We start from the raw sequence: 127,837 nt of genomic DNA, 5'->3' as shown, positions 1-127,837 counted from the left end.
AACTTTCACATATTTTTCTGCAAAATAACAAATCCTCACATATATTTGTTTCTTGTATGTACCATACACAACATATCAATTAAGCATCATCATTACTATCAGTCGCCTCGTCCAGTTGAATGGCAAATAAACCTGAAAATTTCCCCACAATTTGCTCATTAATATCTTCTGCCATATTGTGAATACGGCGACTAACCGTATTGTTTGAAATAAATACATTTTTTATTTCTTTAGCTGCCGATTCTCCAATCATCACTGTTACCATATCAACCGCTGCAGGTAAGATCAGTTCCTCAGCTATCGTATGTGTTTTTTTTACATTTGGCAATACGATAAGCTACCATGTAAAAGGCGAGCAATGCTTTGGTAGGAATTGATGCTCTTGAAACCAAAGCCATGGTCTGATGTTTTAACTCTCGCAATTTTCTTACAAAAAAGTCTCTTGGCTTACCTTGTAAATGACTGAGTTGATTCCAAATGCCGTTTTAGTTTATTAGGAAGCATATTTTCAGCCGCCAACACTTTGTGACAAACAACACATTGTGGAAGCTCTACATTCCCTTTAGTAACGCAGTTAAATCCAAAATCCAAATATTGGTCGTCTTATTTCCTATATTTCTTCTTTTTACTTAAATTAACATTACTGCTCTCGCCTGATTCTTCACTTCGTTTTCTATTCTTCTGAATATAGGTACCTATGGTTGATAGCAAAAAACTCGCGGGCGTAATAAAACAAAACAACAGTTACTGCTGACATAACCTAAGCTGACTAAATGACATAACACGAGCTATAGGGAACATGGGGAGGGGAGCCGACGGGCGAAACAGAATGCACCCGGCACTCACTTAACTCCAGTGTTGCCAATGTCGGGATAATTATCCGATTTTCGGATAATTTCGTGGACCATCGGATAATTTTCGGATTGAACAATTCAAGGGTCTATCGGCTTGATGTTATATTTTTTATTTGATTTATTTAGTAATACAGTAAAACCTCTGTTAACCGAAATAACTGGGGGGAGGCCGTTTCGGATAACAAGAAGTTCGGTTAAAAATAACATTGTTTTTTATAATATTCTTGATCAAAGTATTGGTATTAAAAAATACTATGAGTTGATTTTGTAATGTTTTCTAATAAGTAAATCCAAAATAAAGTAATAAAATTAAGGAAAATGAACAAGTTTAACATGCTTCTTTAAAGAAATCTGCTATTTTTTTGCGTTTTCATTTGACAACGATGTTTCTCTCTCCCTCCATCGTTAATTTGCAGAACGTCATGAGTTTGCCACATTCGATTGTTCGAAGAAACGTAAAGCAATCTGAAAAGGACAAAACTTTATGTAATGACAACAAAAGTTAAAAATCTAGTCGTGTCCCTAACTAATTAGGCCTACTGTATAAAATTATTTCCTCTAAAGCATTGAAAATCTCGTCGACGGTCTTGTGCTGCCTGTTGCCTCTTGGGTCATCATCTTCGTCATCTAATATGCTCAGGTTGTCTTGATAAAGAACCATATCAATGATATCCTGGTCGATGAATCCACGTTCTGAGTCATCAGTTGCTAACTAGTCACGTATCTCTTCTTAGTTAATTTCGTCATGTCCCGGCAAATGAAAGGTTTAATGAAAGGTTTAATTTCTTCTGTCGTTTTCTTACCATTTTCTTCTTCAGGATCGTCAATCAAAATCTTATCAAAAAGTTTGTTTCAGCATTTTTCCAAAGTTAAAGATTTGATCTTGGCCCACGACTCAGCTCACCAATAAAATGTTTCATTGTTAAAGATTTGAGAATTTCGGGAACACTTTTGGATTAATTCGTCTCCTGTAATAACAGATGTCTTAAGAATGCTTCTCTATAATGTCTCTTGAATGTCTCTATGACTTCCTGGTCTAACGGCTGGATTAAGCTTGTGACATTCGGTGGCAAAAATCTGACAGTTGTCACCATTTTGTAGATTTTGAGGGTGAGGGCGCATTGTCAACAAGCAACAATGCTTTGATGAGAAGGTTTTTTGATTTTAAAAAGGATTTTACACTTGAGACGAATTCATTTTCAAACCATTATAAAAATAAAGTGGTCGACATCCATGAACTTTTTTGGCTTCTATACCTTAAAATGCCTTTTCGGAAATATCTTTTAGAGCTCTTGGTTTTCGTAATTTCCCAACACACATAGACATCAAATTGGTGAGTGAAATTAACGGAATTGTTTACGTTTTGCGACAAACATATACTTTTTATTGACGAAATTATTGAAACTGTCAGCCGTTTCGGTTAAACGATGTTTCGGTTAAAAAGATTTCGGTTAAGGGAGGTTTTACTGTACATACATTTTATACTCATTTAAAATCAAATAAATATGTTTTCTGTATTAAAAGTCCGCGCTAACACGTGACGCCCCTGGGGCAACGCAGCGACGCCCCAGGGCGTCGCGACGCATAGTTTGGGAAGCCCTGCTGTATACGATAATAAACGTGTACGGCTCCGGCGATACAGGCACGCGGCAGCGCTTAGACATCTTTTTTTAAATTTATAACTATGTTTTAGCAATATAGAAACCACTTACGCTTGTCAAAATATCCTTTATTATACGTTAAGATTTAAAGCTTTTTGTAGAATTGTAATTTATTTAGCAGTTTAAAAAAAATCCCAAAAACCACTAATCAAGGAATTTTTTCAACAAAAAATTGCAAATAATTCAAAAAGGAAGTATTTTTCAAAAAAGTACCAACAGGGAAAAAGTAATTACTTCGATGAGATACGTCTAAAAAAATTTACTCGAAGCGATTTGGGAAATTGTTTTATTGTTATAAGTTATTTGTTAATAACAACTTCCGGCCCACTTGGAAAAATTAAAAAAAATACATTACATACAAAAAACCAAACATCTTTTTAGGGGTAAACCGCTAGCCTAATAAAGAATTGATCTTATTTATTTTTTTTTTTAAACTCATTTTTATCTTATTCTAATGTATGATATAAGGTTAATATTTAAAATTCACATTTATTTTTTCTCATTGATACGTATTTTCGATTACAGATACCTAATAATTAGTAATACCAAAACTGAACACAACAAAGTACATAATGTGGAAACTGCGTGAAGTAATAATATAAATAGGAGCATTTTATTCTTAAGCAGATATTTTAAATAAAATACATTCAGCGGCATGCTCGAACCATTATCACTATTATTTTATTAATTTTGTGACACAAAAATTTTATACCTAGTGAACAAAATCCCTTCGTTGGCTCAGTGAAGATGTTCGTTCTGTTGTAATGGAAACACCAAATAATAGTAGCAGAGTTTATTGTTGAGACGTACACTATGGGTGTAGACCCGGGATTACTTTGAGTAGAGACTGATGAAGTTGATCGTTGAAGACTATATGTTCGTTGAGTGAATATTGATTGAATGCTTCTCTAGTCAAGAGATATTAGTTTTATATAAATTCTATTTGGGTCAATATTTTTCGCGTACCTAGCGTGATATGTGTATTTAATTTATGTAAATTGTTTAACTTTGTCAGTACTTTTGACTGATGTCCAAATTATTATTTATAATTGACCAAATGTGTATGTAACCTAATTAACTACGTGTGTGTATTTAATAACAAATAGATTCATTCGGTCTACTGGGTGATAAAATTATACTGTCCAATTTCGGATATGAATTCTGAAGATTTGATATTGGACATACTGCGGAATCGGGCAATCTGGCCCAAGTGTCAATACTCAAAGTTTACATATAAGTATTACATAACATAGTAAAATTCAAACATGATAAATTATAAATAGTTTAAGAATAATCAATAATCTTCCAACCGTACCCTAGCTATCAATGTCCGACTCTATCTCTAGATTAAAATTAGGGCAATTGGATGAAAATGTGGAAAGTGGGATGTCAACTTGGGAAGTCGACCGTACATTGTTGTGCCGATTACTAACTAATACAGGTACTTCCTGTTCGTTAGTCTGAGTTTGTGGATTCCCTGAACGACATAGTCCTGCAACAGGACGGTACTTCCATAACGTGAGTATCCCAATTATTACCATTATAGTAATGATCCCGGTGGCCACAAAATAATGCCAATTAGATTCGTGAATCGATCGCCACTGCGTATGCGTCATTTCTTGTTCCAGACTCTCCTCCTCAAGTAACACATGACGTAGCTCTCCTCCTGGTATGTCAAGGTAGGTGTTTAGAGGCGTGTTAAACTTGCGGGGTGTCCTCGCCACCAGTTGGGCCACGGGAGTGATTGGCGACTTCAGGTAACTCGTCACTGCTCTGTCCACCCCACTGCTAGTGGGGAGTAATGTAATATTTTTCGTTTGGGCGATACATTTGGGTGAAAGCTTCAGGAATGTGACTCGTTCCAGTACTCTTTCGCTCCGATTTCCATCGCAAATAATGGATATGTGTATCGTGACTGGCGTGATAACTAGCCAGAGGTTGGGAGTACCCATCTTACTCCATTGAGCTGTCTGTATTGTCCTGGCTACCACTGGACATGTGCTATTCTTAGATCGCTCATAAATTTCTTCTAGTATGCAGTTTGGTTGGGTATCCATGTTTCTTATAGCCGTTGGTGAGCACGCTATCTGCGCCTTTGTCAACAGTAAGCACCTTTCTCTATCTTCCGTGGTCAATTCGAAGTAGTGCAGTGTGTTATAATCTACGACCAGTAGATTCCTTGGGGCGACAAATGTGCGCAACACCGACCCCTCAACGTTAAGTGGTATGGCCGTGACTTTGAGCATGCTGTACTTATTTTTCCCTGTCACTATGAAGTAGCCGATGACTGTTATATATCTGTCGTCATGACTGACTTCTGTTTCTATAATGGGTTGTCGTCGTATTTCGACCCCTTGAGGCAGTATCTGCCCTGCTTTCCCTATTAATTTGGTTATTTCACCCGGTTTCACTATATCAATGAAGTGTCCGTGGTTATAGTGAAGGTTTAATATTCCCTCGTAAAATTGAGTATATTCGTTTATGAAGTCCATAACTTGTAATGCTATCGTTTGTATTCGTAACGTGCTATATTCGGTTTCTAGTTTTTGTGCTTTGTCTTCTACTTCGTTAAGTCCTTTAGATATTTCTTGTAGACCTGTGATTAGTGCTTTGTTAAACTTGTTCATTTGCTCGTTTATCCTGTTCTCTGTGTGATTGATTGATGTTATTGTTTCTAACATTATCTTCGCCTGGTGCTGTGATCCCTTTATTAGCTCCTTTTGGTTATTATCTAATGCTTCAATGTTACTGTAGGCTTCGTCATTGACTCCAAATACTGAGGTTAATATTGTTCCTAATATTCCTCTTCTTTCCCTTCCTTTTATTTCTACTGTCAGCCCCTCGCTTACTGACTCCGCCTTTCTTTGTCCTTCCTCCAATTTCTCTATTATATCCTTACAATTCACGATTTTTATCTCATGACACAGTTCTCGTACGCCTTGTATCATATTTCCTATTAGTTGGTGCTCTGTTCGAATTCTTCCTTTTTCGAGTAACACCTTTATTCGAAATGTTCTCCGGTCTATGACGACCTCTCCAAGGTCTTCTGTGAAAAATCCTGGTACCGGATTATATATTTTATACGGTTCTGCCTTTATGGGTTTTAACATCGTTAAAAACATTATAGCTACTAGTATTTTCTTCCATCTTAGTGCTGCTGCCTTTTTCGGCTTTTCCTGTTTCTCTTCTTCCAGTCGTATTAGCTTATGTATGGGTCTTTTAGTCAGTTTCCCGTTTGCCTTTCTCACTGTTACTACTCTGGTTAATCCCTCCGCTCCAGGGTGTGTTTCTGTTACCCTCGCTAATGGCCATCTGCCTGGAGGTGTATCCTCTTCTTTAATTATAACTATTTCTTCTTCTTTTATGTTAGGGTGCGCCTTATGCCATCTATTTCTCTGTTGTAATTGGTGCAGGTATTCCTGTTTCCAAATTTTCCAGAAGTCTCTTTTTATTTTCTCCACTAATCTCCACCTCGTCGGCATCTTCAAATAAGTCGTAAGCTCTTCTTCCCGATTTGGTGATATAATTTCTCTCCCTATAAGGAAGTGAGCTGGTGTCAGGGCTATTTTCCCTTCAGGGTCTTCTGATGACCCACATAATGGTCTCGAGTTCATACATGCTTCTATTTGTGCCAGCACCGTACTCAATTCTTCATATGTTAGAACTGTTTCCCCGATGATTCTTTTCAAGTGATATTTCATTATTCGCACTGCGCTCTCCCATAATCCTCCGAAATGTGGTGCATATGCAGGTATGACATGCCACTGGGTACCTAGTGCCCGTAATCCTTGTTTTATCTCGTCATCTATTTTTTGATTTTCTTTTTTCAACAAATTTGCTGTTCCTACGAATGTGGTTCCGTTATCGCTGTATACGTTGTTGCACTGTCCTCTGCGTGCCGTAAATCTCTTGAACGCTGCGATGAAAGCATCCGTAGACATATCGCTTACTACCTCAAGGTGTACTGCCTTCGTTGACAGACACACAAATACTGAGATGTAGCCCTTATAGCTCCTCTGTCCTCTGCCTCTCGTGGTACTTATTTTTATTGGCCCGGCATAATCTATCCCTGTGTTAGTAAAGGGATGACTCGGGTTCACTCTGTCTTTCGGTAGATCTCCCATTAATTGTTGTGCTGCTTGGCTTTTATACCTCCTGCACCTTAAACATTTTGCTAGATGATCTTTCACGGTTCTTCTGCCGTTGATTATCCAGTATTTCCTTTTTATGTACTGTAGTGTTTGTTGTAATCCGCTATGTAGATTTCTTGCGTGACTATCTGTTATAAGTAACTTTGTTAATGCACTATCCTTTGGCAAAATTATCGGATGTTTTTCTCCGTACTTTAGATTCGTGTGTCTCAGTCTTCCGGTGACTCTTAGAATTCCTTGTCTATCCAGGAATGGTACCAATGACGCTAATTTATTTTTCTTGTCTAATTGCTGTTTCTTCTCCAGCTTATTTATTTCTGGTTTGAAGTAGGCGTGCTGTGTGTGCTTTATCACCTTTAATAGAGTTTCCTCTAATTCTTGGACTGTAAGCTGACTTTGTCCATTGTCCTTCTTTTTTCTGCATTTGTCTGCAAATCTCCTACAATATGAAAGTACTCTTCTCATTCTTTCTAAATTTGAGAATCTCTCGCATATGTCCTCCTTTATCGTTGTCGTGTGCACCGTTATTTTCGTTTTGACTTCCTCCTCATTTGTCTCTGGTATTTCTTCTGATTCCTGAGTTAAAGTTTTGTTACTAGTCAGCCAAGTTGGTCCCTTCCACCATAGCTCTGCTTCTAATAATTCTGATGCGGTACTTCCACGTGAGAGGATGTCCGCTGGATTTTCCTTTGTATCTACCTTATGCCAATTTTTCGGTCCTATAACGCGTCTTATTTCCTCTACTCTGTTGGCGACGAACATTTTCCACCTTTTTGATGATCCCCTTATCCAAGCCAGGGTTATCGTTGAGTCCGACCATGCATATACCTCAATGTTTTCCCTGTTCAATGCTTGTAGGGTTTTCTTCATTAAATTTGCTAGTAGTACCGCGGCACACAGCTCGAGCCTCGGTAACGTCGTTTTCCCTTTCAATGGTGCGACTTTCGATTTTGCTATCATTAGATTCGTTTTAATTTCTGGGCCTAATACCCTTGAGTAGATTACCGCTCCATATCCTTTCATAGACGCATCTGCAAATCCATGCAGTTCTACTCTGTTTATCTTGCTTAAGTTGTTTCACCTGGGCAATGTTATTTTCTCCAGATTTACTAATTGCGCCTGGTATGTATTCCACCTGCTTTGTTGGTTGCTAGTTAATTCTTTATCCCAACTGGTCTTTTGCTCCCATAATTCCTGTATGAACATTTTCGCCTGAATTACTACAGGTGCTATCCATCCCAGTGGGTCGTATAGTTTTGCTACTTCTGACAGTACGTGTCTTTTCGTTATTTTCTTTGCCGTCGTTATCCCTATTTTGAATGTGATTATATCCTCTTTAGGTGACCAGTGTATTCCTAACGTTTTCCGTACTTCTTCTTGTTTGAATGCCTTCGAGTCTACGTTCCTCATATCCTCCGGTACGTTCTCCATTATTTTTTCTTCGTTGCTCAACCATTTTCTAAGAGTGAAACCTCCTTTTCTGAACAGTTGTATTAATTCCTTTTGGGCTGTTTCTGCTTCCTGCACTGTCTCAGCTCCTAGTATATCGTCTACATACATGTTTTCTTTTACAATTTTCGATGCCAACGGGAACCTCGCTCCTTCGTCTTCTTGTAATTGTTGTATTGTTCTTAACGCTAAAAAGGGTGCTGCGGCCGTGCCGTATGTCACCGTCGTTAAGTTATACTCTTGTATGTGGTCCTTTGTGTCCTTTCTCCACAAAATTTTTTGATATTTTTGGTCTTCTTCTGCCATTCTGATTTGTCTAAACATTTTTTCCAGATCCGCTGAGTATGCTACCTTATTGGATCTCCATCGTAATAGTATATTTGTCAAGTCTTGTTGTAATTTCGGCCCTGTGTGCATAATATCATTCAGGCTTACTGCCGATGAGCTTTTGCTTGATGCGTCAAACACGGCTCTTATTTTCGTTGTAGTACTGTCCTCTTTTCTCACTGGATGATGAGGTAAGTAGTACCCATCTCCCTGGTTTTCTGCTATTACCATATGACCTTGGTTTTCATAATCTTCCATGAATTGTCTGTAATTCGCTTCTAACTGTTTGTCTTTTGCAAACTTCCTTTCTAGTTGCATCAATCTGGCGAATGCTTGCTGTTTAGTTTCTCCTAACTTTGCGACGTCTTCCCTAAACGGAATTTTTACTTCGTATCTCCCTTCTTCATTCCTTTTTACAGTCTGTCGATACAGTTCTTCACATTCTTGTTCTTCCACTGAGAAACTTGTATCCTGATTTACTTCTTCTAATTCCCAGAAGTTCTTTATTTGTACGTCCATTTCTTGTCTTGATATCATACAGCATACTTCTGCTTTTATATTCTCCCTTTCTCGTGCTATTCCCGAAACTATCCATCCTAGTTTGGTGTTTTGACTCAGGAGTCCATTACTTATTCTGTGCATCCCTTCTGTCAATATGTAACTGTATTCTTTTACTCCTAGTAGTAAGTCTATCTTCCCTACCTTGTAATCTCTTGGATCTGCCAGTATTGCATTTTTCTCGTTATAGTCTGGTAGAATTATATCCTTTTCCGGTAAATTCCTTGTTATCTTCGGTAGTACTAGTGCTTCTATTTCCATCTCGAAGTCACTTTCGTAATGAGTTTCGATTAAAAGTTTCATACTCCAGTTGGCTGTTTTTTCTCCTGACGAGCCTATCCCGGATATGGTCACCTGTATGGGCTTCCTTGTTGTTCCTAGCGTCGTCGCAGCTTGTTCCGTTATAAATGCGCATTGTGACCCTTTGTCGATTAGTGCTCTCATTATGTGTGAATCTCCTTTCGCATCTCTTATGCGTACCACAGCTGTCGCTAGTAATGCTTCACCTTCCTTATGGCTTGCACAGTTTACTGAATTCTGCCCTCTTTGCTGGTCGTTACTATTCCTAGGCCCATTGGTATCTTGTGTATTTTCTCGCCTTCCGTTATTTTGTTCTCTGGCGTTGTATGGATTATTATTTCCTCCTCTGTACCTATCAGCTTGGTACCCGTTTCTTCTATTGTTTGAATCTCTTCCATTTCTTTCTTGTGTTTGTTCTCGTTTCATTTCATTGGAGTTTCTTTTGTTGCTTGTGTTTCCTTTTTCATAATGCAACATATGGTGGTGGTCTCCGCCACAGTGTCTGCACCTATATTGTGAATAACATTGTTTTTCTTTTTTATGTGCTAGGCAGTTTGTACACAATCCTTTTTCTTTTATCATCCTGTTCCGGTCTCTTACATTGAGTTCCTGAAATTCTCTGCAGTTCGGTACTCCGTGATCTCCGTTGCATATCACGCAATGTGTTCTTGGTTTCCTAAGAGATCCTCCTTGCTTCTCTTGTCTTTTTTCTGACTCCAGCAGTTCCAGTGTCTGAAATCTTCGCTGTAAGAATGTTTGTGTCGATTTGTACGTCGGTATCTCTCTACTGTCTCCAATGTGGTTTTCGTACAGCCTCCTAGTTTCATTGTCCCATTTCGTTATGATAATTCGGGCTATCAATGGGCTCCACGCTTCCGTGTCTGTTCCTAACCCTCCTATGGCTTCCAGACTTTCGTGGAAGGTGTCATGTAGTGATTTCAATGCTCTAGCAGAAGATTCCTTTACTTCCTGCGCTAGTAGCATCCTGTCTATTAATTTAAACAATATCATCCTTGGGTTCTCATACCTATCTTTTAGCATGTTCCAGGCCACTTCGTAGTTGGCCTCGGATATGTTTAAGTGTTGTATCATTCTGTTGGCTTCCCCTCTTACTTGAGTTTTTAGGTACTGCATTTTTTCTGCGTTTGATAACTGGTCGTTTTCATGTATTACTTTAGTAAACAGATCGTGGAAAGTTCTCCACGTTTCATATCTGCCTTCATACACAGGGATTTTTACCTGCGGCAATGTCACACCGTCCCTCCTCTGTGTGCTTTCTGGCCGTTGCATTCCTGGCCTTATTTTCTTTAAAACTTCCCTGACTTTCCTCTTTAGATGATTTATTCTCTCTACTTCTCCAATATCTGTAGCGTCCAGTTCCTCATTTACTGCTGCTTCAATCATTAGTGTATTCACCTTTTCCATGTATTCTCTTAACTCTGACTGCAATTCTTCATCCTCCTGCAAGTCTTGTTCATTTTCTGGCCGTAATAATTCCTCGATTCTTTGTTTTCTTATCTGTATCTCCTTTACTTTCGGTGCTTTTCCTCTTTTCAGCACCCTTCCATATTCTTCCAACAGGGTTTTCCCCTCAATGTATGTCTTAAATACCTGATCATAGTATTTTGTTTCAAAATATTTTTCTTTCGTTATACCCCCTTCTAGCAGCTTTTCGTGGTTATTTAAAAATTTTGCCCAATATTCTTCTAATTTTTCCTGTCTATCCCGGATGTATTGTTGATTTTTCCGAGATTGGGAATCCTTTTTTGTATTTGAAACGAGTTTCACTATTTCTGTTCCTATTTCCGCTTGCTTAACGTATAGACTCTCCATGATTATTTTAAAATTTTTACATTCAGCGGTAAATATATTAGACAATACTAAATGTACGTTATGTATTAAATAAGTATACCTGTATTATAACACTTTCTTTTCTATCGGAATGTGCAATTTAGCGAAATATGAGTTTGACCTTGCCTGCTGTGCTATTCTTTGCATTGAGGTAGGTCAAGATGTAATCCACACACTCTTATAATGATATATATACATATATATATATATATATATTGTTATCAAAATAAATGAAATTATTTGCTACGTAATTATTTTAATTTTTCGAAATAAAATATTTAATTGTAATTAAAAGCAAGCTATATGTATGAACGTTTCTTTTTTCAAATTGTCATACAAAATTACTGTTTAGTTAATTATAGTTGTGAATGACGTTTATTTTTGTTTTATCAATTCTCTGTATTATTTAAATGGTATGCATTCTAAAGTACATTATTATACGATTGATAGAGTGGAGATTGTTGTTCTAAATTGTTAAATTGTAATAAAAAAAAACTTGTTAAATTGTAAGATTGTAAAAGTTGGAAGATTTTGTAATTATTCAAAAACTTACGGTTTTTTGTGTTCTTAGACGTTGAGGATCCCTCGCTTCTGGTGGGTTCTGCAATCGGTCCTGTCCTTTGGCTGCTCTGCGGCTCTAGTATGGCTCTCGGCTTTGGTACTGCTCTCGGCTCTAGTATGGCTCTCGGCTTTGGTACTGCTCTCGGCTCTAGTATGGCTCTCGGCTTTGGTACTGCTCTCGGCTCTAGTCTGGCTCTCGGCTTTGGTACTGCTCTCGGCTCTAGTATGGCTCTCGGCTTTGGTACTGCTCTCGGCTCTGGTACCGCTCTCGGCTCTAGTATGGCTCTCGGCTTTGGTACCGCTCTCGGCTCTAGTATGGCTCTCGGCTTTGGTACCGCTCTCGGCTCTAGTACCGCTCTCGGCTTTGGTACTGCTCTCGTTCTCCCGGGTCTAGTGGTCTCTCTCTGCTACTGAGGGTGTTGCTGGCGTGGACTGTATAGGCTCTCTCAAACTTCCTTGAAGTATTCTGTTTCTCGATAGGACCATGAACAAATTCCCTTCGTTGGCTCAGTGAAGATGTTCGTTCTGTTGTAATGGAAACACCAAATAATAGTAGCAGAGTTTATTGTTGAGACGTACACTATGGGTGTAGACCCGGGATTACTTTGAATAGAGACTGATGAAGTTGATCGTTGAAGACTATATGTTCGTTGAGTGAATATTGATTGAATGCTTCTCTAGTCAAGAGATATTAGTTTTATATAAATTCTATTTGGGTCAATATTTTTCGCGTACCTAGCGTGATATGTGTATTTAATTTATGTAAATTGTTTAACTTTGTCAGTACTTTTGACTGATGTCCAAATTATTATTTATAATTGACCAAATGTGTATGTAACCTAATTAACTACGTGTGTGTATTTAATAACAAATAGATTCATTCGGTCTACTGGGTGATAAAATTATACTGTCCAATTTCGGATATGAATTCTGAAGATTTGATATTGGACACCTAGTTCATTTATATACCCAATACTCTGTTCATGACGTACTTTCAAAAGAATTTTTAAAAGCACATCAAAGTCTAAAATCTTCGATATAGTTACAATTAAGGAAAAATACTGAACATAATAACGATGATCATTAAAAAGAAATTTTATGACGACGTTTATTAAACGTTAATTCTATTATTGTTGTATTGATAGGATTATTAGCTTTTAACTAAAAGTTAAGGACACATTATAATATCTCCCATAAAGTTATTTTTGGGAATAATTCATAAAAAATATGTATATACTTGACTCGAAGTAGACAATGTATAAAATGTTCATTTGAGAACAATTCAGGCAACCCCAAAGCAAATTTCATATTTAAGTTCTATTAAAAATATGTAGAAACATAAACAAACATACATTCCATTCCAATTCAATGCAACAACCGTGTTTGTCAGTATAAAAGTAGCAAAGTTTTAGAATAAAAAAAACTTCTTTTTTCTTCTTCAGCTTTTCCCAATATGGATCAACAGTGCTCACGTTCCAAAGATTGATGTCCAGCTAAATAACACCATGAGAATGATCGCTGAAGTAATAAAATCCACCCCAACCCATTGGCTACCAGTTCTGAACGACATTCCACCATTACACCTTCGCCAACTCAATCTTCTAACCAAACAATACAGAAAGATCCTAAGATCCTTAACAACACTGCGCTGCCGATTCATAACTACATAGAAGATCCAACCAAAACTCGACTGCGCTATAAAAAATCTCCCATACGCCATCGTGAAGGATGGCTCAACCTTCACGACCAAATGTACGCATGCCTAGAAAGATTATTTTTAGTCATATAGGAGTAAAAACGATGTCACGTAACGCTTTCATTTTTTTAGGATTGTGCACTAAGATTTGACAATGTCATTGACAGAAACGAATTACCAAGTGTTGAGTATTGAACGGTAGATGAAATGTTAGATAGTTTCAGAGGACGTTGCAAATTTCGGCAATATATTGCTAACAAACCTGCCAAATATAGCATTAAAATATTATATGTCTTAGTAGATTCGAGAATTTTGTATACTTGCATTATGGAAATATATGCAGGAAAACAGCTGAAGGTACTTTTCATCTAGACAACTCTTCATCTGCTATTGTTAAGCGTATAGCCTATCATATATTAGATACAGGTAGAAACATTACACTTGACAATCATTTCACGTCAGTGCCGTTAGCGAAAGAATTTCTTGGTAGAAAAACTACACTCGTGGGGACCCTAATGAAAAACAAGAGGGAAATTCAACCAGTATTCATACAAGAGAAGCGACCTGCACCTAGTAGCATGTTTGGTTTCCAGAAGGATATTGTGTTAGTATCGTATAAACCAAAGCCTCAAAAAAACGTACTGATGCTATATACATTTCACTTCGATGACTACATTGATTCGGAGTGTGATGGATATGTAAAACCTGCGATTATTACATTTTACAACCTAACAAAAGGAGGAGTCGATGTGGTTGACGAATTAAAATCAATGTGATCAAAAGGTTGCTGGTGTAAGCACATGTTCATGAATAGTAGGGAAATAAGTCTTCTACTCACAATTCGTTATAGGTTTAATTAAAGTTGGTAAAAGAGAATAGACTACCGGTTTCGCTGGTTACAATTTTTTACAGCAAAAAATGTAACTTACTCTTTTTGCTGTAAAAGTTTGTAAATAGCGAAACCGGTAGCGCATTTTCTTTCACCAACTTTAATAAAACCTATAACGGATTGTGAGTAGATATATCCTGCTAAATTTTCCAGCCCGTCATATTCGATGTCTGTTAATTCTTTAACTACAATATCTTGAAGACCTTCGGCTTTGTTATTGTTATTTTTATTAATTGAAGAAAAATAATTTGCAGGTAAATTTACTTCATAGATAGGCACATCAGGTGTTGTATTCACTTCAACATTTTAAAAACTGGACAACGATCCTTTATTTCTGCCAAGAATATAAGAACGCAGTTGGTATGTAAATTCCAGATCATCTAAATGATCATTAAGTCCTACTTTTGTCATAATATAGCAAAAAAAATTTCTAAAACATCTTTACTCAGTCTATAGGTCAGTAGATACTTTATGGAAAATCTCGACTTAAGGTCATCAAATAAAAATTGTAAGGATGTATTTGTCATAATAACAGCTGAAAAGTATATAAAAAGATTTATATTTTCATGGGATCAGTTCATATTTACCTTTTTAAAATGGAAGTACACCTTCTTCCCTTTACTTTAATGTTGGTTGGTTGGTTGGTTGGTACATTCAGCTTGGTTGTTTTAGTAGAGCCATACTTCCACAATGAGAAATAGTCATAGGTATCGTATGTGAAAATAATTTGGTAGCTATTTTCAACTTCTGCCGTGCAGTGCCTTTAACGTTAAGATTATCTTTAGAGATTTTATGGCTTATTTTTAAGTCTGACGCACTTGCTACATCTAAAAGTTCTTCTATTATTGATTTAAGTGACTTATTTTCACCCCCTAAGTCACTTAGCATGGCCACGACTTGGAAACCTACAAAAACATACAGAATAAAAGTTATTCCTTATTCTTAATATGTTAAAAATTCATAGAATACATACCTAATGACTCTACAAACTATATTAACTCAAATAAATTATCTTTGGTAAGTTTTTAACCGAAATCATAAAAAATGGGTTGCTTCCAACTTTTAAATAATCTCTTTAGCATTACCATTTGAACAACGACTTCAGACTTTTATCATTTGCTTTGTCATATAAATAATTCTTTCGAATTTTCATCTCATCAAATGAGATAATACATAGTTTATCGAGAGAACTCATTTTAGCAAATTTCATAATATTGAAAACCTTTTTCAATATGCCAGGTGCAATCTTAATTTTTTTTAGCCATGATCTAAGTGTTGATTCAGCAGGGAATGGATATCCTTTTTTAAGCAAAGTGCAGGCTCTTGGACCAACTGCGTATTACTAAAGATTTTTCCAATGATATTTTGTCTCTGTTCTAAAAATTTTATTTTTTCTTGGAGACTAGCAATCAAGTTATCTCGATCATCTACTACTATATTTGTATTGACTCTAAAAACAATTAAAACAAATATCATATCTGATCCATAATTTGTGTCCTGATGTACAAATCTGTTGAAGAATAGCAGGTAAGAGAACATTTCAGAAAAATATACCCGTTTTATTAAAATTGCCGACATTTCGACGTTTAACTACGTCTTTTTCAAGACTTTTCAACCAATACGAGAATAATATACAGCCTTGAAAAATACGTCATTAAACGTCGAAACGTCAGTAATATACTTTTCTGATTTGTCGTCTTACCCGCTACTCGTCAATAGTTAGATATCATATTTTTAATAAAGAATATAATCAATAGAGTACCCAATGTTTCGAGCAGTTAAAGGTAATGTTAACATTGCAACATTATAATTAGGCCTACTATCACTATTTGTACTTTCTCCAAAAGAACCATCAACACCACAAAAATTGTCTCTAAAAGTATATAAAAATGAAATATATTAGTTTTACAAAAAATATGAATTTTTATTTAAAAATTTAGAAATACCCCTTTAAAACAGTTTGCACAACTTTTTTACTTTGCCTTTTTGCACAGCGTTGTTCTCTACCAGAATCCAGTTTGTCTTTTCCCGCTTTAGCTAAATTTTGGGATGGAATTTTTTTTACATAAAGTACCTTGACATCTATGACCATTGGTACACGAACAATAATATTAAATATATAATAAATAATGAAAACAAATAATAATTATATCACTTTAAGTAATAAATGTCTATTAGATTAAATCTTCTGGGAGAGTTCAGCGGTTTTTAGAAACTGTATAGTTTTCGGAAAACAAAGAATAATTATATCACTTTAACTAATGTGTAGTTGGTAGCTAATACAGGTTGGTGAATTGTTTGCAGTCGGTGAAGATGTGTTTTACAGTCAGGTAAACATTGCAATGGTGGAAAGTGGACGAGTTCCAGAGGATATCAAGAAACCATGGGTAAGTTTGGTGTCGTTGATTCGGAGCCTTTAAATAATCGATGCTTCTCTTCTAGTTAATAAGTCTAGGGAGAGATGACCAATGAACGGTTGGAGTTCATGAAGAGTTGTTTTGCTCTTTTGCCATAAGTTTTGCCAAGTATCCTGTACTGACTTTTTGAAGACGAGTTTGAGATCGTTAACTAGTTGAATTGGGGTGACTCCAGTACTATGGTTGGTAGCTTCTTTGGCAAAATAATCTGCTGTTTCATTACCAGTAATTCCAGTATGAAAATTCAGCCAAATGAGAGAGACTGTTACATCGTGAGCAGGGAGATTTTAGTAAATGTCATCAATGTTGTCAACGAATGAGTGGTAAGTGAAAATTGTATCGACTAAATGGATAGATGAAAAGGAATCTGAACAAATGGCAATATGGCTGTTTTGCTATTTGTTAAAAAGCCAACAGAATACTATATAGTTTACCTGTGTAAACCGCTGTATATTAAGGGTAACCGGGATGATCTTACAAGTTCATGTTTAGTGGTTCCTACACAGCCAACACCAGTGGTAGTTTTAGAAGCATCGGTATAGAGAATTAAATCATGTGATTTTTTTTCTATAATTTTGAAAAATGCTTTATTTATAAGAGTGTTAAAAGATTTATGTTTGAAGAAGACGGCATTGTTGTAATTAGGGAATGAACGGGATTAAAGGAATTTGCGGATGTTAATGCAGCATACTGGTTTTAAGTTCAGATATTTGATTCTTCCAATTTGATCTGGAGTCAAATATTAAAACAAGGATTTTACATTGATTGGCAACAGAAAGTGGAAAATTGTTTAATAAAATTTGGGGTAAGGGAGTAGAGGTCCTCCTGGAAAATTTTATTAATTTGGTTATGCTCTGAGAGAGTGATAATCCTAGTTCGTTAGATATATCTTGAAGTAGATTTACTGCACTTTGTATAAGTTTATATGTGGTGGGGACAGATTTACCATGGCAGTAAATAATAAGGTCATCAGCGTTTTGAACACATTTTATGGAAGCAGGAATGGACCTACAAATTTCGTTGATTGGAAGAATGAATAGAGTTGAACTTAATACAGATCCTTGAGGGACATCTTGATTTTAAGGAAGAGATTAAGAAAGTTCACATTGGCAAGGACTTTAATGGTTTTTCCAGATAAAAAGATTTTTATAAATGAGAAAATATTAAGGTTATAAATTTCAGATGTATTGGAGAGATTTTTTAAAAATATATATAAGGGATATTATCGGGACCACCAGCAGATTTTTTACACGAAGACAAGGCAAATTTCAGTTCATGTAAACGGGGCGTTCATAAACGTGACATCGTGTGCAGTTGACGAGAAGGTGGTGAAAGATTGAGTGTGTAAGGGACTGGGAGGGGAAGTCATATTAGTTTTATTGAATTTGTATTCAAAATAATTAGCGAGTAATAGCGAGAGACTCGGAAATTAATTGGCTGTCAGAGATAGCTGTTTTGTTGAAGATGAGAGGAGGAATCTTAAGGTTAGTTTTATTGCCTTGGATTTGTAAAAGTTTTTTCCCTAGTTGAGTGGGGTTTGCTTTGTATGTTAGGGAATAAGTGTAATTTTGCCATAAGGATATCCATAATTTGTGATTTGATGATAGGAAAGTGGTTGCTCTCATGTAGGTCATCAAAAACTTCCCAGGAGAGGGAAGGTGCAATTTTGTGGTTAAAAAGGCTAAGATCCATGGCTGAAAATGATCCTGAAGAGATGTTAAAATGGGTGTTAAGTCCAGTATTTAACACAAAGGTGTCTGAATAATTTAAGATGTTCTCAATAACTTTGCCTTTACCAAAAATACGGAATGAAACCCAAATTTTGTTATGGGCATTAAAGTCACCAACAAGAATATACGGGAGTGGAAGTTCAAATATTAAATCGACTATCTCTTTTTCATTGAGGGTATGGTCAGAAGGGATGTATATGCTGCAAATAGTAAGTTTGTTAGGACACCAAGCAGTAAACGCTTCTAAAGTTGTAGTTAACGATAAAAGAGGGGAGTATACATCTCTAGAAACAAAGATTGAGGTACCACCACTGGCTCGTACATTATATCAGACTGAATGCTACTAATTTTAAAAATGATATGGGAGAAAGGAGAGAAAAACTATTGAGAAGAAACGGAGGAATCACTCGTGTTACCATCGTTAGTGAGCAGTTGTTCTGTGAAATATTTTCGATCGGGATAAAGCTTTATCTTAGTGTAGATTAGGATAAGATCTTTCATTAACGAGGATACGTCAGTGGTAAATTTACTGGCTTCGTTTAGAGGGTTGTTGGTGGCAAAAAAAATATTGAGGAATGCAGTAAGTTGGGTTACATTGAGTGAAAACGATTCTGACACGTCTTCGTAAAGTTTATTAATAATGGAGAGAGATTCTTGATTAATAGTAAATAGTGTGACAGTCATAATCAGTTAATTTAAATTTTCTTGATCTCTTTTTGGCAGATTTTTGTAAGCTAGTTGGAGAGAACTCGGCGGAGGCATTGCATTAGGAATTAGAGGGTGAGTATTAGTGGGTGATACGAGCTGAGGTGAGTTGAGTATACTGTCAGTAGAACGTGGCTTTTTTGCATGAAAATTGGAGGGAGGTCGTGGGAAGGGACACTATTTTGAATATTGGGACATGACTCTGCAGTATGTGCTACTTGTTTGCAAATAAAGCATTCTAGTTTATCAGTTGAAATAAAGATTCTGTGAATTAAGTTTCCAAAAAAAAATGGTAGTCGATGTTTGCAGAGAAAAATCATCAGTGTTGGGTAAAATATAAGTTACGCGGCGAAAACTCGAAACATGAGCGTATTCATCATCAGGTGATCCACATTTAATGTAAGAAACAGGAGAAGTAAGTGTTAATCCTAGATCCTGGAGTGCTTTTTCAATTATAGGGTGAGGAATGGATGGGCTTATATTAGAAATTAATATTTTTTTGGTAGGTACAATAAGTTTGAGTATTGGAATAACATTTGAATTAATAGTAATGTTTTGATAAGTGTCTAGAAGATTGTCAACTTGCGTTGAAGAAAACAAGTAAATACAGATACGAGCATGGGAGATTCTAGATGCAAAGTGTACGTTTTTAGGAGCAACAATTCTATCTATTGCTTTCATGTAATCAAACAGTACAGTATTGGGCAGAGAAGGCACGATAATTGCCTGGTCTCGAGAAGGCACAGAAGGTGGAGGTAATTTTGAAGGTAACAGCTGCATAAGATCTACGTGTATGAGTATTATTTGTATGTAAAGTTGGGTTTGACATGTTGTTGTTATCCTGGTTACTAAAACCTCAAGCAACTGGTTAAATTAAGAAATGGTTAAATAAAAGTAAATGTCAGCTCCGATCACTCTGCAACTCAATGACAGGCCTATTAAATTTAACCAAATATGCAAATCAAAATAATACCTATTTACCTACCAATCACATTTTTAATGATAATAAAAACTCGTATTAAATTGCTATTAACTTAACGACCAGTACTCGATGAAGACCAACACGTGAATGATGATGGAGTTGCTTCTTCTTTAAGGTATCGAAAACTTTTAGTAGAATATCCAAGCAGCTCTTGTTTAAGATTTCTTTCACAATCGTCGCTGTTAAAATATGTTGAACAGATACGAGCGATATTTACGTTAAAATTGTCTACACGTTGATATGACTGTTTCCATACATATCGCAATTTTTTGTCTTTTGGGAAACTAAAAATCTTAATATTCATATTGAAATTTTGTGATTGATTGTCAACATCACAATCAAACATGGCGTGCGTGCCCCATTTTTGAAGAAAGTTTAACAAACATCAATTAAAATTCACTTCGAACAGAAATATAAACACCGTTTATTATACAACAACACTAAATGCAATGCTGATCTACTCACCGGGTGACGTAACATAGCCCGACACACCTGCGCAATGTCATATCTATGGGTAGCACACATGGATTGAACACCCTTATTTTTAAATGCTGTTGTCATTTTTTAATCTTAAGTGTGCAAAAAAAATTATCAAATGCTACCCAAGCTAATCCTTTCCTTATTTTAATTTTTCTAAGTATGATTTTTTTACTTAGTTTTGCGATCTGACCTAAATACAGGTATTTATATTCAGTTACTTGTCCTTTTTTGTTTCTTCGACTATAGTTTTAAGGTCGTCCTCTGGGTTTGTTATGTTTTAAGTTTTACCACATTCCATCGGTATTTTTATTGATTTGTTATTCTTCTTTGTTAATGAATGTATTATTTAATTTGTTAATTTCCGTAGATTTTAATAAAGAATTTGAAATTGGTCAATAAAAGAATAATTATTATGGTCTAGAAGGTGAAGTGTCTATGTAGAATCTGTTTTTTTTATTATTGAATGCCCTTTTGTGTTCTGCTAACTGTTTGATAAAAGTTCTACCAGTATGACCGATGTACGTTTTTGGGCAGTTGCCACATTTAAGTTTGTATACACCACCAGTGGTTGGCTCCTGTTGTTCCTAATATATTTGCCTAAGTTGTTGTTTGTTCTGAAAGCTATTGTTATTCCTTTCTTTATTATGTGTTTGGCTATTTTTGTTGATATCTTGCTTGTATATGTAATCGAGCAAAAGGTACTAGGTTGTGTCTATGGTGGTGGAAATACTAGATTTGAGGACTTTTCCAACTGTAGTTTTAGATTTAAATCTAAATATGCTGGTTATATCTTTCTTACATATCTACACTCATTCCAGTACAAAATTTAGTTTAAGGCTCGACAGTCCGTTTCAAGTGTAGTTGGTATTGACGTTTAATATTAACCATCTATTTTGTTTTCTTTGTGTTAAGTTCTGATTGCTGATAAAATCTTCCAAGTTGTCTGAAAGGACAACGTAAAATGTATTCTATATATTCAAATATCTGTTACTTCAAATATAAGGGAAATAAAAAGAGATCAATCGATTTCCACATGTTTTAATTTTTTTACATAAATAAAAAACAAAATATATAAAAACGTTATATAATACTTCCAAAAACTTTCATTTTCGTTTATGAATTAAGAGGTAAACATCTACAAAAATATATTCCTCAATGTTTTTAATTTTTCACAATATTACCGATATTCGATTTATCACAATATGTTCAGCCAATTCCAGAACACATGGAAATTATACTAAAAATCGTTTTATAAAAAAATACCCATTTTAGTTTTAGGGGATTTTTCTATAAGACTTAATAAGTTGCGTAAAGTAGAAGCTTATAATTGAGCATTAAAAGCTGTTTTACAAAATTTTCTAATTAGTTATATCATAAAGTCCTAGAATACTACGATTAAACAGGATCATGTGTTAAACTATAATAGCAAGTAACACAGTAACATTTTTTATAATGTTTATGTATCATTACAAAGACCATAATGACATTTATTAGTACCGATATCATGATCACAAAACTCTAACAAGCAATGATATTTTTCATGTTTGAAAAATGGTTGATATATTTGTCAGCAATAATTTGTGTCGCAAATTTCCCTTTGTCTATAACTTTGTCATGTTCTCCAGAACACAAAACACATTCCAGGTATTCATCAAACAGCTTTGTGATGGTATGCTTGTCGCTGGATATATAATACTTTTGATACAACTGTTTAAGTCTGTTTGATACAACTGTTGTCAGCTATCTTATCGTAAAATTTTCGAATGGTATATTTATTTATGTAGAATATTTATTTGCGTTAACTAATCTTCTGCAAATATATTTTTCTCTATAAATAATTGATTTAAAAAACAAATATCGAAGATAAACCTAACCTAATTTCTACTTTGTAGGTACTATTAAATATTATCATATGAGGTACTTATTACAAAATGTAATAACTACCTCAAAAAATTAATTTTTTAATTGTATGTAAAATTCCAGAAAGAAGTGTCTATATTTAATCGTAATGAATTATAAATAATGTTATGTTCCTATGATTGATTTAACAGGATCATCTCTTAAAATAAAAATCAACTAACCTTAAAAGATTGGTTAGGTTATCTTCGACAATTTTTTCTATATTACAAATATAGTATAAACCAATTATTTACATAGAAAAATATATTTCAGAGTAGTGGTTAATACAAATAAATATTCTCTATAAATAAATTTATTCTTTGCAAATTACTTGGTAAGGATTGCTGAAAAATTGATTGCCCAATATTTCAGTTATTTTTCACAACAAATAAAAACTTGAACTGCTGTTTCTGATAATTATGATGATGACGTCATAGAACAATGACATAACAAAATTTAAAAATGTTTCAATAGGACTTTTCATCAAAAAATAGTGTCAGCCATTTTTTCGAACAGACATTTTGTAAACAAACAGGTTAGGTTAGTAATATAAATAATATAGATAATTAATATAAAAAATACCAAAAGAAGTCTAGTTATTGAAAAAATAAAATGCCACAATTAGCAAATCAATTTTTTTTAATCGATTATTATTATAATACCTGTACGAAAAGGAACAACGAAGCAGTGTTGTTATGAAATAGGTAATTCTTTATTAAATAAAAAGATTTATTTAATAAATATTTCTTTCTAAAATTTAAAAACTAGTACCTATGACGTATAATATATATTATATATTACAACTATATTATACGTCATACTGGTTTATAAATTTATAAAGAAATATTTATTATTTATTAAAGAAATAACATTGTTTGTAAAGAAAAAAACACTTTAGAAAATTTATAAAATAATATATGTATTGTCTAATCGAGTTATTAAAAACAAATAAATTGCCACAATTAGTAAATCAATTTTTTTAATCGATTATTATTATGATACCTGTACAAAATGGAACAACGAAGCGGTGTTGTTATGGAATATGTAAGAGTGCAGGCTCTAAACCGTATTCATTTTACAAATTCCCAATCGTCAATAGAACCACGTGTAAGCCAAACAGGGTCGTACTGATGTACGACCTATGTATCATATGATTTTTAAAAATACTTACGCGTCTATAATTCTTTGCCAGTACGTATGACGTATAATATATATTATGTCGTTGTCGTTGTACGAAAAACATGGCAGCTGAGGAAAAGTCCTATATTAATATTTTAGTTCAACCAATGATCCTGTTATATCTAACTGTAAGTAACTAAATTTTGGAAAAGTTTGAGTTTGAGTAAAATGAGATATTTTACATCAATGCAAAGTCAAGATTGGGTTTGGTTATGTTCGAGTTAACTTTTCTAAGCTTAATTGATTGTTTAATAGTGTACTAGTTTGAATAATAATAGAATATCTTCTAAACTATCGACGCTATTGCTACAGATACTGATATTGAGTCTTAAAATATTCAGATGATGGCTTTATACTTCATAAACTTCTACCATTACTCATAAAGGTCACAGATTTGCGAGGTACATTTAAATATATTAAATAAAAAGATTACATAAATATATAATATTTAATCAAATATTAACATATAAATAAGAGCTATTAGCCAAAAAATGTATATTTCAATGGATCGAACAGAATTGATTACGTATCTTAAGATATTAGGTATGAGAATGTTTAATAGTCACTTCACCAAAACAGATTTTATTAAAAAAAGTGAATATAAAGAATTATAGTGAGCAAGTGTCTAGATGAGGTCAACAACATCATGTGGATAATAGCGGTATACGACGAAGTGTCCACGGGTTTACCAAATGCCTAAGATTTGATGGCCACAGATCATGAAGAAGTATTCAGAAAAGCCAAAAAGTATAGAATAGGTATAATAAAAATACAAATACATAGTTGTCTGTGGCAGAACAAATTGAGCTGGTTGGGTGCTAGTTCAGGTTTATCTAGTATTTCTCAAACTAATATGATAGCACTACTCGTAACCAACACATCATCACATTAGTATTCCTGAGAAAAAATCAGTTGATATAAGACATTTCTACTGTCATACGCCTGTTACTACGTCTTCTGGTTATTACCGAAGAACTCTCAACTCTTGTCATCTGTCATCTTTAAACCTGGGCCTGTTGTAGTTTTCAGCACATATGTTAAACAATTTTGTGTACTCACTTCTTTTTGATAAATATCTAGGGCATATTAAAATTAAATATCAGATCAAATTGAAAGCAACTGATGTCTTACGAACAAACTACAAATTAAGGACACTGGTGCAGAATCCAAAGCTTTCGAAATTTACCAATTATGCATAATGATAGATGCCTGATTTAGAAAAAGTTGTACAGAACAACATAAATACGAAAAGACGAAGGATAAATGAAAATGACAAGTACGTTCGGTCCATTTCTTATAAAATATTATTTTTCACTAATAACCACCTTTCTATATAATCTCGAGCAAAATAGTCAATAAACAAATTCCAACTGATAACAAAAAATTAGGAATATAAGTATCTAATAAATATTTAAATATTTACGAACTACATTGTGGGGTTTAATAAAAAATACCATATATCCAACAGTGGAGAATTTCCAAATCTGTTAATATTCGTACAAACGGCGATTTCAAAAGTCTTATTATTAATATGTACAATTTATACAACGACAAAAGTACGATTGTCCTTCTTTAATTTAGCCTATATTATATATATGTACATTATATCTCTGATACCGCTCACTAAGAGGTGAAAAATTCGCATAGAACCTTTATAAATTACATCTCCTTAATAGTTAAGTACAAAAATTTTAATTGTATATTCTATTGCATTATTCTCTTAATCAAGAATAATATCTCCATAGTTCTGTTCGCAATCAGTATTTTATTCCTTTACCAACTTGGCCATCTCCTACGATTCCATTAACTTTCTAATTCTACTTTCCATCAAATTCAATTATCTGTAGAATTAATACTTTTTTATCTACACCAATATCATCTCATTAGTGGTGCATTCATATTACTATTTAATCTTACCTTAGTAGTACCTATTTATTTGGAGACAACAATGAATAATTATTAAATATATTTGTGCTATTGATCAATAAAGATATACTGCATGTGCAAAATTCCTTTAAATATTCATTGTTAAATGAATAAATTTACGTGTCATTGTCAAAGCCATTCTTAGATTGCATGCGAGCTTTTCAACTTCATAATTTACTCTAAACATATGATAATAATTTAATCATTCATCTTTCTTTAACAGAAAGTTCTCAATATCCTAAAATACTATAAATAAATATCAAACTAAGGAAGACTTAGTTTCTAGATGTCGTCGTTTTTCCCATGCATTGATCCAATTAAGAGGATAACACAAAATAGCGGAGAACAAAATGAGTCCTCCTGAGAAATAGAAACAGGCGTCAAAGCTCCCAGTGGCTTTCATGAAGGTACCCGCTAAAGGAGCACCGATAATTGCTGCAATTCCTTGGAACAAAAGCAGAAGTCCGAAGGCATTGGTGAGTTTTTCGAGACCAAGGAGGTCCACTACTACTACCGATCGAATAGCTGCGAAACTTGCTGAAAAAAAAAACAAATAATTTTAGAATTTATATATAATAAAATTAGAATTATTATTATTAGTTTGATATAGTATAAAACAGAAAGCTTAAGAACAAATTTAAATAATTGTTGTCACCAATAATTTAAATATATATTACTGAAGCTTGGGTGATAACTATTCTCAAGTGAACTAATCAACAGTTAGTACAGAATAATATAAGACATCTAAAATAGATATTACTAATTAAATTTATAAAACGACTTCCGAAATCTTGGTCGCCGACGCAGAGAGCAGACAGGGAAAATATTCGGAGAGACAGGGTGGAAACATGTAGATGCTCGACTTCGTCTAGTCTAACCAGATACCTACGTTTCATAAATATTCAACTCAGTGGGATGCTATTGTTCTGAGGTATAAAATTACATAAACAAGGGATTTACTCATTTTATGAAATGATCCCTTGTTTATGCAATTTCACACCTCTAATACTAGCACCACATTGAGCTGAATATTAATAGGTGTCTTACATGTCTTGTTAAACTTTAACGATACAATCTTCCTCAAAAGTTTAATTTATTGTAACATCTCAATTCGGTATCATTAGAAAAATCATCAATTTAATGGGTTTTAACAACAAAGCTAAAAAAATTTGGTCCATTTTACTAATTGACTATAATATAGTATTGAGCGATTAGCAAGAAACATTTTGTTGAGTTTGACTTAATCCATTATTGCCTCTTTAAACATTGGTGATACAGGAAGGAATACATTTATTGTTAAATTGGATCATACTTGTATTTATTATATATATATATATATATATATATATATATATATATTATATATATATATATATATATATATATATATATATATATATATATATATATATATATATATATATATATATATATATATATAAACGAGGTTCCTACAGCCTCTGCCGCTTCTCGCATCTCGATTGCCATCGTTTTCCGTCCATCCATTCGTCTTCTTTGATCTCTATCTCTCATTATGTGCCGTATATTTTCTTCCCAGGCAACTGAAGGCCTTCCCCTTCTTCTTCTTTATTGTGGTATGTAATTTAAAGCTTTCGTTGACCATCTATCTTCATTCATTCGCTTCACGTGACTATACCACACTAATTGTCTCGTTTCAATTCTGTCTATAAAAACACTGGAATATACAGCATTTGTCCTCCTTCTAATATCTTCATCCCTGATATGATAATTTTTGGATATACCACACGCTCTCCTTAAAAAATCCATTTCTACTACTTCTATTCTTTTTTATCTTTTTTTCGTGATTATTACATACATTACATTATTTTTTTATTCATGAGCTTTTGATAAGAACAAGATTTTTTTTAATTTCCTTTATGTTTTACAATTTCTTTATATATTTTCTTACTTAATAAACAAGAAAATAATATCATTAAATGAAATTATATATAAAGTAAATGATGTTATTACAAAATATAAAAGAATTTAATAATGACCAATAAATTTTATTAAATTTAATAAACAAAAAAGGCAACTGTTATTATTGTTTTTTATAATGGATTCCAAAGCCAATAAATATATAAAAAACGAGATGTGGCACTCCCGGAGTGACCGAGGGCGGGAATCATGGCGTTCTGATCGTCTAAGAAAGGAGTGATATTTTAATTTATTTCATTTTATTCTATTCTATTTTATTGTATTTCGATTGGATGATTGATTTAAAACAATTCGATTCAATAATCGATTTTCGATTAGATAGTCGATTTGATTCAATAATCCGATTTGATTCGGTTTTATGATCGGTTCATCAAAAAATAGTAAATTTTATTTTATTTTATTCAATTTTATTTTTATTTAATAAGCACGCATGGTACTGCACTTAGTACGCCATGTAGTGAGTGGTCGCATCAAGTGTGTGGTCGGACGATGTGTCGTTACACTATCAGTTTTATTTTTCACACTTGTGTGCGATCCACCGCTCTAAATCTAAAATCTAAAATAGGTTCATTCTCCATAAAAACTTTTCGAAACGTTTAGCGTGTTCACATCGTTTTTTCCACTCTTCATTTAAGAATATATCAAAAAATTAATACCGGGGATAGCGGGAGATGAATTGGTCGAGGGGTTAAATAGGATGAAGAATGATAAGGAAGTAGGACCTGATGAAATACCTGTGGAGATTTGGAAGGTTCGTGGAGATTTGAAAGGCTCCAGGAGGGGAAGGAGTCGATATTTTGTGGTAAATGATGAGTAGGATATATCAGTAAAAATGAATGCCCAATGCACGGAGAGAAAGTGAGATGGTATCATTGTATAAAGATAAAGGGGCCATTCAGTACTGTAAGAACTATAGAGGAATAAAGTTAATGCCGCACACAATGAAAATATGGGAGAGAACTGTAGAGTGAAGGTTAATGAGAGATACATCGATAGGAGAAAAACAGTTTGGGTTTATGTCAGGAAGAATTAAAACGAATACTTTGTCTGAAACGGAAGGTTGGTTTGCATCAATGCTCTTCACCGTGTCCTTACCTGTTTAATCTTATGACATGGATGTAATGACAGAAAGTAAGGAAGGGAGCTCCATGTTCAATGCTCTTTGCTAATGATATCGTGTTAGGAGAGAAGGGTAAAGAAATCTTAGAGGAGAAGTTAGAGTGTTGAAGAAGGGCTATTGAAGAGGGAGAACTTAAGATTAGCAGAAAACGGAGTATATATGGTTAAAAGGAAGAGGAATGTTTTAGGACATAGAATTGTTTGGAGAAAAACTAGGACGAGTAGGAGAATTCAAATACGTTGGCTCCTCCATAACGCAAAATGGGATGTTAGATTGAGAAATGGCTCGCAGAATACAGGTTGGTTGGTTTAACTGAAAGTGCGTGAGCGGGGTACTTTGTAACAAAAAAAAAAAAACGGCGAAGGCCTGAAAGGAAAGATATACAAGACTATGGTGAAACCTGCGTTGGTGTACGGCAGTAAAGTGTGGCATGTAAAGAAGATTCAGGAAAAGAAGTAGCTGAAATGAAAATGTTACGGTGGATGTTGAGTAAGACTAGAAGGGACATGATCAGGAACGACTTGATTAGGGACAGAGACAGAGGACTACAGTCTCAAAAAAAGATTCAAGAACAAAGACTGCAATGGTTTGGTCATGTCAGACGTAGAGATGAAAACTATGTGGGATGAAGGATAGAGCAGTTAAAATTTAATGAAAGGAGAGGTAGAGAAAAATTAAGGAGAAGATGGAATGACTGAGTAGCAGAGGACATGAGAGAGAAAGGTTTAGGTGAAAAAAACACAATCGACAAAAATAAGTGGTGACGAAGACTAAGGAACAGCGACTCCTGAAAAGGGAAAAGCTGAAGAATAAGAAGAAGAAGGAAAATATGAAGATCATAGTTGAGAATAATAAAGGCGATACAGAAGTAATGTAACTAAATTATTCCATACAGTTGCCTCAAAGAACAAAATAACAGAAATATACTTCAACCTTTATGATGCAGTAGTTACCTTGAGAAAAAAATCAATCGCAATTATTCAGGTTTAGGTAAAAATTAATGTTAATAATCCACTAAAACATATTAGAATTATAAGTGTTGTTTTACTTTAAAATTAATAATCATTATTAAGTAAATTTGAGTTATTTCGTGCATAATTAGTTTGTAATTTACATGTCAAGTCTGTAGTAGTTACCACTCCATGTTTAAAATAATGATAAAAATTTCATTATTATGATTAATCTATTCAGTATACTTACATGTTGCAAGTCCAAATATGATGCAATAAGTGAATTGGAATTCTCTTGACAAAGATAATCCACTGAATATTGTAGCCAGTCCGCCTACAGTTAACGCAATATTTGTAATTATCAGAGCATCTGCCTTAGGAAGTGAGGTTATAAGTCCATAAAACATTCTGCCAACAGTGTTGGCTATACCAATGGAAGAAACTAGCCATATTGCGTTTTCGATATTGGCACTTTTGGCTCTCTCGGCCAAGAACATATAAGGTACGAAGAATCCCATCATTGTAAAGAAACCTCCTACGGCTAAGACTATAAATGTAGGTGACTGGAACAGACTCAGATCTAACATCGTAGCAAGAACTCTTCGGAAAGCTTCTGGGCAAAGCATGCACTTATGGGTTCTTTCTTCTTCGATATCGTTTTTAGTAGGTGCTCTGGTAACCGATAAATTATATTCTACGGAAGTTTGTGAAGTGTATTGAGGTAGACGTTTTAGGCTTTGATTAAAGAAAATGTCTTCTCTGTAGAGCGGCCGAGTAACTTCGCATGGTTTGTCTACAGATCTCATTCGTTTCAACTTGTGCAGATGTGATATTTGCAGTTTCCCTTCAGTCTTACTTCTCTCTCTAGTCCAAGCCAAATGGGGTGTTTGCTTGGACGTGACGGTACCGTTTGGAACACAGATGGTGTGGTAGACATCTGACACTCTTGGATAAACGGAGTTGTTGTTGACACCTAGTAGCCTTGGAATTGATGATTGATGATCGATTACAGATCCTGCGTCTGAGCCTCGTTTCATCATCCTCATTGCTGCTTCCATCTTCTGTTGAGCTACAACGGGTACTTTGAACTCTGGTTCCGGTTTGTTAAGAGGTTCAGTGGCAGAATCTATCTTCATAGCTTTAAGGGGCCTGTAACAATAGAAATATTTAGTAAGTGCAATTGCTATAATGTTAATTACAGTAAACTAGATGTAAGTTCTTTACTGGACAAATATATGACATGTATATGACACAAGGAATTAATTTAATTATTAAGGATTTTATTAAATTTTTTCACCTGTATAAAATCCCACATACGGCACATAACAAAATCAAAGCAGCATGGCACAACATTGCTCCTCTCCATCCGAAGTTAGTGATCAAAACTTCTGTCATTGGAGCATAGACGAATGTTCCTATTCCAGATCCACATACAGCAATTCCTGTCGCTAATCCTCTCCATCTTTCGAAATAGAATCCCAGGATGATTATAGACGGAGCATAGATGAAACCAAAACCAATACCTAAAAATAACCGAGATTAATATATTTTATGATTAAAAATATAAAGTTTGTGGATAGCATATGCATAAAAACAATAAAGTAAATTAAATAAGTTTGATATATGTTTCAAGTATTTATGGTAAACAATTGACCTACAGTTAAAGACAATCTGTTCGACCGTGTCTTCGGCAGTTTTACAAAATCTGTTTAGTATTCTGTCCAATTTGCCGATTTTACAGATACGATATATGGGGAGCAGATATATAGATTTATATACTTTAGAGTTTTCACTACAGCTTGGATGTCATTTTGTACATGGATATTTTGGACAAATTGGAGCGTATTTTCAGGCATTCTTCAGCACAAAAACCTATTGTCAGCATTTTTGCTCGATATATTGTACGGCTATTTGCAAAGCTATTAATATTCTGGCTTTAGGTAACCCGTATTCCTAGTCCTTCCTGAGTTTTCTACCATCAGCATAATAGGAACACTCCTTGTGATTTGGCAGATTGCGTTTTGTGTTAAGTCACACTCCACTTTTATGTTCTAAATCGTGTTTTGCAGTCATAATGTCTGAGGGCATCTCCATGAATAACGTTTTTCCAAGACTTAAAATCTCCAGATGTTCCAGGAATTAAAGAGTAATGGGTGCTCCTTAAAATAAAACGCATATTCAGAAGCTTGTAAAGAAAATAAAAAAAAAGTATTCATAATTATCCTTAAAATTATCGTAATTAAATTAAAGTTTTAGATTTTCCTATTAATTGGTGAGCAATGTGGGGGCCAAACTCTACAGTATAAACAAACAGTTCTGGTACGGATTGCCAAGAATATTACTCAAGAGAATCAGAAGCTAGTAAAAACACGCGATTAGAAAATTTTCAAAATACTTTATTATGACCAACCCACAACTTCACAGAAAATGTTTAATTGTCTAATATTAGATCGAGGACTATTTTGACTAATACACTATTTATTTTTATATAACATCTCCCGAACTCGTAACTATCAGACGTTTGTATGTCATGAGGAACCTCTTATATATGTTTGCGAATGTTGTTATTCCTATATTTTTTCCAGAAATGAAAATTAAAAGTTAAAAATGGGTCTTTGAGCTGGAGGATGAATATTTGACTATATTCGCATATTCAGTCCATTTGCTTACAGTTATTTTAATCTATTATATTAAACCATAACTAAAATCAATATACGTATTCAGCTTTTAAGATCTGTAAGATAAGTGTAATTAACAATCGATCAAACTTTAAAGATGAAAAAATGGGTAGAGGTACCAGTGAAACAAAATCTTATTCATACTATTGGTTGAAAGAGATAATCTAAACACACTGTTAAAACCTGTTAAAAAGAAAATAATATGAATATAATTGAAATGATTTACATATATAATTTAAAACACTGAGATTACCAAAAGATTAATCTTCGATGGTTCAGAATGGCACCAATAAAATAAAGACGAAATAAATGATAACTCCACGTTTCAGTTACAACGAACAGGAAATAATAAAGACGATGCCCAGGTGCGATAAGAATAAACATAATGAAGATATCTGAGAAGAATAGTAAGGACCTGCTAGAAGAAGACAAAAAATAATAGGAAAGGTAACACCGTGAAACGTATAATAAAAACCTGTAACAAAAAATAAAGATCTTCAAACTGTTGGTAAATCACACAATTACTAAATGAACTAGAGAGTTGGGACTGAGTTTAGTGACCAGAGTATACCATACGAATTGACAGTCGGAAAAGCCATGCTTCTAACAATTACAGTTGACTAATATCTTGCTAAAATAGTTTGGCATTTTCATTACGCCTTCAGGAAAAATATAATGTTAAAACATATTAACCCCTCAAAACCTACCGTCTAAATATTCATACGCAAAAAATACCATTTTTGTTTAACCTTGCAGCGAAAAGACGGCGCTGGTTTTTGTTTATTGTGTCAAATATCAATTAAACAACGTGTGGTGTTTATATTTTACCGGTTATTTGGTGTATTTAGTTAAAAATATGGGTTTTAAATCAAATCAAAATGACGTGACAACTAAATTCCGTCAAAAGTGGGAGAGGAGGTAAGTCTTTATACAAAAATATTGATAAGTTGTTATGTTTTTAGTCAGATTCTTTGTTTATTTTTTCATTTAGAGGTTATATTACACTACTGTTTATATTTAGTGGTATACAGAATCACTTTGTGTTACCGAGGGTATTCAAAAATTAAGCGTATGAAAATTCATACGTTAGGATTTTATGACCATTAGTTTAGTTAGGCATTGTAATTTTATATTTGTTTTATTTTAGGAGACCACTCACTACCGAAGAGCTAATAGCGTGTCTGGAAGAGTCCGATAGTGACGATGAACTTTCCGGTGCACAATTAATAGACATTACATTGTTTCCCCCTGAAAACGACGGAGACACGGATATCAATGAAGTTCCAGAGGAAGAAAATTTGGTGAATACTAATAGCGTGAATTTATTGGGCCCTTTTCTACTAGCAGAGTGCTCTCAGGTGGAAATAATTACACACGACCGTGAAAGGATGGAATTGCATTTGGAACCCTCTACTTCAAAAATGAGAACAGGATCAGCAAAGAACATACCTAAGCCTAAAAAATTGAAAGTCGAAAAAACAAGACGTTCGTGGAAACCCTTGCATTTTGTAGAAGAGTTGCCACAGGATTCGAATTTAAAAACAAAAAATCAAATTTAAAATCGACCTCAAATCATAAATGATATGATCGAGTCAGGAGGTCGCACAATTGATTTTTTTAAGCTTTTCTGGTCATTGGAATTTGTTCAACAAATTTGCAAAGAGTCCCAAAAATATGCGAAGTACAAAAATGGAAATGAATCTTTTGCAATTGCTCCTGGAGAGTTCTATAAATTTTTGGCTATTTTTTTGCTTTCTGGATATGTGAAACTTCCAAATCGAAGAATGTATTAGGAGAAATCGACTGACACCTACAACCCGGCTGTGTCAAATGTTATGTCTCGTGATAGGGTGTTTAAATACTCCTAATGGATACTGCGTTAAGTTTGAACTATATAAGGGGAAAAGCCAAAGAGATACTAATATGCCTTTAGGCAGTTCTGTTACAAAAAGGATGGCTTTAGGATATGTTCCTGAAGGAAGTGAAATTTTCCTTGATAATTATTTCAATTCCTTGCTATTACTTGAAGACATGAAAGAGTACAATATAAATGTGACTGGAACAATTCGCTCTAATCGAGCATATGCCGAACATGCACCGTTAAAAGATTTAAAAAAGAGCCCCGTGGATCTACTTATGGTCTTAGAGATGAGTCAAAAAATATATCTTTGATACGTTGGCATGATAATAGCCAAGTTACGTTGGCTACCAATAAAAGCGATGATCTTGTCACCAAAACAACAACTTGTAAACGTTACAGTCATATTCATAAACAACGGGTAGCTGTTCAGCAGCCATCTTTGATTCAGGAATACAATACTGGCATGGGAGGGGTGGATTTGTTTGATCAGTGGCGTGGTCGTCATCGCATAAACATTAGAAGTCGAAAATGGTATTGGCCAATATTCCGATTTTGCCTCAATGCATCGATAGTGAACTCCTGGATATTATTTAGAAATATCGAGCCAAAAATCAATTAAATAGATTTCATTCGACAAATAGTAAACACTATATTATCAACACCTAATCTTCGTACTCCTACACCTCAAAGAACCTCAAATGTCCTTGATGAAGTTCGATATGACAGACTTGATCATTGGCCGATCAAAAATCAAACACAGAGACGTTGTGCAAGACGCCATAAATGCGTAACTTTTATTTGCATCAAATGTAATGTTGGACTTCACATTAACTGTTTTAAATTGTACCACTTGAGATAAATTTATTTTGTTCATAATTTTAAGTTTTCTTTGTAAACGTTCATTAGTTCATTAGTTTCGTTTCTATTATTGCATAATTTTTAATCAAAACATGGTGTTGTGAAAGCCTAGCGTATGACTATTTAGACAGCTATTTACGACCACCTAGGTATATTTGAAACAAAAATGCCTGAAGTATATTGTATCTTAATCCATTTTATCGCCAAATTGAAAAGAAAAATATTTTTGAATAAGTTTTAAGGGGGTCAGGTTTTGGGGGGTTAAGTATTACGTAACTAATTATTATGAAACGATTTAGAAAAAGTTAAAAAACTGAAAGAAGAATAGAAAGAAAGGTATTGATCAAATATTCTAATATAGATAACAAGCAATTTCGGTTGGAAAGCTGAAATTTAAATTTCCGTAATATACTTTTCAGAAATAAAATTCATGAAATAAAACTGGCAATAGATAAAATGTTATCAGTAAATAAATATTTGGCATAATATGATTATGTATTTACTAATCGCTTGTAAAAAGATATTATGCTACATTATTAACACGTTTGTATACTTATTAATATTATATAATATATATATATATATATATATATATATATATATATATATATATATATATATATATATATATATATATATATATATATATATATATATATAGTTTGAGTTTAGTTCTTGAACCTTAATATATATTTTTTTAGTGGATTTTCTTGGGCTTAGGTTCATAAAAAAATTTGATTTGGTACTAAGGCATTTTCATATATTTTTTCGACGTTTCGGCAGGAAATCCATGCCTTTTTCAAGAAGTAATATTGACAAGCATGTAAAAATTTGTTACTAACAAGTAGACGTTACAATTAAAATAATATTAAAAACATAGGACATACCCACTAAGTCACTACATGTAAAAAAAATGATTTTTTAATTTATAATAAATTATATATATAATTATTATATTAATATATTATATATTATATAATATATATATATATATATATATATATATATATATTATATATAATTATTATATTAATTATAATTATATAATTATATATATATATATATATATATATATATATATATATATATATATAATAAATCTTTTTTACATGTAGTGACTTAGTGGGTATGTCCTATGTTTTTAATATTATTTTAATTGTGACGTCTACTTGTTAGTAACAAATTTTTACATGCTTGTCAATATTACTTCTTGAAAAAGGCATGGATTTCCTGCCGAAAAGTCGAAAAAATATATGAAAATGCCTTAGTACCAAATCAAATTTTTTTATGAACCTAAGCCCAAGAAAATCCACTAAAAATATATATATATATATATATATATATATATATATATATATATATATATATATATATATATACATATACAGACTGTTGTTATATTGTAATTAACTCTAGAGTTGGTCTCCGTTATGAACGTACCCTTAAGAGTAGAACAGTGAATATGTAGCATTTTAGGAGACGGTATTTAGTTTTTACTGTATCTCGGTTCCTAAAAATGGACATCGTCATAACAAAATGTAGATATTGACTTAATTATTCATTGATTTATTTCTGTTGAATGATCCCATCGGCTATTATATGTATCTGACTCTTTCGATCTAGTATTGTTTAGTTATTAGTTGGACTTTTAGGATTAGATGGTTACTAATCTTCAAAAATTTGTTTTTTTATGGAAAGGTCCAGCGCCTATATATTGCTTACGTTTGTTTATTAATATTTCTTTGTTGCACTCTTTAAGAGTTTCCCTAGAGACATATTTAAAATAAATGTTTAACAGCAGGGGATAAAAGCCATCCGTGTCGTACTTCTCGCTCTTTTGCGATTTGATCAGTTATCTGATCTTCTATTTTATTAATAATATTAATAATGAAATTATAAAAGTATTTCTTTCGATGTATTCCTCATTTTGCATTAATCAAAATTGTGAATTTTTTTTAAATAAATACTATGCATCTGATAAGATACAAACTCGATTTTCACTTTGTAATTATAAATTACATTTTCTGGTATATATCCTACATCGCCTTGAACAAGCTTACTCCTGAACAGACTGGATCTATTCCCAAGCAAAGTTTGACGTAAACATGGTAGCACCTTCATACATATTTCCCTCGAGTTGCAAATGACATTTTATATTAAATATTGATTATATATTATGTCAATATAGATTTATGTTGTCTAAGTCCGGTTAATCCGTTTATTACTTGTTTTATTTTTACTCTCATATAAGCTTCCCTAAACATTAACTGAACTTGTTGTTTATATTTTAGTGAGAACTAGAATAAAGAAGCTTACCTCCTATTAATCCGTAGAACACACAAAGATAAGTAACACTGGTAGCAAAGTAGCAGAGGGCAAATGCAGCAGCACTACTAAGACTGCCAAATATCACTACGCTTCGGAATCCATATCTATTCGCAATAGCACTTACAAACGGCCCAGCTATTAGATAAAATCCAGACATCAATGATCCGACCTAAAACCATAAAATAGTATGTAGAATAAGCATATTAGAGCAGTGCAGTAATACTGCTTAATACAGGCCGAGTAGCAATATAACAATTCAATATTTTCATTACCACGAAGGTAATGAAAAAAATGAATTGAAAAGGAAATGGTCATAATCAAAAGTCATTAATTTCCGCCATCTTCTAATATCAATTTGTCCTAAATATAAATCAAGGAAGGTTAAGAAAAACTGTGGTGTTGAAACAACAAAAACATTCTGCAGCAAATATTAAGAGGGTATGTAAGTGACAACTCCAACCAACGATAGAGAAAAAAATTACCTAGTTGCAATTAGTAGTAGTATTGAAATATTGAAGTGAAACTGTTAGTAGAAAGTTATTCAAGAACTATGACATAAGTTTCTTCCCAGTCCACTCCATCAATGAAGGATTTAAAATCTGCAGGAAAGAAAATAAAACAAGTTCTAGAATATGTGCATAATACAATGTTGACCGAATAATACAATTCAATTCATGCAACCTTTCGGAACCGTTTGTTCTTATAACCCGTCGAACTGAAGCCAATTGGCTTGTTATACATCTTTTTCATCATTTTTGTAATCTTCTGGCTAACGTTTTAGTGTTAACGATTATTTATGTAGCCGGAACCGACGCGACGGCTTTGGGTACACTCCGAAGCACGGTAACGGCTCAGTTTAATTAGAAATTGAAGGATTAGTGTCTCCGGTACTCCGAGAAGAACAGACGGGGTGTAACAGCATCGTGCCCAATGAATACATGATACATGGAGAAAAGTGTTGTATACGCAATGCTCCAAAGAGATAGCGAATTATGGGAAATTATAATAACCATGGCGAGGCATGGGCAAAGTACCGTGCACCGATCTCGGCTTAACGCAATAAAATAAACACAGAGGCAAAAGAGAAAAAAAAAATGGTCAAGCGCATGTAGTATGATAAAGAAGACTAACTTGGGTCACATCTTAGAAGTTTAAGAATAAATAATTAATATATTATAATATAACAATATATACGCTTTCTAAATTAATGATCATTTTAAGAGATGACAAAGAAGAGTATATATACGAAAAGAATATAATGAAAAACTTATGAACTTTTTTATATTCTTGAAGAATGTAAAACAAGTGTAGGATTTCTATCTGTCACAATTGCACACGATATGTCAGAAAAAAATAAGTCCAGATCACGGTAAACCTCGGAGCCAGGGGGGTTGCATAAGCACTTTGATGTCCCCTGGGTACCTTGACGTCTTTTTATGATTTTTGGTGCCTAGATTCGATTTTTCGCGGGTACCAGGCTGAAAACCCGTCAGATAATTTGTTATTGATAATTTAATTGTTTAAATGAGTGTATTTCCTAAACTGCTAGAGATATTTAATTTTACCGAAATTATTCTTTTTAAAAAAATTAACAAAATGGCATTTGGTTAACTTTGATCCGATTGTTAGAACTGGAGTTATAGCAAATTTCGTGAAAACAATGCCAAAATAGGCATTGGGCGATGGGGCCGTCGGTAAATCAGATTTGCTCAAAGGATGTTATTGTTCGTGAGATCAATCAGTTGACGGTAAAATAGCATAATCGGGCTGCTCGAGGGATTCGTGTTTTCTTTCGTATATAATTTTGTGTTAAAAATTTATTATTTGGAATTAGTTCTTTGAATATGAAGTTTAACCGAAAAAAATGTTTAAATTTAATAAATATTTAATCGCCATCATCGTTCAAAAACTGGTAAAAGAATCATCACAAGCTAAAAATCTCAATGTTAAGGCCAAACGATCTTTAATCGATATAGCTCTTCGTAATTTTGTGCTCTTCCTTTCAATCATAGGTCCAATTAAATTTATTACTTCCTCAAAATCTTCACATTTTATTCTAGTGAAATTGTTCAAGTGGATGAATTGTTTAGATACAATGTTCGTATTATACCCACTGATTATGTCCTTTTTTCTTCTTTTTGGTCATTTTACAAATAATAAAAAGGGGCTAAAAGCTGCTGATAAGTCTGTGTTCATTTTATTTATCTAGTAAACTTTTGAGAAAAAGATACTCCAAACACGGCAAGCAACTGGAACATTTTACGCGAACGCAATTCGCATGAACATCACAATTTTTTGTTTATACTGTTCATTCTGCTGGTTGCTGCACGCTCAGTTTGTTCGGGCTAAACTGTTCAAGTTTGGACTCACCTTTAGGCTTTACATTCAATACTGCACAAGGTAGGCTGATATGCAATATGATTTGTATAAATATGCCAACAATTAATAAATCAGCTTCCAAAAATTAATAAAAATGCTAAAATTCGATCTTACTTACCAGTGTCACATTTGCAGCATCAGCATGGAATTCATCAACAATTTTTGGAAGGAATGTTGCAAAAGAGAAAATGGTCCCGTCGACTATTAAATTACACATAAAAGATGCTAGAACTACCAACCATCCCCAGCCGCCATCCGGAGGTATAACTATATCTGGTTGACTAGAGACTTCATTATTTAGGGGGTCTGTTTCATTGTTATCTATCACAGTTTCACTTTTATCAACTCCGTTATATTTGCACTTTTTTGGGTCTTCCGGTTCTTCTGGGAATATTTTTTGATATCCAGATTTGGATTTTTCTGAAGCTTCTGTAGTTGCAACAGGCATTTTGAAGATATCTGCAAAAAAGGAAATAATTAACAAATGTATGAATAGACACAAAAAAGTTATCGGTTAGCTAGGTATATAGTAAACACGACGGTGTCTATTATGCAAGGAATATGTTTGCTGTTTGATAAAACTTAATTAAGGATATTTGATCAGATTTGAACAATTAGTACCTACAGAGACAATTGTTCGTCAAGTTATTTGACAAACACGTCACTGCAACAATTTGAGAGAATGCAAAAATACAAGATTGAGTATCTACAAAGTGCGTTCTGAAATATCTGCAGCTTTTCACTGCGTGAAAATGATGCAACGTTTTAATTTTTTTAGTACTTTCCACTCTCAATGAAACGAATAACAACATTCCATTAAACAGTATTTATAATTTTACTATAAATTCTATAATTCATTTATAGTGCATAATTTTACATATAAACAGTGTTCTCAAGGCGTTTGGTTTAGTTTTTTAGTCTACACCATCTTTTGAGTATTATTACCTTGGTGAAACTAACAAATATTAAACACTCACTTCATGAATTCATCTAACTGAAGAATTATTCTGAAATTGTAACGAAAATATAATATATAGCGTTATGGGTCAGGAACTGGCCCATAGTGATCTCAGTAATAAAGAAAGCAAGTAAGGAGGTCTAAATGATATTCATATCTCTCTTCTTCTTCAGGTGCCCTGTGCGTTGCGAACGTTGACTATTAATATGGCAATTCTGATTTTACTTAAGGTACAATCTGAATAGTTCGACATACCCCTGTCGGACACCTCTTTTGATATCCACACATCAAACACTTTTTTAAAATCCACAAAGCACAAAAAATATCCTTTTTACCGTCTCTACACCGCTGTAACTATAAGCATCTGGAGAGCGAAAAATGCTTCCATAGCTCCAAGTGCTTTTCGAAAACCGCATTGCGATCAATCAATAGGTATTTGACTTTATTATATATTCTTCTATGAATGATCTTGGTGAACGCTTTAGTGATGTATTTGATATAATATATTAATTTGATTTCTTGGGATTACAACAAATATTATTGCAGACAGTCCTTCGCATAATGATCTTCATTTATGTTAAAAGTGTAATTGTTTTGAATTGGTTTAATACATTAAGAGAGATTATACAAATTGTTTAAAAAAAATAATAGACGAATTTAATTTAAGTTAAAGATGGACCTTTTATTCCATAGAAGATTTAAAGATTCATATCCAAACAAGTTTTCCCTCTTCACATTTTCTTCCAAATCACCTACGATAACTATTATACATCGAGAATACTTAAGTATTTCTTCATTACATGTCTTTCTAGGTCTAACTCTTTTTTTTTTCGTTGTGATCCATTGTTCCAAAATTGTAGTTGACATTTTTCTGTTTTATTCCATGTAATTTTTTCTCGTGTCTGTTTTCTTAAAAAATCTCTTTTCATTTTTGTTATATAGGTATCTTCTAATTTTCTCAAATTAGAAATGAATTAACTAATGTTAGAGTACCTAGATATATTTATTATTGTCTTATTGTGTTTAATTTGTTTAAATACTGTTTTTCTGTATATAGTCGTAAGACGTTACATAAAAACTATGTAAGTGTTTATTTCTGATGTAAAATCTATGTATCTATGCAAACAAGAATAAATTACGAGTTAATAAATTATTTTGAAAGAAATCAAAGTGCAGTACGATTTTTTTTATTGGTTCAGGAATTATTTTCGTATGAGTTAGATTAATAAACTGATAATAAGGTATGTGTTATGTATATCGAACACTATCTTTTCTTTGGTGGTCTCCAAAATTTCATAACATGACCTTGAACTGTGGTAAATATTAAAGGAAAATTTTAAAACATTATTGGTTTAAAATAGATAAGGAATACTTATAAAATTTTTTACGATGGACCAGTTTCTACGTTGGAACTCAAAATCATCAAGCGAGTATAATAGAATTTTAGAATGTGTTGAAGGTCCCTTATGCAACAAATCGGAATATTGTCAAGAGTCAGAGTCATTCCACAGAAATTTTCAATTAAAATGTGTTTTGTCCAAAGTTACAACTAGTACCTGCTGCTTTATGGCGGAAACACACGGATCTTAAAAGTAAAAAAATAGTCATCTTTTTCTTTTTTTCCTGTAAACATGATTCTGTCTTTTTTTCAATGTGCCTCCAGTAAGTTGTCGTTCCATCGTTTTAGTGTTCTTCCTATTGGTGAACAGTCTCTTACCATCATTACTACTCTATTTGTTCTCAGTCAGTTTATATGATCGTTCCATTCTACTCTTCTATTTCTTACCCAGTTCTTGATGTTCTCCACCTTACATCTACGTCGTATATCTGTACTTCTAGCTCTGTCCCATAGTGTCTTCCTATCGATTTTTTAAACGTATCGGGGTTAAGCTTAAACTCTGCTGTTTCAAGCATTCTTTTTGCCCTCCCTGATTATTCACTTGCTTTTCCACTTCTGTTTCGAACTTTTGTAGCAAGATAGTGCGATGCCTAAATATTAAACCCAATCACTTGTTCTATTATCTGACCTTCCAGCTCTAATTTACATCTTAGTAGATTTGCTGTTGTAACCATGCATTTTGTCTTTTTTGGGGTAGTTAACATGTTTTGGCGGTTATATTAAATTGGTTCAGCATACATGTAGTAAATCATATTAAAACGATAGTAATATAATAAAATAATCTAAGTAAAATTGCAACGGTCTACCTTATGAGACCACTAGTTATAGTACAAATGAAAAATATTTACCAAAGACCACAAAGTAAAAGAAGATACTAAGTAGTATAGCTTGTCTCAAAATATATCGTTTTGGCTTTCTTGCCGTTAAAGAATTAGTAGTATTTTAACCATTATTAATAGATAAACACGTGTTCAATTTCTTCCTGGCCACTCAGTCAGCTATTATTGAGGGAATTAAAATTAATATGTAGTATCAATCATTAAGAATCTGTACTTGTTACTGTGTGTATAGTATATTAGTGAAGTTTGTTCGTAACAAATATGTTTCGTCCGTGGAAAAATAATCGCTCGAAATCTACTAAACATAATCGAAAGCATTTCTCATTGGACGCAAAAGAAATAGTTAAAAATGTGTATAATACACTTTAATAGGAGGCCTAATCAAATAAGATGCTGTGAAAGACACATGTTTACCTACAAAAACGCCAATATCGTCTATAAAGAATACTGTAAGCAAAAAACCAATGACAGGGCAAAAAACGTAGTGATTTTGGACAGTACTCAATAAGATATTATAAGAAGAACAATATATTATCTTTATGAAAATCAGACAGTTCCTACCTTAGATAAAGTTAAATTGAAGTTATAGAAAGAAGAAACAAATAAGTCGTGCCATCCTACATATTCCGTCGTATTCTAAGATAGACAAAAAAGCAGTTGTAATGGAATCATACATACTGAGCACTTGGAGAACTGAGTATCTCTCTAAATTTAGGAAGTATAGGTTCAAAAACAAATACAATATGCCAAGGATGGGTCGATTCTAGTAAAAACTGCCAGACGAAAGCACTACAAATAAGGGAAACCGCATAACAATAATTCACGCCGTATCGAAAGACGGGTGGGTTCCAAACTGTTTGCTCTTATCTGCGAAGAATATCAAAGACTCTGGCTTAGACTATCATGAAGCCATGGATAACGCAAGCTACCACACTCGTCAACTATAAAAAGCGCCAAATAGATCAAGTACTAAAACTGAAATTCGTGACTATTTCTTAAAAAATAATATTTATTTTGAAACTAGTTATAGTTATAGTCAAAGAACAACTACCAGAAGTATGAAATACATTTAATATTAAAAAGCAATATGTATGTGATAACTTCGCAAAGCAAATGGGACATACAGTGTTACGTCTTCGTCCGTACCATTGTGTATTTAACCCTATTCAACAGAAGATGTGGCATTAAGTCAACGTAAAGGTGAGGGCGGAAAACAGTTCTCTTATCCTGAGTGCCACTGTCATATAGTTGACTAAAACTGTTTTAAATAATATGTCGGTAGAAAGCTGGAAAAATTCAGAACAACGTATTGTAAAAGTTGAACAGTCCTATCTATCTATGCAAAGTTATAATATACAACTCATTGTAATTAAACCAAATGAGGATTTTGATAGTGAAACAGAATTAGACATTATTATTGTTTGTATTATTATTATTTGATTTCTATAGCGATCGATTTAAGCAATAAAACAATTTTACAATAAAATGGAGGTCTTGAAATAAAATCATCGCTGTATTATTATTTTTACTTGGAGTGCTCCTTTGATGTTTTGTCACTAAGAACCAATAACTTTAGTTATTCCATTGATGACAATGGCAATAGCAACATTAATCCTTTAACGAGAAGAAAACCAAGATGATATATTTTGAGACAAGATATAATAAAAATTGCAAATTGAAATCAAGGCTTTAGTTTAGACAGTAGAAGTCACAAAAGTTTACCTTGTATACAGCTACCACTGATTTAACTAAAACTTACAAAGGCACAATACAATAAAACGGTCAAGAATTGAAGTGCTTCTGAAAGATAAAATAACAATAAAATATTTTACCTGTCTGTTCTAGGAATTTGCCGATCATAAAACAGTAAGTATTGCATACGGCTAAGATAGATCAACCTATAAATTTCAAAAATGTCAAAAAGTGGAAGAAACATTTTTTTCGGTAGCATTATAAAGGTTCATATAAATGATTTACACAACAACTTTAGCAAATAATATATACACAAAAAAAAGATGTATACAATAAATATATGCAAAGAAATCAACTTTTTCTATTAAATTCAATTGTTTGGCAGGATAATATAATGTAAAAATTTGTATTATGCCCAGAAAATAGAAAGCAAATAAGGCTAGAATATCTGGAGATAAAAATGTAAAGCTAAACAAAATGAAAGGGAAACAATCATAAACTGATCAGGGGATAGAAAAGAAAGGGTTAATTTATTTATCATTCCATTTTTTTGAGCAATTAAATAATAAGCGCAACATAAATATGAAAGCAAGATAATTAAATATACTAACAAATTTTCTCAAACGCCAAAATACATAAATATCTCTAAAAATTACGACATTCTGATACATAGGTATAGAATATTATTGTGTAATATGGATAATGTTATGGACAGTGCATATAGCTTGAGTTCAAAAAACAGATGTGATAAACAAAATCACTTCGCAGTCTGCCAGAAACAGAAACAGTCGCAGGTACACAGCTTCAAACTAGAAGAGTTAAATACCAGATAAAACAGAATGCCACAAACAGGCGGTGAAAATTCGAAACCCTTTGGGAGCTGCAATGCCAGGATAATAGTATTAATTATAGCTGATGATTTAGCTAATAGATTAACTATGTGTTGATACGGACTTAACAAGTAGAAGTTATTTTAAGTTGATAGTGCCCACCTATTGCAAAAAGTGAATGATAAAATAATATCAGCGTGTATTAAGAAGGGTAACTAACAAAACCACAACCAAATTAGCCCCCGTTAGTTTTTAAATCGTGCAGGATACAACTGTTTATAAGCCTTAAGTAAAAATTATTACCTGCGATAAAAATAGAATGAAAAATAATATATAACAGTTTAAAAACTTGAACTTACACTAAATTTGAAATAAGCTAGTTAATTTAAATAAATTCACTTGTAGCACGTGTTTGAAGCTCGTGTAATCCAATTTAGAATTATCACTTAAACGTTAAACAAAATTCATCACAAACTATTGATACTATCAATTCGTGAACTATTTTGTTTAGCACCGTTCCGTACACTAAATTTATTAACAAATGTGATATCGCTACGTAATACCCGCCATAAATTAAAAATAGATTGATTTAGAAAAATGGATATATTCAATATTTTTATTTCTTGCATCAGCTTTTACGTACGATAATTACGAGATTTTATGCTATTGTAGTCATGTTTTAGGCAACTTATTGTAACCATTTGCATTGCCAAGGCCAAGTTGGCGATGGTCATTTATTCACTTAATTACGATAATAAAAGTGATATTTTATATAATCAATTGTAGTAATTTTAGAATTAATCCACTGTAACTATTAATAATTTGTTATATATTATTATATTCTAATTCTTTAGTTTTACGTTTTTATTGCCTTACTAAGATGTAAGCAAAATATTTATGGATTAAGATAAAGTATTCAACAAAGTTAAGATAAAATTAGTATGACCAACCGGTGATAATCGACGATTTTAGTAAAGTATTTATTGATCAATATAAAAGTATATTTGCTTTGTATCAATTTTATAAGTAATTATACAATTACCGTTGTTTTATATATAATAAAATACAAAAAATTTGTTTAATTTAAAGAAAGATTGCCGTCGCATTAATGCTGCGGAAAACAGGGCGTATACGTATAATACGTGACTGTAGAGTAGATGCACCGGGTAGATATCACTATGTCCGCGTTGCCAGCGCTTAACTTGATGCGCGCTATGTGCAATGAGTGAACTGCGCACTACTAAGGACCCTGCTATACGAGCGCTAATGTGGTGACGTTGACGAACAACACGAACGACATTTCCGTCGGCCTGCGTTATCCCGACGGCAAGCGTTATTAGCGCGGCCGGTCGCGTTAGTAGCGCGCATCAAGTTATACGTAGCGCTGACAACGCGGAAAAAGTAGCTCCTATAATAGCTATAGTTACAGTGCCCGTCGGCAAAAAAGTTTATGATAATGCTCTCTCCAAATTTTACGTACCGCTTCATATCATCTATATTTATCCATAGCCTATGCGATCTCGTATGTGCTATAAGTTTATTAATAATGAAGATACTGTGTAGTGCTTTTTTATAGTCGCCTTGTTTGTTTTTTCTATCTTAATATATTCGTTATATACTCCCCTTTTATTTGATCTGTCGCATGTTAGGATTCGATCAACTGAATATTTTGTGCTCAGCCAGAGGTTTTATTTAAGTCAATAAATCAAAATTTGTCTTACAGTAAATCTATTTTTATATATAGTGCCCAATGATAGCTCGTATATTGCTGGACGTTCATTAATAACGAAGATGCTGTGTAGTGCCCTTTTAGTAGTCGTCTCGTTTGCTTTTTTCCATCTTAATATATTCGCTATATCTTCCCCTTGCATTTAACACATCACACGTTCCAATTGGATCAATAACAACGGAGATATGATGTTTTGCCCTTTTGGCAAAGCCGCCAAGTATGTTTTTTCTGTCTCAACATATTCACTATCCCTCTCCTTTCCAATGGTATATCATACGTTAAGATTCGACGAACTATTTTACATTCAGCACAAGACACTAAAAAAATATTTGAATCATCAATAGGACTTTGCATCACAAAAGAGTGCCAGCCAATTTTTCCGTACAGTTTTTTGTAAACAAACATGTTAGGTTAGGTTAGTAATATAAATAACCAGAGACGTATAATACAAGATAGACTGACTGCTGCAATTCACTGGCGTTTCCCTACTGCGACTGAGGAAACTGACGCAAAGCAATCCCTGCATTTCTGTCTAATGGGCCGGATTTATCGACTACGTGACTTTCTCATTGGTCATACAGGTCACGTAGTCGATAAACTTGGCAAATTAGAAAGAGATGCAGGGACTGCTTTGCGTCAGTTTTCCCTGTTGCACTGGGGGAATGGGCTGGTATTGCAAGGATCAGTCTATCTTATATTATATGTATCATATGTTTATGTAAAAATACCAAAGAAAGTCTAGTTATTGAAAAAAATAAAAACAATAAAATAAAAAAATAGGTGCCTCAACTAGCAAATCACAGTTTTTAATCTATTATTATATGATACCTGTACATAAAAAGGAACAACGAAGTAATGTCGTTATAAAGTGTGTAAGAGTGATATTATACACGCTCTAAATAAATTAAAGACAAAAAATATTATTTTATAAATTTTCAATTTCCACTTCGGAAATCGTTCTCAAAATACAAACATTAGTCAATTTACTAAGGTTTGTATTTTGAGAACTATTTCCGAAGTGGAAATTGAAACGTCAATAAATGTACTTTAACCTTTAATTGTGGCTTATTCCCATTTAAATAGTAATTGTTATTTGTTTATTAAATAAATATATTAATTTAATAAATATTTCTTTATAAATTTATAAACCAGTGACATTATGAGGTATTATTTATACGTTATTAATCAAAATTGTTCGCAATAAATCAACCGTATCGTTTCAAGAATAAAATATGATTGAAATGTCAGATGTTGGCAGTTCAGATTTTTTCCTAGATGGCATAGTTACCCTACCGGAAAAAACAGTGTGAATAATTGTCGTAAAAAGCCTTTTATATAGATAGATATCAATTTTTTATAAAAACATTCCACAAAAAATAGTTCTAAAATAATATTATGCTCTTATGGGATGTGTATCATACATAATATCTTCTGTTCCTTACTCCTTATCTTCTCCTGTTCGATAACATCCTAAAAAGTATTTCTAAAGACTTTAGAAGATTAAATTAAAGGTATAATATGTACACTGTTTGATCGAGAAATAATTTATTTGTATAACTATTGGTATTGCAAGATAAATCGTTAAAAAATAATGTAGCGTTACTAAAATTGCTTAAAATTCTGATGTGACAAGACATTTTCTAGGGTCATTTAAAAAAATGTCATATAGTTACCTAAAGAACTCTTCTCCCAAAGAAGTCCTTTCAAACTTCAAGGATTAATATCAAATCGCAAAGGCTAGCGTTAGAGGACGTACAACAGATACATCTTTTCGCATGCTATATATAGCTATATGTATAGATACAACTATTTAACAATTGATTGAAGAAAATTTCTTAAAACTTTAGAAAATATAAAAAAGGCCTATCTGCTAAAATCCAAAGGCTATAGATTTTGCGAAAGTATTTAGCTTTCTGCTAAATAACTTTGGTGAAATTACAAAGAAATAATTTTAATAAATACAGCGATGAAATAAAAATGCTAATTAACATAAATGTCCAGGTAATTATTTGTCAGTATAAGAGATAATATCTTTATGTTTTTTACCGGAAAATATTATGATGATGTAAAAAATCCAGTGGAATTCCTGAGCCACTTAATATGAGAATTCTAATTCATGTTTGACGTGCATAAAAATATAACAATTATATGCGTTGTCCTTATTGGTATTTCTGTTAAATTATTACTCTAGGAACTCTTTAGATAGAAAGTGTTTCGAATATAAAGTTCATATGTTTTGATTTTGTTTCAATTTGTGATTCATGTGTGTCACTATTCTTCTCTAACATTCAATTGAGATACCTAATGGATATATATTTATTGCACAGACTGTTTAACATTAACCATTCTAAATCCAGTATCTTCCAACGTTATTGAATTGATCTGAAATTTGTAGCACTTTTGAATTGCGAAAAGGGGAACGCCACTGTTCGTAGTTGTAGCTTTACTTACAACCTGTCTACACTAAAAAGTCTTGGGAAGATGAAATGCTATTTTTAGAAAATTGTGCCGTTGCCGTCACAAAATCATTTACCAATACTTAAACAGAAGAATGCATCGTTCTTCCCCGATAGGGGGAGATGGAGCAAAATAACTAAGCAATCAGATTGGTAGTTAGATTGAATCGTTTCTGCCTTTCTAGAGCAGGTTGCTGAGGTTTACTTTTCACAGAAACAATTTTTCTATAATTGTGCACAGAAACGTGTATTTTTACTAATATTCGATATTTTTATGACATTTCCTCTAAGAACTCTAACTACTCTAAAATTTACAGGGGAAACCCATAAAAAAGTGTTTAAGACAAATAGAATCGATAATAGAATCTAACGTTAGATTCCCAAAAGTGGTTACCAATGTTCTTTATGTCATTTTCATAAAAAATAAATACCGTCTACAGTATGTTTACTTCGAGCTACCGGACTCTGTCGATCAGGATCGAAAGCTCTACAATCTTTCAGTGGCGTACCTGTGAATTGTTAGTTACTTTTAATTATTAGTTAATTAAAACATTTCACAATAATAAATTGTAGATCAGTGCTTAAGAATGATTTTAAGTAGGTTGTAGGTAATTTAAAAGCATTGACGACCTAAAGTTATTAACTTGTCAGTCAATATTGATTTGAATCTTCCAAGACTACTAAAAATGTATACGGCACAAGAATAACCGGAAATAAAAATATTGATATTATTGTAAAGCAAAAAATGTGTCCTATGTAAAAGCTCATATTAAACACAAGCAAAATTGAAATCAGATGAAAATTACCTCCCTTTTGATACAATTGACATCATACATTGAGTCAATTAAAAAACCCCTATCAGGAGCTTAGCAGAATATCAAGAGCTGCTGGGAAGCGGACCAAAGAAAATCCGCACAAAACCAAACCAGCGGAACTGGTAAAACCCGAGGGTAAAAAGAGACGTCGAAAGAGTACCACAACAAAAAGTCGCTAAAAAACCTAGGTAATGAAAAGACTAGATCATGTAGCAATGCCACAAAAATATTTAAACACCTTCCTTATATTCGATTAGATTAGGCTTAAGTAGACCTGATCATCAACAAACTCAAAAAAGCGGTGGATAAAGCTTTAGTTTAGGGACCCTGTGGGTAACCTGTTCTAACGGATATACCAAAAATAGAGTGTTTATGTGGTAAGGGCTATGGAGGGACTGTAGGTGGGAGCAGACTTGATTGTAGTCGATCCCGATAAAATAACCCAAAGAGACTGATGAAACAAGTATAAGAATCTGTCTAAGGAATCAAAATCAAAACGGTACGACGAAGGAGTGATTGTTGAAAACATCGAAGGAATAGGGATGACGCACAAATCCTAGCCTTCACGATCTGTGAGGTTTCCTACAATTCCTTGAGAATTGATCATTTCAAGGTGGATTGCAGACTTGGAAAGGTATCGTTAAAAACCATCAGAGGCTTCGATGATTCCAAGCAGAGTCCTGCAGGCGAACCTCCAGCATATTCATCTTCGGCAGAACTTACTGTTGCAATGAGAAGGTTCGACGTAGGAGTTGCCAAGACCAAATAAGAGATCTATCTAGGATTAGTGGAGAGCTTATGTATAGCCCATCTAGTACAATAGTCAACTTCCAGGGAAGATCACATAGGTAGAAAATATAAAGGAGGTAATTCTCGGATCAGCATACCTTCCACATGACGATCCGGAACAACTACTACCAAGAGAGATATAATAGCTATTGAGAGATATCAAAATAATTAAACTGCAATTGATCATCGACTATGTTGCAAATACACACTATCTAACCTGGGGCAGTGCAAACACCAACGAAATAGGTGTCTTTACTACAGTTTTTTATGGAATATGACTTAGACATATTAAATATAGAAATTAAACCAACTTTCGTAACTTAACAACGAAAGGAGGGAATTTGATGTAACATTAGCAACGATGATAAGCGTTAAAAAATGGCATGTGTCAGGCATGATATCTTGTTCAGACCATCTACACAACTGATTTGAAATAACAGATAATGAGTCTATCAAGAAACTTATCATAACCCTCATTATCGTAAACACACTTGGAGACATATCAAACAGACCTAGAATATTGTTTAGGCAAGGTTTAAAGGAAGATAATGATTGGACCTGGATATAGTTGCCGAACAATTTTAAGAGGTTTTTATGTCAGAGGAATCAACAAATAAAACGAACAACACGACTATCTGGTACCTAGGTACAGGCCTAAAGTACATTTCCAAATGAGAATATGCCCGTGTGCGGGATGATACAGAAGAAATACATAACCTAGCCTGCAGAGTTATACTTGGTGCACAGACGGATCTAAAACAGGGTCGGTGTAGGAATATTCAGTTCAGTAGTAATGGAAATGTAAACATTTTCATTAAACTAGAATATACCTCCATAATAAAGGCGGAGATTTATGGAATCTTGCATTGTAGGATAGTGTAAGAAAGCCGAGAAGAACTCCAAAGACTCGCGTAACGTAACAGTTTCGCACTAGGATAAATATCAAGTCAGCAGGGAATATAGGGCAATAAAAGCGCTGATAAACTTGCCAGAAGAGGATCAGCTACAAAATACTTCGGTCCAGAGCCGGCCGTAGGAATGAAAAGCAATGGATCTGAAGACAGTTTACCTCTTACTGAGAAAGTATAACCGGTCAAGCACATGGAAAAGTATATATTGGTTGGATCATTGTTACCGAAAAAAATTGATAAGCCACCTAACCAATACAAGATTATAAGATAATTGAAAGCTCGCTTTGCATTTCTAACAACGTCTCAAGCTCTTCTATTAAGATTTTACTATTTTTAGTTTATTTCTGCTGTTGCATTTTAAGATTTAATTATCATTGTAAAGTTTTTAGGTTAACTGTGTTATATTTAATTATCACAATGAATCACAAACTCGTAGCTAGTATAACCTGTTTTTATTTTACTTAAAACATGGGTTAACTACTAATATATTGAGTATTGAAATATAAATATTTATGTACTACTTAGGGCAATTTATTCTAGTTTTTCCAGTGTTTACATCAATATATAATTAATATTAATAGATGGGTATGTTAGAACAAAGGAATTAATGCATAGGAATGTTATAACAAAGAAATATAAATGATATCGGGGTATGTAATTTATATACAATTAGTTTGTTACCATTTTTTTAGCACGTCGAATCAACTTTTATATCTTTAATACAAAGATATACATGCAAACATGGACGTATACCTACATTAAATCTGTAAAGTGAAGAGAAATGCTTTATACGTACTTCATTGGATATAATGGGAATTGGGCTGCAAGTCAAAAATACAGAACATAAACGTAACAATCCAAGTACTACTAGACTGATGAGACGAATTATGAAGAGCGATTACAAACATCACACACATAGAACACTATACAAGAATAGAGGTAGTCAATAAACAGTTAATGTTAGCCTGAAGTCAGCATTACAGAACATTTCAAGAAAGTTATCAAAAGTAAATTATTGACAAACCAAACTATTTAATTTTCTTATTCCCAAAATATAAAGTTCACGACGAAACCTTATTATCGCTAACTGTGAAAAATACAAGTAGCGGGAGGCCGAAGCTGAGGTGTAGAGAAAGAGCTTAAATACACGAGTAAGATCGAGCCTCAAGTAGGGTTGTAGTGTAGTTATCTTGTCTTTAGAGCACGTTTCTCTGCGATGTAGATTGCCATCTATTCCTTCACTTTTTGGAAGGCTGTTCTAATGGTACACAGCTAGTGGGTTTGTCTAGCTACCCTCATAATACTCATACAAATATATTTCTACAGTCATCTTACATCGTCATACCAGAAACGACGCCGCTGCATCTACATATGTCGTCCATTCCGCATATATTTCTGCGTTCTTTATTCCTTACTAAGAATCTGGCCACTACCATTCCCAAAGTCTTCATCTCTGCCGACCCTAATATGCTCTTAGTTTTATTCGCACAAGCTAAGGTTTCGATACCGTTTAAGGATACAAAGAGACGGGCGATCAACATGACAAGGTTTGTCAGTACGGTTGTGTCGATCAAAATTGTTTGGTTGTTTTAAATATCGTGTTACAGATATCCATAATTTTATAGCAGGTTTACGCGTCTGCTAAATAATTGCTAAAGACTTTTAAACGCTGGAAAAGTCTTATGTGTCACATTTGACAACGTTTTCTTGGTTAAAAATCATTCGTGAATGGACTCGGATACCAAATGCAGATATTCCATGTGGCAGAAGATCGAGAAACCTTTACAATGGTGATCGCCAACGTCGGATATGGGACGTGAAAAAAAGAATCGCGACTACTGGAGATACATGGATACAACGTGTTCTATTTCTCCGCATCTCAACAATTGACCAGCGATTGCCATCCGCTATTTTGACTCATGTGCTTTAACAAAATCGCGCTTACAATCGATATTTTTTAGCATTATTTGATATTTTTCGTTATTTGTGGATGGATCAGTAGTAGGATGACAGATTATACGTAAAAATTAATAGCGGAAGTTGAACACCGACATGGGCGTTATTATATGGCATAGTAGTCACTGTCAATCTTTCTTGCGCTCTAGTAGTTTTTTTTTGTTTCAAAAGTAATTGTAAAACCCACTAGAGTTAGCAGTTCGTTATATAATTTTATAAAAATAAAGTCATAAAACAACTTATTAATATGATTTCTTAAATTCATGTAAATTTTATGAAACTGTCCCTTAATATCTTATTACTTTAAGGCTAATTTACACGACGCTATTAGTAACTCGTACGAACTACTGGAGCGAGTACTATGTAGACGCCAGTCGGCGTATAGGCAATTTCCAGTAGTCGAGGTGTTTCGTTTGTGAGAAGAGTTGATGGAAATATTAGAATCGAAAGAAAACAGGCCAACAAAAATATGGATAAGAAAATGGCTGGCTAGAAGATCCGCACGTAAGGTTTCAAGTATGCTTCTTCAGGAACTGGCTTTAGAAGACATTCCCAAATGTAAAAATTCACATTGGGCGTCTTCACATCATTTAGTCATTTGGTAACTACACACACTCATCAACTACTTAATTACAAAACACGTGGTAAGCACTATCAGAGACTTCGTAGCACCTCAACCAATCATTGGTACCAGCTACTAGAAGCTTGTTACCGTACTCTACAGTGCTGGTGCGTCATAGAGTCGAGTATTGGGTTGGAGAAGTATTGGTGGGGGAACCTACTCGATCCAGTAAATAGGATTGCTTTATATTTACTCGACTGGCATAAACACTCGCAGTGAGTACTCTAATGGAATATAGAACACACATTTACGCAAGAAGAGTACTAAAAGTCAGTACTCGGTTTTAGTAACTCGTGCATCGTCGTGTGAATTAGCCTTTAAGATTTCGTTTATAGCCTGCAATGTATACCGCTAGTCTCTGACCAGCCCAGTCTCAATTTAACCTTTGTTGAGCATAATGCTCAAAGTTTATCCGTCCGTCGCTGAAGAAGATGTAACGTTAGATGTCACCACCTGTGTTTGTCAAATGGCCCTTTAGTTTGTAAGATATGTCATAAATATGTTAAATCTATCATTTTAATTTTTGTATTTCTCTTTTCTTTGCCTGTCAGGTATCATTGTTCCTACTTGCAGGGTCTCAGCTATGACTGCTATTTTGCAAATCTTAAACGCCCACAATAACAATATTTTTTATTCTGTGGCAAATAGACAAGTTCTAATGCCATCCACTATCTACACACACAACAATATTTTTCGGTTCAACCGCAATCTGTATTAAAATTATACAGGGTCGGAGTACTATTCAAAACTAATCCGATTATCGGTAATTAATCAGTTGTGGACCTTCAATTTGAAACTTCAACTTTTGTATGTAAGTTAGAAAAAAATCAATTTGCCGGCTACGGGATACTTACTTACTATTTACGTGACATTTACTTTAGGCAGCACTTATATTATTATTTGATACCAGTTACATTTTTTGTACATCCTCTAAGATTAACCATGATGAAATGTGAATAGGATTAACGTAACATTAATTTTACATTTTGTATGTACACATAAAACTTTGTTATTTTTGTATTGCACGCTTTTTTATTTGAAATACAGTTAATCCGTTCTAAAGAGGACTTAGAGTAAGTTCAGACTTTTGTTATTCTTGTACATATACTAGAGTATATAGAGTATTTAACTTATTATTATAACTATTATATTAAATATACCTTTTGTATATAGTGTTATATATTTTTTATTTTAATATTATTTGTGCCAGATATTTAGTGGCTTGACTCATTTATACCTGGTAATGTTACACGGATGACGGACTTTTTAGTAAACTTTTAAAAGTAGCCCGAATGTCTGTGATGCAGACGAAGGGGTTTATATTTAATTATATACCTTTTATAAAGTACATATTGTTAAATAAAACTTTTGTGATTCATAGTAAGTATACAGCCAACTACAGCAATTTCCATGTGGATATTATAAATTATTTTATTTTAAAAAAATTTTGTATGCAGGAAAAAAGAATAAATAATTAGAATTTCAGCCATATCAGCTAGGTTTTCGGTTTTAATTAATTTTTTTAGTACATAGATGCGCAAATTTTCATCAACAGAGCGCCAAAGAACAACAGAGCATCAAGATCGTCGCCTAAGGTTGATTGCTCTAATAGACTGCTTCTCCAGTACCAGGTCTATGGTAAATCAATAGGTTTCAGAAAATGTAAGACCAATTGAGATGCTAACAATTTATCGTCGAATTAGCAGTTGTGTCCTTTGTCGTTTCGGCCACATCGGGTGCTAACTTTTATTCCTGAACGTAACAGTCTTGAATGGTGCAGAAAACGACTGGCTTGGGAACAGGAATGGAATAGGGCTGTGTTTAATAATGAATCTAGATTCTGTTTAGGGTTGCATTATGGCCGAGCCAGAGTCAAAAGGCGTCAAAAGATTAAATTCACAGTTTTTCATCGAACGGCACGCGCTGCGCCCAGCGATACGTTAAAGAAATTCTGCAACCTCTATTCATACCCTACTTTCAGACGTTCCAACATCCAATATTTCAACAAGATAACGCAAGGACCCACATTGCGAGAGTCGCTATTGACTTCTTTGAATAGATTGGAGTCAATTTTTCTGGCTTCCTAAATGCCCAGAAGTATCCCCGATTGAACACGTGCGGGACATAATAGGTCGGAGACTTCTTAATTTAGAGCATCCTACTCAATCTTCGGGAGGAGTTAAATTAGGGCATGGGACGAGATATCCGAGGAGCATATTGACCACCTAATCAGAAGCGAGCCCAGCGAGTCACCACCGAGGTGCAGCAACAGATTATTAATTGATTTACCGCCTATAAATTAAATTTTGATCGTTTGTTTATTTTTCTACCCTGTGTAACTGTAAAAAATATTTCAATGATTTTATGTCAGTATGTTATTACTAATTGTCCTTGGGATATAGGTAGTCGACAAATTTGGAAATTTTTCATGAGATAAGCGAGGAACTTCCGTTTGTGTCCGTTAAATGAAACATTTTGGTAAAAAGGTAAAAATTGGCTAAGGACAAGCGTTTTAAATTGAAGTAAATCAAATTATTTAGATTTTATCATTGCATGCCAGTAAAACTGAATGCTGAAATTGTTTTGGCTTACTTTCTCATTATCAAGACCTAAATGGAAAACAAGCAATGAGTGTTCTGCAACCAATTTCTTTAATAAGATTTAAAATTTTCTTTTTTTTAAGTCAATTGTTAAATATATAAATATTTAATATTTTCTTTAGATTTCAGAAACAATGGAACATAGATATAGGACATTGTACATAAAATATGTCTAGAATCTTCTAAAGAATACATAAATTGGAAAACACATAGGATGTTTGTTGTATTTAAAATAAGAACGTTGGTATAGGTCACTGTGATATGATACACTCTGTAGAAAAAGTATAACTTTCTTAGGTCATGAAAACAAAAATACTCAAGTATAACTCATACAAGTTAGCTGTCACATTTCTGTGTGAAACTGTTTCTAAATATAGCATAATCGAATTTTACAAATAATTTTGACGACCACAAACATGTATTTTAATCCAGAATTGAGAAATGAAGAAAATTATAGCAATATATAAAGATTATTTGCAAAACATGTTTTATCATTTTTGTCAAACATTCTTAGTAACGATGAACACAAATTTCATTATTTGTTTCGAGCGAAACTATGCAGCTATTGGTCAAGTTTAAGGTTAACTCAGGTCACGATAATTAAGTATAAATATAGAGAGAATTTGTAATCATATATTAAATTTATCAATGAAAAATACAGTGGGTTATCTAAAATTTGAATTAAACGTAAACTTTTCTGGAAAATGAATGTTTGAAGACTTTTTATAGTTAAAACCTTAACCGATAAAATATATACGATTACACAACGAATTAAAAAGGCACTCTTGTTTTTTCTTGTAATTTTTAATGTGATAAAAGTATTGTAATATAATGGGTTGATTCTTCTTTATTTTTATTTCTCTTGCACAGCGGTACTAGAGGGCCAATAATTATTGTCTGCGCATTTTATGAGACATCTGCACAAATATTTTTCTTCTATCATTTCCCGTTTTTTAGTTTAAGTTTTATTTAGGGTTTGAAATGGCTTGAAAACTTATGGATCAAAGAGGAATAATTTTTTGCTGATTATTATCTGAAGTAATATCTGTAATAGATAGAATGCTTTCTGCTAAGTTTTCTTTTAACCAGTATGTAGTAGTAGATTAATTACAAACTTATCGGATAAGAATTTGCCTTTTAAATGTTAATGCAGTTCACACGTCTCCCAAAAGATAAGATGTTATGACGTAAGATAGAAATTTGTTTTTTTTTTAATTTACAGATTTCATTAAAACATCACTCAGTTTTGCTTATGTTCAATTATTTTAATTATAATTTATATGTATATTCTGATGCAAAAATACATTAAACGATTTCGTTGAGATGTTATTTGTAGGAAAAGACATAGTAGATGTAATGTGCAACACTTTGATAATAAAAAATAACCAGGATATGAGTGCCAACAATGTTTTGAAAGTTTTTTTGAATATAAATAAAATGAAAGATGTGCCAAAATTCGTTATGTCACACCAATTACCTATGCATAGTCGTAGATTTGTGGAATACTTGTTCAATCTAACGCCCTTGAACGTTAAAGAATAATATTTTTAATTCTAGCTTTTTTATGACTAATAATTTGGCGCCACTATATTTAGGAGATAAGCTAAAGATTAAGTTAAGCATCTCTGATAATTTTCTTGATAGGAATCAATAATATGAAATTGTAGATGTGAGAACTGTGAAATTAACTTTTGAAGTATTTACTCTCTTAAAATACTTTAAACAAGTACTTACTCAAATTTTAGGTTAAAATTAGGTATACCGATGTTAAAATATTAAAAGTAGGGGAAATAAGGAAACAGCACCAATTATGTCTCCCAACTAGAAAAAATCTTCTAAAAATATATAACATAACCAGTAATTTTGCCCTTGCAAGGGAGATCCAATCAATTAACACCTACAGTCAGTCATTAAATTTTTAAAATAATAAACTTTTTGCATATACCTAATCCAAGTAAATATAAAGTATGATCTGTGCAGGGCTGACCTGACATCATATTGTTTTACTATACTTTTACTAACGAAGACGATGTGTAGTGCCTTTTTATTAGTTTCTTTGTTTATTTTTATACTCAACCTGAGGCCTTCTGTATTTAATTTTATTGTATTTGACTTAATTTGAATTAATTTCCTATTTAATTCTACGTAATTCTGTTTAACTCGATTTAATTTTATTTAATTCTATTTAACTTTAATTTAATTTTATTATTTTGGTAAAGTGTTGACTATTTTTATAGTAAGTGTATGTTTATCTTACCCAATGACATATAATAAATATATATTATACGTCATCGATCTTACCTTACAAGTAACCTTCATTTTTCGCTAATTTTCGAAAAAAATAATTATTGTGAAGTAGTAAAATTTCTGATTAACAATATTCAATGTGTAGAATAAATTAACAATAAATCAACCGTATTGTTTCAAGAACAAAATATGACTGAAATGTCAAATGTTGGTAGTAAGTTAGTTAGTGCCTAGGTGGCGTCGTTACCTTACTGGACAAACGGTGTGATTTGTCATCATAGCCTTTTATATAGATAGATACTTCAAGAGCAAAAATATTCAAATAAATAAACGGGTTAAAATGAGCAGTCAAAGAAACTATTAATGAGAGATTATTTAGGGTGTATGCAAAATGTATGAAATGATTATGAAGTAATAAAAAAATTAATAAATTAAGGATACAGTAGGTATAAATGGAAATACAGGAAAGCTGTTACAGTTTTACAGTTTGTTGTTACAGGGACGTATCCTTGTTATATCTTTAATTTGAAATACTATCCACATCACATAAAAGAAAAATCAGAAGAGGTGTAAAGGATAAGATAGAGTGAATTTGCACAATACACTCATCTTACCGTATTAATTACTAAATTCTAACATATAGCTTGACATAAAATTGGTTAATTGAAGTATATGCGAGACAACCAACATTAAAAAACAAAAAATGTGAATATTGTCAGATTGCAAAAGTGTTGACATAAAAATATACACATAAAAATAATAAAGAAATAAAACATTTAGCATGGTAAACAAAACAAATAATTCATACATTGGATATTAGAACATGATAAACTGAAGAATAAGTTTGAAGTGTCCAAGCTGTGTATATTTTGCATAGTCGATAAACAATAATTTTTAATTTTTTATCATTTCATATCATAGAAAAATGGTAGAAAATGTTTATATTAAACATAGAAAGCTCATACAACACACTATATAGTGTGGAAACCACTTATGGAATGAAATTATAAAAAACGCTGAGACGCGTCAACTTCTAAAAATATAAATGTGCACTTTTTAAATATACATTTAAATATAAATTTAAATATACAGGGTGATTAACACAAGTCTAGCATAAACCATAATCTTTATTTTTAATGAAACGCCCTGTATATTTTTATATTTTTAAAAGCTCTTTAATAACATAATCTCAACAAACTATATCAAGTGGGGTCTATTATAAGTAGTACAGGATAAAATTTTTAAATTATACAGTGAGGAACCCACTTATAGAATAAAATTGTTTGTGTCGTTATTCTAAAATACCATAAAATACGTTGGGACCAGTCAACCTTTAAATTTTAGTTGTGTGTTTTTACACATAATTTTAAATATACAGTGTGATTCACGCAAGTCTAGCATAGTCCATCATCTTTATTTTTAATAAAACACCCTGTAAACTTATATGTTTTTAAAAGTTCCTTAATAACGTTTCAGTCTTTACATTTCTACTTTTTGCGTTTGAATAGTTGAATATTTTCTACAACATATTTTATCATTTTAAATTGTAGCTTTTCCGAAACTCTATTTAACTTTATTCACTTTGTAATTTTACTGTTTATAAACAATATTGCAGATTGCACATTTTGATGTCTGGTAAAAACTGATAAAAAGGAACGATTAAACGGGGATAGAAAATAATTTAATGTTTTTAATCAAAACATAATTAGCATGTTTTTTAGTACTGTTATTATGAAAACAAAGATGTTCTTAATCGTTTTATCAGAATAGTCTTACTTCACTGATGATTCTGACATGTCAGACATCCTATCGAAGTATTCAGGAATGCAATTAGTTCAGTAATATAATATTTATATTATGAGAATGATTCATTTTTCGAGTTATTGATAACATGACCTAGGAATATCAGCACATTCCGAGTGACACCAGCCATTGCAGTTATGGCACTTTAGCCAGAAATCGTTAGGATGAGAACGAGAATAGAGTTTGTTGCAGTACAGACATGCTCCATCTGATTTATCACTATCGTTCTGTTCATACATAACTTCCTCAGGACTATCGTCTTTTATTGGTTTATCAACTTTTGTCTCGCTGCTTTTACTGTCTTTCTGCAATCTCTTTCTAATACTTCTGTTTTGGTTTCCTTGATTTCTTCCATATCTGAGGTGCTGTTGATAACACCTGTCTTTTTAGGTTTTCTTTACCTTTGCGTTATTATTGTTGCCTTTCGAAGGGGGGACAAATCTTCAATTTGCTCTCTGCTTATGTAATGTTTGGCAGTTCTTAGAATTTGGTTATTTGTATTTCCCTGGGAAGTATGTAAGATGGTTGTATTGAGATTTTTACTGGCTTATATTTAAGATAAAATCATCGATTTCATTGTGCGGTTCTTCTTTGCTATTTGAATTTATTTCAACTCCTCTATTTAAGAAGCAGAAAAGTCCCAGTCTTAAAAACATCTGGATTAAACGGATGTATTCCAGTTTTTTAAACGAACTTATTGCATTTGATGGTGTCGCAGCCTTGAAATATGCATTATTAAAAAGTTTTGTCACTTGGAAGTGAGTGACAGTACGTCCTGGGTTATTTCTCATCCATTTTTGTGTTTTCATAATATAAAATTTTATAGTGGTGCAAAAATGCCAACATCAAGAGGTTGGACGAGATGGGATCAATATGGAGGAAGACAAAATAAAATAATTCCAGTTTTCTTACTATATTCCAGACTCACAACCCCTTGTTGCTACTATGTCCATCAAGAACTAATAGGACTTTATTTTCATTCGATGCTTTAAGATACAAGACAAAATGCTTTAGCCACTTGACAAATATCATCTGGCAAAACGCAGCACTGCATACAGGTGCGTCATCCCTTAACTCGGCTTTAAATCGTTTCCGCGGAAAAATGAAGGCGGGAAGAACGAATGTTCCTATGTCGTTCATACAACACATAGATATAATTTTGTCCACGTTCAGCGCTGCTAATAATTCCAATTTGTTTCCTTCGTTTGGTTAGAAGAATTTTTTAAGGCCTTGTAGGGAGCGTGCTCGTACCAATCTCGTCTACATTGTAGATATTTTCAGCAGCAAACTGATAGTTTTCCTTAACTTCTCCAATAGAACTGAAAAACATCCTAATATTCTCTGTATTGAAAGCCTGTGCTCTTGCGATATTTGTCTGCTCAAGAGTTCTAGCAGTTATTTTTGGGTCCTTGCAAGAAACCCTTTCAGCTACTTTCTACCAGCACTGCCTGTTTCTTTAATAAATTGGTAGTTAATTTTATGTTTCTTCGCTGTTTAAAAAACAAGTTTTCTTAATTCTGTATTGGTAAGGCTAAAAAGCCTGGTTTCTAAATTAACAACATGCTTTGCTATTCGGGCTTCAAGATCGACATTAAATAAATGCTTATGCCCCCTTAAATATCGTTTGGTTTGACTTTTTATTGCTGTTGTAGAAACCATTGTTTTATTTCGTAATGCTTCTAAGAATTGTGCCATGTTTTCTTCATTCCACTGCTGTCTATTTTTTAAATTATTTTGAAATTAAAAAAAGAATTTATTTATTACATCTGTTACTATAATGGTCCCTGTGCATATTTTTATAATGGCCCTCGGGACATCATAGGTATACTAGCTTGGAGCTATCATAGACAAAATGTACTGTAATAGAAAAACACTAAAAACTTTCCATATGAAAATATAACTTTAAAAATACTACCTTATCATGTAAGGAAGAACTTTCTTAAATATCTCTCTTCAAATTATATCCGATGATCCCTTTAGATACAAACGTAACATGCATTTTGATATAGCAACTTTTAACATCATGTATTTACTGGATTCATTTTTTTATAGCAGCCACTGATCAGCCATTAGACACTTTAGTTTACAAACTAAGATGCCCTTATCGAAAGCATACCGTAAACAAATTAGGAAACCAGAGATACATGCCGGAAAGTAAAGTATCAGGGCCTAAACAGGTGCAGGGCCATCACAGGTCACTTTCCCCTACTTAATATTACTGAGGCATAGCTAGTACATAATAGCGGAATATTTTAAATATAAAATCTGACCCAAAAAACATCTTCTAAGAGACGTAAGTTATGACCTACACTGCACACCTTTTTATTTTATAGAAAATAAAAAGAATAATGCAATCATGGGACATGTAGAGAGCCAGAGATATCACAGGAACAATGGTTGTTCTCTACACCGCACGTAAAGGTGTAAGGTGTAGACAACATAAACGACGTGATACTTTACAGAAGAAAGCAGTGGAACAGCCACATATATAAAATAAAGAGCACCGACTATTTAAAATAGCACGAGATACCTACATACATCATTAAAAGCCGAAGAAATACAAGAAAACAAAAAAATATGGAGTTGTAACTTGGATATCAAACAAGACGGCATCAGAGGCTAGAACAGGAATTCATTGGAATTAGGAACAACAAGAAGGTATGATTCGTTTTACCGTTATAACATTTTTTCTTTGCTACTATTCACGATTCTAATATACAGTCATCTTTATCATAGGAGTAGCTTTAGTTTGTGTTGTCTAATCACTTTTCTTCGAACTGCTTATCGTAATTCTTTCATTTGGAGTCGATTACTTGATTTTTACACAATTTATTTGTTGTTCAGTAATACCAATTATGAATAAGTAAACATAAGAAATTGGTAAAAGTAGTTTCACTAAACACAAGTACGTCAGTCCAAACCTACATCAATTGATTTTTTTTCTCGAATAAATAGAAACATTACATTAAACACCCACATCTTTAAAAAAATACAAATATTTATCAAACAGTGTCTAATATAATTTATTCTCTTTGAAAAGCTACTAGTACGTGCGTTGAATACGTTAATGTTTCGGCGCTAGTATGCACTTTCAGAGAATTGTTATAAAATGTCGGTCAACATTACAATAAGGACATAATAATAGATGGTATCTGAATATAACCATACAAGAAATATTAAAGTTAATAGTTATTAAACTTGAAAAAGTAATCCGTCAAAGATATAGAAATCTCTAAATATTGTATTGTAATAAGATCTGAATTCCGTTTTGTAGTTCGTTGACCATCTGCTGTGATTTAACAGTCTAATACTGTTATTAGGCATCACATAAAATCCATCATCCCTTCTTTAAGATGATGATCTTATCGTCTATTTAAACCTTCTTCGTGAATCTTGTGAATCTCAATGCTACTCCACCGTGACTCTAGCATTCCCGTCCAATAATCTTCTCATCGCTGGTTTCTCTATCTCTAACTATCGCTATTTCCTTTTCCAATGACTCATTTAATGCTTTTCTTTGAAATGTAGAAAGAGTTTTAATAATCTATTTAAGTATTAAGCGAAATTATTTTCAGCTTTAATAATATTCGAATTATTTTAGTTTGAATTTCTTGGATATCTCCTTTACCTACTTTATACTTTTATATATAATACTGTTTTCATTATTTTACCTTTTATCTTCTAGTTCTGCTTTAATCCATCAGTTTTGTATCTTTCTAGTTCTGTATTTTTTGCATCTATATCGTTCATTTAATTAAACTATTTTCCGTATATTTCTTATGCGATTCAAACATTATTCCTAGTCTTATCTATCTTATTCACTAGTTTTTTCAGCATAATGTCTTTGCGTAGTCAAATTTTTTAAAAAATTAGAAAATATAATAAATTGGTAAAAATTTTCTTCATGCATTGGAAAAACTCTTTCAAGTGTATCTAATATATGTAATAAAAAGTATCTAATATATAGTAATAAAATATGAACGTACATAATAAAACGGATAAAATATATAGAGTAGCAGAAAAATCAAACCCACGACAATTTAAAATATTCTTTTAGTTGAGATGTAACTTAGTAAGTTATCAAAACTGATGTTGAAAAGTAGAGACTAGAGAAAACTCTTGTAATATTGCGAAAAATAGGGAATCGAACACGGACTGTTAAATTAAATTATGTGATAAAATAAAATTGAAGTCAGCTTCATTATGTGATAAAATAAAATTGAAGTGTAGCTGCTGCAGCTATTTTTGAAGACAACACCTCTGTCACCCGTCTAGCCAAGGAGTGTAGCATATATACTGGAGAACTGCAGGCAATCTTCAACGCACTGAACCAATGTACCAGCATTGATACAAACTTTCTTATTATATCAGATTCTCTAAGTGCCTTAAATGGTGTCAAGCAGATGTATCCTACTCATGCCAATTTAGCATTAATAAAAGACATGCTATACAATGCCCAAACATGTTGTAAAAACATAACATTTTTATGGGTACCATCCCATGTTGGGATAAAGGGTAATGAAGCAGCTGATAAAGCAGCAACAGAAACTATCAATAACATGACAATTCCTATTATGCAAAACATACCAATTTCAGACCAAAAAACATTAATAAAAACTTACATGAACAAAATCTGGCAAGTAAAATGGAACCACACAGAAGCAAAATTAAAAAGTATCAAACCAGATGTTACTTCTGCTTTACTACCGCTCCCAGCTAAAAGACATGACCAAGTAGTTATTAACAGACTGCGGCTAGGTCATACAAAATTTACACATGGATACATCATCTCCAAGGACCCTCAGCCGATTTGCCACATCTGTCAAATACCATTTTCAGTGCAACATATAATGATAGACTGTCCAGTGTACTCAACAGCAAGATCGACAGCAAAACTAAAACACAATTTGAAAGAAACTCTAAAAGAAGACATCAGCAATACAATAAATTTTATCAAAAATTGTAAACTGTATAACAAACTGTAACATAACATAAAATGTTTGTATTTTACAAAACTGTTATGTAAATTTTAATAATATACTAAATGTAACTTTTCTAAAATAAAGATATACCACCCGCTAATAACCCTAGGGGTTGATGCGGTACAAAAAAAAAAAAAAAAAAAAAAAATTGAAGTCAACTAACAATTTATTCCAGTCTAGTTATCTTACAGACCTAATCGAGTATTTATCAAGAAATATTGCTTTATTTAAGGAAAATATTTGGTAACCTTAAGTAACCTGGGTCCCATATCTCTGTATCTGGCCTTGATTCCAGTCTGGCAGATAAATAAAATTATTATTTACGTTACGTTCTGCTCAACTTCACCCTACCTTACATGTTGGCAATTCCGTTTAAAAAAATGATGCAATATCCATATTTTAGTCATCATATCCGACTGGAAGCTATATTACGTTAATTTTAATTTTTTTAGTAGGTTTTGTGAGTCTTGTTAATCATAATTACCATTTTATGGTTTTTACGTTTGCAGAATGGCCTCTAAATTCTATTATTTTCCATTTAACAAGACGTCTTTTGTGGTACTTATTCAATAGGTAAAGGTGAACGCACTGTATACTAATACAAGAAGAAATAGCGTTACTGTAGATATTTACATAAGACTTACTGAGGAATATTTTCGCCAGTGTATAATATCTAGTTTTATTCAGAAATTTTACAATTGTTCTGCAAAAAAAACCGTTAACAAATTCCTTTGGGATTTTTCTCGTTGCAGATGTCATATTCCTATTTAAGGTCAAATATTTAAAGACATAGCACCCAGTTGATGATAAAAGATTTAGGAATATCGGCCTCAATTTTATCAACAAGCTGTTAAAATATTTAAATTAGACAGCAAAACCTACAATATAAACTAAATATTCATAAGACATGCAGATCCAACGCTGAGTTCGACAAGGATGTATCATTTCCCTCTTATTACTTAATATATACAAAGAAATCTTTTTGATCAGGGCACCGGATGCTGAATAAAATAAACAGTTAAATAAAGGAATCAATGCTTCAGTTAGAAAAAAATAAAAAAAATTAAAGAGTTTTTGTCAATGTAGTATACTTAAACACCGAAAAGTAATAAAAGTAAAGCTAATAGTTAGTTTAAAGTCTGCTATTTAAAAAAATTAACCTATTTTCGGTATTTTAAATTTGGTCTACCATATTTTAACGAGTATTTTTTATAAGCTAATGACCTTTATTTAAAAATAAATGAAAATGCACCGAAAAGGTTTTGTTACACCTGTTAGCGCTGTTGAAAGATTGCCAAATTTGATAATTCTTCTTCTTCTTCTTAAGGTGCCATGCATTTCTGCGTAGGCGTCCACCGTACATCGTCTTGTCAGGTGAGATGTTAAATAATCAGGATTAAATAATTCTGTTTTTAGCAGCATTGCGAAGCATTTCATAGCTGTGGATTCCTGTCCATTGTCGAATATTGCGCAGCCATGACATTTTTTTACGTCCGAGACCTCTCCTACCCTCTATTTTCCCTTCGAGTATCAGTTGCTGAAAAGTGTATCGTTCTCCTCGTATAATGTGCCCCAAGTATGCAGTCTTCTTACTTTTTACATAATTAAAAAGTTCCCTATCTTGTAAGCCCGCTCTTCTGAGTACTTCCTCATTTCTGACCCTGTCCGTCCATTGATAATTCTAGGACCTAGGAAACTATAAGTTCATTCATTTGTCGTTTACATATCAAAATGACATTCCACATTAGTGTATCTAATCTTTTTAAAAATAAATAAAACGTTTGTGAGAATTCTTGCAATAAACACGTTCTACTTAATCTATATAATATGAGTTCAACTTTTTGTTTGCCATTTAAAGGGAATAAATCAGTAGCGTGGCCAGGATTTTTTTGTATGTGCCAAAACCAAAAATTTCGTCCTTTGCATAAACATTGGCCAACTCTAACCGCTAACCACCAACCGATTGTATTGGATGTTTAAAGTAAAGTAACAAGTTACCTTTAAAATGTTAATTTTGTTTAAAAAAAAATATGTGTATATGAAGTTTGATTGCTATACATACTTAAAAAAATGTGCTAAAAAAATTAAAAATAACACTCTCCAGGTTTTTGGGGCTTTTTAGATCACTCAAAAAATTAATCTACAGAACAGTCATTATTGCTTTTCTTCATTTTTCAACCTTTGGAACATGTAGATTATTTTATTTCTTTGGTCCCGATGGTATGTATTTTTAAGAACTTTTTGCCCAATTGACCAGTGTCTCTGACGCTCCCTCATTATGTGGCAATATCAAAACAATTGTAATGGATCATATATTATTTATGACCTTATACTTTTCCTGTTTTACGTCTAATTTCGTCTTTCGTTCCAGCAGACGTTTCAAGAACACCCGCAACACTAATCATCCTTTATGCAGACGACACTGCATTCGCGGCAAAACACAGGAACCTAGATATAGCTGTAAGAAATCTACAGACGGCACTGGATACAATAGAAGAATTGAGAATCCAATGAAAAATAGCAATAAATACAAAGAAGATCCAAGCAGTTATCTTTAAAAAGAGAAGGAGTAACTCAGAAGAACCGAGTAACTCACCGAACTGGGCGGAGCCCATAGCGAGGACTCGATACTATTTCCTCACCATTTGTGCTATTTGATAGTACAACCACCTATTATGCTTGTACTATCAAAAATCTGAAAAATGATCGTTAAAGAGGTTTATGCTAACTAATAAATAAAAGTATTATTTTGACCTTAAAAATCAACAGTTAGAATAATGTTGGAAATGGAAATTCTAAAAATGGAGCAATAGAAATTCTAGTGTCACAAAAAAGATGAAAATATGGGGACATGAAATATAACGTATAACCTACTGTCAATTAAAATTTGAACAAAAACACTTCTATTATTTTCATTCTACACCTAAAATTATTATTATCAAAATAATAAACAAAAACAATTACCTCATCGGATTTTGAAGGTTCCAATCTTTTGGTTGCGGTTATGTATGTCATAAAACAATAAGTAAATAATCACAAAATTAGTTATGATAACAACAAACACAGTAACGACAATTTTGAAAAGAAGATAACAAATAACCATAATATCGCGTTTCAGTGGTACACAGTAAGCAACGATCTACTACATTGAAGGTCGAAACTAAACAACGAAAATCGTATCAAACCTGTGGGATACTTCCTACAAAACTCATTATTTTTATTGTCTATTTAGTTTTATCTTATATAGTTTATTAATTTATACTACTAATTATTTATTAGTACGGACGTTTCAAATTATGTGAATGTAATGTATTATAACAACTTTTAATTATTTTTTTATACGGTGTATAAAATTCGTCCCTAAAACTTCAGAACCTGAAAGATACTGCCAACTGCTTGATAGTTCCTCGCACAGTCACCCAAAATAACTGCAAGTAAACCCATTCCCTAATGAGTACGTCTTGAAAAGTCCCAATTTACTTTAGTAACAAGCTCCGTTTTCAGATAGGAAGTGATTGGTTTGCTGCGGTTTCCCGATACCATTGTACTTTCCAGATACCAATTATATTAAAGTAAATATAAGTAGCATGGCCGAATATAGCAATATGGACCAGACGTGAAATTCCAGTTTGAAGCAAACTTCATCCATATGTATTAAATCCTGTTGAAGAATTTGACATATAGGTTTATAAAATAATTATTAGATGTAGTTACATTTTAAGTTGTGTTTTTTTTTTATTTATGTCTATTCTGCAAATCGAACTACATGTCTACAGTGGTCATATTAGTCTAGTTAGTTATCAGTGGTCATGTTAGTTTTGTAACCTATTATAGATATCATGCCTTGATGCGTTGATCTTTTCGATGTTCCTCCATTTCTCTTTCTTTATCCACTGTTATTCTCACACATTCTGAGAGCAGCACATTCTTGTGATAATATGGTGACACTGTTTTGTGGAAGATCTACCATTATCTCTTTTACCTTCGACCTATCCTATATGATAAGCTTCTCGAGATCATCCGTTCAATTAATGTGCCAAATTAGCCTATTATTTTCCAGTTACTTGCGTTCTAAAGGTACCATTCTGCAACAAGCAACAAATTAATTTCTGTTCTCAATGCTATTATATTAAGGTCATTGTGCAGCTCGAGACAGAGACAAGCGACAAAAATTGTAGCCTAATTCTGTTTTAGCACTAAATTGTACATGTTGCGTTATGTAACTAAAGCTAATGCGCTAATCATTGCTTCATGAATCCCTTTTTTCTTCTTTTTTGTGTAACGGATATATACCGATTTTGTACAGTCATAGGTCCACGTTGACGGCTAGTAACATTAAATTTAGTTTTTCCAAAACTAGAATCTACCCTTTTAACCCTGACGTAATTCCAAAAAGAGCATTTCCATCTAGGACTGTTCTAAATCAAAACTAAGATAAATGTATGATGATAGATCCAGTGCAAAATATGCATACAAATCAGCCAAAAAGAACCATCTCTACACACCAGAAGATGTAATTGTAAAGCTAAAACATAAGAAGTCTAGCTACAGTAGGACGTCGATTATCCAAACGTCGATTAACCGACCGCTTATCCGAACTTCCGACAAAAGACGAGCATAAGTAACTTTATGTCTCAGCATGATCCTACTGATGGATCCACAAGTCGTAAAACGATGAAACTTGCCTCAAACACGGATTTAGATGATGCTGTGGTTTACTAAAAAAAAGATTCTAGAGAGAACCTATCTCTGATCTGATTCTGTGAGAAAAAGCATTTCAATTCAACAGAAAACCCGGAGAGCTGTCAAATTTTAAAGTAAGCACAGGCTGGTTAAAACGATCTAGATATGGCATTCATGAGCTTCAAATACAAGGATAAAACTGTGCTGATTCATCAACAGCAGATTAATAATTCTAAATTAAACTAACGGAGTTACTGAAGGAAGAAAATTACTCTCTCCAAAACGTTTACAATGCAAACGAAAGTGAGCTCAATCTGAAAGTTTTGCCACGAAAAACTCTTGCGTCGCGTCGTGAAATAGCAGCAAGTGGACCTAAAATAGACAAGGATCGTATCACTGTCTTAGCTTGTGCTAATGCCAATGAATGCCCATGCTTGTCATTGGTAAAACCAAGAAACCACGGTGTTTTACACACATTAATATGTTTGCGATGTATGTCGTTTACCCTTGGCAAAAGAGTACTATAGGATGGACATTACAATTTTCATGGAATGGCTTATAGAAACTTTTATATCCTCTGTTAAAACCCATCAATTAAAAAATGACAAAAGTGAGAAAGTATTATTGCTTCTTCATAACGTTCCAACTCATCGATGTTGGAATGAAAAAGATCTGTCCTTAAAAAACCACGTGAAATAGCCGCTCGTAAATGAATAAACTCGCTTTGACAGATGAGAACTGAAGATTTTTTTAAGCGTTAGTAATTAATGCTTAAAAATCTTCACTCAGTTCTCGCCAATTTTATACCTAGAATATGTTTTGTTGCAAAAAGTGCACTATTTTGTTTTATTTCTATTTGTCATTAAAGATATAAAGTACATAATGTAGATAAGTACATATGGCTTTCATTCACCCGTGAATAAATTTGTAAAAAAACGATTTTCCGAACACTCATGTCCCCTAATTAATTCGGATAATCGACGCTCTACTGTATTTACAGTCGAGCTCAAATCTAGGTCTTCGATCTAATCGAAAAAAGAAATGGATGCAATCTGGATTGCAGAATGAACATATCCCCTTATATACCCAAAGAACATAAGAGTGAATAGTTGTGAACAAATACGTGTTAAACGCAATTCCAGTAATGGATAAGATATTTTATAAAAGAAGAAAACTAACTGCAGTAACTAATTACATACATTGTTTTGACTAATTAAGATAATAGATCAAATAATTAAAAAAAAGCATGTCATTAAATGTAATTTAACAAGATAATGTAACCACAATTAACATAATAAGATTAATTATTCTTTCTTCGTATTTTTATGTTAAAATTACATACATATAATTGGCAATTAAATATATATATATATATATATATATATATCTTTTGTTCTTGTGTACAAAAAATTATTCTTTTACTATATAATTTACTAATCAGAGTTTTTCAGTATTTTAAATAGTACTTTAAATCCATTACAAAGAAATAACCTTGAACATGAACGACGAGAAACTAATCAGATACTAAATAAAAACAAATAAATAATATATATATTTTGAACAATTATTTTAATAATAATTTTCGCTTATTATTAACACGTAGGTAAGTTTTTGTGGCAAGTTTCGGTTATTTCATTATTTTAATAAGTATTTAACGTAACATAATAATTTATTATTATGCAACAAATATAAATATATATATAATATAAAATTAGTATTTCTTGGATTTAGGTTCAATAAAATGTATTATTACATTATATTATATTATATTCTATGGAAAATAAAATCTAGTTCCACATATAATATAATTTATTGAACCTAAACCCAATAAATACATACTAATTTTATATTAAATATAGTACAGTTCAAGAGACTCAAAATTCAAAACTATATATATATATATATATATATATATATATATATATATATATATATATATATATATATATATATATATGCCTCAGAAGTAATGATTTGTCAGATTTTGTTTTTGAATTCGTACACACCAGCATGCTATCGCGATTTCAGGCAGTAATTTAGTGGTCATGATAGTGTGAGGTAATTTTAGAAATGGCGAGCGGACTTTATTTTGTAAGATAATTTTAAATGGGATCAGACACTTTTAATCATGTAGGTTTTGTTGAAATGATCCTGAAATGAACTCTCAACTAATTAATCGTTATGTGAAAATATGTTGTGGGGAGGGGAGAGCAGATGCTTATCTAGATCTTTTTTTCTTTTTTTTTGTTTTATGTTTTGATATTTCCAATAATCTCTATTTATGATGGCCCATTAAATAAAAGTCTTTCATCTATTTATGTAAGTTGTTCTGTAAGTTCTCCCAGGATATTTTTGTCAGCGATATAAAACAGTTGAACTTTGGAAAATTCCCGAGATCATCAACAACGAGAAATACAATAAAAATAATGTTCATCAAAATTTAGACTGCTGTGGTTTCTGTCATCGTCACCAGATAATTGAATATCTACATATATCTACATGCAATTTGTCCATAAGTATGGATAACTTATTAGAAAGATTATATCACGGACACTCACCCAATGTTTCGGATGAAGTGATATGTTTATTAATGACCACAAGAGAGTCGTATCTCTCGCCTATTTAGGTTGTTTATTTCACGCTGCAAAATATGCACAAATTTTATTGAATATGCAAATATACGATTATCCGTATTTTTTATGTTTAACGTTTCCTAAATTTGTTAGTTCATGTTAATAATCAACGACATACGTGCATTTCTCGTCTAATTGCTTGATAGAAACGTATACATATCATAATATTTTACCATATTTTAATTATTTTTTGTGATAAATGTATAGATAATTTAGGGGCTTTTCAAGCAGAGACTTTTTAGAAACTAATGATATATTAAATTATTTAGATTTGATGTAATATAAGCAGTACAAAAATCTCTTGCTTTTGCTACGTCATAATATAATACGACTTTTACTGTTTTACTTTCGTAAATTATAAGTATATTATAAGACACTACTACCTTTTGCAGGCATATGTTTACTTTAGTATGTATTCATTCAATCATTTATAGAAATATAGCAGTGTATAGCAAAACAAAAACGGTATTTGTTAGAATGAGTAGGAGACATAAACTTTTTCTTAATAAAGAAACTGGTGCTATATATGCATTCAGAGAATATATATATATATATATATATATATATATATATATATGTGTGTTTTTCCAACATTTCTAAAACTTCTTCCACAAGGTATTTGATCGTGTTAACTCTATAGTGATCGAAGTTCTAAGAGACATTGGCTTGGATGGCAAAGACGTTCGCCTAATGGCAAATTTGTATTGAAATCAAACAACATCCGTTTTAGTAGACTGTTTGGAATCAGACTCTTCATATTAAAAGGGGAGTATGGCAGGGATGCCTCTTGTCACCCCTGCTTTTCAACATTTACTCGTTTACTTCAACGTGAAGTCATCAATAATTTGCGATATACGGACAATACAGTACTCCTAGCTTCTATTCAAGAAGATCTGCAAACACTACTTGATAGTATCGTTGAGTGTAAGGAAGCATTTTTGGATCTGAACACGAAAAAGCAAAATACTCGTAATAAGTAAACAACAGAATATTAAACCATCTATATATGTAAATATGTAGTACCAAATTTGAACAAGTTAATCAAATTGTTTACCTTGGATATCAGTTAGATTGTAACGCAGAGAGTCACCGTGAAATTAGATCTGGAATTAAGCAGGCCAGAATCACTTTTAGAAGGATGTCCAAGGTCTTATGTAACAGAGACCTAAAATAGGTATTGCAGATCCGCCTACTTCGCTGCTACGTGTTCTCAATCTAACTTTATGGTGCCAACCTGCCGAGTCTTGAACTGTAAAAAAAGTGACCTAAGTAGAAGAATTTTAAAAGATTCTTGGCTGGATTCGAAACTCCACAATACTAGGACGTCTCAATAAGACTACTGAAATTATAAAAACCATCAAGAAGAAAAGCTGAAGTACTTCGAACATGTAATGAGAGGTCCCAAATATAGGCTGCTACAAAATATTATACAAGGGAAAATAGCAGGCAAACGTAGTCCAGGACGAAGAAAGATTTCATGGTTGAAGAACTTGCGAGATTGGTATGGCATTGACACAAGCATACTGTTTAGCGTTTCAGTGAATAGAATTAACATAGCTATGATGGTAACCAACGTTCTGAAAGGACATGGTACATGAAAAAGAAGGTTTAATATGAGAACTACGGAATTGTTGAAAGCCATTAAGTGCGAATTGCTTGATGACAGTTAGCATCCGCAACAACCAGATGAATACCCAGAGAAGACTAAGTAAGTATAGATTGTTGTTTTGAAATTTTATAATTATGCTATTATTTCCCATCCCTTCAGTTTTCTTCTTTAGAACGGCGTAGAAAATTAATAATCATATTGAACAAAAAAACATTTTTTAGATAACATATATTTATTTCGTATTTTTTATATAAAGTAAATAATACTCAATACTTAAATAATCGTACCTTGAACCTGATTCTAAATTCTTCTCTGGCAATTATTATTTAGGGATAATTATTAACTGAACACTTTGTTTTAGTCACTTTTTATAGAAATTCAACTCGTTAATTTTAGGTATTATTTGAAAACCGATAAGACCTGCCGTTCAAAATCTTAACGCAACGATTATACCACGAGAACAACAGCAAATGAAGATAAATTGGTAACGACTATATTATCAATAATATAATTTATTATTTAACACAATGACTTATAAAAACATGCAAAGTATTAATAACTACCACAAACTTATCACAGGATTTTTAAAAACTACTTTGTTGAAATTTCACTGATAAAATATCGAATCTAAATGGAGAAGGTACTTAGGAAATAAGTAAAATGTTCCTAATATAGCCTTGAACGGTTTAATATCAAATACTTTGGTATAACATTAAAAGTTAAGCAGGTATTTACAAGAAGGCGAGTCTATTTTAATGGTATGAAATCTGGTATACAGAGCGGAATATTCTTCTTCTTCTTTAAGTACCGTCTCCTTTAAGAAAGTTGGCTATCATTACGGCCATCTTCACCTTTGGTACTGCTGCTCTAAACAACTGGACAGAGTTACAGTTGTACCATTTTTTCAAATTATTTAGCCAGAATATGTTGTGTTGCTTGTGTACCCCGTATCTTTCCTATATAATAATCTGCAATAACACATATCTGTCTCCTAATTACATGGCCCAGATACTGTAATTTCCTTATTGATATTGTATTCAAAACGTCCTTCTTTTTCATTTTTTCAAAACGTCTTCGTTCCTTATTTGCCCAGATTATTATTAAGATTCTCCTTTAAGTCCACATTTCAAACGCTTCTGTTGGGTTGCTGTCTTGTCCTTAATTTATAACCTTACTTTTTATGTATTTGCAATGGTCATAAATTTAGTCTTTTGGATATTTAAAGTTAGATTGCCCTCTTTGCTACTATCTAAAGTGTCCATTACTTAGTCATTACAACCTGCAATTCTTTAACCAACTCTGCGATTATTAACATACCATTCGAGTACCTCAAATTATTGAAAGGTTCTACGTTGACTTTAACGCCAATTGATGTTGCTTTTAGTGCTTCCTGAACTATCTCTTCTGAGTACAGCTTAAAGAGCAGCGGTGAAAGTATTCACCACTGCTTTATCCCTCAGTGTATCTGTATTTCATGTGACAGTTCGTTACCATCCTTTATAGAACACACTTGAGTAAAACACAGATATTATTCAAATGTCTTTCATATCCAGATTTTTATCTTGAAGTAGTTGTGGGAGGCAGTTATGTCGAACTTTATCAAATGCCTTGTTGTAAACAAGGAAACATACATACAAACAGAGGCTGGTTCATATCTATACATCCTTGTCCCAATACTTTAAGGTCAAACAAGGCTTCCTTTATACACATTGCATTTCTGAAGCTTAGTGTTACCAATACCTCGCTCCAGTTTTCTGAAAATCATTTAATTTATAATTTTCAAGAATATCTTTAAAGTGTAACCCATTAAGCTGATGGTAACTTCATTCTATAGCATTAGCTTTTTTGGATAAAGTTACGAACGTCGATTTAAGAAATTCTTTTGGAATGACGTCTTTATCATTATGGTGTTGTACAAGTATTTTAGTATCTCTAATTAATCTTCTGTGATTAGTTTAATTATTTCTGCTGGTATCTGGCCAGGGCCAGATTATTCTTTTTTACTCGTTGATACCATGGATAAAATTCTTGTTGAGTAATTGGTTAAGAGTGTTCCATACCTCCACCAATCTGGTGGACAGGGAGACGAGAAATGACCCGTACTTTTTTTCAAATTGCAAATGAGAACTTTGAAAAAAAAAGTTTCATTAAAGGAAATTAGTAAGTGTTCACCATTTAAATGTTGGCATAATCCAAGGCGATGGTAAAACTAATTTCTTAAATTGTGTAGAATATCTAGAGTTAATTGTAGGATTTCTTGGGAAAATCGTAATATAAACAAAAAAATTACTTAGTTTTATAAAGTAAATTTAGATTGTCTTGAACCGGAAATGTATTTAATCTGCAAAACTATATAGTCTACCCACGTGACTAAACTATTCTACTAACTTCCGTTTACACCAAATATAGCCCACCACCAGATATCTTTTTATGCGAATTAAGAACATGTAAATAAATATACTCTTATTAGGATATTATTTCGATAACTTCCTATGTTGTTAAGCACTATGTTTTAAGATTCTACTTCCGATCCCAGAGGTGATCGGTGACTAATGAGCTTCAGCCGACCCTGTAAGTGGTAGAATTTATAGCTTGCATTGTATAAATTAATTATTACCTTTTACAACTACCAAACATGTAGAAATCGACCAATAAGTTGTAGGAGATTTATTAATATGCATAGAAGACGGAAATATAATCATTAGTAATGTTTGGCATGCAACACGATCATGACAAGATTAGCACGTGTATGATTTGAATTGAAGTGAAAATTCTTATGAAAAGTTTGTAGCTTCGGCGTTTATCATTTTGACAACTAGACGTACGCTTGCCATATCTGTATCTATAGTAATATGTCTTGTGGTCCCGCTAACGGCTAACCATGTGTTGATTAACTATAGTGCACATTTTACGTTTTTATATTCTGGCTACATCTTGATTTCAATTTATCAGTGAAGCTCTTATGTCAACGTGATTGGTACTCGGTCCCTAGGTATCGGGCACGCCGGGAATAATTAATGATATGGTACCCCAGTCTTAAAATATACATAAGCTAGGATATACATATAGACATTAGGGTTAATAATGATTGCACTCTAGGTTAAGTAAAAACAGTAAATAAAGGTAAATACTTTAACAAATACTATACTTAAAAAAGACGAAGATTTAAGTTCTTTAATAGATCATTGTATATATATATATATATATATATATATATATATATATATATATATATATATATATATCTTATAGCGCCTAAATAAACCGAGAAACTTGTTGAAGGATATAGAAAAGACAGTTTTTCTTATAAACAAGACAGTACTCGTATTTTGAGTATTAGAACCACCCAAAGTCGGTCCATTCATCGTCTGCTTGCTTTGAAAATTGTAGAAGGTAAGTAAGAATCTGAATTTGGTTTCGAACAAGTAAAAATGTTTACCTTTTGTTTTTTGTTGAAGGATGTTTAAGTTTTAATTATATGCAAATTTTGCAATGTGACTGCATTTGATTCTAACTTTTTAAGGAGGAATTAATCAGCATGGGTAACTGAGATTTTGCAAAATGATTTCAGTTACTAGGAGGTGAGTTTGTGCCCAGAGCAATGTAACATCCTAAAGGAGAATACATTTCCTACAAACATTTCATTCACGACTGCGTCATTCATATAATTATAGAAAGAATTCGATAATAAAAAAAAATATTTTACGCATTTACGAATTTCTCAATATCAATATTTTTATTCTGGTGATATCAATCTCATTTATTATGACTTCAAAATATTTTCACGTAATAGCTTTCCGTACATTTATAAGAAAATTCGCTTTGTGCGAAATAATTTTAAATGTGTGTGGGCATTAATCGTATCACAAGGATTTAACGCTTGATTCACACACTTAAGATAGTAATTATACAAGTTACGAACTTCCATCTATTACCAAATTAATTTTAACGAATATCGCATAGATCTAATTAAGGAAGTACACTGTCTTTAGTCATGTAATGATTCACTTTGGCGGGAATCTGTTCAATTAAATAAATTAGAAGATTATATTTTATAGTTTCTTTTTTAGGTTTTCTTATAAGACGAATGGTTTCAAAAGTACTATTAGATTACTCGATATAATACCAGAAGTTGGTACAAAAATATTATAGTAGATGATAAAACATAATAGATTCTTTTTTATATTTCTAAATAACCGATTTTAAATATCTATATTTTATTTAAAAATTAAAAACACTATTTAACAGCTTAATTTTGCACCCAAACAACTTCTCACCAAAAATCTTAGCAGATTCTTCTTTTTTATATCGACATTTACTTTCCTAGCCGCTAGAAACTAGTTTCAAGCCGATCATTATTTAAAGTAGAATATCCATATAACAGAAAATGAAAATCAGTTTGTTCGTCTTTCGTACAAGACCTGGAATGTTGAGCTTAAACAATTTATCAAAATATTATCACAATACCTATTCATTTGAAGGTAGGAAAAATTATAAATCCACTTGAAAAAGTCTCATAATCGACAAAAGTATAGAAATTCTTCAATTGGATGTGATAAACAAGAGCCACATACACCACCAAAGCTTTAAATTCTTTCGGAAGTATTTAAAGCTCAAACTTCTTATACCACACTTTCAATTAAGACCAAGTACAGATACTTATTGTATATTTTCTGCAAAACCTTTCAATGCCAAGTAGATACTTGTAATAGATCAATATTTCTTAAAATTAAGCCGCGTTTACACGATGACAATTGGCGAGACAATTGTCAGAAGACAACTGACTGGCACGAAATTATTGTCTTTTGTCTTCGTCTAAACACTTCAGGCCTAAACAATTGTCTTGCCAACTGCCCTCACAATTGGCCCAAAGTTCAGTTGTCTCCGGGAGTAGACTGAGGACAATGAGCTGCGCCCAGTGAGCCCCCCACCACTTGAAATCTCAATTGTCGCGATAATCGGCGACGTGTGAACGGTGTAGGCCAGTAGTGCTGTCTTGTTTTTTGCCAGTTCCCTCACAAAACATCTTCTCGTTTAACTGGACTGGCCTCCGACAATCCGCAACCACGTGATGACAATTGTCTCGTCAATTGTCATCGTGTAAACGCGGCTTTATGTCACATCAATGTTCATTAGCCAATATAAATATTTTCTTAGAGACAGTTAGTTATATTTGTTAAAATTTTTTGTTAAAAGCATTTGGCCACTGCCATATAACTAAATTCCCCACTTGTCAATAATCGAGAAGATGTTAAGACGACTAACCTTCCGCAGCTAACACCCGGTCTGTGAGATCGTCGATAATACTTATCGACTATATTTTAAGAACTCACGTATCGGCATGCTTCGTTCCTGATACCTTCAAGGCTAAAACATATCTTTGATCAATATCGCACAGACAGCGACAGAGCATTTACGCGTTTTGAGTTATCGTCTTTTGGTCTGAGAGACCGGTGTTAGCTTTTATGTTACTTGTATGGAAGTTTAAAAAATTTAAGGTAGTTTTACATAATATACAGGAAATGATGCCAAGAACGTTGTTTATCGAAAATCATTAAAATAAATGAGATTAATAATATTTCCCACAATAAGCAAGCTCCACGTTTTTACTGTTCCCCAACAAAATCGGGAAAACAAGATTCAGCTTTTATAAATGTAAAAAATTGTAAAAAAATTTAAACAATTGTAAAAAAATGTAAAAAAATGTAAAAACTGTGTCTAGAACACTTGACCCAGAGTACTGAATGTGTGAAAAATGTTGAATAAGTTCAAAAAGAAAAATTCAATATCACCAAAGAGGTTTTACGATTTTCATAGTTCCATGTTATTTTCTATGCTTTTAGAATTATTTACCTATAAAATATTTGTATATTTATAAAATTAAATGGTTAATTTTATATTAATATTTAATTTAAGCACCGAGTTTTATTTTAAATTTTGTTGATTTAATGCTTTCAGAAAAAATGTATTCTTCGTTTTACTTTTCTACGTTTCTTTTTGGAAAATTGTTAATGACTTTTATTGAAAAATACCTAAAATATTTTTTTATTACTATATTATCAAAGAAAAATCCTGGTAAATGTCATTTTAAAAATACATGCCACAATTTTGACATGACGGTCTCTGAGATCTCTATTCTCTTTTATGTATAATTAGAACAAAGATTCTGGAAGATTATTTACGTCTTAAAGGGACTGTAACCGTTAGTTAACTTAAGCGAACTATTTAAATAATTAACAACTAATGTAAAAAAATAACTATTAATGTATTTTTGCGATATCCTTAGCAGTGCTGTATATGACGCTGTTGATCTTTGACTCGTAAAACCATGTTACTTTACGTCTCATTATAGAACGTTCATAATAATTTGGTGTTGACAAATTTAGTGTAGAATTATTGATATAAACTATTAGGTAACGCTATCTTAAAATAGCTACAAAATGTTAGAGAAAATGGACATCAGTCGCTAGTTAATTCAAAGTTTTTATGAGCAGCAGTAAATGTACAAAGTTCTTCAATGAAGCAGTCATAAAATAAACGAATAAAAATTAAACAATATTAAAATATTCCATTAAAAATAAGTTCCGAGTATCAATCTATCGGAATAAATAAAATTACAACATCTTAAACTGATAAAAGTATAATAATGAATACCACCACAAAACATAAATACGAGGGTTGATCTGAAAATATTTAATACTAAGCAGTGGTTTGCAGTGGGAACAAAAATTATACATTTAAAACTTACGTAGCCAGTTATCTGCAAGATTATTCCATATTCAATTTCATCCATTTTTGAACATAGGCCTCCCTTGTCTCATCCACTAATTTCTATAAGGGAACATCCATAAATTACGTCGAAAAAATGTTGACTTGTTAATAAATCACCCCTTTGTCGAAAAGCGTCGTTTATAGTCGAGGCCCACCCTCATGTCGACATTGTAATTACAACATTTTTCAGTATTTTTTTTTAAATTCAATGTTATTTTTAGATTTTTTTAATTATTATTAAGTATAAAACTGTGTTTACGAATGTATCGTAAGAGCTACTAAAAAATTATATTTATAGAGAGAATAGCGACAAACTGAAATACACCAAAAGACGTCCGATGTACACTCATGCCCCCTGTCTCCTGTCGAATACCATCGTTATAATATGCAAAGTTATTCCTTCTGCCTTCTTTACAACGAATTTTATAAATTTTCCCTATAGTGCCGCTGTCAATCTCGTTTCTACATTTAAGATGCTACTCTATCCAATCTAAGTCTTCCTTTACCTCTATTTTATTCCTATGGTATTGTCGCCAAAGTATTATCTCGTTATTTCCTTTCTCATCATTTTTTTAATTAAATAAAATCCAGATTTTTTTAAAGCTTTACCACTAATTTGAAACGTCTCTCATTTTGACTACTTCTCTTATCTGTTCTTTATCATTTTTCTGTCTTTCCACTGACAGTTACACATTCATTTCCTTATTTAGGCATATTATCAATATTTTTACCTTTCAAATATCCAGGCTTATAAACCATAAGTGAACGTACATTATACGAAACAGTATGGATCGTTATTGGGTAAGTTTTTCAGATATAACTTATCACCTTATTTATAATAAAATAAACATAACAGTAACTTAAAGTCAGGGTGGGTATATGGGTAGGGTACAGGTAATCGAAAAAAAAACAGAACCTTTGAACTTCTATGCTTATATGCTTTTTTAGTAAAGTTTAAAGGTAAAAAATGACGTTCAACCTTTTGCACATTTTGTTTATTACATATTGTTATCACCAAATTTATCAAAGACAGTTTTTAGATACCCTAATCAACGAATATCACGAGAAAATCCTTAGTTCTCTGGTCTATAAGGTATAAAGACTACCAACTATTGATATTTTCTCATACGTTTCAGTAATTCACATTTAGTTGTTTAAATGTTAATCCCTTCTTTAGCTGTCTTTTGCCGTATTTTGATTTAATGATTCTTTTTTTTGTATCATACTGTATACTGCTAAGAATTACATTCTTCTTCTTCTTTAGGTGCCGTCTTCTTAGCGAAGGTTGGCGATGACCTCTGCAATGTCTTCCCTATTTTGGGCTTTCCTTATTAAACTTTGAAAGTCTAATCCTGTTCAATCTTTGATGTTGCGTAGCCAGGTCATTTGTCGTCTACCCGAGCCGCGTCTGCCTTCTATTTTCCCTTCTATAATAAGCTAAAGGAAGTTATACCTGTCGTGTCTAAATATGTGTCCAAGATAAGACGTTTTACGCTTTTTGACAATTTCTGTGAGTTCACGTTCTCTATTCATACGCCTTAAAACTTTAAACGCATAATTTTTAGAAATAGAATTTCGGAATAAAGTTTCAGAATATTGGGCATGACCAATTAATCGCAAGTCGTTACATTTCTTGCGTAGTTTGATTTGGGTATAGGCACAAACGTAGACGTTAACCAATCTTGTGGAATTGTAGCAGTCTTGTATATACTGTTGAAGAGTCTTGATAATAAATAATATTATAAATATAATAATAATAAATAAATTGAATAATAATAAATAATCTAAGAATTACATACTTTAATTTAATTTATTTGATGATTAATTTTAAATGACGAAATATGGACAACTTGCATCAGTTGTGTGTTCTGAAAACCTGAAAATTGCTAGCACCTTATTTTTAATATTGGCTCCTGACACCGAATCACCATCATTCTGGCTTTACAACCCTCCATGGGTCCTAACCTCCTCAATAATTTCTCTCCAGTCGTCCTTATCCATCGCCTTCCTCCGCCAAGCACGTATTCACATTTTTTTCATGTCTTCATCGATGTTTTCAAGGAACCTTGTTTTAGGTCTTCCTCTTCTTCTCTGGCCAAAAGGTAAATCAAGGAGAGTTTTTCTAGCTGGGTCATTTTGCTCCATCCGCATTACATGCCTTATCCACCTCAGACGTCATATCTTAATATATTTTACGATATCTGGTTCCTGGTATATTCGTGACACCGAATAGTGAGTAGATTTATGTAGAAGTAATGCAATCCGATGTCCTACATGGAAATATTAATTAGCTTCGAGAAACGTAGAATGCAGTTGCTAACTTTTGTTTACAATCTAGATATATGCACCACATGATTTCTTTTTGCTTTCAAAGATTATTAACAATCGTTATGATGAGCAATAGTTATATGAAAAAACATTTCTTGATGAAGATTCGACTACTGAATAATTTCGTCCAGTTTATTTCAGAACAACATAAATAAAGTCTCAGAGTATTTTATACAATGATTTTGTAAGTTGAAATAAAGGTATTGTCGTATTAATAGGAATTCAAAAAATGGTTCTTGTACATATCTTCATTAAAAAAATAATAAATTGATAACCAATTCAAATTCAGTCGATTTATTTCTTGGAATGTGATTGAATACTTTTTATAATTTCTAACACCATATCCTATTGTTGAGCATTAAAATATAATGAAACAAGTTCATTAAAGTGAAATCGTGGTCATAAATATCATACTTCACCTATATTTAGATAACTTGTTTATCAAATCGATAAATTTAATAACTGAAGCAAAGTAAATCCCTAGTTTCTACAAAATTGATCATTATAAACAATGACGTATACAAATAAAATGTTTGCGGTGACATTTTCATCTGAAAGTAAGCATTGCCAGTTATAAAATACGGATTATTGTACTTATATTCTATTGAACAAGAAGTTAACATAGTGGAAAAAATAATATATTTAATTTTTTGTAAAAGAAACTAACGAAAACAAATAAACAAACAAATATAAGAAACAAACAAGTTATTTAAGAGAAAAAAATATTCACTATTCAGTTAATGTAAACTCAACTTGCTAAACACTGCTTAACCGAAATTTTTTGTTCCATGTTTGACATTTGCAGCTATAATCAGCTTGTACTTTCGGTAAACTCAACCAAGTTTACATTTCAACTCATTCAATATGTTAATTTTATTGTGCTTATGTTGAGTTAACATATTGAAGTTTAGGGCCCGTCAACGTTTGTAAATGTTCCAAGAGATACTCGAGATAAAAAGACGCGAGATAAAGAGACGCTTTAGTTTTGTTATAAATAAACACATTTATTTATACTCCAGTCGTCAGAGATGAAAACGCCACTAAACCTCTAAAAATCATACGAACAAGGTGAATTTTTCTAAGACTGTTAATTTTGCCACCCCAAAAAATATTCAAAAAAGTGTGCTATTCCTTCATACCGGATTCCCCCTAAAACCATCCCCCCTCGTAGGGGAAGAAATGGAAAATATCGATTTACCAAGAATCTGCGTCGTAGAAAAAAATATTTCAAATAAAAAATGTAGCTAAACATTTCTGTAAAAAAAACCGTTCTCGCAAAAATTTCGTTTGAAGCGACGCGGCTACGAGCGCAATCAATTTTAAATAAATTTTGTATCATTTCGACGGTAAAAATTCGATATCTTGATCAGAGTGTCCCATCTACAAAAATTAAAAATCGTTCTAAAGGTGAAGAGTGCAGCTTTCTTATGCTTTTCGCATTTCGCCGCAATTAAGGTGAGTTTCTAGAAAAGTTTTAAATAAACGTTGCGCGGTTTTTGCTATTTTTTACGATTTTCATGATACCATTAAAGTTTATCACTTTTTCATTAACCACTGCTCGTAAGTCAACTTTTTTCTTTTATAAAAAAGTCTTTTCGCTGAAAACGCCGTGTCTTTTCCAACGCCGTCATAGTTAATGAGATATTCTATTTGTTTATAAGCCAAACAATTGTTTATAATTTTAAAACATTCCTGAGACCGTCCAGATAATCCTATTTTAATACCAGAGATTTTAAGTACGTTAAATAGGTTATGTACGTTTTTATAAGTAAAAAAATTGGCAAACTTATACATGGTCTAGTTTTTATTGTGTAAGATTTTAAAAAAATTCAAAAAATTAAACGAAATCCGTTAAAACAATTTTAATGAAATTTGGATGTCTATTTTATTATGTTATAAAGATTTTCTAGACGAACTATAAAGATTCTAAGTGTAATCTAAGTGGTTGAAAAACATTAAATAAGAAAAAGTTTGTTTCTCCCTCTTTTTTTCTCGTTTTGTATTTATTGCTACTTTGCAGCAATGGTAATAAACTAAAACATTTTTAACCAGACGTATCTTATAGAAAATTTAATTGTCAGTATTTTATTTCATTACGACTTTAATCCAAAATGAATTGTTTTAAAGTTATAAGCAAGGAAAGTAGAAAAAAATCATATTTTAATTTTTTTATTAATGTTCCCGACCTATTTGAGAGGGAGGATGAGTAAATTATTATTACTGAAGTTATCACCTATTTCTGCAAAGATCCGAATGCCACCTCTCACATCCACCTCAAAACAGATCCGCCCTGGTCTAAAGGTACGTTTGCGTCTTTTCTTTATTTAACATTAAACCCAATTACTAAAGTTTTATTGGCAGGCAAACCTACATAAGTCCATCAAATATTATTTTGCAGAGATATTATTATAAATATCTCTGTCCAAAGAGAGATGAAGAAAAATGCGAAGATTACCGTACTATAAACTTCATTAGTCTCCTAAAGATAATTTATAAGAAAATCTACAAGCTATGTGAAAGTAAAATTTCCCCCAACCAGTTCGGGTTCACAAATGCTGTTGGAACTAGAGAGTCTTTGTTCTCAGTACAAGTCTTATTCCAGAGATGCAAAGACGTCAACTGCGACGTATACGCATGTCTGGTTGATTACGAGAAAGCGTTTGATCGAGTATAGCACGCCAAGATAATGCAAATACTAAAAGAAGCAGGAATTAACAACCAAGATCTGAAAATAATTAGAAATCTTTACTGTAATCAGACAGCAAATCTCAGAGTTGAAGGTGAACACACTGACTATGTGAAAATCATGCGTGGAGTGAGGCAAGGCTGTATTATGTCTCCTCTAATCTTCAATCTGTACTCTAAAAGAATATTTATCGAAGCTTTTCACGAAACTGAAAAAAGTATTCTACTAAATGGTTACCGGCTAAACAACATCAGATATGCAAATGACACCATACTATTTGGCGACAAGTTCTTATGAACAAAATCACGTATTACGGTCAACAATATATACTCAATATAAACTTTAAGAAGACAAAGCTTATGATGATAAGCAAGAAAAGGATAACAGAAGGTCAACTGTACGTCAACCAATCCCCTGTAGAAAGAGTGACGCACTACAACTACCTCGGCACCATAATACATAAAGAATGGACCAACAATCAGGAGATTAGAGCACACATCAAAAAAGCTAGATCCACCTTCAATCGGATGGGGGCCTTCTTCAAGAGTCACAACTTCTTTCTTGATACAAAAGAATGCTGAGATGCTACGTATTCTGTGTCCTTTTTTATCCTTTTAAATCGTGGACCTTGAACGAAGATATGTGCAGAAAACTGGAAGCATTTGAGATGTGGCTATATCGAAGAATACTTAAGATCCCGTGGACTGACCGAGTCACAAATGAAGAGGTCCTCAGAAGAATGAATAAGAACCGAGAGGTACTGACCACTATCAAATCTCGAAAGATACAATTCTTCGGACATATTATGCGAAATGAATCCAGATATGCTCTCCTTCAAGCCATCCTGGAAAAAAAATTGGAAAACGAGTTCCAGGAAAAAGAAGAACATCTTGGTTAAATAATCTCCAAATCTGGTTCAATACAACATCTGTGCAGCTTTGCACGCAAGATAAACGATTGCCATGATGATCGCCAACATTCGTAACGGATAGACACATCAAGAAAAAAAATCTCTGTCCAAAACATAATCATTAGTTAAATGTTAAGAAGGCTTCATCGTCGTAATTTACGGAAATTTTGCAAGTTAAAAACGCGTTTTTCTCAAAACTAGCAATTTGGACTTTTGCTCGAATGGAGAGGATATCTAAGTCTTAATCATTAAGTAATTGTCCATGATTAATTTATTATTTCACCTTAATAGACATCGTCGTTTTTTTGTGATTCAAGTTAAAATAATTTCGTTATGACATTAGGTCACTGCTATAAAACATGCTAAAAGACAGCATTCATTATAAGAGTTGGGGTTCAGTCAAAAGAAAGTTGATGATATAGAATTCTATAGGCAAAAAAATTGGAAACCACTGGCATACTAGCAGTATCTAGTGATCTGAAATTATTTTTGAATTTCAATCATACAATTAATGAAATGACATTCTCCGATGACTTTTTTTATGCTAAAATCTATTAAAATGCATAGATTCGAATGTGCATACATGTAAGTTATTTCGTAGCAATTGTTTAACCGCCATTTTTCTTACGATTTCATCGTAAAACACTTTTAAAGATTTTTGTCCAGTCAATTAAACAAATAATGTAATATATAGTCATGATACAATATATTGTACTGCTCCGGTTCAATCAGTTTTGTGAATGGGGTTTATTATTATTTTAATAATGCCCATTGTTCAAACTTTAATAATTGGTCGGGTTAAAAAAAAGATATGCGCGTTGAATATTAAAATATCTGAGCTATACAACTTTTAATGTTTCAATTGTAAACTATGATAATTACTAATAAAGTAGATATAATGTTTTATATGAGTAAATGCGTATTGTTTGTATTGGCTTTACGTATACAAATCATACAAGGATTTAACTTCATATACCGTGTAGACGTGTAGACGTTTATGATTAAAAAGATAAGAATATCTCAACACGCTATTAAGTTTTCAGCAGGACTTGCCGGAGGCGCGTCCTAGAATTTGTTTACTGTACTGTAAAAATATCCCTTTCCGGATTTCATTACGTAGATACTTCGTAAAAAACTTCATTTTTTGCGTATGATTCAGTTTATTGTTAATCTTTCGTCACCTTTGTATTTTGTTTTATTTCAATGGCCTTGCATCTGTTACTGTTTGGAGAACAGAAAACGCTAATTGTAAAAAATGATAAAATCGTTCGTAGTATGAAATTATTGATATCAACCACATGACGAAGTAACGGAAGTTTACTTAATTACTGAATGCAGTAATTTCATTATCCTTGAATAGTATTAAACATTGACATTTCATTGACACATACATTCAAGAAAATTGTCCGAATCTAACGGAAATTATAATTTCCTTCTTAAATATTTGCCTGTTGCCAATTATTAAGTAAAAGTTGTGTTACATAATAGTTCCTTTTTATCGTTATTGATGCTTTCAAACCAGTTTAAAACGTTTTTTTCAATCGTTTATTTAATCTATTTTTATATATTTCTCCCTCTTTTAGCTTGCCGCTTGCCTAGTCATATGGTATATAAATAGATCAGAAAGCTTATTCTGCAAATTTTTTGTTAAGCCGTTTGTTTTATAGTTAAAAATCTACAAAATTAACAGACTAAAAGAAAACATTGTATACTATAACAATTTTCCATTGGATTGAAGATCTATAAAATTGACAGACTAAAAGAAAACATTGTAATAGATAATCTAATTCTAATAAATTAATTTGATTTCAAGCGTTGATTGAAAGCTTTTTCAAGACAATGATTTCGTAATATGCATTCGATATGTAATACGTTTTTAACAAAGTTTGACATTTAAGATCAGTTCTAAAATTTAAATCATTCATAACTTTAACAACACCTCAGAAAATTGTCAAACTTAACGATGATTACCCATAATGAACGATTATCAACAAAGGACTACCATCATGTTGAATTTTATACTACACTGAAATAAAACTTCACAAACGTCACAAATGACCTAAATATCAGATGTCATAAGTATATGGTATTAATATGAAAAGTGTTGGAAATAGCACAAATATCATGAGTTGAATAAATAATTAAATATGTTAGAGATACATATTATAGTGTAACATAATATGACGAATTCCATCTGGTGGAAGTCCTAAAAAAGGTAGAAAGGTCCTTTCATTTAAATTGTTCCGGCTATTAAATGCTTTAAAACATCAAATATGAGGCTCGGCGAAGAATTTTATTCGCCAAATGTCTTTTAATTGACAGTGAGTGATATTCCAGATAAATAATATTATAGAAATACGTACAAGTGGGTTCAATGTCTATGAAAGTTATAAAATTTAATTACGAAAAATGTAGTTTACTTCCTTATGAATGAAACGAATATTGCGGCTGTGAACTAAAAATAAACCATTTGTTTTTTATTGATTTTCTAAATGTTATTCTTTGGTTAATATATGCAAACATGAACAAGTTTTTTGTATCGTGATCTGAGGAATTAACATTTCATAAATATTTCCAAGGAGTCCAAAGTATATTACAGGTGTATTTTTGAGATATACTTATCCTACACTTTTTAATTTGTTATGGTTATGCTGGTTGTTTATTACATACGTTGCAGCATTTTATTTATATTACCCTACATTTTACTTTAATCTACATAGCAAGTGTAGCTGCACAAGAATAGACACATCTGATCCAAAGGCATATGACAAAAAGCTATGTAACGTGATACCTTTGAAAAGCATTGTTAACGAACCTGTCGGTCTATAGATATTGTTTTGATTATATTATTGTTAACCAAACTTTTCTTTGGTTAACAATTCATGCCATCGCAGTAGCTGTAGTATTTGACAAAGAACTTGTTAAATAGTTTACGTCTGTGATAAATCAACAAAATTTCAAACACTTTGAGTAGGGGAAAAAACTGACGCATATCATAAAGAAGCTTACGGAAGAAGAATTTCAGAAATTTTTCGCAAATTAGACAATTAAAATGAGTCACGGGTTTCGTAAAATGTGTATAGACTGCAAGAGGAAGTATAGCTCTACAAAGATTTGAAAGTTAAAGCCGTAAAAACAGTGTTTATCTTGACTTGCACTATAATTTTGGTGGTTTGGTGATGGCTGTTTTTGCCCTTATCTACCAAAACTGTATTTGAATAAAGGATAGAATAGATCTTGGTATTGTCACTGATATTCACAATTTTATTATTGAGCTAAGGTTGAATAGAATTAGTGTCAATAATTCATGCATCAGTGTCACTGGGTGATATTATTTATACCATCATTACCTCCTTTCTATAAAACGTCAAAATAACCATTGTATTCAGTCAACGAATGACAAAATAAATATATCTTAAAATTGGTACACATCTCAATAATGAACAATAAAGTTTGGTAAACGTCGGAAAATGTCTCATCTGGGACATATATGGAGCGGAAATGATATAGAATAGTACAACTAATTCTTAAAGGCTCTTCTTAGAGAATCGCATAGTTGTAGTAAAAAAACAGGTTTCTGGGCTAAAAATATTCACGAATAGACTCCAAAATACCAAATGGAGGACAATTATTCCATGTGGCAGAAGATCGAGAAGCTTTCGCAATGGTGACCGCCCAATGTCAGACAATTCTGATATTGCACGTGAAGAAGAAGAATTCAGTCAACAGATATTTTCTTTTTTATTTCCTACCTTTTGGAACGCTGTGAATTGTTTACTGTTGTTTTTTCTTATGTTATATATCTTTTAGGTATAACAGGCTCTTAAAATTTTATATTTTCTTTAGCTGTTTCTTTTTCTCAATTATGTTTTAAAAATCTCTTGTCGCAGTTTTTCATTTGTTAATAAATAATTGATATTGTTAGTTGTTCTCGTGGTTAGATACGTGTTTGTTGAAGATCGTTTTGTTGATAAGTTAATAACATTTTTAGGTATATCATTTTTTCGAAAGGTAAATAACTATAATAATGTAACGGTCTTTTATATTGTATTATGTAGACTCCAAGGTAACTTTGAATTTCAACATTTCACACAGTCTTTATCGCATTTTTATGAGATTTCTATGTAGATCAACACGTCTAAAATCTGGACGTATGATTGTTTTGTTTATTTTTTTTGTTGTATAGAAGTTTTTCTGCTAAATTAGTTTTACGTCAATGAATTATACATTTAAATTAGTCGCTTTGTCATTTGTTCTATTATATTTACATTATACATATATTTATATTTTCTGGTATATATATATATATATATATATATATATATATATATATATATATATATATATATATATATATATATATATATATATATATATATTATTCCGAAAGGTTTCCGGGGTTAGCACAATTAAACCTAGAGCTAAGATTAATACTATTACGGGAATTAATATTAAACTCAACAGTCTTTCTGGTTGAACCGCGATCTCAGTCTCCCCAGTTCCAAGACACTACTATAAACCAATGCATAACTTCGCAGAGATAAGAACCGTTTCTATATATATTTTAGAATGAATTTGAAAAGTTTTGATGAAATTTTAGATTGGAAAATAAACCAGCAAAAAAAAATTTTAGGGAACCAGTTAATATGTACGTTCTTGTAATCTGAGTGGGACAGATCGAACAGTACATATATCATATTTTTTATAATTTCAATAAGTTTTTTCATATCCTTTTTGATTTGCATCGATGCGACCAGCGATAAACGTAAATTGCTGCATTCTGAACGATAAACTAATTGTATCGCCGCGATTGCCGTCAGAACGCTGCACAAATTCCTTTGATCGCCAGCAGGTCGCGACCAGTATGTGCTGGTTCACTTGTTTGTTTCAGATGAATCGAATCGCGGTCACCACCGTGAACGCCATCGCATCGTGATAGCTTATGTATATTTTCCCTTTTATGAATGCTTCCTATGTTTGCTGTTAGTACTCTTACATCCAATATTTGAGGGGGTGCAACTCTCTATTAACAAATACTGGAATAAACACCTGTGATTTAAGAATTATAAGCAATCTTTACTGGAATTAAACATCGTCTATCCGTACAGAGGCAGGAGAATCCGATGATATAAAAGTCAAAAGTGGGGTCCAATAGAGATGTATACTATCACCCCTCTGTTCAACATATACTCTGGAGAATTTTTTAAAGAAGTAGTAGAGGATGTTGAAGCCGGAATCCGAATTAACGGAGAATCTATCAATAACATCAGATACGTGGATGATACGATGGTATTCGCTGACAGTTATGAAACACTCCAGGAGTTAATATATGTAGAATAGAATCACATAAGTGAGTCAGGGATATAGACTTTCACTGAACATTAAGAAAACAAAATGTATGATGGTTTCTAAGAAGGAACAGCAAATTGAAAGGATCAGTGTGAATGGTCAATCAATAGAAAGAGTAAAAACATACACCTACCTTGGTACGTCAATGAAAATTGGAACCATTCCCTAGAAATCAAATGTAGGATAGAAAAAGTAAGAACTGCATTTCAAAAAATGACTAAGCTATTCAAATGCCATGATTTACCAGTAAAAATCAAGTTACAGCGATGTTACATCTTTCCTATACTGTTGTACGGAGTAAAATCGTGAACTCTCACAGACGCTACCAGCAAGAAAATTGAGGCTTTCGAGATGTGTCTTTATCGTCGAATCCTAAAGATATCCTATACCGACCACATTACTAATAAGGACGTTTTATTAAGAATGCAAAAAGGAAAAGAGTTGTTAACCCCAATAAAAACAGCCAAAATCGAATAGCTTGGTCACATCACAAGGAACAGCGAAAGATATGGGTTGCTGCAATTAATTCTACAAGTAAAAGTAGAAGGAAAACGTGCACCAGCAAGGCGAAGGATATTCTAGCTGAAAATCTACTTAAGTAGTTTAACACAATAACCATAAATCTTTTCAGAGCAACAATGTGCAAAATAGATTGCAATGATGGTTTCCAACATCCGAAACGGATAGGCATTATAAGAATATACAAGAATATACATACACAGAATATTATAGATCTTTGTCTTCTACTGTTCAAAAGTGTATTTGTAGTGTTCTTTGTGAGTGAAAAATGTATTATTAATACGTATATAATTTATACTGCAGAGGTCCGTCAGAAGATCTCCGTTTTCATTTATGATTTTTTCATTATATCGTTTCATTATCATATTATTCCTGACACTATGAATACACGGGCGTTAAAGTCACCAATAATGATTAAATATTCGTTTATTACAGTCTGAAGGTGTTCACAGTATCTTTCAGAGATATATTTTCATTCATGTACTTGGTAATTACTATTTAAATGGGAATAATCAACAACGTCAATAAAATTACTTTAACCTTTAATTGTGGCTTATTCCCATTTAAATAGTAATTACTTTAAAATGCCACAAGAAAATATCTTCAGAACAATATTAAGAAACTTGTACTTGGTGTAAAATTTTCTGTGTACTAACAAGGCAACTTCTTCTTTGACTCTGGTTTCTTTCGCAACACTACTGTAAATCATTAAAAATTCATAAAGCTTAATTTGACCCTTTCTTTTTTTCTTCGTCTATTGTAATGCATATATGTCCATATATTTTTTCTACAAGTTCTTTTCTAATTTCCTGCTCTCTTGTGTTTAGAGACTTCACGCTCCGAGTCGAAATATATTTCTAGCTTTCCATAAATTCTTTGTCCTTCTTCTCGCGTTGGTCGTCGTAATAAAATCAGTCCTGTTCCGGGGTATAATCCTGTTTCTATGAGAACACTTGATTTAAACTTGGATCATTATTCCGCCCATCTCCGTAGTACCGGAAATAATGCTCTACTATAAACATTTTCTCTCAGTTGTGAGAACTATTTTCACAACGGTTTTAATAATAGAGCACTGTTAATATGACAGTGGAATCTTGGACCTTGAATACGACATCAATGAAAAAACTGGAATCATTCGAGATGTGGGTGTATAGAAGAGTTCTGAAAATATCGTCGACAGAACACGTCACAAACAAAGAGGTTATGAGAAGGATAATAAAGAAATAAAAATTTTAAATATAATTAAAACAAGAAAATTGGAATATCTCGGACATATTACACGTGGAGATAAATACACCTTGCTCAAACTGATTATGCTGGGAAAGATCCAAGGAAAGAGAAGCATAGGGAGGCGTAGAATATCATGGCTGCGCAACCTGAGAGAGTGGTACGGATGTACATCAAATGAACTTTTCAGAGCAGCCGTCTCAAAAGTCCGAATAGCTATGATGATTGCCGACCTCTGCCGCGGAGATGGCACTTGAAGAAGGAGAATATGACAGTTAATGACAAGTCCAATTTCACAACCGTTTAAATTTCGGTTTTAACCTCTGTCCCTATTTTGTTAACTGTCGGATCTTTATGTTCTGACTTCTTCTTCTTCGTCTAGCCATTCACGTCCACATCTGAACATAAGCCTCTTCAAGTCTTCCTTTCCATTGTTTTTTATTGTAGGCTACTTGTAGCCAATTTGTTTGCCAAAATGTTATGACTAAGTTTGTCTAAATGATTTGGAACATGTTATGTTTTGTTCTAAGTAATTCTCTACTTAATTGTATCAATAGAATATTTTTACCAGAATATTCTCGTGTATTTCTTGGTTTTTTATTGTAGTTTTATATAAATATAATTTTTATAGTGTTTCTATCAAGTCCTATATATATACTTACTGATAAAATAAAAGACAAATGTTTCTTTTAAAAATGATGAGATTATAAAGTGAGTATATAATATATAATATAATCTAGATAACCACTAGTGCTTATGTAATTTACTTTATAATGCACACGTAAAATCCGGGAAATTCGCATCATTATCTTTAAAATATAAATACAATGAGTAATATTTGGTTCTAGGTACTAGGGACAGAAGACAAGATTAATACAAATGGATTAAATGAATGCAATAAAGATAGATATTTTACAAATACGTGTTTAGAATATTGAATCAAGAAAAAGAAAAACAATCTCGAACCGAGAATTGAGAATTCATTAAATATAGAAAATGCGAAAAAAAATTGCATTCATTTATCGTTGACGCTATTAAAAGACAGGAACTGTTTAAAATAAAATAAATATTTCTTTTTATATGGCAACACAAAAAGATAATTTTGGTTGTCAAACATTTTGAAAAGCCACAAAATCACCACGAAGACACGAAAATGAGCCTGGTTCGAGGGCATGTTTTTCTCTATATACTAAACTATTTGACATTCAAGAAAACTTACGAGAAGACCATATTATAGGTTTTCGAGTCGTTTTATTCAAATCATATGTGAAGAATATCTTGACTTAAATTAAAAATTAAAATTAAAAAATAAGAATTTTTTTATCACAACTCTATAGAAGGGTTTAAGAGTTGAAATGTATAGTAACAGATAGTACAAAAAAGTCTCATCTCCGGATTCATCAATGTTTTAGTGGAAATGTTTTTAAATAAACAATCACAACGTCAAACTCATTATTTTGCTCATAACTTAAAACTTGTCTATTTAGAGATTTAACGACAGACAATCAGACAACTTTTTCAGAAAAAAAAGATACACAAAATGAAATATGCTACATTAAAATCAGTTAATAAACAAAAAAGTTATTGCAAAATAAACACCTAAATCGCTGTTTTTCAATATTGTTAATAACTTTTTTATTATGTATTAAAATTTGTTTAAATACACCTGAACTTAAGGGTCTTATCGTGTTTGAATTGTACGCAAAAGATGGGCCAGATCGGTTTAATAGTCTTTGCGAAATTTAATTTGTTTTTTAATTTGTTTAATTTTAAGATTTTGTGAAAATGAGCTAATTTCTAAGGCCGGTCCGGGTAATTTGACTAAATAGATCTCAATAATCCGAGGCTTATTTTCTTTGTTAAGAGGTATACTAATAATCTATGGAGAAATTTTTTTTAAAAATATTACATTTATGTACACAAAATGATTTAATAATAAATATTACTTTTTAAGTTTGTAAACATATACAATAACTCCGTACTATTTAGTTCAAATTAAATGACAAAAAACCTTTTTTGATCAGAATGAACTACTTAACTTAAAAAAACTTTATCTTACCATCAGTGGCGAACCTAGAATTTGCCGGGGGGGGGGGGGGTTTGATTGGGCACCGAAATTTTTTTTATGCTACCTTCATTTGGGTTTTAGTTTAATTTAAAGTACTAAAGATAGCAGTGCCAAAGATTCAGGTATCTGGTATCCTGCCTATTAACTAAAACCACCCTCTCCTACTTGTGCGCAGTTGACTGTCTACCGTACTCCGAAAGTGGGATGGGCGCTGTAAGGCTGATCACATTTTTGGAACACTACCTTCACTTATCTAGATCTTATCTCTGTCGTTGGTCCAGTTGGTGTTTCTCTTCTTCTTTCTTTTTAATGACTGCTCGGATGTAATTGCGTACACTATTCCATCCCTCCTTACTTCCCGTCATCTTCACGATCATCTCTCTCACAGTCACACAGTTCATACCTATTTCTCTATACATTTTGTTTCTCTCCACTCACTTTACACTCCAGCATTGTGTGAGTAACAGTGTCGGAATATTCGCAGTATAGGCATTTATCTGTATCTGTCTTTTTAAACCTATAAATATACGCCCTAAACAGACAACTTACCTAGTACCTTAGGCTCGGGATCAGCCAGGGCAGCATCTTCCGTACATTGGTACGGAAGATGCTACCTTCTTCTTCTTCTTCTGCTTCCTTCTCGGTACATTTCCCTTTATATTTCCCTTTCTTCTTCTTTTATGGCTGTTGTCAAATGCTCTCTTCTCTCATATAGATGTCTCCTTTCTACTGCTAACACATGCAGAGGAAGACATCCCGTGATAGTCCACAAGGCCGCCGCAAATGCAGTGCTGTAGGCACATGCTACTCGCAATAGACTCGTTCTGTCTACTTTTATCATGAGCCTAATATTAGGTATCTATATCTAAATATAAAGAAAATACAGTATACTCCCTCTATAACGAACACGGTTATTACGAGTTTTCGCTTATAACCAGGTACATTAGATGTAACGTGAAATTTCTATTGAACTATAACCCTCTATAGCGAGGTAAATTTGCTTATAACGAGAGAAAATAAGATTGAAAAACGTGTTTTTTTACGTTTTGGCCCGACCGTAGCTATAAATAAATATCCTTTTTAAGTGCCGTCCGCAATAAACTTCTTACAATTTATAGTCGGAAGTAATCGGGAGTCGGAAATATACAATTTATGATTCACAAGTGTCATTGTAGGGGGTTGACCAATCACACCTAATAATATAGGTCCTAATAGACAAGATGTGGAAAGTGTTTTAAAGGTTGTCAGAAACTGTATCCAAAGAAAAATCGCAAATGAAGAAGCATAAAACTGTTTCACATCTTTAGAAATTATGATAGATAGAATACTGGACAATTTAAAGCAGTTCAAAATAACAGACTTCTTCCAATTGCAGACGCAGTAGTTTATGTTATTCTTGAAAATACGCTTTATACAGATTTACAGAATACAGATTTTTTGTTTTAACGTATATCATTGAAAATAAAAGTAAACAACTCTTTTTTGTTTTAATGTATTTCATTGACAATAAAAGTAACAACTTTTTTTCAAAAACGCCATTCAAACAATATTTATTAGCATCTTATATTGCTTCGAATGGCTTCACTATAGAAAGTTAATGTTTTAGAAAACTACATATTCATATGTATGCACAGTATTATGGTTGTTGAATATAACGAGATCCGCTTATAACGAGGTAATTAGTCTGCCAGTTCAGTTCTCGTTATAGTGGGAGTCTACTGTATTAAATTATAAATATCAAAATATAACTTATTGTGTAGTAATTATCATTTATTAATTATTGGGTATTTATACAATAATTAGTGTATTCTACATATTAAATTACCGTTTCGGATTTTTTGTATTGTGTGTGAAGAAGTTTCATTTTCCTACTATTCTTTATATATTTTTTACTTTATATGACGATTTTTCTTAAATACCCAACTCTAGTTAAATATCTTAATTTACATCTATTGAAGGATGAATATCTTACTTAGATATCTTTATCTTTCTGCTCCATCTGGTCGCCCCTCTTAGAGCAGGATGAATAAATGAAATCAATTAAAAACAAATGCAAGAAAATATTTTTATCTTTCTCTATTCAAAATAAAAATGTATATTAGAATACGCTGTTTTTTGTTTTACAGTTCAAATTTCAATTAACTGTTGTTTCCATCATTCGTTTCTCGTCAAATACATTTTTTTATGGGTCGTATGCTATAGGTTAATATTATTAAACTGCTAACCTGTTACACCGCCCCTGCATATTAGCTCAAGGATACAAAGTCGTTTAAATTTAGATTTAGCGTCATATTAACATGTTCACCAAATTTGGTTGAAATCAAATGTACCGTTTCTAAGCTATGATTTTTATCTTATATAGAATTATCTATATTTAATTTTATGATCTCGACAGACGTAGTTATCATTCGTATCAAGAGCATGTCAATCAGCCATACTCAGCCAGCACCTTATTACAGTGTCTTTATTTTTAAAATAAACAAAACAAGAGTATTATAATTGTATCGGACAGTGTATGTTCTGAAATTCCGAAAGTAGTCGAATTAACAAGATATATGTGCTTAATCTGAAACCTCTTTTTACGTCATCTCATTAATTACAGTTTTGCCATTTTGCTACCCTAGAGCGTTAAAGTTATGATGACCCGATGGACGAGTTCTTTTGGGCGAATCCAAAAATATACACTGCTTTCGCTAGATCGCGACCTTGGCGACCTTCACGGTCAATAAACTAGAAGGCATCAACATGCTCTGCGGATTATCTGCGTCTTAAGTATGTAATTCATTAAGAGTTTGCTACCGGCGAAGACGTCTTATAAAAAGTCGGAATGTTGCCGGCGTCACAGAGTTAGAAGATTCTGTTAATTACTATTATTACCATTTACGACTTCGTAAAATCCAACACTTATAAAACAAACAAAATAGTTAGTTTTATTTTGCGTCAGAACTAGTTTGAATAATGAGAAAACTTGAAAGCGTTATAGTCCAGAAGATTATTTTGTGATAAACAAATAAAGGTATATTTGAGGTAATCCAAAGGTGGGGATAAGGTCAATCGCAAATTTTAGGCACCAAATAAAGAATAACATATGGTCTAAAGAAAAGATAATTGCTCTTTGTAAAACAAATTGCAAACAACCATAAGGAACATGGATGACTTACCTTTATGATGTGTGTAGCAAAAAAAAAATGCCAGCAAGCCATCACTTCCATCGTCCCATTTCTCTTATTTCTATCGTTATTTATCATAACCTTGTTTAGTTGTTATGTAACTTTTGCAAATTGTGTGTTCATCGTGTTGATGGTTTTTCTAAATTTGCCTTACACTTTAATAACCCTTTTGTCGATCGGTTATTCATAAGTCTTACTGTGTCAGGTCCATCTCAATTTAAGTCTCGTAATTTTCCCTATGATGTAATTAATTATTTACATGTTCTTATTATTTCATTTTGATTTATATTTCGTACAGCTCAGATTTGTTCGTACTATTTTTCACTGCGCCACTCCCAATTTAGAAGCTGAAGCTTTTGTTATCAGATTCCGATGTTTATATGTACCCACCACTATTATTATTTTTATTATTTTTCGTTAAGGTTAACGTTTTGTTTTGGTGTTTAATTTGTCATATTTTCAATCTGTTTATGTTCAAACAAACCTTTCTGATGCTATAGTGAAGTTTCTGCACATCTTTCTTGCCATTCCTACTTCTTCATCTATTACATATCACTATATTGTTGGCAAAAAGAAAGTTATTTTAAAATTACCTTGTTTTTTACTATAAATTGGTAAATTTATAGTATATATATATATATATATATATATATATATATATATATATATATATATATATATATATATATATATATGGCATCATTCTTTGGGAAGGTATTAGTTGGGAGGTACGCACCGCACTTGCGGAAGTGATTGGACGGATGACTGTTGACTCTTACGTTTTAGAACGTCCTGCAAGATCTTAGTTTGCCATATGTTGGTTACATTGGATATTAAAGATTCATGTTAATGCACTATAATGCTCGACCACATGCCGCTGCCATAGTGAGTAATTATCTTGATGAGGTCCAAATTTAAAGATAAGATTGACCACCGTTTAGCCCGGATTGAAATCCAATAGAGCGCATATGGGATCACCTAAAATGCCGCATACGACAAAGAAATCCCGTTTCAAATGCTGCACAGAATGAACGGAATGCAATGACCCAAGAATATGTCCAAAATTTACTTGCAAGCATGTCGAGAAGGATGCAAGCAGTAATAAGAGCTAGAGAGGGAATACTCGTTACTGATCATGCACTTCTTTCAAATAAAAAGACTTGTTTAAGCAATTTACATTAGCATTTAAGTGTGGAGTAAAATAACCTTATTTACCTAATATTAAGCATTTACTTTTTCGCAATTTTCTCTGCATAAAAACTTAAACTTGTTCATTAAACATTGTAAAAATAAACTCTATTTCACAATAAACGACTTGATTGACAAGAATTTATTTTGAAAAAACAAAAATTAGAAAATTCCAAAATATTCGATATTTTTGTTCATGAGTGTATATATATATATATATATATATATATATATATATATATATATATATATATATATATATACATATATAATCTATATTTGGAATTGCCTTTTCCTTGGGCTTAAGGTTACTTATTGTATGCTTATAGCAAAACAAAAAGTAAATTATAAATATTTACAATAATCGTATAAAAATATCTGTAAGCTTTATTTTTTCTTTATTTTTAGATTACAATATTGTGAAATATCGTTTTTGTGGTTATTTGCCCATTATAAATATTTTTAATGGACGTTTCATTCCATTGTTATTAAATACTCCACCTTAAAATAACCAGTTATTTCTAGTTATACTTTTTTCATTTACATCTTAAAATATTTTTATGCCAAAGATGTCGCATCTCCAGTAATCCATATTTATATACAAATGATTAAAAAACTCATTCTTGATTTAAAACAATTTTATCAGCAAAGTATTGTAAAATAAGGATTTGAATTAAAAAATTAAATTTTTATTTATTGTATTTATTTCCATATAGCCCTATTTCTGGAAAAATATTGTGTATATTAAGCAATGTTAGTGCAATAATGGACCGTTTGATTTCAATACGAAGTTTAACCACGATTTTATCCCTTATGGATTTTTGTGTACTGAAAATGTCATATAAGGTAAGCAACAAGAAAAGGAAATTTAGAGTTGAACCACGTTAATTTCCTGTAATCGGCTGTATGCCATATATTTTATATCACAAAGAATTTAGTAAAAAAATGGTTTATAAAGGCATATATATTTAAAAAAAAACCTTTCGGGCTAAATCACGGAACGTTTTCGGATTAAATATTCCATCTTCAGTGCTGCTACAAGGTATACGTGTTTAAAGCCACTAAATAGATGGTGAAATCCTTTTAAACGTTATTAAATTGGTATAGATTACATAATTGCTGCTAATTTTATAGGATGTTTATTACCGTTGCCTTGAAGTGAATCTACTTAAAACTTAAAACATCCTATAAAATTAGCAACAATTATGTAATCTAATACCAATTTAATATCATCTAAAGGATTTTCACTAATCCATTTAGTCGTTTTAAACATGTATACCTTGTAGCAGCACTGAAGATGGAACATTTATTCTGAAAACGTTCCGTGATTTAGCCCGAAAGGGTTTTTACATAAATATACCTTTTGGAAAGGAATTTTTACTAAATTTTTATTTATTTAACATCATTAACTGGTAAAAATATAGCATATTTTTATCAAATACAAGTTGAAACTCCTAATAGTAGCATACGACGATTAGAAGACAATAAGAAGATGAAACAAATGCTATTGCAAGAAGAATAAAAATGTTCACCTAAAAAGTTTTTAAAAAAAATAGTGTATGATTTTTCATGGAAAATATTTTGATTTTTCTGAAGATTATTGTGAAAATGCACATCGAATAATATTTGTTCTACTCACAAACATTTTATGTGGAATGAATGCCTCTTAACCTATTTTAAATAGTGTACAGATACTGGTTTTTAACAGTATTTGAACTTTTCAGATTATGTTTTTTTAACTCTTTTAAATATACATAGTAAATTAAATTTTTTAAATTAAGTTATCAAAATATTACCAATCAAGTAATTAATGAAAAATTAATTTGAAAAACTCTTTATTTCTGCTTCTATATTATGTAAAGTTATTTTTGGTACTGAGCTTTAAATAGAGACTTGTAGAGATAATCCAACAACTTCAGTTAAAGAATATTTCAGATTACCAACGTTCATTTAATGTTTAGATCATCTAATTTCTAGATTAACAGAAATATTTATTACCAATGAAGACATTTTTAATGTATTTTAAATACTCCCTCGTGGTTTTGCATCTCCTGATAAAGCTAACCAGTTAACAAAGCTATCTCCATATTTTGAAGATAATGTTCTCTGACAGAACTGACAGGAGAGTACTTATATAGTGTAAAAGAGTAAGAACTTTGAAGATTGGTACAGAAGTTCTGTAGTTTTATGATAAAAGGTTTTTTCCAACATCAATAGATTTCTTAGAATTATAATTATTATTCCTGTCACTAGCGTTGTGCGCTCATTTTTAACTATGTAGCGAGTTAAAACCTATGAGGAATAAAACCGGTAATTAAACGCTTACTGGACTTGCCTGTCGTGTCACTGGAATATTCACGTCACTTACACAATATTTTAGAAATAATCGCAAACAAGTAGAAAGATCAATATTTTCACTTTTATTATTTTGTAGTTTGCAACTAAAATGTAAAAAAGTTGTAAAACTATGCTGTTTTTTCTTCTTTATTTAAAACTTACATTTCGATAAATATTTCTGTAAGCTATTATTTTTGGCACTCCAAGATTTCAAATAATTCAATTTAAAAGAAATATTATGTTAATGTCGTGAAAAACATACCTAATTTATAAATGTCTATTTATATATTTTTTTTTAATTAAAAGTCTTTTTCTTTTCTTACAAATACCGTTTTTCAAATAGTGGTTCTCATATACATTCTTTATCAAGGCCATTGTATTGTCATCATTCTGTATCAAGTTTTCGTTAATGACAAACTATTCCTTACTCAAAAAATATGTTAAAAACAGTACTTAACCGAGTGGACAACCCCCAAAATAAAATCCTGGCTAAAATCCTAAGGTATAGAATAATAGAAGATAGAAGAATAAGCAGCTTCTCAGTGAACCCACAGAGCATTCTTAATTTTTGAAAGAATTAGTCTAGACAGTATATATATATATATATATATATATATATATATATATATATATATATATATATATATGTATATATGTATATATATTAAAGACATTTGTGTAAAATTACATAAATGCTGACAAAAGACTAGATTTCTAAAAAAAGGACTGGGATAAGGTGCTTCCAAGTCTCTAATAATCTTCACTGAGGTCTTGGTAGATAAGAATCTACAATGAGAAGAAAGAGAAAGAAGTGGAAAAAGCTGAAATTAATTAAAAGTTGAACGACACCTACAAACAATTAATAATAATCATTGATTACAGATTTATTAATACATTTATTTTGATAAGCGTTTATTATTAGCCTAAAACGTAGTGATATCAAGTAGGTAACTTGGGATTATACCATATTCTCATGTCAGTAATCACAAAAAATATTTCTAAAAATTCACTTACTTGAATACTTGACCTACACCAACCGGTAAAATTTCTCGTGTTATCAGGGATCTCAAAAAGCAAATAAGTAAATATTGCACTAGCCTCATTTAAATTAGAAGAACAAATGAAGCAAATACATACATACAATAAATAATTATTCAACTTTTATGAATAACTTTACCATTACATTCATCTAGATAATTATGTTAATCCTCCTTATTATTTTTTATCACATTCATTTATAAAAATGTAAAGTCCCTTAAGTTTTTTGTAGAGTTGAGCTGAAATCGAAACAAAGCTTTTCACCTCATACTCCGAAAGAATAACGCTATTATAGCTTAAAACTTAAAACACTCAATCATGAACATTACAAAACGCATATATTTTTAAGACGGGATTCTTCTTCTTTGAGAACTTTGCTTGCAGATAATCGGAACAATACGGTTGTAGAGGTATTAAACCACTTTCTCGGGTTTGGAAGCCAAGATATTCATCTTCTCCCTGGTCATCTCTTTCCAAATACCTTGATCTAAGGAATGAATGCAACAAGCCATATCTCTGATTGTGTTAAATGCATCTGTAACACCACATCTCGAAGTCCTCGAGTATTCTTAAAGAACTTTCAGAAAGTTTCCAAGCCTCTACTCCATATAATAACGTAGAAAATCGGTAGCAAAGAATAGGAGACTTACAAAATATATTACACAGAGTAAATAATGCAAATAAAGCAATGGAACTGACGATAAATGTCTAACAAACTAAAATAATGGTAAGTAATTAGCAAGAACGATTCTAACTTTCACATTTATATAAAGTCCAACTAGAACAAGTTTACGAGTTAAGATACTTAGGAGTAGCACTAAATAACAAGTAGTATCCAGATATACAAATAAAAATATGAATTGAGGCGACAAGGAAAATGTACAAGAAATGGAAGCAAATTATCTGCAACTAAAATCTAATAGTAGACGCCCAAATTACTTACTTAGTTATTAACTTCTACGTTTGGTCTGTCCTGTATGGGAGTTGTGACGTGGACATTAAAATTAAATACGGCGGTACCTTAGAAGCTTTTGAAATGTGACTATTAACACAATAACACATAACGAATAAGAAAATGATAAACAAAGTGCTAGAATTAATAACAACGTTTACAAAAAGAAAGACCTCGTATCTGGGCCACGTACTAAGAAATGAAAAATATAACTAATTAAGACTGAGAACTGAAAGAAATATTGAAGGACGCAGAAGAGTAGACAAACGACCTGTCGTGGCTTTGCAACACCAGAGCTTGGCATCAATGATCAACAACTAAGAACTGTGCAGAATTGAAAAGACTTTGATGCAGTTATCGCAAATCTCCAGTAATGGAGTGCACCAGAAGAAGAGCAACCAAAAATGAATCAGAAAGTGACACTGTATAAAGTGATTTACCAAGCTATTAAAAAGCAAAAATAATTTTTAGTAGTAATACATGAAGATTCCGAAATGAAGGTTCCTGTGTTCCTGATGCATACAGAGAACGCTTAGCTCCTCCTAATATTTTATGCTTTAGTATCTGAAAAAGAAGATTTATACTCACCGACATGAATACAAAAAAACCAGTCGTGTTGGGAAATTATACGCAAGTAATGAATTCCAGGTGTCATCGTAATATAACTAGTTTTACATTTTTATATATTATTTTTTTGCAGCTATTTGTTATTCACAAACAAATACGCTGACATCATCCAACGTGCCCGTTTATATTAAACTTACAAACAATTTCATCTGAAGAATCTAATTTCTACAGGGATTTGTATCATACCACTATAGTAAATAATGTGGCGACAAAAGTGCAAATAGCACTAAATATAAGTAAAATTTAATAACAAATGTGATTTAAGTAATTATTGCTGCAATAAAAACATATTAGGGTATGTCCTATTATACCAGACACAGGCCGAATTCAGCATCTGTTTCCGATGAATAAGTATTAGTTTGCTTACACAAATAATTAAAAAAATATTTAGGAAATAGTTTCCACAAAGGATAATTAAAAATTGTCATTAAGGTTACAATTAAAACAAACAGAAGCTCATAGTCTAAAGTAAAGAAAAAGCAGTGATACAGTTAGTTACCTACATGATGGTGTAAATAATTAAGATATAAATCAAATTTAAAATCTTAAAATCGCTTGAAGGACAAGATACGGATATTACCATTTTACAGTTGGTGGTTAATTTCCAAAAATATATTTGAAACAACAGATGCAACGAAGAAAAGTTTCAGGACAATATTTAAAAATATTTGTAAGAAAAACTATATCTTCATATCAAAGCTGTCCACAAGACAATCTCACTAGGAATACCAAAAGAGGACCAGAAGTTAAAAATACAATAATTACAAATATATAAACATACCTAGTTGTATAGTATCATAAACATAGTTGTTATATATAAAAAAATGATAGGAAAACTACCAATCAATTACGGTGGGACGCGGACGTATGATTTTTAATAGAAACAGCAAAATGTTAGCGCAATATGCTGATGTGGATATTATATGCAGATTAAAAAATGACTTGGATTAAATACCTGAATGTTTTATAGAAACGGTAAAAATGCACGGATTAAAAATCTCTGATTTGGATCAACAATAGAATTTATGAGAAAGTGTATTTTTAAATTACTAAGCTCAGCAACTATAGAAATTACGAAGCTTATAAAAAAATTTCATAGCTAAATTATTGATAAAACTTTAGAGAAAATTCTAAAATCTTAAGTGTATGGCACAATTTAACAACTAAAGTTTATACCACTGTAATTAGATCCATAATTTTGTAGGGACCATAAAAAAGAGGTTAGAACGGCTGAGATTCATATAAGCAAAGAATATAGACGCATAATATGCGTCTATACTCTTTGATATAAGGTACCTATCTAAGGTTTGATAAAATAAAAATTAAACGAAAAATTGAAAAAGGAGGTACGAAAATTAAAAAGCCTGGGAAAAGATGCAGATGGCAAAGGAGGAACGAATCAATTAAATATTGTTTTAAAAATTAAATTGATGAATAGATCATATTAGATCATAGCAATCCAACTATTATATTTTACTTACTATAAAGTAACCAATTAGAATTATAATTATCCCAAACTAAAACAGTACGAATAAAAAGGAGGCCTTCAGGCCGTCCTAAATTCAGAAGAAGAAAATATAAATATAATTTTCATTAAAATAATACAATGGGAAAAATTGAATTCACTATAAAAATAATTGTTATTGTTCTTATAATTATTATCACTACTTTTAAACTAAAAACTATATGAAAGTAATATATTTATTCAATGTTTGTTATTCAAAACATTCCAGTGTTATTCATTTTATTACCAAACACCGGCATTTTACGGAATAAGAAATATAAATCATATAAAATAAAATCTAACACTTACCAACAATCAGGCAAATATCCAATAATTAAATATTACAGGAAACAACACTTATATGCGATGTTAAATATAAAAATATTAAAAATAGATGTTTGTTTATTTGATAAAGGTAGTTAGTAGTAAAAGGTGCGCGGGTCAAGATTTTTTGTTTCCCGCGCTTTCGTTGACAAACTCGAGACGAGACTGAACTGAAATCGAACGGCGCGTGGTTCTCTATGTCACGTTAATAGAATTCTATCCCCTCTTTTGGATTTTAAAACACGAGAAGAAAATTTTTAAGCCCGTTTTCTTGGTTGATGCAAAGAGTCAGTTTCCGTAAATAGATCAAAATGGAAGAACAAGATCTATATAGAATGTTGTATATCATTGAGCATTGACGCACTTCAATAAACGAGAATCTGCACTCGAGCTGGGATTTACTTTGTTGTGTGTGTGCTTTATGTGTGTGTGTGAAATAGAGTTAGTTCATATTCATCATTCAAGCGAAACAGTGGTACCTTCTGAGTACCTATTATATTTACTGTAATTGGTTTTCGACATTTCCCAATTTTAATATATTGAAATATTTTATCAACCCCGAAATGGAATGCTAAGGCAGGCCACTCACGTTACGGTATACCGGAGAGGTATACCAATATGATCGTCCAAGTTCAGCTCATGGTGGCACCCTAATTCTTTCTACAAATAATGATCTCTCTTCTATAACAAAATATGACTTTCTGTTGAATGAAGCCTTCTTTGAGTTTTCATTAGTTTATAACAAGAATCTTAATCTATACATTCTTTGTATTTATAGATCACCTGATGCTTCCACGGAACTATTTTTGCAGAACCTGTTAAATTTGTTAGACGTCCTGTCCAATAAAAGCAGAAAAATGCTATGCACTGACTTGAATATTAATTACGTTGTTGCTTGTGCTACCCAATTATACTTGGTCAATATATTCGAATAGTATGGTTTCACAGTGCACGTTAATTCTCCTACAAGAATTACTAAAACAACATCTATTGATTCTATTGAATCTATCATTGATTATATTGTCTCAGATTTCCTACCCCTCTATGGTAGGAAATATATCACATGCAGCATAAGCTTTGTCCATAAAAATGTACAATTTTCAGTGACAATAAAGCATATTTCTTTACCTGTACAGGCAAACCTCTCCGGTATACCCGTATAAGTAAAGATCTCACACACGATCTGATTTACCCTCGACTCCCGTCAGTTAAAATAATATTTCCGAGTATGGATGATGCGATCGCGGTGGTTGGCTTGGTGGTAATAGCAGATTAAAAAAAAAAGAGAAAAAACGTCGAAGCATATGGTGCAAATAGTAGCAGTTAAAGGAAAGTCAATATTCTCATAAAAACTTGTTAGAAGAATTAAAAGATGATAAAGACTTTCGTAATTGCATACGAATGATGGTGTCTCCTTTATTAAAAATGACAGCTATCATTTCTCCACACAAAAGAATAAAAGCTAGTTTAAGATTTCTTGCAACAGAGCGGTGATACGATGTCTTAAGCCGGCATCGCACAGAATGTGGAAAGGCGCTCTTCGCTGGTTTACGTCGGCAAAGAGAAACAGAAAATAGATATTGGTGAAAAGAAAAGAGAACACGGTTGGCGCCCCATGTTAGTGTGAAATTAATAAATATTTACTTTTTGATAACTACCCTAATGGAGCATGTCCTTATGAGATCAAGGTTAAGTTTAGTTTTGTTCACCAGTAATGCCGGTAAGAGGAAAAAAAGAGCTACAGGAGATAGTACAGAGAATAGTAAAAGCAGCAAAGAAAATGGGACTTTACATAAATGAAACTAACACAAAATATATGCAGTGGACAGATGATCAGTTCAGGGATGGACAAAAGTTTAAAGTAGAAGAAAGATCATCATACGAATTCGAAATGGTAGAAAGATTTACATACCTAGGTACAATAATATCACGTAAACCTAACATTAAAGAAGAGTTCTTCTACAAGCTAGAATAATGGCAGGCAATAGAAGTGTACATGCTCTTAGTGGAATGTTGAAAAGCAAGTTTTTATCAAGAAAGGTAAAAATACAGTTATACAAAACAACTGTACAACCAATAGTAACGTACTGCAGTGAGACATGGACAATGACAAAAAATGAACAAAATTTACTGGAGAGATGGGAAAGGAAAATCCTGAGGAAGATATATGGAGGAATAATAAGGGACGGTTTATGGATAAGAAGATCAAATGATGAGTTAAAGAAATTATATAATTAACCTAACATAATAGGAGTCATAAAGGCACAGAGACAAAGATGGCGAGTTCACCTAGAAACGATGCCGAACACGAGGACTCCAAAAAGGGTACTAAACTCCACTATAACTTTAAAAAAGAGAAAAGAAAGGCCAAAAAATAGATGGAATCAGGAGGTAGAAAAAGATATGGAAGAAATTGGACTAGAAGGCCTTAAAAGAAAAATGAATAACAAGAAGGAATGGAGAAAAATCACATATCGAGCCAGAGAAGATCTCAGTACATAAAGGAAAGCGAAAATGAAGAAAGAACAAACTTTTTAAGCCATGGGCCGCTAAGGCCTTTAGTGCTATTGTATATATAATGCCGGTAAACATTTTAGTAAATTGGGTAATTTACACAATGATAAAAATTTCAACACAATTTCGTTAAACCACTCTATAGTAAAATTACCATGACACTGACGGTACCTGCCCCTAGTCACGTCGGAAGGGTTGGAGGGGTAAGTACCTCCTATACATCAACTTCCTTTGAACAGTGTCAATTTACCGACAAACGACGGGACTGAACGCGCTGGCCATAAATAGACAGTTTAACCTTATCTCAGAGATCATAAATGAGGTGAGGCTATATACAGCGTTCTATGAAAGGATTATTTTCAGGTAGACAAAGAAGCGTTTATTTATAGTTTTTAAGGTTAAAGATTAAAATTATGACAATGATAATCAAAGTAGATGGCACCTCTGTGCGCGAACCACTGAAAGTGAGAAAATTTTGGAAACATTAGTTGGACTTTTCGTTTTAAATCTGACGAGGAGAGAATACAGTTGCGCTGTTACAGATAATGGAGAATGGCGAATTTCTTGGAAAGGTGGTGAGGGACTTCCATGCGACATACTTGATTGGTATGTAGCGTTTGGGTCTCCTGAAGTGGTGCTGTATGAACAGCCTGACTATTGATCCATAGTAAAATTTTAATTCACTCGATATATTGTCGAATATAAAAGATTAATCTTAGCTTCAAATATACCGTCATTAATTTTTTTTAGCAATGGTAGGCTGACGGTGTTCCAAAACTCGTACCTTCCGTTAGCAATAGTTTTCCCAAAAGAGATCATAGCGATATTCATCTGCGTGAGACTGTTTGGAGTGGTCCCGAACAGTCAACAGCACATCCGTTGACGAATTCTCGGTATTTTGTTATTTAAATAAATTATTGGCAATCAATTTTGCATTTCTGTTTATCCCTTTTTTTATAGATTGGTCATATAATCTCGGTTTTTCAGAGGGATCTTTTCATCATTCCAAATCTTGTTCATAAGGATATGCATTTATCCTACTAGCTGTTCGACACCTAATTTATATAGCTCAAAGGGGATGTTGTCAATACCTGGAGCCTTGTAATTTTTTTGTGCTCGCAATGCTTGTTTTAATTCCTCCATCGTCATAGGGTTCTAGATTTTTAGTGTCTCCCTCAATGTGATGCTCAATGTCCCTAGGAGAGTTTTTCCAGACTGATTTTATTTCTTTCTCTGAGCGGCATATTTTACCCTCCATCTTGCATCTTCGTAACTTGCTCTTCTTTGCTGGTTCTTCTTTTCATATATTTATTGTGTTCTTCATTTCTTTTCTGTATGGTCTTTTTACACTCGTCATTGAACCATTCCCTTTCTGTTTGTTTCTTTTTTTGCCTATGATCTTTCTAGCTGCGTCAATTACTTTTGTTTTAATTTCTGCCCAATATTATTCGGTGCCTAGACTGCCTGTATCTGTCAGTCTTTGTGCTATTTCTATCTCATAGTTCTGTTTGGTATCTTGTTGTCTCAATTTTTGTATATCTAGTTGTTCTGTTGTTTGTTTCTGTCTATCCCTCTTGTTTCTCTGAATTCTGCATCTGGATTTTATCTGTACTAGGAGATGGTCAGATCCGCAGCATGCTCCTCTTTACATCTTGTATGCTTGCTGCGCCCCTTTTGTCTATCAAGACATGATCAATTTGGTTGGCGGTTGTTTCACCATACATAATCTATGTCGCTTTGTGTATGTCGTGGTGTGGGAAAAAAAGGCGAGCTTATGATCATGTTTTTTCTACTGGTAAATTAGATAAGTAATTCTCCATTTTCATTGGTGTTTTGATGGAGTGAATGTTCACCAATGGTTCCTAAGAAAAAAATCTTCTTTGCCTATTTGAGCATTCATCTCTCTTATGTACGATCTTGATGTCATTTCTCGGTGAGCTGTCGTATACTTCCTCTAGCTCGTCGTAAAAATCTTCTTTTATCTCCATGTTTTGTTCTTCTGTTAGGCAATGTATGTTAATAATTGAGAAGTTAAAGTATGTTGTTTTTATTCTTTGTTTACATATTCTCTCATTCGCTGCTTTAAAATCTAATATGGTATGCTTTTTATCTTATTGTCAACTATGAAGGCTACTCATAACTCTTTTTTTTTCCGCTTTATAGTAATGTATGCGTTTTTGTGTCTTTTATTTGGCGCTCTTACCATTTAGTTTCTTGTATTGCTGCTAGTTCTATTTTGTATTTCCTGAGCTCGTTAAGTAGTGATGCCTGTGCTTCTAGTTTATTAAAACTCAGGACGTTCCAGGTACCGAGTGCGTAGTCCATATATCTTTGCTTTAGTCGTCGTCGATAAGACTGATATATTCGAGGAGTATTTCAAGGTTTCGTGGTTTTGCCTACGCAGCAAAAACCTCCGGGAACGTGAGAGTAGGATTTGTTGGAAGAAGCTAAGTTCTATTTCTATAACCCACGACTCTTTCGTCAGAAAAAGTGATCATTACTCGGAGTTTTGTTACAGTATGGGCATAGGCAGTCCATACCGTCTCCAAGATCCTTTACTTTAATTATCGAAAGGATAATATATGGCAAGGGACGACTGTAAAGACGCAAATATTCGTCAAACATAACAGGTTAGAGTGGTTTGGACTCACATTCACTCTTCAGACCTGAACAGGAAAGACATTACTTCGCTGAGATTGATGAAGATAATACCATAAGAAGAAGAAGAAGAAGAAAAAAAATTCTAAAAAACACAATTTGAGTTTAGAAATGGTCTAGGAGCGCGAGAATACTATTCGCAATGCAGGGCCCCGTAGCCGGGCGTGCAACGCACGTGAGCGCCACCCTAAAAGGGCGCCAAACCGAAGGATATTTTTTTCATTTTTCAAACAATTTTAATTTTATTGGATTTCTATTCTGAAAACTTTTGTGGATTTTTCCTGTCGGGACTTGACAAATTTACCGGTATAAATTAAAACAGCAGAAGGCATTTGCACGTTTACCAATCAGCTGAAATTATTGAGACAAGAAAACGGGAAGATAATTACGTAGCAGAAAGATTAGACGCATATTGAGAGTGGTGTAGAAAGTATTCGAGGATCTTTTTTATTTGTTGATATATTATGCGGTGTGGAAACTATTTTAAATTAAGTATGAAAATGGTAAATATCATATTCATTATACAAAATAATATTTTAAATATAATCGGGTGTAGGTACTCTAACAAAATTAACAATTTATTTTGAAAAAAATATCTTAAGGCATACTTATATAAAGTTTATTCGAAAACTTTGAAATGATAAATAGTATTGCATAATATTTAATTTAATATACCTATAGGGTGATTTATTATTTTTGCATAAACACTTAATCGCATTTTTCTTGTGAGAAAATTTAATATATATATATATATATATATATATATATATATATATATATATATATATATATAACCATAAACAATTGAAATAATTTCATACACATTTGGCATTGGGGTATTTTTGATGTGAGAAAATAAAATTTTGTAAAATAAATTTTGACTGTGGTTAAGTTGGTTTTGGGATAAATAAATTATTTATTAATTTAATAGAAAACTCCCAATTTGATAAGTATTACATGCTATAAAAAGGCATAGATAGTGATATAAAAATATTATGTACCATTATATTCATTTCTAAAATACAATTTTTGAAATTCTAGGAGCCAGAGAAAAAAGTAAACGACCTTCTGGAGCAAAATTTGCGAGCAAAATGGTGAATACTGATGTTCTCGATACTAAAACTATAGATATTTAAGTTTCTGCAGCGCCCACGGCTTTACCTCGTCTTGCTCTTAAACTATCAGCATTAACTGGAATTATCACCGTTACTGAAAACGTAGAATCTGTAGAAACGGCCACCTTAACAACGAGAGCAACAAGTGTAACTGAAAAGGATATGACTAGTGTCGTTATTTTACCAGAAGGCCCACAACCATTGGTAATGAGAATCCTTTGATGGGACGCAATTATCAATTTTTATGCAAAGATAAAAGAAAATTTTCAAGTAAGTACTTTGTCAAAAAACTGGAGTATGGCAAAGAAGCAGACAGAATTTGGCTTATTTATTCAATTTCAAAAAATTTCATATTTTGCTTTTGTTGTAAAATTTTCGGTAAATCTATCAATACTTTTTCCGATTCTAATGATTTTTCTGATTGGCAACACTTATCGTTGGCTATAAAAAGACATAATACATAAATTGTACATAATTTTAATATGCATGAAGGAATTTAAAAAATATGTTAAAATTATTTACAACTGTTAACAAACATCACTTACGGATTCTAGAAACTGAAAAAAAAATATATTGGCATGACGGTCTGGAAAGAATTGTTGCAGTTGTAAAATTTTTATCCAGACAGTGTCTGGCATTTTAGGGTTCTTTCAGAATACTTTTTCAAGATGATAACGGAAATTTCCTTAAAGCTTTTGACATAATTTCCTCATTTGATGAAGTGATGAGAGAACATCTCAATAGAGTTCAAACCTCTCAGGTAAATTTCTTAAAAATGACGCATTATTTAAGATTTTAAATAGAAAACAAATTTATAGAATTGATCTTCTAAAGTAAAAAAATAGTATTTTGGGTATGGTGCATAGTTCTAATATTATTCAATAATTATGGACTGTAGATTCAAGTTATACAGAGTAAATAAGCCTCATTTTGCTTTATAACATTCTTTTATTCAAACCAGCAGTGTTGCCAGTACTACATAGAAACGACATTCCGCTAAGCAGTTATTCTTATGATAAGTTTTAATAGTGAAATTAGTCTCAGTAAAGTATAGTTGTTAATTATCTCACAACACAGCGTTCCGGACAATACCGCCATTCGCTAACCATTTTACATTGTGAACGTTACTTCATGTCTAGCTAAAATCAGAAATTGCTATTTATTCCTAGAATTAAAATTTAAGTTAGTGTTTAAACTGTTTTTCATTCCAACCTAAGCTGGTAGTCCTGCAATTCTTCCCTTTACGCCATTCTACATCAATCTAGTTTAGCAATAGTAGCTATAGAGCAAGAGCTCGTCCATAAAATTGCCTTTGAAGACATAACAGAATTTGCTGCAGTCAAATCTAAAAAAATAATCATTAAATTCAATTTAGATTTAGGGTATCGATTTCTAGATTTAAGTATAATAATACGTATATTAATGTTTTATTTGTTTCATTTGTCATCATCAGTAAATAAAAAAAAATAAAATTTAAGTTCTTGAATTTTTTTTTGTTTTATTACGAGTAAAAAATAAATTTATTTCATAATCGGATAGAGTAGATTTGAAGAGCGCTAAAATATGTCCCGCTCGCATAATGTAAAGCCTGATTCAAATATGTAGAAATGTCAACTTTACCATAATATAAATTTGCTTCAATATTTTGATATGCAGATGTATAATGGTCAAATGTGATGTATGCGTTTTTTTTTTGGCTTGGGCACTTAGGTGGTCATTGATCCAGTCTCTTGAATAAATCGTAAAACAACAAACTTATAGGGAAAAGGTAAAAACTGGGTAACTCGCTTGTCGTCCAGATCTCGTACGGACATTTCTAAAAATAGACAAACTACAATCAGGCTACGGTAAAGAAGGAATTTGCCAAAAACAAATCACAAACAACTCAATAAATTTCGCAGTTTTCGTTTGATATAATCTTTATTTGGCTTAGATATTGTGGTAACAAGCATTTCCAAACTTAAGTCGAATTATTCAAATTTGCGTGCCAATATGACTTTGGGATACTTGTTTGAAGCAATTTACCCATAAAAATCAAATATCTTTTTTACTCAATTTTAGTTCTTGAGCCAGGTTTTTAATTTTAAATATATAAAGATTACCGCTTAAATAAGAAGCTTTCATTAACTGCAATGCTTTTATCGCAGATAAAGAATCACTGACATACAATCACTGCTTCATTATATCGGGTGTCAGTGTTTATTTCGCTTAAAACTAATGGACATCCAACACAAAACACTAGACCGGGCTTATCTATAAGTATTTCCAATACTGGACAAAGGTCAGATTAGAACTATTTCACCAAATTAAACTAATTTTTTGAAAATAATTTTGGATATGTATTTTAATGTTTGAACGTATACATTTATTTTTTAGACTATAATAAATAGTAAGAACTACAAATAATAGTTTACCTGTGTTTATGATATTACAAAATGAACAGGCCCTATTCAATTTTTGGAAAGCGGCCGAGAATTAAAAAGTTAAACTAAGCGAAACTCTTGGCTATTCTCCATAGAAAAATAGTACAGTTGCAGACACAACTTATATGGTTGGCAACAAATGTCAAGCAAAATGAAGAAAGAAAAAAAGAACCAACAAAAGAAGAAGAATATTGTACAAACGAGGAAGAATTAGCCAAAGAGACGAAATTGATTAGACTGAAAGAAAAAGAATACTAAAAACGAAAGATTAATACTTCTCTTACACCACGAAAACCTGTCTCCCAAAATATATTTAATTAAAGCTGATCAGGTTCACTACATTAATTTATTCTTAATAGTGATGTTATTATTTTTTAGCTATTTTTATAGTTAGCTTATTTTTCTCCAGTCAGCACTGACTTTAAACTTTTAACTTAATTAAACTTCAAACACTTTATTTAATCTGTGCTTAGCTGCTTTGCATCTTTCGAAATAAGACATGTATTTTTAAATATTTTTAGTATTTAACTTTGATATTAATTTCCCGTTTCCCACACCAAAGTACTGAATTGCGGTGATTTACGAAACCACCACGAGCTCTGTGTTTCTCTGAATAAATCAAAAGATGGAAAAGGGAGGAATTTTGGAAGTGTATAATTTTAATTCCCAGCTGAGCGCTTTCGGGTTACAAAGCCATCTTCGGAGTCATGCTACAAGACAGCAATGCAGTAAATAACTAATTTTAATTTAACAATGATTCACATATGTCAAATATTAAGTATCCTACTAAGAGAAATCATGTGGTAAGCAAAAAAATGCTGGTTCTATTTTTTCTTTTTTCACATTGACTGTACACTGGACTCCACAAAAAACACATTAAAAATTTGGTTATGGTACGGGTGTCAGAACCCGACCATTTTTACTAGAGTTGAAGCAGCAGATAGAATGAGCAACACACACACACAGTGATCAACCCTGCCTCTAGTAACATATGTATACCATTGTAAAGTGGGATCCACATGTCCGAAGATCAAACCGGTCACACTTTGCTATTGAAGTGGTACCTATCTGACCCCCAGGCTTTTCCTCCACCCCTCCTCAGTGTGTGACTTACGTGAGGAGGCTTTTGATCTGAAAGTTACTTTGGGTGCCCTGGGTAATGGAACACCCTCTGTTTTTATTGACTGTGGTTAAGCCACCTAACTGTAGGGGTAGCACACATATCGGCTCTTCTCCCTATTTACTTTACTGACTCTATAGACGTTAACCTAGCTTGACATCGGGACTGGTGTCCCTATAAAAAAGAAAAAAGTGTGTGTTCCGAACAGAGAGCCACCAGCCTGAGCTGATGACATCATCATCATTTTGGCTTTACAACCCTGTGTGGGTTGTACAACTCCCCAAGAATTTTTTTCCAGTCGTCCCTATCCATCGCCTTCCTCCGCCAAGCACGTATTTCCATATTTCTCATATCTTGATCTATGTTATCTAGGAATCTTGTTCTGGGTCTTCCTCTTCTTCTTCTTCTTCTTCTTTGACCAATAGGTCTATCAAGGAGCGTTTTTCTAGCTGGGTCGGTTTGCTTCATCCGCATTACATGGCCTACCCACCTCAGACGTTCTATCTTAATGTGTTTTACGATATCTGGTTCCTGGTATATTCATAGAGTTCGAAGTTGTATCGTCTTCTCTAGACACCATTTTCATTTACCGCTCCATAGTTTCGCCTTAGTATTTTTCTTTTGAAAGTTCCTAACATGTTTTCATTGCTTTTTGTTAAAGTCCAGGTTTTTGAACCATATGTTAGGACTGGGCGTATTATTGTTTTGTAGAGTTTTACTTTTGTATTTCTTGATATAACTGTAGATTTAAAAAGGAGATACCAAAATAGCATCTATTAGCCGTGCAAATTCTGCGGTTTATCTCTACGGTAGTGTCATTTTCAGTATTGACGAGCGTTCCCAGGTATACAAATTCGTTAACTGCTTCGATGACGTCGTTTTCTATAACAAGTGGCCGTAGTATTTGTGGTTGCGTACCTATATTCATGTATTTCGTTTGGATTCGTACTCTGCATTCAACTTTTTCAAGGGTTAGTTTGGTTAGACTTAGCAACTGATTTGGTACTCCTAGGTCTATCATTTCTCTAAACAATTTTCTTCTATTTACAGAGTCGTAGGCTGCCTTGTAGTCTATAAATATGTGGTGCGTGTCTACACCGTATTCCAGTGTTTTCTCTAGAATTTGTCTCAGGGTTGAAATCTGATGAATTGTTGACTTACCACCTCTGAAACCACTTCCGAACAGAGAGCCACCAGCCTGAGCTGATGACTCTGTCCGAAAAGAGTGTGTGCTCGTCGCCGATTTGGCAAAATAAATTATGTTCATGCTCGCGGGCTGGGTGTTCGAGTGGGGTCCGGCCACCGAGCCCATGTAGGTATGCCGCACATGACCTCGGTGCTCAGAATTCGCGTTAAGATCTACATACGATCTGCCTGAAGGGGCTAAGCGTATACGGCTTTTATAAAAGGTCTGACGGGCCTTTTATATTTATTTATTATGTTGAGTTGTTTGGGGAAACAGTATTCAATCGATGTTCTTGGTTCGGTAGGGCTTTGGTTATATCTAGACAGTGAGCGGGATTTTTTTTGTTTTTTTTTAACTATTATGTATTACTAAATCTAACTTAACTATGGGGTGTGCATTCCCAAGTGTATACTGCTCTCACACACCCCGTGTATATGTTTTTTGGGTTTTTGATTTTTTATCTAAACTAAACTACTACTATGTGTGCGTATGTTGGGGTGTACATTCCCAAGTGTATATTGCTCTCACACACCCCGGTGTATATTGCTCTTATATACTATCGTTTTAGTCTCGCCAGACTATGAATGAATTGCTGCAACCATCCAAACTCATCCAACCAGCCATCTCTTGGGTGGTTGCAGCAGCTCTGTCTCATTTTTTTTTGTGCTCACTGTCTAAACTCACCCTTTTAGCTACTCTGTGGCTATCTCATTTCTTCATTTTATTCTTCTTCCCTATATCCAGTTAATTGTTGTTTCGGCCATCTGTGTACCGTTCTTGTGTTTACGTCATAGTCTGCCAACTCTCTTAGTATTCTGTTGGGGTGGTTCCTGAGTCCATTGAAAATGTCGTATGCTCTTTCGTCCATTGTCCTTAATATTCTTTTCTGATCAGAGTCTCTAAATAAGTATCTTAATGGGACATATCTTGGTGCGTTTAGAGATTCTCTGATCATCCAGTTTTGGGGTGTTTGAATCTTTTTTCTGTTACTTTTGCATGTGTGTCCCTATGCGGCAGATGCATATGTTAGTGAGGGTAGTATTATGCTGTCAGCTACTCTCATTTTAGTTTTCAAACGAAGTTTGCCCTTTCTGCCTATTATCGAAGAGAGTTGACTTCTTAGTGCTTTTGCTTTGTAGACTGCTTGCTTTACGGGCTCAGTGAATATGAGCTTTCTATCTAGTATAACTCCGAGGTATTTTGCCTCGTTAGTCCATTTTACGGGAGTGTTAGCTATGGTGATCTCCCTATCTGGTCTACTTCTTCGGTGTCTGTACATGACGGCCTGTGTCTTTTCTGGGTTCAGGGCAATTTTCCATTTTATGCACCATCTTTGAAACCTATTCAGAGCGCTTTGTAGGTGGCTGGCAGCTAGGTTAAGATTTCTACTGCTAGCTGAAATGGCTGTGTCGTCCGTGTACGGACTAACCAGTGTTCTGGGATCTGTTGGAGTGTCAGCTATGTAGATAGTGTATAAGTACGGCGATAGCACCGTTTCCTGAGGCACACTAGCCTCCAGAGCTCCAAGCTCGGATAGGGTTAGTCCTATCCTAATTCTGAATCTTCTGTTAACTAGGTATGACGCAAGGAGACATGTCATCGCCTCACTGTAGCCTAGGTTACTCATTTTATAGAGCAGACTCTACCAAAAGCTTTACTCACGTCGAGGAACGCCGTTGCTGTGTACAACTTTTCGTTAAAGCCTTTGGTGATGAATTTAGTCAGCCTTAAGACCTGCAGTTCGTAGGAGTGTTCGGTCCTGAATCCGAACTGAGTCTCTGGAAGAGATCCCAAAGCTTGTGATTCTTGATTGAGTCTAGTTAGTTTTCTGCTATTTTGCTTACTGGTGATAGTAAGCTAATAGGTCTGTAGTTTTGTGGGAAAGTGCCGTTTTTCCCCGGTTTAGCTATCATAATCACGTAAGCTTCCTTCCATCTATCCGGGAAGTATCTTAACTTTAGTATACTGTTTATGATGTTGGTAACATATACTATTGCTTTCGCCGGTAGGTTTTTTAGGGCTCTGTTCGTGATGTTATCTGGTCCTGGTGCTTTTTTCGCGCTAGACATCTTTATTAAACCCTTGATTTCTTCGGGGGAAGTGTGTATAAAGTCCAATTCTTCTCTTTTTCCTTTTCAGTCTTCTGGCTGCATATTCGACTTCTTCCGTGAAGTCTAGGTATTCGTAAGGGTGGTAGTTGTTTCTACGTGCTCTTTCAATTTCGTCTTTTAGTACCTCCGCTTTGTCAGCTTCAGTATAAACTATTCCATTTTCTCCGTGTAGTGGTGGGATGGGTTTTTTGTCTTTTCGTAGTATTTTTGATAGCTTCCAGAATGCGGATTTGTTTGGATTTAGTTCCTCGATATAGGTGTCCCAGCTTTCGTTGTTATGGTTTTGCAGTTGTCTTTTGACTTTTCTGTTTAGCTCGTTTGCAAGCCTTTTATCTTCTTGGGTCCTTGTTCGGCACGCTCTTCGTCTTCTTCTGTTTTTCTCTCTGTTCTGCGCTCATGTCTCTGAATCTTCATTTTTTTGTTGTCATTTCTTCTTCTTTTGAGCTGGCATCGATGGCATTTATTATTGTTTGTTTTAGTTTTTCCACACTATCTTCGAGTTCTGTGATGTTGTTTATAGTGGGTATTGCACCGATGTTCTCGCTCACTATTCTATTGAAATTTGGCTAACTGGTTTTTTTTCGTTTTGTGGGGCTGCAAATAGTTAACATCTATTGCGCCCAGGGTCAGGACGATTAAGTTATGCTTTAAATCGCCTTCATTTAATGAATGTATTTCATATTGTTGACCCACGTTGCGTAGGATTGCAATATCCAGATGAGTCGGTGGAGCTCGTCCGTTATAGCATGTTGGATCCGTTGGGCAAACTGCGTATGTATTATTTCTTGTTTCGAGATAGCCGCAGAACAGTCTTCCGTTGCGGTTGGTTGTACGGTCGTACCAATTCGGTGATCTTGCATTTAGGTCGCCAATAATGATTGTGGGTTCTTCTGAGTCCAATATGAGGCTTAGATCTTCCTCGAAGATAGGGTCATTAGGTTTTTTTGTGTCACGATTTTTAGTGTCTCGTTTCCTATGGTAAGCCAGACTATCGTGGCTTTCATTGTGACCAAGCCATCCGGTGTTGGGATGGTTTGGTGTTTGATTCCTTTTTTAACCATAATGGCCGTTCCTCCTGAAGTTGCTCTATGGTCGGTTCTGTAGATATCATAGACAGGAAATTTCGTTCTTTTCGTGTCCACTAGTTTAGTTTCTTGAAGTGCTATGATATCTAGTTCCAATCTGTTGGAAAATTCGTCCAGAAGATTTGTTTTTGTGTAAAGCCCATCTGAGTTCCAAGACCCAATGCGAAGGTCCTTCGAATGGTGTACTAGCATGTCTGACCTATGTTACTTATGGCAGTCTTCACTTGGGTCATCTGTTCCAGCATGCTGGAGAATTGTGCCATTTTGGCGTTAAAATCCGTGTTGAAGCTGGCGATAAGCGCTGCTGCTTCATTTGTTGATTGCGTTGCCGCGGTGTTTTCGTTTTTAGGCTTTTTTGTGGCCTGGGCGTAGCTAACACCTTTTTGTGTGGTGTTGCTGGTGTTTATGGGCCTTTTTTTTGTTGTTGTGGGGCGGCTTTCTTTTTTGGTGCCTTAGTGCATCCTCTATAATTCGCGGTGGGTGCTTCTCCACAGTTCGCGCATTTGGGATCAGATGTTCTGTCCTTTTTTCTCCGATGATGATTTTCTCCGCATTTTACGCATTTGTGCCACAGTAGCACGCTTTGGAACTGTAGTAAAAACCTTGGCAGTTATAGCAATGGATGGTTTCTTTCCTGTTATTTATTTCGTCCTCTACGCTTATCTTTATGTAACATAGGTCAGTGATGCTTTTCATTTTTGATCTTCTTCTACCTTGATAGTAACCAAGAACGTGGGTAGGGGTTTCTTGTCGACCCTCTTCGAGATCATATTCACGACTTATATGGCTCTACTCCTTTGTCGGTAATTTCGTTCAGTTCATGATTGTCTTGGTATCGGTGTTTGGCCGAAAATACTGTTATTATTACCCTTTTCATCTTATCGTTATCTATGGTATACGCGATGAAATCTACAGCTGGGGTGTATTTCTCTAGAAGTTTTACCATTTCGAGGTAGTCTTCTCTAGTCTTAGTCTGTATGACTATAGTCCTACCGGATTTGGCAAACTTATTTCCTGAGATAATCTTCTTCGTTGCTGCTTGTTGGAGAATCTTCCGATGTTCACCGACTGTTTTAAGTATAATTGCCGGTGGTTTTGGCATTTCTTTAGTAGTGGCAACTTCTTCGTGTTTGTTCTCGGAGGCCGGTTTTCCACCGCTTTGCTGGTAGAAGGCTGTGTTTCCTTTTTCTTCTCTTGTTTTTGTCTTTACTCCTATTTGTTCCTGATGTTTTGTTCATCTCCGATTCTTTGCGTTTTTGGATCAGCATTGCTTCTCCGCTACGCTTTGTTTGGGCGTGTCTTCTTTAATCTTTACAGGTTTGGCAGTATTTTTAACTAAGTATTGAAAAGTATGCCATTCGGCATCATCAGTTTCCATGTTGTCAGTATATTATGATAAGTATAACCTGTATCTTCTTTGTTTTGGTCTTCTTTTCTGACTTTGAATCCGTTTTTTTTTCGCCGGATTCTCAGTCATTTTTTCGCCTCCTTTTTAGTCGGTTCTGAGGTGTTTTCTATTTCTTTTTGTGGCTTTGCCGTGTTTCTTTGCCTGGTCAGTTTATCCATGAGGTCTAAGATTTTGTCTGTCAATATTTTGACATCCTTTGACATCTTGAACGGTCAGAACGGTTTACTTTGTGCCGTCCCAGGGACCTACGCGGTTGTTCTCCCCCTGTGTTCACAGGGAGGGATCCTTTTGCAGTTTCTCTTACCACAGGAGCAGGGGCCGTTTCTGTCCGACTTTGTCAAATGTCAAAGCCTTACAGTGTCATCCCTGTCGACACACTGTGGCAAACCCGAATTCTTCGCCGATGCAAAGGTACAAATAACCTCTGCGAGAAGCCTATAAAGGTAGCTTCCCGACAGTTTAATTAAAAGCAACCTCGCATCTGCTTTTCGCCTTATTAGAAAACAATTACCGGTGCCCCACACGGTGTCTTATTCACCGAGAGCTGAAAAGCTCTGTGACTACTCGGTTAGCTGCTCCTTCCAAAGGTACGTCCGCACTGTTCGACTCGTCTAGTCGAACTACCATTGTGATTAGAGTGAGCAAAATCGAATGCCAGCAATTTAAACGATTTTTCAAAGATGACAATTGACATATGTCATTAAAAAGCTAAGATTTTTAAATTATCAAAGATTTTTTAATTGAACATACACCCACACGCACAGTGATCAACCCTGCCCCTAAGGAACATGTGTATACCATTGTGTAGTGGGATCCACATGTCCGAAGATCAAACCAGTCACACTTCGTTATTGAAGTGGTAGAAAGTGGTTTTATTTTTTTTTTTTTTTGGTTTTTGTTTTTTTTTTTACTAAGATTAACTAAAATTATCCTAACTAAAAAATGTGCGTGAGGTGGAATATGCATTCTCAGGTGTATACGACCATCACACATCCCGTGTATCAGAGTGGAGCCATAACCTCTTTTGGTATGTAGGCAGGGCGATGCCGGCTAGACATGCTAGACATGCTAGATGCGTGTTACTTGCTACTTGCCACTTGCCATGCCAGTTTGGTGGGCGCTCTCCCTAAGGTATAAAAAATGTAACATTTCAATGGACCAAACTGATTTCTAGATATTTCAGTCTCGGATAGTTTGAGTTGGAAACAGATATAGAATAAAAGGAGGATAAACCATATCCAGGCCATCTAGTTTTAGTAAAGTAGGAAACCATATAAACAAGACTGTAAAATAGTAAAGAAATGTACAAGAAATAACAAAAATCAAATAAATTGAAGAATTAAAAATACCAAAAACCCTAATAATATTTGCAATATAAATAAGGGCTTAAGTGTATTAACAACCTTTTCTTATAATCCTTTTTAAATTCTTTTTTTTTCCTTAAAAACTTTTGTTTCCCACCAGCTTTGAATTTGTATAGATCACACTACTATTATATAAAGTATTTAAAGTTGAATACGTTATAACTTAGGAATATTTAAAAAGTTCTAATATTTACAATGAGCCTTAAAGGTGTAACAAATCAGGAATTATTGTAATCTGTGATAGGAGGAAATGTCTTGAAAATATTAATAAATTCCAAGGAATTAAAATTCTGCGTATCAGTTACTTATTTAGAAGCCTTAAATCATAAACATTTTAAGTATCTAATCCCACAAATAAACAAATTTACCAATATAATTACTGCTTAAGGTTTAAATATGTATATTTTGTTGTGATTACCTTGATTAGCCGTCAACAATCTGGTTTTTCTTAATGAAACCATGCGTGGCTTCTGAATTAAGTCATCTTATTCGTGAATTATTTTAATTTACTTTTTTTAGAATTTAAAACTATTGACCACAAACAAGTTATTTTTATAATGACTCGGTAATTTTCATTTTTCTGTGCATTTTTCTAAGAATTGTTATGTATTAACCGTAATCAAAGTTGGTTATACTGTTATTATTAAAATCGTCATGTAATATTCCAAGTGGGAGTTCTAAAAATAAATAAACCGCTTAATTTAGTCCTATGCCACTGTGGCTTTCTATGCCACTATATGAAAAGTTATTCCTGCCACCAAAAATGTTCTAACAAAAACTTCAATAGATCGAATTGGAACAAAATAAAACAAAATATATGTAGGTACAAATTTCGGGTTTATTGCTAATGTAGTGTGGTACATGTTTACGGTTCATGTCTTTTTAATGTGGCTTTTGAATCTGAAGTTTCTTAATTAAATCTTGAATGATGGGTACAATTTTTGTTGCAGTTTAATTTTTGTTACAGGATAATTTTGAACGATATTGTCATTGAATAACATTCATAACTGAAAACATATCTTCACAACATACGGTGAACCGAAACGACAACAATAACGCAAAGCAAAATTGTGAAGATATGGAAAATCTGCTGTGGAAACACATTTTCACAATTCAATAGAACTTGAATTGATTTTGCAACATATTTCTTTGCAAATCTATTATCTCCATTTGGAATTCCTGCGGAAAATTTTCAACGTCTTCAAGTGTAATGGAAAAAAGATTTTGAAGCTATTTTCTATTTTCATTTTTATGTTATTTAATATCTTTAATCGAAATGAACCCATTATAAAGGCCTTATTATTGACTTTAAAGCCTACAGTCAAAGAATGTGCTATTTGCGCTTAAAAGGAAAATTCTTTAATTACAGTTTGATCAATACACATGCCCCAACTGATGACAAACCAGAGTAAATAAAAGAACAGTTTTTCGAAGACCTAGAGCTAGCCTAAAGGAGATGTCTACGACTCTGTGAATAGAAGAGAAATACTCAAAGCAATGAAAGAGCTAGGAATACCAAATCACTTGATAAATTTAACAAAACTAACTTTTGAAAAAGTTGAATGTAGAGTACGAATTAAGGGGAACTGTCTGAACCTTTTAAACAAATAACAGGCTGCGCCAGGGAGACCCTCTCTCCTGTATACTGTTCAATCTGGCTCTGGAAAAAGTAATAAGTATGTCACAAATTATAACCACTAGTTCAATATATAATAAATCAGTACAAATCCTGACCTATGCTGATGATATCAATATTATTGGGAGAACAGAAAACGCCGAACGAGAGGCGTATGTAGCATTAAAAGAATCAGCTACAAAAATGGGTTTAATAATAAACACCAACAAAACGAAGTATATGAAAATAAGTACGCAACCACTAATACTTGTTATAGAAAACGACACGTCATCGAAGCAGTGAACGAATATGTATACCTGGGAGCGCTCCTTAACACTGAAAATAATACTACCGCAAAGATAAACAGCAGAATTTGCACGGCCAACAGATGCTATTTTGGGCTAAATCTCCTCCTTAAATCCACATTTATATGGAGAAATACAAAAATAAAACTCTACAAAACAATAATACGCCCAGTCTTAACTTATGGTTCATAGACCTGGACTCTAACAAAAAATAATGAAAACATGTTAGGATGTTTCGAAAGAAAAGTACTAAGGCGAATTTATGGAGCAATGAATGAAAATTGAGTGTGGAGAAGATGATACAACTTCGAACTTTATAGAATATACCAGGAACCTGATATCGTAAAACATATTAAGATAGGACGTCTGAGGTGGATACAGCATGTAATGCTGATGGAACAAAATGACCCAGCTAGAAAAACGCTCCTTGATAGACCCACGGGTCAGAGAAAAAGAGGAAGACCTAGAACATGGTTCCTTGATAACATCGATGAAGACATGAGAAATATGGAAATACGTGCTTGGCGGAGAAAGGCGATGGATAGTCTAGAACCCACGTAGGGTTGTAAAGCCAGAATGATGATGATGATGATGGGAATTAACCATAACTCAGTTGAAAATTTCGATTTACTCG

The 127,837-nt window shown here is 32.8% G+C and overlaps 1 protein-coding gene across 3 annotated transcripts; it reads right to left on the bottom strand.

Annotated features, from left to right (window-relative positions):
- Positions 1 to 21,633: 21,633 nt before the first annotated feature.
- LOC140452607 (monocarboxylate transporter 5) lies at positions 21,634 to 108,476 on the bottom strand. 3 transcript variants are annotated; one of them, XM_072546924.1, is made up of 6 exons: positions 108,285 to 108,476; positions 39,867 to 40,207; positions 37,358 to 37,538; positions 30,942 to 31,167; positions 29,895 to 30,793; positions 21,634 to 26,152 (listed from the first exon to the last, which is right to left on the bottom strand). In XM_072546924.1, exons 2-6 carry the CDS (start codon positions 40,194 to 40,196, stop codon positions 25,875 to 25,877), a joined length of 1,914 nt encoding a protein of 637 aa, XP_072403025.1. In that variant the 5' UTR covers positions 40,197 to 40,207; positions 108,285 to 108,476; the 3' UTR covers positions 21,634 to 25,874. The 3 variants fall into 3 exon arrangements, with proteins under 3 accessions (XP_072403025.1, XP_072403030.1, XP_072403027.1); XM_072546929.1 differs by lacking the exon at positions 108,285 to 108,476 and adding an exon at positions 75,589 to 75,755; XM_072546926.1 differs by lacking the exon at positions 108,285 to 108,476 and adding an exon at positions 45,826 to 46,031.
- Positions 108,477 to 127,837: the final 19,361 nt, after the last annotated feature.

The sequence above is a fragment of the Diabrotica undecimpunctata genome, chromosome 1 (genome assembly GCF_040954645.1).
Source record: "Diabrotica undecimpunctata isolate CICGRU chromosome 1, icDiaUnde3, whole genome shotgun sequence".
In the NCBI taxonomy this organism is placed as follows: Eukaryota; Metazoa; Arthropoda; class Insecta; order Coleoptera; family Chrysomelidae; genus Diabrotica; species Diabrotica undecimpunctata.
The sequence above is the reverse complement of the archived record's forward strand: the minus strand, read 5'-3'. Positions and strand labels throughout refer to the sequence as shown.

Coding starts and splice junctions, on each gene's coding strand:
- LOC140452607 (XM_072546924.1), bottom strand. CDS start 40,196: ATGCCTGTTGCAACTACAGAAGCTTCAGAAAAATCCAAATCTGGATAT. Junction 30,794..30,941: donor GTATGTGGGATTTTATACAG/GTGAAAAAATTT, acceptor CTATTGTTACAG/GCCCCTTAAAGCTATGAAGA. Junction 26,153..29,894: donor CATATTTGGACTTGCAACAT/GTAAGTATACTG, acceptor TTTTTTTTTCAG/CAAGTTTCGCAGCTATTCGA.